General features: G+C 46.7%; 4 protein-coding genes across 6 annotated transcripts in view; 1 reads left to right on the top strand and 3 right to left on the bottom strand.

Annotated features, from left to right (window-relative positions):
- Uba3 (Ubiquitin-like activating enzyme 3) overlaps positions 1-15465 on the bottom strand; it is a 22508-nt gene extending 7043 nt beyond the window's left edge. The window contains exons 1-13 of the mRNA XM_077653802.1: positions 15338-15465; positions 14141-14231; positions 10887-10967; positions 9346-9428; positions 9173-9253; positions 8428-8471; positions 7357-7421; positions 6664-6798; positions 5965-6067; positions 4404-4514; positions 3656-3746; positions 2723-2804; positions 1977-2077 (exon numbers count right to left, since the gene is read on the bottom strand). Of these exons, the coding sequence (XP_077509928.1) occupies positions 1977-2077; positions 2723-2804; positions 3656-3746; positions 4404-4514; positions 5965-6067; positions 6664-6798; positions 7357-7421; positions 8428-8471; positions 9173-9253; positions 9346-9428; positions 10887-10967; positions 14141-14231; positions 15338-15363 (1094 nt within the window). The 5' untranslated portion in view covers positions 15364-15465. The remainder of the gene's footprint in view (positions 1-1976; positions 2078-2722; positions 2805-3655; positions 3747-4403; positions 4515-5964; positions 6068-6663; positions 6799-7356; positions 7422-8427; positions 8472-9172; positions 9254-9345; positions 9429-10886; positions 10968-14140; positions 14232-15337) is intronic.
- Positions 15466-15868: 403 nt separating this feature from the next.
- On the top strand, positions 15869-41556 carry LOC144120966 (syntaxin-1A-like). Its single transcript, XM_077653803.1, has 10 exons — positions 15869-16400; positions 22378-22449; positions 25766-25865; positions 28168-28242; positions 29365-29438; positions 31321-31429; positions 31881-31954; positions 33304-33441; positions 36362-36472; positions 38213-41556. The coding sequence occupies exons 1-10, from the start codon at positions 16368-16370 to the stop codon at positions 38288-38290; spliced, it is 864 nt and encodes a 287-aa protein (XP_077509929.1). The 5' UTR covers positions 15869-16367; the 3' UTR covers positions 38291-41556.
- A 15980-nt stretch (positions 41557-57536) lies between these two features.
- Positions 57537-134769, bottom strand: LOC144120964 (phospholipid-transporting ATPase ABCA3-like). 3 transcript variants are annotated; one of them, XM_077653800.1, is made up of 27 exons: positions 134391-134769; positions 133404-133524; positions 129159-129352; positions 127322-127398; positions 123638-123787; positions 121700-121991; positions 119095-119277; positions 116411-116589; positions 113500-113625; positions 109607-109724; positions 107395-107549; positions 105775-105930; positions 105130-105340; positions 102189-102441; positions 100816-100868; positions 98971-99213; positions 96211-96442; positions 94412-94547; positions 93533-93863; positions 91711-91836; positions 87365-87619; positions 82930-83099; positions 81095-81409; positions 76005-76192; positions 75131-75304; positions 72923-73136; positions 57537-60013 (listed from the first exon to the last, which is right to left on the bottom strand). In XM_077653800.1, exons 1-27 carry the CDS (start codon positions 134665-134667, stop codon positions 59912-59914), a joined length of 5031 nt encoding a protein of 1676 aa, XP_077509926.1. In that variant the 5' UTR covers positions 134668-134769; the 3' UTR covers positions 57537-59911. The 3 variants fall into 3 exon arrangements, with proteins under 3 accessions (XP_077509926.1, XP_077509925.1, XP_077509927.1); XM_077653799.1 differs by lacking the exon at positions 57537-60013 and adding an exon at positions 69837-70133; XM_077653801.1 differs by lacking the exons at positions 57537-60013; positions 129159-129352; positions 133404-133524 and adding an exon at positions 69837-70133.
- An 8214-nt stretch (positions 134770-142983) lies between these two features.
- The window catches only part of LOC144120963 (YEATS domain-containing protein 4-like), a 17530-nt gene continuing 16942 nt past the window's right edge, over positions 142984-143571 (bottom strand). Inside the window, exon 8 of the mRNA XM_077653798.1 lies at positions 142984-143571. This exon is cut by the window's right edge and continues 1272 nt beyond it. The gene's annotated coding sequence lies outside the window, so the exon portion shown is untranslated.

The following is a 143571-nucleotide window of genomic DNA, read 5'->3' as shown; positions in this document are numbered from 1 at the left end:
GTGGCAGTTGAATAAATGATTGGTCGCTCAGGAAGAGCAACCTGCGACACACGAGGCCCAGCTCTGAGAGCATCTGCCATCGCAGGGCAATGGCACAACACTTAACTGCTACATCACTTAACCGCTGCACCAGGAGGGGTATGAGGACTCCCAAGGAACAATTAATGTAAAATATAGAATGACCTTCTGCACATATGGGAATTACCGTATTTACTTGACTGTAAGTCGACTCGAATATAAGTCGACACCCCCCACATCACATTTCAGAAAAAAAAAAACTTGGAGGTCGTTTAAGTTTGGTCTTTATTTATAGAATGCGATAGCATTATCCTGCGGCCACCGCTTATTGCCAGCCGCTATCGGCTGCTATGCGCGGGCGTACCCGTGAGCACATTCCAAAACAAAAATGTATTAATCACTGGACTACTCGTCCACACTTGTGCCATCGTCCTCACTAGCGCTGCTGTCGTGATTGCTACTGTGGTCCCACAGCACGTCATTCTAACATCGCCATGAAGCAAAATCCCGCACTTTGTAAACAGCCACATTATGACATCGCGTGGAACAGCTAAATAATTTTGCCTTGATGCAGCTTCCACACCTGCATCACCCACTGTGAACATCGAACTTGTGGCCCGGCACACAGTTGTTCGTTTCTTCGGCATAAAGAATGACAGCTGTCTTGAATGTAGCTGTGAACGAGCGCCAATCGCTTTCTGGACCCAGAGCACAAATGACTACTGACAAAGCACTACATTAAAACTTGTGAAACACGGCCGGCAATAGTCAAATGCACCAGAGCCAAAGAGAAACTGCGCGCGAGTGGCGTCGGCTCTTCCATTGGCTACCGACACTGCCCGGCGCCACTGTCGTTCCGAGTGGCACTGCCGCCGCAATTGGAACAGCGGCCCTTCCATCAACTATCGACGCTCAAGGGAGCGTTGAGTGCGCAGTTGAAAGTAAAAAAAAAAAGAACTTGGAGGACTCCTATTAAAAGTAGAATGCGAATGCGTTATCGGGCCACTGCCGCTTATCAGGAGCCGCAATCTGCAGCCACATATGGGGAGTGCGGGGTTGCTGGTTTGCTGCTTATCGACAGCCCCCATTCGCCACGCGCGGGTGTAGAGGTTCAGGTTGTGCACGTTGACACAGCAGCTGCTCAAGGCCAGCACCACGAGCGATGCGACAGCCCCGCAGCAGAAATGCAACCATGCTGTAGCATGTCCGATATCGCATTTGTCTCGCCTTTATTGATGGTGCCATGCTTTGGTTTCAAATGTAAGCCGACCCCCCCCCCCCCCCCCCCCTCAAATTTTCAAATTTTGAGAAATAGATTTACAATCGTGTAAATACGGTAACCCGTTACGCTATCGCATCATACCCTTGGAGCGGAGCTTAAGTGACCCCTCAAATTTTTATTTTAATACTGCACACGAACCTGGCCACCATGCATCTCAACACAGGATGTGACAAAGTGCAATAACTAAATTATAACAGGATGTCTCCCAATGTTATTTTGGTTTCTGAAAGTATGCAGTGTACTGCAATCGAAAGGGCACACAGCCACAAGAAAGCTTCACACAATGTCCTGCGATATGCACAAGGCTCATTATCCCGAGGAGGTAGTGATCTCAATAGGACATGAACAGTTAAAGAGTCTTCATTCTAAAAACTACATAATCAAAATCAGTGTCTCTTCAACACCAGAGCAAAACACCTTTACAGCTATCACTATTTAAAATCCTAAGCATACTTAGAAATTCTGCACAGCACCATTATAGACACCACAAATAAAACTACTCACCGCACTGTTAGGGGCAATGATTTTCCCAACAAATGAAAATATTTTTAAAAAACATCGAACAGAGAACCTTTCGATGTAAGTGCCCAGTTCACATTGCTGCTTGCATGACACTCTTTTAGACAGAAAAAGGACAGCTAAAAATTGGCACAGGTATTGGTAGTATACAACTCACAATTCTTGGCTGTTCACCAGGTGGTCGTACACTTCTTGGAGTTTTGCCTCTGGAGGAAAGTAGAGCTTAACAGGGGCCTGACTGCAGGCAAGGCATTTCTCCTGCACAAAACATTTACTGTCAGAATGGTATGTAGAACACTGTGAACTTTCAAATGAAGAGGTTTTTCAGATAAAAAATTACAAATTGCCATTATAAAAAAAACTGCACTAAAAGACAGGGGCAACTGCTCTATGGCCAAAGCTGCAGGCATGGAGATATAAGAGTTAGAGGAGTTCGTTGTCCAAAACTGGAGAGAAACTTGAAAAATCACCATTGTCACAGATGAGAGAAAAAGAAATAAACATGTGACAAAGCTGCCAGTACAGTTGTTGTGAGGATTAGAGCAGCAGCCATCTGCACTTGTGTGAATGTTATTAACAAACACTATTACAGAACACAGCTCGAAGAAGCCAATGCTTGCACCATGTGTGCAGAAGCATGTATATTTAGATGGTGCATTTTAAGTCTTGCCCAAGCGCTGCAACAAAAAAGCTGAACAGATATGCAGCAACTGCAGCTAGCAAAGGTACGTAAATTGCCCTGTGCTTCTGCGTAATTATTTAATTTACAGCATATATTACTCATTACTACTTTAAGCAGAGAAAGGCTAACTAGGCTTCTCTTGAATGCTGGAGGAGCCACAGCGCAGAAAATTTGTACCATGCAACTGCAGCTTTTAAGATGAAGTAAAACGTCTACTCAACGTTTCGTTCCGCTTCAAAGCAGTAAGTGTAGATGCCATCACTGTCATTGAAAACCACAAAGTTGTTCAATGGGTTGCTGCAGCTGCAAAGGCAATAAATCATCATCACTCATCAGGTTGAACACACAGGGCTGGACAACAACTGGCCAACAGTACTAGTACTATCACCATCTTTACTCCAGCACGAATATAAATACATAGAGTTCCATGTTTCAGAACTCCTTTAATTACAAGGTTTGAAAAATAGAAAACTGGTTTCGAGAAAAGGAAATGAACAGTAACCGTCTAACATAAGTCCACTCTGCAAGGGAAGGGATAAAGGAGGGAGTGAAAGAAGAAAGGAAGATAATTTCGACCACCTGGGAACATTTAATATGCACTGATACTACACAGCACACAGGTGCCTTTTACGTTTTGCCTCCGTCGAAATGCAGCAGCTGCGGTTGGGTCTGAACCTGGGTACTCCGGCTAGGCTTGACTTATGACTAATGGGGTTTAACATCCAAAACGGCTCAGGGCGTGAGTGACATTGTAGTGGAGGGTTCTGGATAATTTTGGCCACCTGGGGTGCTGTAGCATGCGCCTTTAGCATTTCACCTCCTCCGAAATGCTAACGCCACGGCCGGGATCGAACCCACGTCTTTCAAGTCAGCAGCCAAGCACCATAATCACCCTGGTGGCTTTCTAATTGCAAGGAACTCACCATAATACACATCTACAATCCAAAGCACACTTAACCTCCTGCTTAACAGCTTTCCTAATAATTTTTTTTTCCTTCAATTGTTCCCCGCACGCACGCATGCATTTCCTTGTCATTTCTCACACTCTGTGCATGCAACAAACTTAATTTACAATGACTTTCCCAAATAATAGAACACGGCTGTAATGTGATGCATAAATGAGCCTAGCTGAGAGTAAACTCGCAGCAGCCTACCTGGTAGCGATCTTGAAAACTTCTGTCACGCAGACTGCAGCTATGGCAGCATTAGTTGATGCCACCGCTGGTATGATCCTCTTTACTACGCCTGTGACAGAAGAAGAGAGAAATATAGAAACTGCTTCTTAGCATAACAAAAATGAACTATTTTGCAACGAGTCTGTCTAATCAGCCACTGCCCAGCTTGAAATGAGAATATTGACATGATTAGCATGGTAGCTAGATCACCAGTTCTTTTTGCTGCACTTTCAGCATGTCCACATAAGCAATAGCTGAGAGGAGCATTTGCTGCCAGCCTGAAAGAATGCAGAATCTTTCTGACTCACGTTTATTAACTACTACTTCGTCGTTATAACAGCAACCATGAAAGGAGAAAAAAAATGAGGGGAAGCTCAAAGGCGTGTAATTTTTGAACTCTGGTTGGCCCCAAGTAAACATCATCGTTTTCTCTTAATTACGTCGCATAGCCCAAACCCAAAATGCCCGAATCAGCCAAAGCCCATTCCTCAGCAATTCCTGAAAATGCCGCTTATACCGGTGCATTCACTGCATTTTAAATTGGCACTAACATTGTCATAAGCTCCCCATCTCACATTAGAGGTGGCCTATTAATACAAATGCAACACATATCTAAAAAATTATCTGTGATTCTTGCTACAGCACATTCCAAAGTTTCAATGCATTACAACAGAATGTAAGCCACCACTAGATTTTACTGGCTCACTAGGTACTAAGAACGACTTGCCTTGTGTTAGCCTGTATGTAACTCCTCTGATGTGAAACTCATCAGCACGCTCTGTAGCCTTCTCATGGATCCACTGAAGGTGCTCAGGATTGTCGCCATCAATAGCCGCATCTTGAGCGACAAAAGCAAAAAAAGGGAAGAGAACAAGACACAAACGCAGAATATTTTACTCAGCCTTTTCTAGTTCTTTTTTCCTTCATATAAAATGTACCCAGACATAAGAATTTTTTAATGCAACTGTTTCCGTTTTCCTAATATTAGACAACCTTCTCTGGCAATGCTACACACCGGCTTTTACAGGCACACCAAAACTGAAAAAAAAAAAAGAAGTCAATGCACCGTAACTCTATGCTACAGTCAGGGCACGGCTAGCATAATTAGTAAGAAGAGTGAAACAGTAGCCCTTAGTTACTGCGCACTACACAAAGCTACACTAATGACATTGCCATGCTTTCCTGGAACCAACCCTCAAGGATTTGTTCTTCAGCCCTTTTTTTCTGTCTTTGTCTCTCTTCTCCATCCAGAATGGCACAGTGGTGTGCCATAAACAGGAGTATTACAATGACGGGCAGCACACTGGAACGCCATTGTGCATGACCACAATAATGGTGGCTACACTCTCCTGCATCCTCAGATAACAGGGAAAGGTGGGCTAGTTGGTGGTTCGAACTTGTGTCTGCGCTCCGTCCTATCTGGTTCCTTCCCCTTGTCGGTCGCGTGGTTAGAATATGCATGCATCCTCAGGGCATGTCTATGTGGGAAATTTTGAGCAGCACTGAACCATCTTTGGTGCTATGTGTTGCTTCTCTATCTTGTCCCGTTTTTCGCGCCGTTTTCAGTCTTGAATCTTGCATCTTCGGAATGTGGTGATGTAACGCATATCTATGTTGGAAATTTTGAGCAGCACTGAACCATCTTCTGAATGTGGTGATGTAACGCCATCGTAATGTCGCTTTAAAGTTGCTTAGTCCAATAAAGTGCACAGTGTTTACAAATGCAGCGTGCAAAGTAACCTCTCCTTCATTTTTTGACAGCTGGTTTTCTATCCGATTCATGCTGTCGCAGACCAGCCGCCCACACATGACATTGGAGCCCGAGTTAATCTGCACAGGCCCCGGCACCAATCATTGAGGTAATGGCAAGAATAAGGTTACCATGAATGGCGACAACTAGGTGATGTTTTGGTATGTGAGGTGTCACTCTCAAAGGTACTAGCCAGGAAAAAATTGAATTCGAATTTGAAAAAAAGTGTCAAAATCTCAGAACTGCTCAATTTTTTTTATTCCTTCACTCTTGCTACACTTTAAACTTCTACGGCTCTCCACCAGTTCTGATGTGTCTCTTGTGATTCAAAAGAGATGCTTCATAGCCTGTTCAAGAGTATGTGTTTCAGAGCCTCATTAGGGCACATTGTTGCAGTAAAATAAAATGGCCTTGTGTGCGAGCACATCGATGCAAAGAGCATTGCCACACCTCAAAGCGACTTTCAGAAATAATCTAAATAACCTAGAAGCATTTGACCACGTCACGAAAGTTACCACCCAGTAAAGTTGGAACCTACCTCCAAAGGGCTTCTCCTTGGGCCACAGGAGGATTTTTACATATTCAATACAGTGCTCTGGCAGCCTTGGAGTGTGGGCGATGGTGCACAGTGGGAAGTTGATCTGAAAAGCAGAAACAGCAAGCACCCTTGCACTTAAAGCTTGCTTTGCTTGGAGTCTGCTGTGAAGATGGCAGAAGAATGTTACTCATACAGCCCAGCCACTCGAGCTAATCAGAAAGTGTTTTGTGAGCTGATGCTACATCTAGAATGGTATATTCCATGCAATATTGGACGCCACTGAATCATTGCGGACTGTTTGGGGTAGCCTAACGCACATCAAAATGTTGAAAGCCAGGCTTTTTTTATATTATTCCAGCTCCACTGCAATGCGTCCATTTCAAGTTAAAAAGAAGCATGCTAACTTCCGCACAACAACAGAATGGCACAAGCATGACCTGCAGCAGGATGTACTTGTCATTCAGACAAGAATGAACCACAAAGTTGAATGACTGTAAAGCTTAGCATATGGCTGCTCTTTCCTGGGACTTTAACCCCGCTGCACAGCGACTATGTGTAAAAGAGGAGCTATGGAAGAGCTCACTGCAGCTGTAACGAGCTGTACGGTAGTTTGATGCAGCATTCAACAACAGCCAACTAAGTAACATTTCTTTTACATGCAGTGTTGAGTATGCCTTAACATAAGAAAAGTTTGCTCACCTGCGGAGGATAAAAATCCAGGTTACAATCGACGCACGCATTCATGCTCGGCAGGATGACTCGTGCATTGCCCTTGAACCCTTCCGTTCCACCATCGATCATAGGAATGATAGAGCCCTGATCCACAAGGCTGAGCTGCATACAGGAAGTAGAAAATTTAAAAGGATGTATTAGGTAATGTCATTAAGGAAAAGAAACCGGCATTAACACTGAAAATGTGTGAGTCTACACATGCTAAAGAGACCCAAAAGGATGAAATTTGAGCAGAGCACTCTGGTTTAGCTTAAAAATTCTCGGCTCTTAAAAGCGTAGCAAAGTTGCAGAATACAGGAGAGCAATATAGCGTCTGTAACCAGGATTCAATTCATAAACACAATTACGAACAAATTTGTTCAGATGAAACTAATGTGCAAAAATTTAGTTGTAATAGTTGTAATTTGAATATTTCAGCTGCACTATGTTGAAACTACACTACAACTGCATTATACATGGAGACCAAAAAAAGCACCTACTCATTAAGTTTGAAATGCCCCCCCCCCCCAAAAAAAAAAAAAAATTAACAGAAAGCTTTCAAGAGTGAGCACCCTTGGAAACATGACCAGAGCACTCTAGCCATGTGTAACCATAACAGACATGACACACCATAACAGACCATGTGCATTAATGTACAACAGCTTCTCACACTACACTCACCAACATGCCATTGGCCCATCGCCTTGCCACAATGGAGTCTAGACCGCACACGACAATGTGGAATTCTAAAAAGAAAAGGCACAAAAAAAGGAAAAATGAACAGGAAATAGAGTACCACTGAACATGCCAAATATATATGAGCATGCATTGACACCCCGGTACCTGATAGTAGGTACTTGCCATGGGTGCTATACAATTAGGTATGAGACCTAGATAGGGACTGTCCGAATTCTTTTCCTGAAATCAGATGCATCTTCACGGCACTAGATGTTTACTACTGTTGTCTATGTGATCACAAAGAGTTAAATAAAAAATCAAGGTAATAAAAATTACAAGTACTGCAGAGTGTGCAGAGAGTAAAGCTGTAGTGGAACTCATTGCCCAAGGATTCAATAATAAATTCAGCAGTCCAATACTTCAAATTCTCCAAATACAAGCCATGACCTGGTGTAACATTGCATGCTTTCATGGAGAGGTGAACTTTTTTGTCATGCAGTGCATGAATTAGCACTAAAGTGGCTTTTATAATGCTAACAGCAGTCTCGTATGGAAGGTGTAATTTTAGTGGCTTCAAAGTAACAATGCATACTACAGAAAAACAATGCGGAACAAATTGAAGCTGGTGTTATGATCACAGATGTTCAGTGCATGTCCATTAAAAAGAACAGGAATTAAAACATTTCGGTCAGCTGAAAATCCAGTGCTTTCAGTTCTAAATGCGTACCACCAACAGCTAATATCAGAGAGACATTGAGTAAAGCTGAAATTTGGTTGTGTTGATATACATTTATGGTGGGGGAACAGCACAGCAGCAGCGCTTGTCTTCTCTATGTCCCGCTGCTGTTGAATTGCTCCCCCATAATGAATATCAGAGAGACATATTTTATGCGGAATGCCAAGGGCTCTTGCTACCAAAGTCAAGAACAAAGCTAACTGTTCTGGTTGAAACCCGAGTGTCACGATTTTCCAAAGTAAAAGAAGTGATTCCCACACTAGTGCCACTCTCCCCCAAAGGAACAAATGCGGAATAGGCAGTGCTAAACAAAAAATATAATAATGAAATGCCCTTACGTTGGTAGAAACTTTCATCGTAGTCCTGAATCTTCTTAAAATGCCTGGACATCGATTATGGCAGTACAAGTCAAGGATGCAATTTAAACAAAATGCAACACCTTAGTTATCGAACATTCACGGTCAGTGCAGAAGCAGTGCTAACAAAATGTGCGAAAAAAAAGCCGCACAAGCATTCTGTGCAGGTCTGCCATCCAAGGAGTTGCCCCTGGCTCAGTTTCAAGGTGAGACAGAAAAACCAGAGTGCGGTGTAGCAGAAGGCGACTCGAAATACCTCTCAGAAAGGGGCATAACAGAAATACTTAAGACAAGACTAAGACTAGTGTTTTGTTCACTAAACAGCACTTGTCAGTTTTGAAGTGACTAGTTAGAAAAAAATGCACGACTCTATGCTACTTCTATACCTGTACAACCCTTTGCGACTTCCACAACTACACCTACAACTGCTGTTTGCATCATTTTGACCTCTTAGCAGACCTGGACGAGCCAGACTTGTCATAAGCTAACTGCCATTTCTGACTCATGACAAGTCCAGCTTGTCGTGTGTTTTCTGACGCTCTGTATCTGGAGTATGGCTAGGAGGGCTTGCCCAATGCGTTTTTTCGGTTTGCCAACAGATGGCAGCACAGATACTAAATGACCATTTTGGTACCATTTTTGAAAAAAAAAAAAAAAAACGTGTTCATTAGAAAGTTAGATTGACCCTTTCCTTCCTAGGACACATGGGCTCTGCTCAAAAGGATACGGCTTGACTTGACATCCAGGTACGCGTTGATTAATGAAGGCTGCAGCCACTTCCGCTTTTGATTTTCCTATATCACTTTTTCTGAAAGCAGAAAACAGAAACAAATGGTCCATGTCTTGACTCCCACGAATGAGCAATAGGCTACGTGAACATCCAGAGTTGCAAGCACGTACCTGAATAAAAATTGTCGGTTCAAGTTGGACAAATCGATAGTGTCCATGTCGATAACGTCAATGTGCCGAAATCCCATCAAAGCCTGCATAGAATTGCACCACGAAGACAGGAGGTCAAAAACTAAGCCTAGCTTTGTGAATACTTTCAACTGAGCGCACCAATATTGCCCCTTTCAGTGACTGCACTCCGCTGTGAGTGCTGGTGCTATGAGGCAAAACCACAAGCACGATAGTAAATTTCAACCAGTTTTTCACACAGCAACAATACCATATTTACTCGGTTAATTTGTGCACTTTTCATTTTTTTAAATAAGCCTTTAAGAAACGGGGTGCACAAATTACATGAAGATTCCGCGAACGTTTCTTAAAAAACTCAACACAGGTCATAATGCGCAATATATACTGCATATTGCCACCTCCTAACTAGACCTCCCAGCTAGCACCCATTGCTGGCTGACAAAAAAAAAAAATGCTGACTCCAAATCTTCCATATACTGTTCAATGCATACGCCCCACCCCCTTCCCCTTTCCCCATCTCACGTTATGTAGTTCCCAGCAGGTTGGTATGTCGGCGAGTGCGGAGCTCAAGGCAATAAACGCGCAATGATACAACCGCAAAGCCAGCAGTCTTAGGCAAATAGTGCTAAAACGCAATAAAACGGCACCCTCGAATGCCACCCAGCTGAGAATGCCAAACTGAACTGCAAACGGTTAGGCAGTTTCAGATTCTGGTGCCCACCAGAGATTACCAAAAGTTTGCTCTAGCAACTGTTCATCAGGGAAAGCATCCACCAGCGCGAGCGAGCCGTGTAAATGGCACATACTAATTGGAATTGATTTTTCCTGGAACAAATTTAGCAACTTATTTTTTTACTCACGGAGATCCACGTATCCTGCTGGGCATGGGCATCGGCACAGGGTGCGTAACATAGAATTTCTTTAGGAACTCTATGGTACCTCTTCTTGTGGTATCTCTCCTTTTTTAGAGCTCTATGGCGCACACTACCCATGGCTCGGGCGATGCTAAGTTAGGCCTCGCATATAGATTGATACCGTATATATGCCAATTCATAAATTTTGAATGGCTGTTTTTGTAATAAAGGTCGACTTATACACGGCAGTATATGGGATGTTGTGCGTTATGACCTTCGAATTCCTAGCTGATGGATGTGCTGCAGTGCGGCCGCTATTTCTTTTCACTACATTGCCATTATCTTGGAATTTAGATGGTGCTGACTCGTTTCCACTTATGTGTCGGTGTATCTCGGGAAGGAGGAGTTGTTACTAAGACGATTGAAGAACGCTGGTTCTGGCACCCTAATCTCGCACTCTCACCAAAAAGGTCTTTTAATAAACTCGGGTAATAAAAACTTGGCATGCGCAAATTACCTGAGGGCACAAATTATAGAAGCCACGTTATTGCTGCATTTACTGAATACTGCTAATCTGTTTTACTACTGCAAACTGTGTTAGTCTAAAGTAGGCAAAAAAACAGACTACAGCCTGTGCGTTACCAACACTAGAAATCAATGCTGGCTTACCAGGTCCTTGAGCATCTCACAGCCTAGGCCACCAGCCCCTATCACCAGAATTTTGCACTTGTCACGAATCATTTCCAGGTTCTGGGTTCAGAGGATAAACAGTGAAATAAGTTTTCATGCACAATAATCAGCATTTTTTGCACTCTGCCTGCATCTCAGTTGAAGCAATCAAAATGTAGGCCCAGTCGTAGTGAATAAAAATGTGAAGTATACTGCCATGTATGTCATTCTGACTGAATATTAATCTTGTGTCGCACATGCGAAGTCCACAAAACAAGATCAAAGCTATGTACAGGGGCATCCAAAATATCTGCAAACAAGAATCAGTGTGGCCGCATTGCGCTGAGTGTCAACGTATCCGGCTCGGCCGCGCATCGAAACTAAGCGGCGCAGGTGCACAGGGGCCCGGAGGCGGTGCTTCGTGTCGTCTGCTACAGCGCGGAAGCACACTGTGTTTGCATTGTGGTGAAGTGCACCAGACTGTGGGCTGGCAACGCGAGCCCGCCGATATGGCGTTGCTGGAAAGCGCACTTCTCTCATTGCAGCGCGTTGTCTTTGCTTCGGCTTGCAACTCAGTGGCCTATTTTCTCAGTGGCATGATTTCATTTAAATGTATGTATTGCTAGAAATTTATAAGCCCTGCTATTGTTCGGCTATGCGGCTTACCAAAGGAAATCAGGCTTCTTGGGACGCCGATAGGGCCCCAAACAATGACGACCATGAGAAGGGGGGTAACTTGCATTGACATCGCAAATTGAACAGCTGCTTCGCGTTTGACTCCCACTCAAACGAGATCTCCGCAGCTGGGATCAATCTCGGGTGCCCCGATACTGCAGTCTGGCGCTCTCCATTGAGCCAGCGCGGCGAGTCATCTTCAGAGCTTTACCGCACTATGCAGGTGACGTGGATAGCAGAGAACGGCTTCATTTTCTGTGCGTACTGCGTGAGGCAGATGAGATACTTTGCAGCAGCTGATAATCTCTGTACAGACCGATAAAATCAATCTCATTCTTCTCGGGCCACATTTCTCCCATAATAAGTCTCGTGCGAAAGTGTTCGCAGACTTTCGCACACTGCGCCGCTCTACATCGAATTTTATTAAAGAACTGATAAACATCATCAACACTCCTAATCAGTTTGAGAGAAATCAGAGTATGTTTAACGCATCACGAAATTGTTGTTTATATAGATGGCATTGATTCCAGCATTAAACAGGCTGTGCGACAATGCATTTGGAAGCTCAAGCAACCACTCACAGGACACTATTCATAGTGCATTGTAATAGCCTGCCATACTGGTCGCTTTTTCTGGTGCTCCGCTCTGACTCCCGACAATATAAAAGAGCGAAGCCGGCAGTCACCGAAACTGAGGTTGTGGATCGACGCGTGGCAACCGCATTTCGATGGATGACGAAATGCAAGCATGCCTAAGGGCTGTGCGATGTGCATACACGTTAAAGACCACTCATGGTTATTAATTATTAGGGACCCTATCCGCGTCTCACACAGCCTGATTCGCTTTGGTAAGTCGCAAAACCAAACAATACCAGGGGTGATAGATTTCCAGTAATACATATATTTAACCAAAATCGTAGCACTGAGAAAACAGGCTATTGAGTTGTAAGCGGTGCGAAATACAACGCTCTGTAGTGACAGAAGTGTGCTTTCTCGCAACGCCGTATCGCTGGCTCAGAAGCTGTCAGCACACACTCAGATGTGCTTCACTGCAATGCAAGCATGGTGCACGTCTGCACTGTAACAGACGACACGAAGTACTGCCTCCGGGCCTCTGTGCGCCTGCGCTGCTTAGTTTCGATGCGCGCCTGCGCCAGATTAGCTGACGCTCCGCAGAGCGCGGCCACGCTGAGCCATGTTCGCACATATTTTGGACGGCTGTGTACATGCATTCCAAAATTTTTCTTCAGCACAAATTGTGTAACATATGTCAAACAAGGGTTGTACGTAAATAACTGAACTGAAATAAGAGGGAGTCAAGACGGACACTTCATTACGTTCAGAATTATGTGCTGGTTCTGCTTTGGTAGTGCCTATGGCTTTCTACAGTGCTGATGTTTCCCTACATCATTTTGATGGGCCTTTGTTTAATGAGATTCCAATGAAAATACTAGTTGTAACTAATGAGATTCCAATAGAAATCCTAGCCATAACTATGTGAGTGAGGGATTTAAACTATACAGCTATGAGAACAATGGTTGACAATGTATCAACACTTCCAGTGAAGCCATGCATGCAGCTCTGCCTTAGCATGGGCACATTGCCTTCCAAGATAAAAATTCAGGGAAAAGTTGGTAATCTTTCACCAAGAACAAGTTCAGAGCCAAATCTCACTGTATTGGTGGCTTCATACAATTGGGATTTAAGGGAAAAGAGAGCCTTAGAAAAACATATTTTATTAATAAAGTCACAATTATGAAATCTTGAGAGAACGCATTGTTTGCATGCCGATTCCAAATATGCAGTTTAATTTTATGTAAGAAAAGTCCTCATGCACTTATTTAATATGTTAGGAAACTTTTTGCTGAGAGCTTTTTTAATATGTTAGTAACATTTTGCTGACAGCTTTCAAGAAATTCTGCCGCAGGAAGCTTGCTAAAATGCGTGCCATTACGAATTGGAAAAACAGCGCAATCAAAGACGAGACACAAGAGAAGCACAAAACACCAGCGCTGTCCTCCATTTTTGTTGCACTAAATCAGCAAGATGTATGTTAATCACCTAGCCCAATACTGAAATCCATGCTGACCTATGTATACCGTTGATAATATTCTTCAATTATGTACAATGAAAACAAGACACCAAACTATGTTTACATCGGCCGGCAGTCATGGAAATTTAAACATGAATGCAAATTAATAAGCTTCCAAATTTCTACTGCAAGTAGTATGTGTTCGTTCGAACAAAGGAAAGAATGCCCAGAATCAGCATTTAAAAGGCAATTTTCAGTTCAACTCCCAAAGCTCTTGGACAACATTGGTTTGAGAACTGCCAAATGCTATTAGACATACTTGAACTCATGATAGCTTTTGCAGAATTATACAAAATGCTTTAGAAACAGCCTAGCAGATGACAATCAGCCTGGCCTGTGCTTTGCACACATGTGGCAACTCTCGCCAAGTTTGAAGGTTCATTCCGTCATAGAGTGCTGATCAAGCAAATATCGATGCTCGTGTGATATCACTAAAAACTGGAAGGGTGTACATGCAAAATAAACAAGGTGTACAATTTCAGATTTACCGCAGGGCCTGGCTCGAAGTCTGGGTGTACAAATGGGCCGGGTCGGTTGAGAATTTTTTCGACATGAACCCATCGCTTTGGCCAGTCCACACTTAAGTGAGAAAGAGTAAAAAGACAACACAATAAAGCAGAGAGGTTGCACCGAAAAGAATAATAAAAGTAAGCAAACCGAAAACAATTCAAATAATATTTCTTCACGAGCAAACCTGCGGTCTCCTTCTTTGGGTTAGATCTGGACACTGGGAGGCCGAGGCAGACTTATGGGGTGACTGTTGACGGGGGTGGTTGGTCGGTGGGTGGGGTCTTATTTGCGCAATGCATTCCTCAAACTTTCTTTGTAAAAAAAGATGGGATACTGCTACCTTAGTGTTTTAGAGGACTTGGAAAAATTCCTCGGCTTCCCCTGAAATACATGATGCCGGCACTAAAACAGGTATACCGGCGTCATGTCAGCCTTACTAAGAGTTTCCAGTCGTTGAAGCCAGTCATCGAATAACACCAATTTAGGCAGCACCTTATCGAAAACACTCCTGCTCTTTCGCAGATAGTTTCGTTTTCAATGTTTACAGAGACGCTTAGCGCTCTGCCAGCTATTATTTCTAACTTTTTCATTTTGCTGGACGCCTTACGTTTGATTGATGTCAGCGCAACGAAACTAAAACCAAGTAGCAGACACTAATTTTATTGCTTTGACGTCCTGACACTCCCAACTAGAACAGCTGCCCAGAAGGACAGGTCCCTTCAAGCCGAAATCAGTGCTGTTAGCCACGCGTGTGTTAGCCACGCGTGAGAAGTGTAATACCAAGAATGTAGTCCTTCTTACACTTCATAAAACGGTAAATGCACTGCGCATTTCCAGCTAAAGTCATTTATAGAAAGCTAGAGCAAGAATGACCTCGCCGACACGTTCGCCTGTCCTTCTGGGCAAACATCTAGAACACAGAAGCAAAACATACAGCGTGTGACATGAAAAATGGACGGAAATGCAAAAGAAGGAGTAAGATGACAGAACTCCTAGCAATATAACACAAGACAAGGTGACGAGCCCTGTTAAATAACAAGGCCATTTTCGTGCAGTTCCGAAGCTCGAAGGACATCTAATTGCAGCACAGCTTCACAGATAGCCTTGATGGACAGAATCATAGCATAATACTCATTTAAGACAATAATTAAGGGGTTATTTAGTGCAATACATACCCGTCAACATCCATGTCATGAGCCATTTCAGAGCGGGCGGCTCTTTAGACTCACTGGATCGTGGTGTGGATACTAATCAAACAGCTGCTGAAGTCAAAGCCGGTCAGTATGCGTCATGAGCCGAAACTGAAACTAGCAATATTAAAGTTTTCCCTGTATTTATGATTTCAAGAGCAGCCTTCTTATCAAATCCAGTAGTGCTACCTGCTTTATGCATTATTTTAGGCCTTCTTTTATTTATTGAAATGAACAATTTTAAACTGTATACCGTAATCATTTCTTTCCCATTAGCTCTACGCAGTTTAGACGATTTAGTTATGGACATAGTAGCTTGTACAGCTATCATACAAACGTGGCTCGACTAAGCAACAATAAGCGGAAATTTTCGCCCAAAAGAATAAAACCACTGCTATATGAATGCATACACGACATTCTAAATGCGCGTCTTATAAGCAGGACTACAACCAGTCGTTTCCAGTTGACGCCATGATCGTTCGAATGCAGCTCAATGACTCGATTTCAAGGAAGTGAACCACCGTCAAACTCCAGCGCTCCCACGCGCAACACCTTTGATCAGTCCACATCTCTCTTGGCAATGCTTAGCATTGTGCCTGAACCAGCTGTGCTTTCTTTGCGCAAGGTGTTGCACCAAGTTCGACAAGAACCGCTCTGTTCCGCCAACAATTGGTTGACTTGCAGCGCTTTTGACCGTAGAGGTGTCTTGCAACGGGGAACAATGGAACTAGCGACCATAAACAACTACGCGAAAAATTACCGCGCTAAGCAGTTCGTTCGTGAGCTCTTGCCGGTCTCGTTGGGCGGGCTTGGGGGCGCTGCCGTTGAGACCGAGGGACCCCTCGACCTGCCTGCAAAAATCGATCCGCAAAAGGGAGTAGTGCAGTAGAGAGTTCTTTCCGTGATGTCTTCGCTGGTGGAAATGGAAATGTGCCGCCTTAACCACTCGTGCGTGTTACACTAGTCGAAAGTGCCGGCCCTGTGGACTAACCTGTGACTTCGCTAGACTATCAACATGACCAAGGACAGGCTCGCCGCCCTAAAAGCGGTAAAGTACCCACCAACTGAAGCAGCGACCGCATCTGCGGGGCGGGTTGCATCGGCACTGCGCTACCGTCTTGGGACGGGAACTAACTGGCTGTTTGAATCGTTTCTGGTGCAGAAACGCGCTTGGTTAGCTCTGGTTTTAGCCACACGACTCTCTGCTACTTCATAACATAGTGTTTATTGTTGTTCTTGATGTAGTTCCGGCTCGCGATTGACTGGGATGACGAAAAATGTAGCATTGCTGTGGTGCACGTAAAACAGACGCGGTACCAGATCCGAACTTTCATGGGAACGCAGTATGTATGAAAAAAAAAAAGTAATAGCCTGCGCCTACGCGGCGCCGTTCAGTGCGGCATCGCCGTAGGACGTTGTCCACATGCCCGCTTGTCCCTGGGTTCTGGTTTAGATGCGTCTCTTGAGTTGCGAGCTACCAGGCCACGCATTGAATCGATCAATTTCACGAGCGATGTGAGTGCTTAAGCCTAAAATCGTGGCTCAACACCTTCGAAGATGTACTGCCGATTGGCGATTTCGAGAAAGCGAGGCGAAAATCGAGCGATTGTGTGAGGCTGCGAGGTGGTTTCGCTGCCGCAGTGTGTGCTCCGCACAGGCAGGCGTGCCCGAGCGCAGCATTTCACTGCCGATCAACACTCCCTCCGCGGCGGGAGGGGGGCGGTGAGATCTCGCGTGTGTTTGTATCGTTGCCGGAATGACTGTCACACAGGCGGCACGAAACCGAAAGATCGCCCCCCTTTTCATGGACGGGGATCGGTAGTATACGAGTGGATCGGGTGCTTGTGTGTGTGTGCGCGCGCGTTGCGGCCGAACCATTGCGGTCGTTGCTCATTTGGTCGATCAAGAAAAAGTCGTCGAGTGGTGTCCGCTCGCTCGTTCGTAGTGCGGTGGCGTGCAAGGAGGACGTAGAGGGAGGGAAGGAGGTTCCGCTTTGCTGGATGCGACCCTTTTGTTTCTTTATGTTCATCTCTCTCGTAGTAGTTGGTGGGGGCTGAGCGGGGGTCAGCCCTCCTCTCCCGGTTGCTTATGTCCCATGTGTCACACAATCTCTCTCCCTCACTCGCCTCTCACTCCACGACGTTCCCGTCGGCGTTGTCAGCAGAGGGGCGTGGGTGTTTCATTCACCGACGTCAGGAGCGCGGCGTCTAGGGAGGGGAACCTCTCGCAGGAATTCGATTAGTCAGGGCTAATTGGACGGTCCTGATGAAAACGCCGTCATCGGTCGCGGAATATAAACTCGTTTGCGCCCTGGGATCCGCTCGGCGCCGTCCTTACGAGGCTCATTGTGGAGTGATGGCTCGTTCGGGGCAGAGGGGGACACGTTTATGCCCTCTGGAATGCGTCTCTCTCTCTCGTCGTTGTCGCCTGTGTACGCAAGGCGTGTTCTGGTCTGGCCGCTCGCATCTGGTGTCACTGCGCGCCTCGGCTGTGGCTGGTCTTCTGTCCTCTTGATTGACGGGCTTCCCAGAAAAACGCGGCTAGTGGAGTGCCGGGCGGCCGCAGGATTGTCGCGGAACTCGAACTTTACGAGCTGGGCAACGCTGGGGAAATCCGTGAACTTTATCCGCAGCGGCGCCCTGCGCTGAACAGGGCGTTGGTTCGTGTAGGCGCGCTTTGTGTTGCCTATTATCTTCTTGAAACACGTCCACCGAATGTTTTACTCACTAAACGGAATTAAACAAGTGGGAAGATTACATTTCTGTCCGGGCTAGCTGAGAGGATAGTTGAACTACTTTTGTTTTCTGCAAAATATGACCATTTGAGGCAACGGGCTTTAATAGAAGGCAGTACCTTTTGTGTCGTGAAGCTCACCAGTACAGAATTAGCATTGTGTCGTCGCAAGTCTTTTGTGCGACTCATATAGTTGTGTCACCTCATATTCATGCCGTCTCATGACTCATATAGTTATGTCGTACAGTAGGTCCCGGTACAGCCTTCATGCACTGGGACCTCCTCCTCCTGTATATTCATTGATGTACAGTTTTTATCACCGAATAAAAATCTTCTTCAAAAAGCCAAAGAAAGCATAGGAGAATTTTTTTAATTTGTGGTGTTGATCAATAGGATATTATAGTTTAATCATATTATGTCTCTAAAATAACTGATCAGAAACTAAAAAAAAAAAACAACCGCATGCCGCCAGTGGTATCCAAACCCTTCATATATATGTTGTAACGAGTCCCTCACTTCCCAACCCTTGTCTGCTCATGGTTATGTCGTTGATTGAACAGCTGTTGCTTGAGCTGGTCGCAAACGCAAGATAAGTGTTGAGCTTAAGTTGGTTACCTACTGTTACCTACATGTTGCACTGTTCTGTACAGAGTAGTTGATTGCACACGTGTGTAGCAGTTGGCATACACATTGCTGCAAGGTTAAGCCAAGTGCAACACGTAGAAGACAACAATGTAGAGGAAATCTTGTTGTCCTTTTTTGTACTTGAGTGCAGTTTCAGATCCCTCAAGTGGCTGGAACTTAGCATTTCAATCAACATCAGCCATCCAAAGAGAAAGAGCATCTTTCTGAAAGGTGTACGCAAAGTCGGCGCGACAAGTTTAACACTTTGCGTGGCGAGTGCTTGTACCTGAAAAATTGGGCAGCCAGAAATGTGCGGAATGCACTTTAACAATTGGATGCAGTTTATCATTTTTTTCTCTGGCGTCTATACATTTTTTTTCACTTATGCTGCTGTCAGTAGTCTGTTATATATAACAATCAGTCAGTTTATTTGCAACATCATTAAAGAACTCCAAGTGGTCGAAATTCCCGGAGACCTTCACTACGGCGTCCCTCATAGCCTGAGTCGTTTTGGGACATTAAACACCCGTGAACCGTGAACCATATTTCCAACATCAAAGGTGCAGCATCAAAGGTCAAACATCAAACTGCAGAAGTATTACAACAGCATGTTTTTGAGAATATCATGGAGTACAACATGGAGCTTGAGTTCTCGGGACCTCAAAAATTTTTTTTTTTAATTGAGCTTAAAGATATTGTAAGTTGTATGGCCTAGATGCATGGGACTAATTTTTTCAGCGTGTAACTGCATTTGTTATTTGAACAGAAAGATATACGTAGCTTGAAATGGGGTCTATTGTCACTATAAGTGCCAAGCACTCAGCGGCGTTCACTTGCAGTCAACTGTAATTCCAGCATCAATGACTAGTGTCTGTTCAGCGAAAGCACTGCCACTGCCGCATATATACACGCTGTTGTCATTACAAGATAAATAATTTCCCTATTTAAAGCTAAAGACCCAAATGAGGGCCTGCCGTATTGGGGAAATAAATAAATATAGTTTTAGCATAAAACATAACAGGCCAGCAGTAATGCAATGAAAACAGCGCAAACATCACGAAGGATGCAGAAAGAGATGACGAGACACAGGTGCTGGCAATTTTTTTCATGAAGGAATTTACTTTTTTTTTTTCACAAAGTATATCTTGCTATTTCTTCAGGCACAAAAATGTCAGCTTTTTTTATCGAAGTAAAATATCCACTAATCATGTTTGCTCATTTTTACTCTACAGCAGTAAGCAAGAATCCAATATTTAGCCATGGTTTGTTTCATCCTATTGCATTATTTATCAATACCGTCTACGTCTGGAAGAAGCAGATCCATTCAACCTGTTTGACAACTTTCTCTTAAGCTCTTGTCATGGCAGAGAGTTCGTGCTTCATTGCACGCATTCTTGGCACCGATCCAGGGTGTGGCATCTGCTGCCCTTGCAGCACAGCTAGTGACTCACACTTCCTTGTTTGTCCGGATGTGTGTGTAGAAGCTGTGTTTATGTCTGCCAGGCATCAATCTCTTGCAGTTCACAACCCCTGTAGCCATCACACGTTCAGGGCAGGATGCAGGATTTTTGGTCTGCTAGCGAACCTCGAGCAGCTTTGCTGATCTTTTGAGCACTTCACTTTCAACCCTTTTTATTAGTGCTTTTCCACCACGAGTGACGGAAAGGCTAGGGTAGCCATTTCACACCCACTTTGTAGATGTTGTTGTGGTAAGGTTGTTCACAAGTTTTCTACTATATTTTGAGTGACTATGCTTCATAACGCTGAGGGAACATGTTTTGCTAGCAACTAAAGGGTGCCGTGCTAAGCTGGAAGCTCACTGTGCTGAAGCCTTAGCCACTGTACGATGCCTTGCTGTATGCTGGCACCGCAGATGGTGATCAGTCGGTAATTGACCTGCACAAAGATATTTGAAGAGCTCTCAGGGTTGCATTCTCATGAACTGGATGCCAAACCTCGGTGAATGAACATATGCTTCCATCCTCTAAAGATGACTGGCAGCTCATGGCCTAACGTTTGGGAGTTGACATTTTGTGTGCTTGGCTTCAATGACGTTGCTTTGTTCACTCAAGGCTACAATTTGAACGAAAGCGGACTGTTAGACATGACAGCGGGTTGTATAGGACGCATGCAAGTTTGGAATGCTTGTATGAAAATAGGATGCTTTAAGCTGGGTGTAGCTCTAAACTGTTAGAAAGAATTTGTAAATGCCTCCTCTCCCCCCCATGTGCTCCCATTACAGGTCATTCCTTATCGGGTGTCAAACAGTGGAAGACCATTTGGCAGAGGCCAGAGGATTCTGTCTGTTGAATATTTATTGACAGCTGGCCACTGGCGAACGTGGCGCTCATTGCTTTGGACTTTTCAGTCCTCTGCTTTGACGAGCATTCGAGGATGTGGCAGAAAAAAATAATGTTACACATGCTGATGTGCTGTCCATATGTGTGCTATTATGTTGCTTTCTTGCTAGTGCACTATCATGATTCTAAAAAAAGAGTTCTGTGCTAAGGTCCCGCAGTAGGGGAAACTAATTTCATGATTGCAACTTAATTGGTTTGTAAAAATCTTTGTGTTATCTTTGTGCTTGTGCAAGAGCACTCTAGTTCCAGTGGTGAGTGATACCTCAGTGACATTGAAAGTGGATTGCTTGTCAGGCAATGCTTTCTTTGTGTTTTTGAGCCGTTAGCCCATCAACATTTGGACATCCAGCTTCTGTGAACTAAAGTGGCTCCACAGAAGTGGTGAATAAAGCTAACTACTCAGCGACTTGCAACAAGCTTATCATTTACAAGTGCTGTCTTTCTGAAGGTGACTGCATAGTTTTTTTATTGAATCGGTATGTCAAATATGGCTTCAACTCCCGTTTCTATTCAAAACTTATGAGAAATTCATCATTTTTTTCTCTCACTATTTTCGTCAGATATTTGAATCGTTAAGGGATCGGAACATGGCAACAATGCTAATGTATATAATGGTTGATCATTGTCCGTGTGCTGTTGTCTTAGTTATTTTGGCTGTTCATGGTTATGTCCAGTAGCTGAAAAGTCACTTGCTGTCTTCATGCTGCTTGCATTGTTAGTGAAGAATTCTACATAACCTTCTGTTATGTAGAATATTTATATAATAAATATGAACTTTATTTGCATAGACATGGATGTCGGGATACTGCAACGGTGAATCTGCTATTTGCATGAGACAACACTGGAGTAATGATAAGAGCATTAGAAACAGTCTTGTCTCTCTCTCTCCTTTTTTTCTGTAAAGGCTGTCAGGTAGGCTATGTAGGGTACGGGAATATCTCCAGTTATATAATGATTTTTCAGTGTTTTTTGAGTATACCAAAATCATTATCTTAATTTTAAAACAAAATGTCCAGAGATTTGGAATTTTAATAATCCCAGTTTTTATTGCTGGTCTGCAGCATCACTGTTTCTACTTTTGAGTACAGACTAAACAAAGGATATTAACTTTCTAGTTATTTGTTTTGTTTGGTTTCTGTGGGTGCATGTATGGATATGACATCTAACATTCAGTTCTGTGCAGTGGTTTACTGGTTTTGATACTTTTTCATGAAGTTTGTTTGCTGCACTTGATGTTAATCGCATTGTCTTATGTGCTCCATCTCTCGCACTGGATAATGTCAATTTCACTTCGTTCCGGACTTGCAGGCGCAAGGCGAAGACGATGTTTCGGTCACAGTTGAAGAAGGGGCAAATTTCATGGATGAATTCTTTGCAGAGGTAAGTAAAGGTCACTCATTTAAAGACGTTGAGGGCAGAAGTTAAGCTTGGCGCCATTGTGCTGTCAGAAAGTGTTGGATTACCCTGAACGGATAGCTGCTGTGTCGGGCCATGTTTTTTTAATTTAAATGTTGGTGTGCATAGCTCTGGGCCACTATCTGCTGCAAAAGTTTACGTGACGCAGGCGTGCAGCAAAAGTTCTGTTTCAGCCCTGTAATGCTAAGCAGTTGTGTGGAGCGCCTCCCAATACGAGGAGACTTGCATTATTGATCCATTGATATCAGTACCTGATGACTGGTTTGTGGTGCCACATAGAAATAACTTTGCCCTTAACTCTTTCCCAACCATGGGAAGAAAGACTGTAGTTTGTAAGTTTAAATTAATTCTTTTAGTCCAAGAAATATGAGGTTCAAAATTTAATCTAGTGCATCAAAATGAAGCCAATTAAATGCACATTTAATAACATAAGCTTTGTTAAAGTGCTTCATGTCTTATTATCAAATTTTATTTGGGAAATCAAGAAACCTGCAGAGGCATGCTTGTATCCAAAAAAAAAAAAAAAGAAATTTCAGTATATTAAAAATGTCTGCCTATCCAACAGAAAATGCTGAGAAATTAAAGTTCTTGTGTGTGCAGTTTTCCGGCTAAAGAAAAATCACTTTAGGCCACATAGTTCGGCTCACCGTTAGACGAACAGTTGGGCGAACCTTTCGCAGAGCAGGCAGTATCAAATCCTGCCCAAATGACGTGCAAATCCTAAAAATGAGTCAAGTAACATGGATAACGTCAATACCCTTTTCAAAACAGCTGCTAAGTAGAGCAAAACAGGCTGAGTAAGAAACTTAACACACTGCCAATGATCTGGATTGGTTCCTCGGGTAATTTTCGCCCTCTGAATTAAAGTAGTATGATGATGCAGCACCCTCATAGCCACTGCTACCTAAATTGGCGGCAGTCAACCGTGGATGCAGTTGAATCGTGAGATTTTCCGCATTTCAGGGCGCATGTCATGCTGGTGGAGGTTGCCATTCTCAATTTCCGCACTCCGCTATTTTCTCGAGCGGTTCAGTAATCACCGCTGTGCAGAAAGAGACAAACTAAAGGTAAAATAAATAGTTTTCAAGCTTCAAAGCAGATGGATCAGCATGTTCAAGATTGGCGCAGAAGCATTTGAAATAGCCAGTCACATTCATTGTTAGCGGGCAGCAATGGTGAATGGGTGCAGTACGGAAAGAGTTGAGCATACAACTCCTTTAAACTTTTGTATCCAGTAGCACTTCTTACGGTTTGGTGAACTAGTTTGAATCACGCGTGAACAGTATCTTGCTATACTGCTTCTGCATTATTGGTTGGAAAATCACACATTGTTTTTTTCTTCCCACACACCTTTTTTTTCTTCATTCTTGTTGGACAACTTTGGTCAGTGTCAGCCAGTTGCTGCTGAACCTTTGATCTCGTGATGACATTTTGACTTGATATGAACCATCTGCTGTCTGAGATTGCCCTTTTTTCGTGCTGCTGTCGGATTTCTAAGGGTTCACTACCCTTTCAGTAGCAGCTGTGCGCCTGACAGCAAAGGCCCAGAATGACGTCCGTGTCATTTCTGTCTGGCTCAAGTGCTAAGTGCTTGCGCCTTCTACGCTTTTCAAGAAGGGAGAGGAGAATGCTGTCCTGAGCTTTGCCTTCAAATTTTTTTTTCTTGCAAGTCTGGTTGTTAGCAGGAAAAATTTGCATCCATAGTTTAGTAACACTGTCTTTACAAAAGAGCAATTGAAAATCGCAGTATGCTCAGATCCTTGATGCATGCAGCTGTTACTTTTGAGAGTATTGAACTGGAATCCTTTTGTGAAAGTTCGAGTGGTCTGAGTCTGTAACCCAGGGGTTGGAAAAGAAACTGGTACATATTACAGGAATGAAACTGGCAGAGCATTATTTGCAGTCACATGTAGTACAATTAGGAGTATCCTTTGCTTCGTGCCCCCCTATGTAATTATATTTGAATAACTTTCAAAGTGCAGCAGGTGCATGAGAAGTTTCAGCTAGAGAGTTTTAGAGGTTCAGAGCTTACCATAAATGTTACAAGTCCCACTTCTTTACCATGGAAAAGAATGAGCCTTGGCTTTTCTGGTAAATCGAATATTGCTTACACGAAGAATGTGTATTTTGAGCATTTCATGCTTGACTGTACAGCCCTATTGATATGTCCTGCCCAGTTTTGTGCTTGTGCAGTTTCTATCAGTGTGCTAGTGTGGCTTCATTCTTTTTCCTTCTCATGTTTCACTGCCACCTTCAGGCTATTAAAAAAAAGGAGAAAAAAAAAAACCTTTCAGAATGAAGACGCCTATTCAGGAATTGCAGCATTTGTGGTTTGTCTTCATGCTGTGCAGTTTCTGATAGACGATTTTGATGCAGCTCGAGCATTTCAAGAATTGATTAGTCAGTTTTAACAAAACAAAGTGTGTTCGACCGTACCATCCGTGAGACGCTCAGGTCAGCACTTATAGGAATAAAATAACTTTGCACAGATGAGCACAGCAGTGGCCTTAGAACTGTTCCAGAAGCTTGCAGAGCTATATGTCCCTTTCTGAGAGTATTCCTTTTTTGCTCGGCACTCGTGGTAGCATTACCATTTCAGTGTTGATCTAGAAATTGTCTTCTGGTACCAGTTTTTTCTCCAGCTATTGGGTCATATTACTTGAAACACTCTGTATAAAGGAAGTAATTGGAAATTGTAGCAGTGCTGTGATTTATTTTTTAAGCACTATTTTAAGCAATAGAATTGAATTTTGGGCCACTTGGTTTGCATTCGCAAAGGAAGAAACGGGGCAGGAGACAACAGAGTAGGAAAAAAAGTCACAGGGTGTTAACTCGTCTTGCGTTCTTCATTCATTTCCCATTGTCTTGCTTGCTGTTTCTTTCATTATGGTAGTTTTCATTGTTTCACAATACAAAAATGTATGGGGCCTGATCTTTTTGTTTTTAATTTTGCCGCAGCACTCTAGAACCTTATCTGCCGCACAAAGGCACTTGGAATGTGTCCAAAGCCATCTTGTTTTTGCTGCTAGCTTTTCAAAGGGCAAGATTAGATTTTGGTATGTTGTACCAGCAGCTTTTATTATGCTGGGGAAAAAAAGGATGGCTGAGTGGCTAGGCAACAGTAGCCTGTTAAATGTTATAAGCGGCTGCAGATGTTGCTGTTGGAAGATAGCATTATATCAGTGCCCTTTAATTTGTTTTACTATGCTTTACAGGCTTTTTTTTTTTTCAGAAATGCTTTTTAATACTTATGCTGTTGATTCTCTGTGTCTGTTTCTAGGTGGAGGAGATTCGGGAGAATATCGACAAAATACAAGCAAATGTGGAAGAAGTCAAGAAAAAACACAGTGCCATTTTATCAGCTCCACAGACAGATGAAAGTATGTTGGAACAGATGCTTGGGCGAGTTGCTATGCCGTTTTGTGATGAACAGTGCATAATCGGTGGGGACGAAAAATGAAAAAGAGGACAAACACGGACGGGCGCTGAATTTGAAAGTCAGCGCACGCGTCCATGCGTTTCCCCTTCCATCCCTGTCGATTACGTGCTGTTCATCACAAAAAGATGTTGCATTGTACTCTCATGCCTTGTGCACCAATTATAGCTTTAAAGAGTCTTACTTCTGTTATTTCCGTTGCATGAGCAGACCTTGCAAAATGTATATTCAGCACATTGTGAAAAATTGGGGCCTTTCTTTCTTTCCAGAATAAATTTTAAATTGCACCTTCTATCCAAGCAGTGCTGTGTAGTAGTACGACATTAACCCTTTAACTCCTAATGCATTTCCAGAGTGAAAGTATAGAAATTTTTTTTTATTCAGCCACATTTTCGCATGCTGGAATTGTTCAGTTTTGTTGATAGAAATTGAAAATTTTTTCTAAAGGCAGGCTTTTGCAATATATATATGGGTCGTGTTAGTGGTTATGACTTGGTATTGGACTTCTTGTTTTTTGTTGTTTGAAAATCCGGTGGTTTTTCTCTTTATTTCAGAATGCAATTTTCATTAATTTTTTTTCAGCAAATATTAAAATCGCGTATAGTTTGTTTAGAGTGGTTTGGTAGCAAGAGTAGTTTATGTACGAGTGTTTAACACACAAACAATCATATTTAGAGTAGTGGTTATATATGAATTACTGTAGCCAGAAAAATTAATCGCATTAAGTTAAATGCATTTACATTGTTGTCTTAACAAAAATGTAAATGTCCTATCAGTAACACATTAACGCTATTGCGTCATACCTTTAAGGCAGAGCTCAAGTGTCCCTCCCAGTTTTATTTCTAAAAGCTGGGATGCGCAAATCCCACTTTAGAAGGAAAAGTGAAAGCAGCAGGCAAGCCACTGCGCCGCCATGGTAGCTTAATGGTTAGGGCGCTCGGCTGCTGACCCGAAAGACGCAGGATCGATCCCAGTTGCGGCGGTAGCATTTCGATGGAGTCGAAATGCTGGGGCCCGTATACTGTGCGATTTCAGTGCACATTATAGAACCCCAATTAGTTGAAATTATCCGGAGCCTTCCATTACAGCACCCTGAGTCGCTTCGGGACATTGAACCCCATAAACCCTGTTCCTGCTTTTTGATTAGTCAAAACTAATTGACAAGCCATGTGGGCTAAGTGAAAGAGCATTTAGCGGGCCTTGTCAGTGGCAGTATAGATACAATTTTCTGTGACTAGTGCAGCTTGGGCTTTGGGGGGTTAAAGGGGCCCAATATTGCAAATAAAGTACGTAGTTTTTACTGTTGGCATTGCGTGGCATATTGTGACATCATAGTATGCAGTGACAGCATTAAAATACTTATGTTCGATATCTCCATCTGCTCCAAAAATGCTCATTTAGAGCCAGTGGTGTCAAAACATTGCAGCCATTTTCAGCAGTGCACGTGAGGTGGTAGACATAATTAGTTGCTGCCTTGCTGTTTGGTCAGGCGTCCTGTGTATCATTTCACTCCTTTATACTCAGCAGATGCATCCAGAAAACAATTTTTTTTAGTCTTACAGCTTTTTCACGTAGACAACAAACTTGGAGGGAACACTAGAAGCTAATGCAAAAAATATTTACCAAGGTGCTGTGGGTGCCATTATCCACTTTGAGCTGTCTTGATGGCAAGTGCTGCCAGAATGTGTGCACCTTTCTTGTCCTCATTACCTCCTTCTCTACCCACTGCTAAAACATGTCCAAGCAGGCATAAGCACAGAACATAGCGCAACAGTTGCCACACCTTTCCTCTACCCATAACCTCCTTTCAAATAGTGCGCCTTTCCAGGAATCCCCTATGGAAAACTGAGTACTCTATTGGTACTCCAGATGACTACTGACTTCTTCACTCTTACTGATGTCCTTATGACTGGCTGTCACCAGTAAAAGTGTTACGGGACTCCTTTGAAAGGCTAAGGCTTTGGTGTGCTTCATGACTAGCAATCGCTAGCATTCTTGTACTTGCATGTTTTTCGAGATGGCCAAGACTTTGCTGGCTGCAGCGGTATGTCTATTTTGGTTCAGGCGAGCATGCGACATCATTTGTTGCTGAAAAAGGGTGTAACGATGTGTGCCTTGTGATCAGGTCAGTCAGCGTTCATTGTTAAATTTGGCAAAAGCTGGATAGCCAGATTGTCGCAGATGTTTGCACGAGACCTATGGGATTGTGTCCTGAGAGCGAACTCCTTTTCTTTTCCCTGTTGCAGAGGTCAAGCATGAGCTTGAGGACCTTATGGCCGACATAAAGAAGACTGCCAACAAAGTGCGGGCCAAGTTAAAGGGTGAGTGTGTCTTGAGAAGATGCTATGTCATATGTTATATGTCATCTCCTATCATCTCTCCATCTCTCTTGTTGTATTTTTTTGTTTTTTCAGCAGCCTGTAAAGCATAAAATGCTTTCTAGCCCTCACGCCATAGGTTTCTTAATCATTTTCTTGGAACTTGATCTGACATCTTAGGCTCGATACTGACTAGAAAAATTGGTCAGCCAGAATAAAATGTGTAAAAGTTTGTTCTGAGCCTGGTTTGAATTTTGTTCAGTGCACGGTGAACACACAATGGTCCAAAAAAGTCATCTGAAGGTCTTCCATAATGCACATTGCTTTTGGCATTGCTATGGCCATTCCCAAGCCAACAGTACTGGAATTTTACCGATGCTTTACCCTTAGCATCATGCTTGAAGATTTTATGAATAATTTGAGCAGCACAGTAAATTAAAGTACAGTAGGTCTCCATCTCCCCAGTGCCTTCATCAGCTAAGCAAACGAAGCACACCAAGTGAGCGACCAGGCTATAGTTAAGTAGGCTTCAACGTATGGCAGAACATTGCGTTGAAATTGAGTACAGTTGTCCAAAGGCCACCCTCCAGCACACCCTACGCTTACATCGTCACACGGTTTTGCGGCACTAGCGCTGCTAGCAGGTGCCCAAGGCTGCAGGGTGCTATGCACATATCGAAGGACCAGTGAAATTATCGTACAATAATGCGACCTTCGAATATTTTTACACAGGATTTTTTAAGCGGATAATCTCTGTGTTCTATATAGTACCCAACAGTTTGAAATGACCTGGCTCGACTGTACTCCCATAGGCACAGAGGTTGAACTACCTCTGTTAAATATTGCCAACTTGCAGTGTGGGATTTAATTTAGTCCTCTCTACTACTAGGAGCTCAGCTTGCCGCACTTCACAAATGCTTAATAAATGTGTTAAAGAAAGTGTATTTCTTGCGAATGCTTTGTTCAGATTGCCTAACATTCCGGAATATTTTTTATTTGTTTTAATATGCTAGTGGGGAATACAATGTGGAAGCCAGTCAGGTATTCCAATTTTTCGCTTTACAAATGCGTTGTGCCATTAAGCCTAATGCACCATAATGGCTTATGTTTTGACTTCATTTCCAGTTATGGAGCAGAACATTGAGCAGTTGGAGCAGACACAAATGATGTCCGCAGACTTCAGGATACGCAAAACACAGGTAACTTGCTGCATGCATTCTTCACATGTGTGGCTGTGCTGTGTACATGAAGTGGGAGCAGCTTTATCGCTGTCTTTGCCGTGTTCTCATTCTCACGAGGGCAACCGCACTTAAATGCCAACCTAGAAACAAGAATGAAGCAAAAAAAAATTCAGTTCTTGCCCACACTGGAGGTAGAGCCATGGAATCGGCACGAGCGATAATGTGTAGTTGCGCTTATACACTTTTCTGCTTGCCCCGCAGCTGCCTTGGCAGCGATGATATCGCAGTGATTTCTGCCAGTAATGGGGCGAGTCTACTGAGTAGGACAATCCTGCGCGTTGTACACTGCTGAGTTTGGCACCCTCCTGTCCTGCCATGTCCTAATCAAGTGGTGGGCAGGGATTGTAGACATGTGAGGCCAGACTGACTGGTTGGCGACAAAACCACTGGTGCCCACCGTGGGGAGATTTCTCGGTTAGGTTCTGGCAAACATATAGAAGTTGGTGAACGTAGACGCTTATTTTTATACAGTGGAAAGTTTGCAATATGTTTAGTAAGCATGTGCCAGTCGTTTGGAATCTGAATCTTTACCACAGCAATGCAGTAGTTACTTTTAGGAACAAAAAGTACTGGCTCCCTTCCGGTACAATACTGAATATTTGGCCAATTTTTTCAGAGTCTGGTGCAAGCATTTCAGCTAGCTGAACTGCCAGCTAATTTGCACCCGGCTTTTGCACGGGGTAGCGTTAGTGGTCTGTTCAACATGGAACCATATTTTTTGCCTGTGTTGGTTGAAAGAAATTTCAGTATGAGGACGGTGCACTCTTTAGTGGTGACTACAGAGGTTTGCCTCTCCAGTCCCCATTTTGAGAAGCGTGGCATTGTGTGTAAGTATGCCCAACCAAAAGTGGGGAGTTTTGCCATGCGAAGGTCAGGAGAGCCATCTGATGGGTACTAAGCAAATTTCGACGTAAAGACTACTTCTCACTTGCGATGTTCCAAATCCTTACTGTCGCTGGTGTTCTTTCCTTTCCTTATCATTGCTGATTCTTGCATGTCACAGTGGGCAGGCTGCAACTATTTACCAGGCTCCTTCAGTGTCAAGAACACCTGGTGCCTGTGAGAGCACAACAGTAGATAAAGGGGGTAGAGTTTATGTGTAGAGTGACATGCATCACTTACTTACCGTAGCAGTAATTGTTGCACATGCTAGAGAATGCAAAAGACTCCTCATAGATTCTGCTGTAGTCTGAATAATTAGAATGCAAAAGACTTCTCATAGATTCTGCTGTAGTCTGAATAATGAGAGGGGGAATTTTCATTTGTTGATAACGGTCCTGAAGGTTCCACAGGCAGTGCCGTTTTGTGTCTAAGGGTCCACAACATTCATAAAAATAAAGTGTTTTGGGGTCTGCTTTACTTGTGGGGCCTAAAGTGTCATCACAAATAGTGAGATTTCGAACCCATTGTCCTTTATATTCTACCTGCCACGGTCGCTCAGTGGCTTTGTGGTTTGGTTGCTAATACCAAGGTAGTATGTTGCCTTTTGCCTCTGTTCCACGGCAAAACTGTATTTTCCGAAATTTCAATAACTATCAAAAGATCGCGGGATCCAAGCCCGGCTGCAGCAGCCGCACTTCTCTGGATGCAAAATGGAAAAACGCCCGTGTGCTATGCATTGCTAGTTCAAGACAACCCCAGGTGGTATATATTGACCCGGAGTCCTCCACTACGGTGTGCCTCATAGACCATATATTGTTTCGGGAGGTTAAAAACCCCACTAAATGATATTTTTCTTTGTATTGTGAGCATGTCAGTGTTAGACTGACCGCCTCTTCTTGTGCCACCCTTTCCCCTAATTTTCCTCCTGCTTTCTGTCTCTCTCTTTTTCGATGCACAGCATTCAATGCTGTCCCAGAAGTTTGTGGAAGTGATGACAGACTACAACAAAACCCAAACAGATTACAGGGAGCGGTGCAAGGCCCGTATACAGCGGCAACTAGAAATCAGTGAGTGCTGCTCCTGTCCGGATAATTTTTAGACTTGTGTGAAAGGAAAAAAAACTCTTTCATCTTTATCATCTCTTGTAGTGCTTGATAACTGTAAAATGAATGTTGCTATGAAAAAAAAATTATAGATGATCGAAAACTGCTACTGTTCCATGTCTTGTGGAACTATCAGTTGGTATCTTTTGCAGTATTGGGTTCAGTGCATTTGTGGCATCCAGAGCCTGTAGGGTTTTTTTTTTTCATTTACTTGCCTCAAAGAGGGCCTATCTTGCTTTGTTTTGGAGCACGTTCTCTGTGTGACGTGAACAGTACTGAACTAGCTTTCAGAATGCTGGTGTGCTAAATGCCCACTAGTGTGCTTGATATAAGTTGGCGTCAGAGACAACAAAGGGGGCTGAATGTGTGGTGGCATGGCTTTAATGTGTGCTTATTTATTTTTTTTTCTTCGCAGCTGGGCGTATGACAACCAACGAAGAGCTTGAAGAGATGCTGGAGAGTGGGAACCCTGCCATCTTTACACAAGGAGTAAGTCTCTGCACATCATTTGACATGTTGCAGGCTGCTTTGAAAGGAACTGAAAGAGAAGAATGTTTCTTCTCTCTAACAGAAATTTCACTAGAACAAAATACATGGTACACCAGGACCATATTTGAAAACTTTTCAGTGATGTTACCATATGTAAATGAGATCGGACCCTGACCATAGCCACAAAGAAACTGCTTTGGAAAAAAAAATCATAAATAAATGCATAGGCTTCCACATGAGAACTTTGATCGTAATCTTTTTTTTTTTAGTTTCTCGTAAATTTCATTTTGATCATGGTCTGCAACTTTGTCATGATCATCATCGACCAGATAAGTTTGTATCAAACCAGCAACTTCATGCCAGTAATGTGGTATGTACACTTATTTATGAAACAAGTGTTAGCCCATGTGGTAGTTGTCACTGCCCACGGAAACGCATTGATGCTGTGAAGATGGAAGCTTAGTGAGGGGATGAATCGAGGTCACTGGGGAAGCCTCTGTTCAGCAGTGGACATGACATGACTGGTGATGACAATTTTGGTGGTGGTAGTGGTTGTCTCACTCTACCAGATCATCAGCAGCTTAAGTCTAAATAGAAGTGCTCTGGATCCTTGAGGCGGAACTTTCTACATTACTGCAAAACGTTACTGCAAAACTTTGTTGCTCAAGGTGTGACATAGCCTGCCGAGCAAGAAAAGGGCAGACATTCTTTTACAATATGTAGTCGTTGTTATCGACTCCATTTAATTTTCTGTCTTGAGCAGCTGTCTGGAGTTGGCTGCTGATGAATGCTGTCAGTGTGTACTGCAGGCGCAAATTGAAATGTCAGCAAGAGTCTGTAATGTCCACAAGGCTGCTACTGCCAGTTGTCAAACCTGTTTCGCCACGTCTACCATTGTGCATGGAGTAGAAATGCCAACACATGCTTAAGTTTGTTCAAATAATTTTGTTGAATTTCCAGTCGTAGGAAATGCCATAATTAAGTGTGTGGCGGATGCACCATTGTAGTGTCTTAGGTTTTGCCGAGACGTAAAAAACGCTCGTTGTGAAGCTGAGTAAGGTAAAATTACTCTCCAAATATACTTTAAGTGCATTCAAATGCATTTATGCTAGTGGAGTTTGCACAGGATGTTGAAATATTTTTGTCATGAGAATTTTACTCTTGTTATTGCAGGGAACAGTTGCAACATGTTTTATTACATGCATCTTTTTGCCATTGCAGCCTGTCAGTGCAGCTGTAACAAGCTGTGGCACAGCCTTTTGCAGCCTCTGTGAAAGTTGGCATTTGTGTTGTTTAAGAATTGCCTTGGAATCGATGCACCTTCCGCCTACAACTTCCCCGCATTACAGATCATAATGGAGACGCAGCAGGCGAAGCAGACGCTGGCAGACATCGAGGCCCGCCATGCGGACATCATCAAACTGGAGACGAGCATTCGGGAGTTGCACGACATGTTCATGGATATGGCCATGCTCGTAGAGAGCCAGGTAAGGCAAAGCTGACATTTTTCATACTTTGTTGGACGCATACTAATATGAAACTAGGCCAGCAAGAGGCTGCCTACTTACTTTGCAAGCAACAATCTGTACTGAAGGCTCTGTTTTGGGCGATACATGATGTCTCTCTCTTTAACTCACTAACATGCATGTGCTTTTTGCGGAAACCAAGCTGGCAGTCAGGAGTTCTGGCATACTATTTGGTTAAGAGTACTTATTACTGCATCAAATCCTGTACACCTCTTTTGCGGCATAAGGCCTTATTTCTATTTTGTTTTCTTAATGACCTTTATAGAAATTATTGTACTGTTGCAACAGGTAGGTTCATGCAGGTATTAAAGACTGGAACCTGCCGTGAACGACCATTGTAATACAGAGTTGAAATTTGACCACCTTTCATGTTTGGCATGCTTGTCTCCAGCTTAGCTTAGTATAAATCTACTCATGATAGAGTGCTTGGAACAGAAATTTATCTCTTTAAGATTAATTGAAACGCTTGTCGTTTAGTGCACACCACTCACTTAAGCCATGCGCTGGATTCGGTATGTGGTGTTTGCTTCCACAGAGAAGTTTGAGTTTAAAGCAGGGCTGACTCTTGGTCATGTGCTCTCTGTGGGCCACTTTATTGACTTGCAGTGGCTCTGATGCCACTCTGCGGCCCTTGGGTTTTATTTTGCACGTCCATTCTTCAGAAGTTCTACCTTTGTTTTAGATCATGCAGGGTGATTTAGTCTTCTTTTTTTTTTGCATGCGTGTTTTTATGGGAAGACTTCCTATTTCCTGTGCCTGTCGAGCTGTAACAGCACACGGGTCATCACGAATGTCTTATGATAAGAGGCTGCAGAAGTTTGGCCACTCTTGCATGCTCTGGTTTACCAGCTACGAGGCCCACTCTTGAACTGTTTTGAAATGAAGGAATAAAACTTCTGCTTAAAGGGATTATAAGTCCTGTCTGAAGTTAGTGTAAATTTGGCGATAGCCTTTTGTAAATTTGGCGATAGCCTTTCAATAATATTACATGTGCGAATATCACGAGGAACAGAACTTTGTCATGAGAGAAGACAGAATAAACCAAGCCAAGCACCAATGGTTACTGCTGCACAAATTTCTGCATCGTGCATGATGACAGTTTTGCAAGGAACAATTAGAATGGCTGAGTGTTTTAAATATTTTATAAGGAATACCAAACTGGGCCATACTAAAACAAGATAGTTTGTGAGGCAGAGTAGATTTGTAAGATTTATGTTGGAATAACAAGAGGAGCACATAAACTACAAAGGAGCGGGGAAAAAAAAAAAAACTCCCCTGCGATGTCGTCACTGGCAGCTGCCATTCATGAGAAGAGTCCATCAAGGTGTACGAATTCATCAGTCGTCTCACTTGACATTACGAGTTCTACCATTGTTGCAGAAGACATGAACTTGTTGGCTAAAAAGAAGAGCTTTCTAAGCCCAAGGAAGTTGCTAGATAATTGTGAGGGACTGAGATATGTTACTGCACTAGATCAATGAAATGCTCAGAGTTCAGTAAGTCAGTTTCTTTGGGTAATTTTGATTTTCACGAAATTGACGCCACACAGTGGCAGCATTGCCAGCTAGCTTGGCCAAGAAGTATTGGTGCACGCAAAATCGCATCATTTGCTCTGTTCCATAAGTGCTTTGCCAACGCATTCGAACACTGTTGTCAGAGTTTTCCTGTAAAAATTTGATATGATTCACTGCTTGAGTTTTGTAGTGCTAGCAATACAGAGAGAGCATGGGAACAGGAAGTTTCCACACAGTACTGGAATATTTGCAGGATTATAACAGTGCTGTTCTTATCAGGTACTGACCCTGTACTTGTAAAGTGACGATTTGCTTGGAATAGATAGGGGTACTTAAATATGAGGTACTGCTTGTCAACAAACATCGCTGACCACAAGTGGCTAATGGGCACATTTCAAGCTTTGAAGAGTTTTGTGCATGACTACCTATGTAATGGCAAGCCTTATTACAACATACACCTATGGTGAATGGTGCTTTGTTATTCATGGAAAGGGGGCGAGGTGAAATGATAATTTCATTTAAATTTCATTTCATCCTGATTCTTTTTGCATTTACTTATCGCTCCATCCCCTTCCTGGCACAGGAATCAGTCAGTCAGAAAGGCGGTTGACAAGAGATGAATACAATCGAACGAAAAAAATTATATCACAGTAGCTTTACATTCATCACATGGCTTCCTAATGACTGCTTAAGAACAAACCGAGAACATAAAGTGGGGTTAGCTGACCAGAGAAAAGAGTGTGTTTAAAAGGTGACCTAATTACCTTTCCTTTCCGTTGGTGTTACACACACGATTAGAAATCTTTATTTTTAAAATAGTGCGCATCTATAAAATTTTCGAGCACAGAAAAATGCAAGTAAGCACAGTTTCATCCGTTGAAAGTGAGCTGGTAGTGACTGGCAAACTTTTCTAGCTTGTTTCCTGTGCAGGAAGGATGCCAATGGGTGGGTCTTTGCTTAACTGTAGTACTAAATACAAAATAATATGCTTCTAGTTTTTTGTCATTCACGTATTGTAAGGGTGTTCCTTGTAAATGTCTTTGGGATTTTAAATTTTCTGTGAAATGCACATGGATTTTCTGCCACTCCACTTCTACATCAGCCGTTTTTAAGCACCAGACAGCGATTTCTTTCTTCTCTCTTCCTTTGCACTCTTGAGAAAAGAAAACATGACTTGCACGAGGTTGTTACCATTCACAAACAAGTGTGAGTTCATCAAAAAATAAATAAGTGCTTTACTACTTTTACTACTTGAGCTATCCACAAAAGGAGTCCTTTATAATGCCATCATATTGGATTGCCAGGAGTGCCGCTAAGTATTGATAGAAGTACATGCTTATGTTTCAACTTGCGGCACTTTCTTGCAGGGCGAAATGATAGATAGGATCGAATACCATGTGGAGCACGCACGGGACTACATTGAGACTGCCAAGCAAGATACCAAAAAAGCACTCGTCTACCAAAGCAAGGCCCGAAGGGTGAGTAGTGCATTCCCATTATGCCCCAAGCCCACAAAGCCAGGGCGTTGGCTTTTCTTCGTGAGCAGACACGCAATTGAAAGACAGCACAGGAGAATGGCAGGTGCTTTCTTCTGAAAGCCTGCATCATGTGCTTCCAAGCTTCACACAGGACGTAGATCATTGCACCCTGTAGTGTGCATCATGCAGCATTCTGGTGCACATCGTGGTTTGTAGTTAGCCTGTGTGTTTTGGGCTCTCCTTTCAAGTTATGGTCTGGGTGTTCAATTGTTTATAATATTCTAAAGTTGTATTGCGCATTATGGGGGAGACAGGCTGGGGACAAAAAACAGCGCACAAACTGGCACACTAAAATAGTGAACATTACTATAAATGAAAAGCCTGACAACAGTAGCTACCACATGAAAGGAGGAGGGAAGTAGAAAGTAGACACTGCCTTCCTTGCCATTTGGCAGCAGTGGCTATTAAACAGGCATGACCATTGAGCCAGACATAATATTCTTTTTGTTGCGTGTTTTAGGTAAGGAAGAATGAAAAAGTAAAGAAGAGAGAGTGGAGAACAAGATACTTTTTATGCCTCGTGCTGCCTAGCCTGGGTCCTAGCGTTTTGATAGGAAATATATAGTAGGAATATTTATATAGGACAGGAATATTATAGTAGGATACAACTTTAAAAAACAGCAGTTATTAACACTGGGCCACGGTCCGTGGCGGCGTACTGTATCACTCTGCTAGCCAGTCACAAAAGTAAGGAAAGTCAGCTTTTTAATGTTTTACTTTATTAAACAAGCCAGGTATCAAAATTCTAGAGCTCATAACTTTTTTCTCGTGATTAGCTTCTTGTTTAGGTGACAAGAGAAGTATTAACAACGGACTACTTTTTTGTCGTGGAGGAATTCCGTGCGCCGGTCCTGAATGTGGGCGGAGCTTCACTGTAGACTTAAGTTGTATGCGACTATAGATTTTCTCACAAGATCAATCAGCACACTTGACTTTGTCTTCAACAAATTGTTATTGAACCTTAACTGAAGTAAATCTAAGCTCCCCCAACAATTCTGATTTATGGTACCTGAGTAACATAAATCAAAACTGTTGAGCTGAAGCAAATTTAATTCTTTTCTAAGCACGTTAAATAAGCCATTAAGAAGCACTTGTCTCTGAGCTGCGAGAGCAGCTTCCTTTCGCCGTTGTAATGTGGTCGGCTTTGTTGCAAACGGAAAAACTTTGGTACTAGTGCAGCTGTGATCAAATGTTACTACTAAAACATGCTATGATAATCAGTTATACTTAAACTTCGTATAATTTTCTTTGTGATGCTTGTTTATTGGTGTTTTGAGGTATTTTGCTGTTTAGTAGTAAGTACGCTCTTTCTACACTGGAGCATCGCAAGTTCTCTACCCTAGCGTATTTTGGTAATTTCACAAACTCGCAGTGGCTGTGGAGGAGCTAGAAAAAAAGATGAATTACTGTTACTAGTTTTGCACATTACCTGACTTGTTTTGTTGTTTTGATTTGTTTATGCTTGGTTATATATTTTGTTTGGCACTTGGGTTTTTTTTTTTTTCTGTGCTCTCAGTTTCAATGACTTACATTTGTGTTTTTGGTTTTTCCTTTCTTTTTTTACCCATCCCACCACTTCCCCCCGACACTCTTCGTTTTGCCTTCCCTGCCCCCTTGTTGCCATTTCCCGCTTGGTTCTCCTCAACGAAACCGTGATGTCAACGTTATTGCACCATGCAGAAATGTATAATTATAATATCCATCGTGGCTGTGATACTCATCATTATAATTATAATCGTTGCCGTGAATTTGGCGTGAGGGACCAGAAGAACAACTACCACCACCCTGCACAAGAAGGAAGGAAGAGGCTGCGAGGTTAGAATGTGCAAACAGACGCTCTCGGCATGGTGTGGTTTGTTTGGCAAGACTGCCGTTTCTTCCTAGCTACGCACATTCATGTCTCCCGTCAACAAGAAAGAGCAAGTGCCTACGGTTGGCCACGCTATGTACTGAAGTTTTTTTTTTGTTTCTTGCCTCCTTTTGTTTGTTTTATTTTTCAGTTTGTTAATTTTGCTTCTACTGTTTGAGCCATTCTGAAAATTGCTGCTACAGCTGTTGCTGCTGCTGCTGCTTCTTTTAATGAAGTCGGTTGCCAATGGTTAAGTGAGTGACCTGCTTGTGTACACTGCTGTGAAATTTAGGGCATGCAAGAAAAGGTATGAGAGAACGAGAGGCTTGAGTTACTTTCAGTCAGCCCGCTCTGTTTGCATTCTGAGTTGGCTGTCACATGTTGCAGTTAGTTTGGTGTGATGGTTTCTGTTTAGTGGGAATTTGGGAAGGAACATTTTGGACCATGAGCATGGACGGCTTTCTAGAGGTAGAAGTGCCGAGCTTAAATCAAAAGGGCATTTTTTTCTTTTTGCTTTTGTATACTGCTTTCACTGGGTTAATTTCTGCTCCCTTTGAGTGCAGAGTCACCTGGAGGGGGGGGGGGGGGGGGGGGAGAGGAGGAGGCATCAGAGAAACATGACAAGAGTTGAAATTTTAGACTAGCTGCTGTCATTGTAGTAAGGCTAAGTAACTCTGTATCTGGTGCACGTGCGGGCGCTCAACCGTGTTTATGGCTTGGACATTTTGTTATCTTTTTAAAGAAAGCAGCCATAACAATTGAAGAAAAATGCAGCAGATTTGTTATGTAGTATCTTTCTTGGTTTCTCCATTGAAAGCATAGACCAACTGCAATGGAACCGCTTTCAATATGTCAAGGTTCTTTCCCCTAGCCGTCTGCTGCACTCTTTTGAGTGCTTTTTTAATCGGCTGTCAATTTCCAAACGCCACAGTTATTTGCATGGTATGAGATTTTGCAAAGCAGAGTTCAGCAGTTTTTGCCAGTGTGCCTGGCTGCAGCTCACCTAAAAAGCTGCAGAATGTGAGTGCTGCCTTAGACTTGAGAAGAGAGCAGCAGTTTAAGAAAAAGTGAATTGCACTTTGGCTGCTGGCAGCATGTGCACTGTATGTGTCAAGATTGAGACTGAAAGTGAGTTAATCAGCAAATCCTAAAGGATTGCACCTCAAAGTAAAGCAACAAAGTAACATTCAATGTAACAGAAAGAGCTTTCTGTCATCCTGAAAAATTAACGTGGGCATGGTCATTGTAATCAAACACGTTAACATTGTGCACAGCAGTGCTGGTGTGAGAAAGCTAAGTGAATGGTTCAGGAAGACTGAACCTATGCTGTAGTTTCATATATTCATTTGCCAAATGTGCTGCTGCTGCTTCAGACATGTGGCATCGAACACAGTGGTCTGTTTGAAAAGCGGGCTCACTGGTAACGTGAAATTGAGTTGAACAGCAGTACAATTTCGTCAGCTGCTTGATGCGACATACCTCAAAGCAACAAACAACTGCTTGTGTTTTGTGGTCTCTCGGGACCCCGTCCAGCAATTTTTGGATGCACTGAGACTTGCTAGTCGCATTACAAGGTCGACAAGGCAGCCTGTTTTTTTTTTTTTCACATTTTGTTCAGTGACTCTGTCATAGTGTTGTGACCGTGCTGGAATGGCCTCATGTGTATTCAGCAGTCCTCCAGATGACTGATTCACATGTTTTAGTAACCGCAGAAACCCAGTAGCTTGCTTGTGTTTAAGTATCATCCCTTTATATCACTGCTTTTGGCAGTTATGATTGTTTGTGCGCGTGTTGCAAAATCTTACATGATTTCTCTTGTATGCTAATCTTTGTTGTGTTACTTGTGCTTGAAAAGTGATGTGTTGTATCAGCTTTGAAGAGTGCTAATTTGGAGCTTATGTATTGGAGTAGTGCTACCACATGTGCAAGTATCCATATGATGGGAATCAAAGGTATTATGCAGCCAGTGTTTGGCTGTCCATACCAACGGCTCCAATGCGTTCCATGCACAAAACACAGAAGTGATCTTTGGCACTGCCAGTGTGAACAAATCTTGTCTCAAAAGGAGACATTTGAGCCTCCGCTAAGAGTGTATTATCCTCAATTCATTTGTTATGTAGTGCACAGTGCTACACGTGTTAGCTGTAGCCGACAGGTGAAACTGTAACTTGTTTCGATGGTCGCGCTTTAGCGTTGACGTTACTTTTTTTTTTTTTTTACAAGTTGCCTACATGTGTTGTTTGCTGGGGTTGGTTCCTTGTGGACGTTGCGCTGCTGCGCAGAGATAATTGTCAAAAATGAAACTTTTCGCATGAAATAAGGCTGCAATGTCTGAGTTTCTTTGCGTGATGTGTAGGGCATTACACGTGCAAGAGGGCCGTTAGTTTCGATACAATATAAAAGAATAGCTGCACATTTTGCCAGCAGCTTTCTAAAACAAGTGCCTTCAGAAAGGTGGTAGTGGCAGCGTTCGCTCTTCTTGAGCTTATGGCCTGAAGTGGAACACAGAGTTTGTGCATCGCAGTTCACTGTCTCTGAGGTGTGGTGCATTATTAGCCCCGAGGATACGAGCAGTGTTGCCAGCCAACTCTCATGAAGATGTGTGATTCCTGAAGAAACCAGGGTATGCTTGCAGCTCATATAACAGACGTGCCTGTTGCATCTAATTCGGAATGCATGAAACTTGTTCTCTGAAGAAAAAAAAAATTAAAGAAGGGCAGGGCAACTGTGTGAGCACTCATTACCAATCTAACCTGCCTTTTCAATTATGCTTCCTGCTACCAGCGGTCATGCCTTGTAGCTGCAAGTATATTTTGCCAGTGGCATAGTAGTCTTCCTTCAGTGGAAGTTGTCAGGCTGCACTTGGCTTGGCTGGTGGTTTAAAGTGACTTGTTTACTCAACATGTTATGGCCTATCTGTGCGGCTTTGCTGTGCCCATCAGCTTGTTATTCATATCTTTTTTCCTTTATAGGAAATGGTTGTACCTACTTTTGGAGCTTTTTAGCGCGTGAAGGGTGCTTTATCTCTCCTTTTGCCCAAAATGTTGTTTGTGTTTTTGGCATCAATTTTTTTCCCGGTTTTCAGTAACAGCCGGCGGTTATCGCGCCAGAAAATGGAAAATATATGTGCATATATATAAATACGTAAATATACATTTTATGTGCTTATTGGTCATTTTCTGATTCTTTTCTGGCCTCTGTCTCCTTTCACTTAGATACTTTTCTGTTTTTTTCATTTGTTTCCTCATTTCAAATTCAAATTTAGAGTATTGGCAACAGCTGCGAGTTGCTCTATTAAATAGGGAATTGTCTTGAGGCTGGGAGGTGGTAGCCACCACATGTTGCTGTCAGGGAATCAAGAGCTGTTCCTTTCATTGCAGGCTTCAGCAACATTCATTTTTCTCAAGCCTGTCTTGTGACATGCAAGTTTCTTAAAGGGCAAGCATCAGAATTTCACGAGAAAGTCATGTGACTGGAATATAGATGGTCACGTGCCCGGCTGAGAAACGTGTGCTGCTGCGTGTGCCCGACAGCCGCACAGTTTCACTTTGACGCGTCAGGAGGCCCAGACTCCACTATGCCCCAGCAACCAGCAAAGCTGCGTTTTTGCAATTGCAAAGAAAAACTTGGGGCCTTCTCAACTACATCCTTAAAGAAGAAAATGTGACAACATTTAAAGTTGGTCCAGCCCTGAACATTCCAAAGGACCTGCCAAATTTTAGAATTAGGCCCACCAATTAAAATTCATTAAGGTGGGTTTGTGGGGATCTCAAGGTGGAATACGTCCTTGCACAACACATAGAGGGGACAGGACAGACGCTAAAACATAGCCCCCGTCCTGCCCCCTTTATGTGTTGTGCTAAAAAGTATTCTGCCTTAAAAACATGAACCAACTAGACCTAAAACACTCCTATTAGGGATTAGTGGAAAGATTAAGGTAGTTTGATGAGGATGAATGGGTGAATTAAGGTAAAAAAATGAATGGGGTTAGTATACTCACTTATGATAGTCCAGTGGAAAGGGCTCAAGCATTCTAGTCCTCAGATTTTAAAATTAGGTGGTGCTGATGACGTCCCGACCCTTTCAACCAATCAAAGAATTTATTTACGGCGAAACCTGCTAGTTTTTGCAAGACGACAACCTAAATGCTGTCACATTAAAATGTTATAAATGTTGGTAACGGCCAACAAAAATCTCTTAAACAAGCAGACGCCTAAATGGATTGCACAGGGGCCATCGTACGTGCTCCTTGTGCAGTAGCCATGGGCTTGTATATAGCGAGTGTGTATTTCAGTGAACTTTCAAAAATTCTTAAGAATTGGGAGAATGAAACAAAGAAAATCTTTTCAGGAACAAATGATTATGATGCCTGCCTGCTCTGTAGTAGCAGGGCATGCACTTTCTTTTGCATTGTTGCTGTCATTTGGTGATGTTAGCCCTTTTTCGTGCATCAAGCATTGAAGCAAGAAGAATATGTATGACTTGGTACAATATCACAGGCAGTTCGAATTGGGCGCCGCAGGCACTGCAACTGCAACACGTTATTGGTGAACGTTGCATTTGCAATGAGTGTCTTGCACGCATTATGCGCAACGTTTCAGTTTTATGCAGGAAAAAGCACCAAATTTTTTTGCCCTGCAGAGCTTTAGAGAATGACTTTTTCTTCCTTACAAAAACTGACATGGCTTCGTATTGTCCATGGCGTCGAACTCCCCATCCACAATAACCACCAGACTGTCTTAATTGAAATTTTATTGCATTTTAGTTGAATTTGGTTCAACTCCACAGTAACTTCTAGTAACTCTTCTAGTAACCAACGTCTGTCGGAGCTGTGTTTGTTCCTGAGAACAGTGTCTAATTCAAACTCCCTATTTTTAGGAATCTCTGAAATTGTTTGCTGTAACATTGGAAGCAGCCATAAAAAAGTACTTGCAGATTATGCAAGGGCAGGTTACATGCGGTGTAGTATTCTAGAACACTATATATGCGGTTCACTTGGTTGAAATAGATGGCAAGTTTCGTGGTTTAAATATGCAAACACTCTCAAAAAGCTGTCAACAAAGGCTCTGTGGCGATGTAAGAAACTTGATGCTACGTGACAGGCAGAGATATATACTTGGTTGAGTTTGTTTAGAATTGGTGTTGTGACTTTTTCTATGAAAACTAATGAACGTAAGCATAAACACCCGGCGTACTTTGAAGTCACCCACCCTTCCTACATGCTACTGCACATCAGAAAGGGAAACTAGCTCTAGCCTTTCCTGCTGTGCCAATAAAGTTGGTAGCACTAGTTGCCCTGACCACCGCTCTGTAGCCAAGCGTCTAACTGCAACCAAGTGCCTAACTGCAATAGTGAATAAGTTAACTATTATAATTTAGTTAACCAGCTTACTATGGTCAGATGCCAGTCAAGCATCCGACTACAGTTAACATGATTCACCTGTTCTCTGAAGTGTGCCAGTGCTGGCATTGCAATGCTGCAGCAGCCATCTCTACCTCAAAAAAAAAAGCCTATTTTAAAAACTCTGGTTCGCCTTCCGTGAAACAGCTTATATGTTCGAACTTCTTATCCAGTGCATTTTCAGTTTTGGCAACCAAATTATAGTTATTGTGTCGTCAAAGTACTTTTGAGGTCACGTGAAGCTACAAAAACTGCATAGTAACGGATGTTCATTCGCTGTCTTTTCGTCTTCCGGGGCAGACTAGAGTAAGTGTTAAAGGGAATAAAACAACGGAGCAGCGAAGGAGCCTCAAGTGATCTGAGGTCTGCTTGTGACTTCAGAACTTCTGTACAACGGCTGAAAGCGTAGCTACATGGGAGAATTTTGATTGTTGTGTACCGGTTGTAGGAGCTAAATTCCACGTGGCGATTCATGTTTACTAATGTCTGGCGCATCATTCCAAAGAACACTCAACAAATTTTTGCTGACCCCACTTTTTTAAGGCCCTACTGTGTAGTTGTGTATCTAAATGTGGATTCCAAGCCCGGGTTCGAACCTAGCCGCGGCAGCCTCATTTCTATGCAGACGAAACGTAAAAGGCGCCTGTGTGATATCAGTGCACATTAAAGATCCCCAGGTGGTCGAAATTATTGTGGAACCCTCCACTACAGCATCTCTTTATTCCTTCACTCCCTCCTTTATCTCTTTCCTTACAATGCAGTTCGGGTGTTCACAAAGGTGTTAGACAGTTACTGTGCCATTTCCTTTTCTCAAAAACGAATTTTACAATTTTAACAACCACTGGCAAATAGAACATAAACAGTTACTAAGATGCAGTTACTAAGGGGGGTAGTGCGGGGTATGGGGCACAGGCGTATGAACATATATATGACAGGTTTACCTGGTTGGTCGGCGTTCAGAGATGGAAGGAGAATGGTATGAGCGGAACACGGAAGGGAGTTCAGTTTTGAACTAGGAAGGCCAGGGACTTGATTTTGCCGCCGTGGAGGTTTAGTTTCGTGTTTCAGGCAGATGTTCAGCTCGATTGCCTTATTAGTAAAGCATTGGGTTCCATCGCACCACAACATATCAGCCAGAGGGTGCGCTATCATTACGAGGGAGCAGAGCGTCAACAGTAAGGGAAGTCCCAGCTTCATAAGAGTTAAAGAGGCACTGAGGCAACTCAGTTATTGTTCTCAGCAAATATTGGTTATCTTGCTCCTTTGGGCTGTGCTTGACATTTGAGACGCATACTTCGCCGAGAAAATCAGACTTAAAAATCCTCTCGCCAGTCGATTCAAGCTCGTGACGCAGGTGGCCACCGTTTCGAAATGAATGGAGGTGTAGCACAGCCTCCGGGATCTGTGAAATAATTTGGTGTTGGTGGAACCATATTACTTGCAAAATCGGCCGGTGATGGCAACACCTATATTTTGTTTTGGCCTTTTCTACCTAATAAAAGTTTCTTTATGATTAGAATGCGGTACCCTGTCGATACAGGTCAACTTCAATGTATCCTCAGTGTCCCTTTAAGATAATTCGACAATATAAACAAAGTCCTAAATGGCATGTGGCCGAGTGCTAATCCTAGTAAACTAACACAAGGCCGGTTTGCGCATGCGCGCCTCTTCTCCGCCGCCTCCTTGGCTTGAAAACAAAAACTGGCTGTGGATTAGCTCTGGTTAACCCTAGCTGAATTGCGAAAGCTTCGTTTCCCCGGCACGTCGTCTACGCAGCGTCTCATTCCGACGCTCTCGAGAACTCAAACCGGTCTCTTCCGTAGTTGAAGAGTCACTCCGGGACGTGGCACGACTTCTAGCTGCATCTTCGTTACGACGCTTCTCGAGTCGTGCGGCGCGTTCTTCTGGCGTCTCTTGAGCGCGTTCTCTCTTCCTCGCTTAGGTCTGTCGTTGTTGCGTCTCGCGCTCTCCATAACGACTACAATACACTGAGGCGAAGCGCGCGCGTATATATATATATATATATATATATATATATATATATATATATATATATATATATATATATATATATATATATATATATATATATATATATATATATATACATATATATATATACACACACACATATACATACCCACCGCGAGGTGACACCTCCTCGCCCTCCACCCCAGCGGAGCTCATGCATTGGCTCATCTGGTGGAGCGAGCGGCGACGGTAGCGGCGTCTACGGCGGCGCCATCTGTTTGAGCCTGGCTGCAGCGTTGCTAGGCAACGACGGCTCAAGGTCGGCCACGGCATACGACATACGGAATACGGCGCGACAAGCCGAAATGGCTCGATGGCAGGCGTATAGTAAAGCTTTCGCTTTAAAAGTGCCAGCTTCTACTGCGCATGCACACTTCTTGTTAGTGACAGGTGCATGCGACAGATGGCGGCAGCTGTCAAGCACACGCCACTTAGCAGGCGCAGCTGGCTCCTCGTGGAACCGGATCACGCCTGCGTCTTCCATGCGCGTTAGTTTTCAACCAGTAGCTGAAGAATTTTCTTCACCGCTCGCCAGAGGGCGCCACATTTTGCGAAAAAAAGGCAGATTGGTGCTGATTCGTTCGAAGGTTGTTGAATAAGTGTGATGTCAACTGTTCTTGGGGTGCGAGAGCGACGCTGATCTCGGCGTAGAGTGAGCTCTTCTGTAGTAAGAGATAACTCCGAGAACGAAGCGTCAGACGCCCCTCAAAGGGGGCCCTTTAGCCAGTGGCGTCGACTCACTCTCACAACGTCGCGGAAATCCCCTTGTACCTGCTAACACGACATCGCAGGGGGCTGGCAGGTACAAGAGTATTCACAGCGGATCAGTCGGATTAACTGCGACGTCATGGCAATCAGTCGACACCATTGACTCCATGGAGGACCACCTTTGAGAGCCATTCGCCACTTCGTTCTTGAGTTGTATCCGTCTATAAATGGTGACAAGGCTCTGCGGTGGCGTTATTTGGAGTTGTGCCTTCATTCGAGGTGTTCGCATGGAACGGGGTCGGTGCACGTTTGGTGGGGCTTCAGACACACGAAGGTGAGCCACTTGAACGCAGGGACGCTGCCGGGGTAAAATGGTGAGCACGAAGGTAAGATGAAAGGGTTCAAGGAAGTTGTCATCTCATACGAGACCAGGAGAGCGATTGCTTTTGCGAAGAGGCATATTTGAATATGGCTTGACCTCAGTTGTCGATGGGAGCGAGCGCTTCTCAGGACAAGAGCGGTAGCCAGTGTCATGGATCGGGGATTTCCAGAGGGCATGATGACTGTTTGTTCATCCATGACACCCCCATCCACAGGATTGGAACAGGCGTCCCGCACTTGGCCTTCTTCATGAAAGGGATGGCAAAATACCCAATGGCTCAAAAGGGCTGTGTTTTCAACTTCGGATGATCGCACCGTAGTACGTAAAGTAGTTTGTGGGAGTCGGTGACCAAAACGCGTCCGAACCGGTCTGCTGCTGCAAGTTTTTGCGCGGTCGTGGAATCTTCAGCCTGCATAACAGGTGCATCCACGTGGACCATTGGAAGGGCTATGTACGCATCTGGTCTTCAGTAAGCAAATAACAGAAAAGTAAGCGTTAATCTCGCAATTATTGCGTAAAGCATAGCGCTATGACTTGCGATTTTCATTTTCAATAAGATGAGTGACTGTTAACCTACTGCCCTTACGCGGATATGCGCCGGCACTTGATCAGTGTGGCAAAAGCAAAGAATCATGTAGCCTGATCTGGAGTCCATCCGTATTGATGATGATGAATTTTAATGGCGCAAGGACAGCATAGGGTGCCAAGACCCATTTTCCAAGCACCAGGCCCGTGTATGGATGTACCCGTTGTATCATAGGACGGTATCCGGCGGCACAGGGGACCGAACCCCATGCCTCGCGCTAACTAGGCGTATGTTCAAACCGCAAGGCCACCACTGCAGTACCAGAGTCCAATTATATGAAAGATCACGTGCTAAGCCAAGTGTCATGACCGCGATGATAAGTCGGTTACATGTAGATTCTTAAAACGCGTTGCTCTTGGGTTATATATACTGGCCATTAGCGCATGCGCGGTGGTGTCGTGAAAACGAAAAGAAAAAATTGGCGGTTGTTTAGCTCTGGTTAAACCTGGAGTGACGCGATAGTTACAGCTGGTCCAGTGAAACTTGGTCACGTGACGAACCACGTGATCAGCCACGGCGCCGCGCCGCCGGCAGCTGCTCCGCACCACGCGACGGCGTGGCGGCGCCGTCACGCTGAAGGCTCGAAATGCTACCGTAATGTAGCTATCGCTACAAAAGGAGTGGTTTAAATGAAATAATAGAAAGGCATCGTCATGTCGTTGAGGTATATTCACGGCGCGAGAGCTTGATTAAGGAATTTAGCATCTACTCTCGTCCAAGCTCTCCTTCCGAGATCCGTGAGCTCTCTTTACAAAGCCCCCGCCGTGCGCTGAGTTGCCTGTGCTCGTCTCTCCCTCTCTCTTTTGTCCTTCCGCAGAAGAAGATCATGATCCTGATCTGCGTGGTGATCCTGGTGATCATCCTGGTGTCCACCCTGGGCAGCTGGCTGGGCTTGTCTTAAGGACAGGCCCCGGCAGGCTCAGGAGGCACAGCGCCCCGCAATTCCCCTCCATCTTCTCCAGCGCTCTCGCTCTGTCCGCCCAGAGGGGCCCGCGCATCATCCCCCACGAGGAGGAGGAGGACAGTGATGACCGGAGACATCCGCCACAGACAGACCCCCGCAGACCCCACCAACGACGACGAGGACAGGAAGGGACGTCGCCTGCGCAGGGCTCCTGCTGCTGTTCCCGATCGGTGTGCTACTGCATGCGCCACGGCGCCTTTGCTGTCCACAAGCGGTAGCTGCACCACAGAGTTCCTCCGCTGATGACTCCTTTTAAAGGGTCCGCTTGTATGTGTGCGCGGAACTGCCCGTACGGGTGGCCCCGAGGACGTGCGCTGTCACAGGGAGGCCGACAGGCAGCTGTAATAACGCACGAACGTAGACAGAGAGAAGGGCCGGTCACAACCGGCAGCGATGATAGTGGCAGAGACGGAGTTCCGCACTCTAAAAGAGTCGTTTTCCTCAACGTTCTTCCGGACTGCAGCCGAAGGGACGGCAGAAGGTTGCGTTGGCTCCGGCCTTCGTCACAGCTTTGGCCTTCTGTCGCCACAAAGCGCCGGGTGTAAATTGTATACGTGTCTCCTTCGTGCAAGCAGGGAGCTCTGACGAAGGCTGAGGGGCGCAGACTGCTACTGCCCGTTGCTTTTGTCTCTGGTGCGGAAGAGCTGCACGTTTCAATGATGCGAGGTGCTGCTTAGATGAAGAAGAAAAAAAAAATACTGTTTCCCTCTACAAGAGAGATGAAGCTCGGAGGTTGGTTCTATCTTGGTAGCCAGGCGGCTTAGAGAAGTCCTCCCATCTCTAGCCGTTTCCTGTATGGACATTGTCTTTCTCAATCCTTACATGTGGCACACTCTTCCGCGACCATGGTGCATGTGTGGTCGCCTCTTACGGGAAGGCGCTCACACTTTTTGGTGTGGCGGAAGACGGTGACAGAACAAGTAAAAAGAAAACTAGGAAAAGCGAACCAATCTCCGCGCTGCGCGTGTACGAATAGTCAGCACTGGGCCTACTGTGCATTACTCGCAGATGTGTGTGTACTGTTGAACCTCTTTGGAGCATCGTCGTATAGTTCTCTTCGCTGCTTTTCGATGCCGTTTAAGCACCTGAACTTGAGTTGGATGTTCTCAACTGAAGGGCTGTCAAGAGCAAGAGAGGCGACAAACGCGCTTACGTGTGTGTGTGCGTGGAAGTGTTTAGACTCATTAAGGGGTCTCCTCTTGGGCTCCTACGCATAGTGGCTACGCGAGATACGTTCGTGCTCATTCCAAAGCCTGCGCATTTTAACAAGCCGATTACATTCAGTTTGTGTTTTATCTTCTGTGCCGTTCGTGTAACTCGATGTGACGAGCAAACAATGGCCGCAAGCGCCGGGAAATATGTCGACATGAGCAAAAAAAAATAGAGGAAAAGCGAGTGGTTCCGTAGTGTTCAGCTTCTGGCCTTTCATTGTAGTATACGTCGCTGCTCTCGAGCCGTTCACTTACAATTTACTCCCCGGTTTGTGAGACACTCCCGTGGAGCCCACCATGTGTCTATATATGTATAATATAGGAAAACACACACCTGCTCTTCGCTGTTGCGTTCTCGGTCGACACCGGCGTGAATAGCAGTCGCTGTGATTTTTTCACTGAAGTGCTGGCAATAAGCGTGTTCCCCGCGGACGAACAAGAAACGAAGCACGCGCGCGTCTTTGTGTTTGTGTGTGTGATCGGGTTAACGGGTCTTCTCTCTGTGGCTCCTCGTGTAGAGACGTAGCGAGCTTTGTGTGGCACGGGGCAGCGCGTCTTCGGGGAAGGTGAACGAATCTGGCGCCGCGCCGTCGCCCCGCCCCGCGGTGCTGTTGCGCGTCTGTGCAGGGCAAAGCTAGGCCTAGATTTTGCACTGTCGAAGGCCTCCTGGAGGTGGCGTAACGGTATATGTCGTTGAGTGACCTAGATGCCCCACTGTAATCGGTTTGACACATGGAGGAAGGAAAACTCAGGAGAGGTCCTTCCTATTCGAGCTACGCGCCAAAAATTGTGCCGGAAGTCACGCGGTTTCGCAAAGCCTATTGGGAGTCTTTGGCCGACGGCGTCGTCTGCTGCATTGTCTGCTACGCATGCGCAGGTGCGCAAAGACGGCGACCCAGTGGGAGGGCGGGAGCCTTCACGTCCGGCTTCAACAAATGACATAACAGCCTCTACTGAATTCTTTCCTTCCTCCATGGTTTGAGATGAAACAGAAGTGGCAGTGGCTTGGTGGCGCTGCCATAGTGCTGATGGGATGCTGCGGTGGGGGAGGCCTGATATCACCAGCATGATACCAGGCACCGTGACGTCACCATAGAGTGGTGGCACCGCCATGTTGATGTCGCAGTGGTTCGCATCATACTGGAGACGTCGTAGCATTTGACGTGAAACGTCACACATTTGATACGAGTTGAGGGTGACGATTTGTACCACTCCCTTGGCTATAAGGCCTCGAAAGCCATGTCAGATGAAGTTTTGAAAGGAAACATTCGGTTCTGGACTGAGAAAGAACACTGTGGAGCAGTCACAGAAAATATCTACTGCGCGAAACCTTAATACTGCCGAAGGATAACCTCTAATTCAATTATTGGAACACTTCTGTGTAATCTCCTTCAATTCCACCTCAGCTTTCTTGAGAGCGATGGAAGGGAACCTGTGCCGCATTTTGCATTTCACACATATGTGACTTGTGCCCGGCTCTACTATTTAACAGGTCTCTTGTCTTGCTACATTCAAATACTAAAAAAAATGGAAAGCAATACAACGCGACGAACGACGCTTGCTCTTTCGTGCGTCGCACTCATACACTCAGGCTTGAACGGGTCTATGTGAGAGCTTCGCGGCGATGTTGTCCATATTATGTATCAGCACAGCCACTTGTGGATGCGCAGATAGTGGACTTAACTCCGAGTCAACTCAAAACAGGGCGCTTTCGTGACCTTACACGAACCTTCGCCAGTTGTCGGCAAACTTTGAACGATTCTCTGCGGATATCTTTCAGTAAAAGTGCTCGTCTTCCCTGCAACGACTCGCATCGCTGCTAAGAAAGATGGGCGACGGCACGGCGCTGGACATCGCTGACCCCTCCTGGGCGGGTCTTCCATGCCTTAGAGTCATCGTGTCGTGTAGCCTCACCAGCGGTCATAGATCGCTGCTACCAAGTTAGCGTTTGCGCTGGCGACCGTGGCGACACCGTGCGGGGTGGTTTGTACATACAGCGACCGGTGAGAAGAAGGAGAAAGAAAGGAGGAATTACGGACTGCCAGCAAATTCTGCCTATACACCGAACGACGCAGGGCAGTCAAGGAGGGAGCGAGGGCTGTGACGACGGGACCGTTCTTTCGGCAGCAACAATCACATGACACGACGACGTGCCGCGTTATACGTGTTTCTGTGTTACGCGTGTGTCTTTTGTCGTGTGCGCCTCACCTTCCCCGCCCCCTATCTCTTTATCAGCGGTGTGGCCGGGCAGTGAGCGTGTGGTCTCTAACATGCGCAGCGGTGGAATTCCACGTAACACGCGTGCCACGCACGGACAGGCTAAATAGGGTTCTTGCTAGTCGGGAGGGGAGGGGTTGTAATACCCCCAGAGAAAAAGATCGAAGGAGAATTATTTTACTGAGCTAAACCTCACCCCTCTTTTCCCGCCTTCTTCCCTTTCCACCCTTCATCGTTCAGTTGCAGGAGATAACAATGCAATATCGTTAGTACACTATAAACAGGGTAAAAAGGGGAGTAAGCTGCCCTTTAGCGCAGTCCCTTTTACAAAAGGGTGTGTGCTAGATGACAACTTATTCCCTTTTTACCCCCATATAGGCGTATTCGTGTTTAAAGCGTAGAAGAGGGTGCGCATTGCAGAAGCAGCGAGAGTGAGAGCTAAACAATATTTCAACAAGAGGACCAGACGAAGACGAATGTATCCCATTCCCCCTCATCGCCTTCCCCTCCACCAGGTGCTGAAAGTAGGGCTCCCGTTAAGAACAGCGGAAATTGTTTCTGTTCCCCAGAAATAAAGTCAGCACCAGTAGACAAAGGCGAGTCTTCTTATCGTAACTCTGGTCAGAGGTGGGAGGCTTTCCCCTTTGTTCAGATTAAGGACAGTGTATACCCAAGATGATTTCTTGGCTCACACAGCACGTTCAGAAAAGCGTCCAGATATCGTCTGTTGTTCTCCCATTGTTGCTCACCCGTTCACCTCCTTAGCCGACGATACCGGTCGGCTGATCGACAACGAAAAGGCGACACGGTGTGGCTTGAAAGCTGCCGCGTATGCTGTCGCCGCATTGGTGGCAGCACCTGCCTGTCCTAGCTCCCTCTGACCCCGGCCGTTCCTATTGTTTTGGGCGTAAAACACCTGCGACTATAAAGACGTTGCTTTCTATTCGTCGAAAGCGAGACGACGTGTAATGCCGTGGTACTACCGCTGGTCGTATAATTTCGTCTTTGTTTATCGATGATCAGGCTAACAACTCTCTCCTTGGCAGCATGCCGTGTAGTCAACGCACGGAATGGGGTCTTTTAATCTGCACCGTCAGACAACACGGAGCCCCCCGTGCATGCCGCCGTCGCCACTCGAAGCTTAGGCGATACCTCACCGCGTACCTTACCGGCGTTTCGATACACGCAGCTGGATTGGGCTCGTCCGTTGACGCCACTTTGAAACTAAGGCTAGGAGTTGGACTTTTCGGTTTTTAACGTAAAACGATTAAGATACTCCGAATTCTATTTTTCAAATTCTGCTTTAACTGAGTAAGGTCAGTATCCTTAAAGGGACACTGAGGAGAAATTGAAGTTGGCTTGCATCCATAGAATAGCAGCTCCTGATCACAAAAACGCCACTCTTCCTGATAACAAAGCTCTTGTAACGTAGAAAATAGCAAGAACCAAAATACAGGTATCGCCGCCACAAGCCAATCTCGCAAGTACAAGCGTGATGACGTCCTAGGACAAAAGGCGCCACCTTGGAGGAATTTTCTTTACTTCATGGATGTCACGAATCTCTGAGGCTTGCAAAGGAAGGTTGCACACCGCACCGCTAGCCGTCAGAAATCACGGAGTCTGCGTTTACGTCACGAACACGTCACTCCGTTCTGTGACGTCATAAGAGTTGCCGTGGCGTCATAAGAGTTCCCTGAGTTTGAATCAGAGGGGCGGGAAAAACTTTTTCAACTTCGAATCCAAATTTCTTTGAAATAAATGCATCTTTCGCGCCCGGACAAGCGGCAACAAAACCATGAAATGCTGAACTATCAGATTTTGCTAACAAAAAAAATTGATAGAGTTCTCCTCAGTGTCCCTTTAACATTCACGACCCAGCTCTGTGGCTATCAAGTAGGAGTTAAACTTTTTGCAAGGAGAAAATTAGCAATGTGAGGGAACCAGAAGTGAAACCAGTTGTGAGATGGTGTACCGTTGGATTAAGTAGCGCAGTTGCGCTTTTTTGAGGTACACATGCCTTACACCCCTGTCCAGAACGGGAGCCTCCACATTGTTGCCAAACGTCGTGTGCTAGCGTACCGCTCTTCACTGTCATCACCCGCTTAAGCAGGTGACAGTTAAGCAGGTTTTTCTGTGCATGTGAGGACACTCAAAACAATGCATAAGCTTCACGAAAAAGTTGCTTATTCTTGGTATGATGATGGTTAAGAGGCACGTTCCATCGCTGTCATCAACACGCAGACCACGTGATGCCCCATCCTCTTGCTCAGCCTTACGGCACAACCGTACGATAACACGTCAGTCTTGTTCTCAAAAGTAAACTTTCATTCGCGCTTTTTTTAACGATCTTTCAATTTAACTTCCGTTACTTTTATTATTGGCGGTAGTATTTTCTTCTGCAAGCACAGCTGCATGTGCTTCACTTGTAATTAACAACCGTTTGTTTCAATTACAGTCAATACGAACGCTCAGGCTGACAAAGAAAAAATCTAACTTTAGACGAACGGGAACTGCAAGTTAAAATGCTGGGAAAAAATTGTGAAATAACCGCCTAAAAATGCCCGCCAAATTTCAAAAAACAAAAAACCGAGAAGTCCAACACCTATCTATACGGCCCACCCGCGCTCATCGTTACGCAGTCATGATTATGCGCCAGTTCCGTGTCTTTTTTTTTTCTTTTCATCTCGTTACAGGGGGTCGAAGACGCATAGAACCACGACAGTGCGCGTTTTGTTGTTGTTTTTGAAATCCCGGCTGACGGGAATCGAATCAAAGGAAATGCCCACAAAGTTCGACTTGAGTAATGGGCAATTTGCAGGACAAAAACTTCTTGAGCTGTGAATAAGTAAGCAGGGGTAAAATAAGCCATCTCTTTGTCTGTGTAATTGGAGAAGCGGGTATTTCTTTGTCAGTGGTATAAGTTCTATCGGCACATTATTCGAAACAACTGCAGGACGCTGGCAGTCATAGTTTCCAGAAAGGGTTGTCTTCCTGGCACTGTTTAAAGATGTCGCCGCATGTCGTCTCAGCGGCGAGTGCGTCTGACCAGTGGCGCCACTATTAGCGACTTCCGGCGCGTGTTGGCCTGGTTCCCTGCCAACCTAGAGAGCCAGTCGTCATGATTTCGGGTCGGTGCGCGTGCAGCGTGTTACCTGGGATTTGCCGCGCGCAACTTTCGTGCTGCGTTTCATTCAACCACACACAAATGCGAACCGCGCGCGCGCCCTTTTCTCATGGCCCGCCGCGCAGCCGCGCCTCCTGCCCCCTGCCGTTCAAAACTCGCAACGGTCGCCGACCGAGCACGCCTCGATCCTGCACCGACTGGGAAGCGAGAGCGGGCTGTCGTCTTAGCAAAACAAGCCGAAACTGCCAGCGGCGTCTTCCTGGACGTCGCAGTAAAAATAATGGGGGAAAAAAGGTCGATGATTATCCCCGTACGCCCGCTTTTAATCTGTCGTCACGCGTTCTCCGTTTATTCGTTGTTTGTTCGTTTCTCGTCTGCTTTTCTTCGGCGTCGCCTGCGGCCTCGTTGCTCGGCTTCCCTGCACGGTGTACACTCCGTCGGTAGAAAAAGATGGATTACAACCATTGGGAGACGTGTGCTATCAAATGTCTCGTTATCATGAGACGTTAACATGTTCCTCGTCCTCCGAAGCGTGTACTTTTGCTAAATTAACTTGACGCAGAAAACAACTCCCGTGACTCGTTCCTGTGGGTATATATAACGGTGGCGTCCCCCGGATGGCGTGCTTAGCAATCGGGTTTCTCTCCGTCGTATTCGGCACCGCAGCATTCAGAAAAATCCCTGTTCAAAAATCTACCTTGTACCAATAGTTCCGGTTGCTCGATGCATGCGAAGCTCGTTGAGAGTCTCATCAGGCCAGGCATCCGGTATCGATTCGGCAACCGTGCAGTAAACTTCATTATTAACGGGAACACCCTGTTAAAACCGAAGAGCCAAGGGTGCTTTACTTCTTTATTTATCACCAACAGCCATTGCGCGGCTTATATGGCTAATAAGCGCACGTTGACAAATAATGGCTGAATTCAAAGTACATAAGAAATGATCAGTGGATGTTTGATTCGGTGTTCCCTTGCGCAACTGTGCGCTTGGAGACCTACGGCCATGCATGCAGCCAATCACGACCACACCAGTGTGTCGTTGAAATAATGAAAGGACCACAGTGTTCGAACCGTTTATCAGATGTAGTTTGGTTCTTAGAAAGAAATAATACCCGCGAAAACGGGACGGCAATGTTTTAAACTATTCACTACTGCAGTGCCGTACACCGGGCAAGGAATTCAATGAGCGACCTGTACGCTGCCGTAGTTGCATTATTAATATCTACATTGGCATTTTTTTCCCGTATACCGCGAAGCGTAAAATGGCAGAAACTTGCACGCCGCATATGTCGCCGTGACATTCGAGTGGTGTTTGACCACCCCCTGATAGCCTTTTTTTTTTTGTCAAATCCCTCTCGCTACGCTTATATACTTTCGATCTATATCCGCTTCCGTATCTTTATTTAATTTTGCCACATGGTGCTATGAGTGACGATTGAGCGTACCGCGCGCCTGCTGCTGATGATGACGATGACACTGCGTTGTCTTGTTCTTCGTTTAAGATTCTTTCTTTCTTTTTTGTTTCCGGGCGCCCAAGTCTTATCCGCAGTGGACTGCCTCGCGTTTCGGTTGTCGTTATTGTACTCTATACCAACTATATTATACATATATACATAGAATATACACGTACATACTCTCCTTATACATAATGTATGATGAAAAAAATGAAAGGAGCAGTCGCGTGACCGGAAGGGTGAAGAAGAATGCTCTGCACTTAATGACGTAGCGGCGCGTCACAAGCAATATGGTCCCTTTCCTTCCCCCACCTCCTCACCTCCTGCCTTTCCCCTGGCTGTACTTCTTACGGCAAAAAAAGAAATCAAATGCATGTATCGTCTGCAAAGGCCGGGGTTACTCCTTCGCCTTTTTTCTGTTGGTTTGTTTTTCCTTCGGGATCTTCTGAACGTGAAGCACGAGGAACACCGCACAAAAGGCAGCGTAGAATCAGCTTAACAATCACCTATAAAATCTTTTTACATCCCTCCAATTTTTTTTTATAATACCACGGGAGCGTCGACCTGACGGTCATTCAGCGTCCCATTCAAGTCCACAGATGCGAAAAGGACGAGAGTGCGCGCATGCGCACAGAGCTCTTGCCAGCTGGAGCGTCGTCTGCGCGAATGTTCCGGTGACGTGACACAACCCCCCTCTGTTCGTCTGCACGCTGTTCGCCTGCGTGCGAACAGACGAAAAGCGGGGGTTGTGTCACGTCACCAGAACAGCCGCGCAGACGACGCTGCAACTGGAAGGAGCTCTGTGCGCATGCGCGCACTCTCGTCCTTTTCGCATCTGTGGTCTTGAACGGGATGCTGAACGACCGTCTGCTCGACGCTCCCGTGAGATTAATAAAAGAAATGGAGAGATGTATTTATTTGAACAGTACCCTGTTCATCGGGCCATTCGGTCATAATACCTCCTGGCGGTCTACTAGGCGCACATTAGAATCTCGGAAAGAATTGCATAAAAAAAGCGGTAGAAAAGACAGAAAGCCACATATTCGGCTCTTAATTTTAACCATCTTACTACAGTTGGGAGGTTTGGAAGAGACTTCCAACTTTTCCAAACGTTCAACCAAGGAGTTTGAAGTCGAAGCTTTGTCCGTGGTTTTGATGTCCGATTGAGCAGTGTGGCTCATTCTTTCGGTGAGAACTAAGAAACTTTACATGTTCCAGCCGCATTTGAATGTGCCTTGAAGTTGCAAAGAAGGCGCTCTTTAGACGAACAGACCAACCTGTGTCTGCCTTTACCAGCCGTGTCTGTTTGTCCGTCGTGCTTTAGGTTCACACGTCTGACGTCATCTCCGAGGGATCTTTAATAAAGGCTTCGCTATTTTAACGTTCTCCGCTTTGCAAGGCAAAAAAAAGCAGACAGACGGGGCGACGAGAAGCTATACACACACGAACGACGGTGCGCAGTCATCCAATGACGATACAGTAATAATAATGTCAATAGCGATTGCCCTCTTCTGTACCACCGCCGCTACTCCGTTCGACCCAACCACCGGACGAAGCCGCATATTTCGCCACCCTCGCCAATGGCGGCGTCCTTTTTCTTGGGCAGCTGTGTTATACATAGCATTCCTCGATGCACACCCCCTCACCCCTCCCGCTCCACCCTTTCTGTTGTCAGAGCGGGAACAGAGCCGGCACGCGACAGTTTGTCTTTTTTGCAGAGCCCGTGTCGTCGGTGTTGTATACAGCAGGTACACAGAATAGCGCAGTTCGTCGGCATCAGAGTGCTGTAAATGTTTTCTCCTTTTTCCCCCCGATTCTTTTCTGCTCGTCAGTGTGTTCGTCTCTTGTACGACAGAGCCGGTTCTTTGTGTACATAGGTGCGCAGTGCTGTAAATATATATAATCTATTTATCGCTATCTCTCTCTCTGACTCGACGCGAAGTCTATAAATATATATAATATAATTATGGTACTCGACTTTGCGTAACACGCGTGCCCACCACAGCGGCAGCTCTGAGCTGTCTACCCCACTTCCAGGACAAGAGTCCCCTTTCCCCAACACTCCCGAAACAATAAGTAAGCAGAAGGAGAGGGTAGCATTCTGACCCGAGGTTGAACACCGCTGGCGGCCTGTGAGAAATCCGTTTTTTTCCTGAATATCGTAGAGGCGGAGAAAATTCTCAGTTATAGATTTGTTTTCGAAAGCCGTCTGTGTTTGAAAAAGACAGGCAGAATAAGTTTTCGACAGCGCATTGTAGGAATTCTTTACCACGAGGGTTTTGCTGTCACGAAGTTAAAAAATTTTTTATTACTTTCCCGAAATAACTTCTTTACATTGATTCGAACCAGCAGTTAGTGAAGCAATTAGTTGCGTCGCGTAACCAAAATAATTAAGGAAAGGAGGTAAGTAAAACCAACATGGAGAACCTTATAGATTGATCATGTTCAGCAGTAAAAACACACGTAGCTTCATATAACTGTCACGCATAAACTGGAGCGTAATGTAGTTCCATTCGTAGGTTTCAGAGCCGCCGAAGTATCAGCGTTAACACCGGAAAATGTCAGAACAGCAGGGTCCTTTTTTTGTGCTGGCTGCAAAATCGCGGACGGAGTTACGTATCCCGCGAATTTCAGGAATTGTTACTGTTCCCACCATCTGCTGTTCTTTCTTCAAACTCGGTGCAGTTCTCGCAGATGCCATCAGCCAGCCTCGGGACAGATGTTCCCTCCTTCTTCTCTCTTCCCTTCCCCATCTCCCTTGTTCCACATCGTTTCTCGATAGCCTTGTGAAAGCGGATTCTACTCAATCAAACGATGTTGCTACATTCGTTATTACCACTAGGGCAATCTTACAACAACCGACGCCAGTGCCACATTCGCTCGTGCCGTGGGCGGTGATCACACTTCGAGGGAAGCGCGGGGCCTGTTTTATGCCAGTAAAAGCGGCAGACGCGCTGCATTAGGCAGGCGCTGTTTTCAGACTGAATTGTAACCCAGAAATTAGTGATCGTCACTTGAATGCGCTTTAGCGCTATATTTATTTACGCACCGATTGGGGCGACCAGCCGGCATTTTGCACACGCCTGAGAGCGCTCTGGTGTGTACGCTGTAAACAAAAAGGAGTAAAAAGCCAGTAAACTGTCTTCTAGTGCACTTTCTTTCATAAAAGGCAGTGCACTAGAGGGCAACTTACTGCCTTTTTTACTCCCATACACGCTAATATAGTGCACGCTCTCAAGCCTGAGCATGCACCATGTTTATGCATGTTTATGCAGCAACTGCGGCCGCTCGCAAAGTGATAAGCCTCGCGCTGTTCTTTTGCCCTCGCTCCAAATCAAGCTTCCTGATTCGCTGTTGTGAAGCGAGAGTTTGAAAACTAGTTCGTGACAAAAAAATTGGCGACATTTTCGTCACCCCTTCGTCTGTCACACCCGCTTTGGCGTGGCCGCAGATTTATATGGCGTGAAGCATGTCCCGTCTCCCTGTGACCGTCCCATGGCCTTGCGCTGGTCGGTACCGGTTGTGGTTTTGGCATATACCTGTAGAGAGAGTTGACTGTGGGAGAGAAAAAGACAAAAGTGCAATTCAGTGTCTGGTTTTACTCTCGTTGCCACGTGCTTGTTACCGGTAGTGGGCATTGAACACGCTTATACAAGCAAACACACACACAAACTACAGATACACTATATTAGCTTACCCCCCCAGAGAGTTCAGACAGGACGCGTGTTGTAAAACTTTCGATATGCGTGACACCACCTTACACGGCGTTACAATGAGAAACCTCTGTAGGAGAAGTATCCGGCTTTCCGCAACAAGTGTTTGGTGTATACCAAGAGGACGTGTTCAATTTTTGCTTTTTTTTTCTAAAATACCATGTTCTCTTCTCTTTATTTGTGTTCAGTAAATGTCGCTAGTTGGTGCCCGCTCAATAGTCCGTTTTTATGGCTATTCCGGCCATTGTTTCTAGATATCTTAAGAGCACCTCGGCCAATATCGGAGAGAGTTTGGGTTCTTCTATTAGGCATAGATAATGTCAGCAAACGTGCAATTTCTCTCGATTCGGAATCGAATCTTCATAGTCCTCGTTTTCGCCTTTCCGAAGTATTCGTTTTGCTTCAAGGTGATAAGTGTATACAGCACGCATTATTTGAATTCTCAGTAGTTCGAATAGTGAGCGCTCCTTGTCCCCCTTGTTGCGGATTCGAATTTATAGCATCTCAACACCAAAATCCGGAACTAGCAGGGCATTTACGACTGCGCATGACGTCAGTGGATTTGGTGCAAAGTGCTCGAAGCCTAATATTATTTGGCGTTGTCAAGATTTCAGATTTTTGTGCGTTTGTTTCTGAGTTATTAAAAGCTCCTACAGTCTTTTGTGCATTTGTTTCTGAGTTATTAAAAAAACTCCTACAGTGGTCCTTGTAGCGTGAATTCCTTGCTACCTTCTGTCTTGGCTGAAAACTCATTAATGAAATGGTTACTTTGTTTACTTTTCTTTTTCTGGTTGTCAGTGTAAATCTGTTACGAGTGGACTGAATGCGTCCACCATGTAGAGACGAGAGAAAAAAACAACTGCGAACCAGCGTTATTAGCACGCGTAACCAGGTTCTTTTGGCAACGGTCACGAATGAGCAACGCGCATAGAGCAACGAACTCCCTTTTTTACCGACCGCTTTCTGAGGGCGTGAGTGTGTGTACCGTCTGCGTCGTAAGAGAAAGAGTGAGAGCGAACCACGTGAGAGGCCGAAACGTCTCACACTCTCCCCGCTGGCCCCTCCTCGCCCTTTGTAACAAAACTGAGCAATCTCGCGTCTTGTAACATTACTACGAGTCTCCCCGTTCGGGCATCTGCTCGTTCAAGGGCTCGCCGCGCTGGTGCGCATGCGCAGACCGCTGTGGCGCATGCGCACTGCGCTGCACCTTCACCGGCGTATTCCCGGTCTGCTTAGAACGCACTTATTACTTACCCCGTGCTTTCGCCCGATTTCGCGCTTGGGCTACAAAAGCGTAGGTCTGCGCGCGTTTCCTGGGAGTTTCTCGTTCGGTTTGTTCTTGATTTTTTTTTTCGACCGGGAAGACTCCGTGTTGTAAAGCAAAAATGTATAAACAAAGCAGAGCGAGTCAAGAATATTGGAAGGCATCGCATCGCGGTTTCGGGCATGCGAACTGCATGGCTTTGGGCGGGCGAGACGATACTTCCTTACTTTCGACCATTCGCTGTTGTCACTCGTTTAATATCTTCTGGTTGGTCCGACTGCTCGCCCGGCAGACCCAGACCAACAGATTTTCGAACATGGCCAAGCTCGTTTTTCATTAAGAGGTCGGTGCGTGATTTGGTGGTTGCTTCTCCTGAGTAAAAAAACAAACAAAACAAGTTCGTTTATCGGTGTTGGGATATTTCAAGAGTCGATGCGTTTTATAGGGAGCGGTACCGTAAGGTGCTCACATCCGCACGAAGATGTTCGGCTCTGTTAGTGGTCTCAGATTTGTGTTGTCGAGCGCCGCCATAAAATGTCGCTTAGGAATATGAGACTGGCGCGCCCTCTGCCGGTGGAGCCGCGACGCGATGCCGCCATTTCTGTCTCGTTGCGTTCTGCGAGCTTCATCGTGTTTAGGCAAGCTTTCGGGTTGTACATATAAGACACAATAAAATACCTGTTGGAATAGTTAGCAATTGCAAACAATAACTTCTCGTGCTTATCGAAAACGTGAAAGAAGGAATAATAATAATAATAAAACAGGCACGAGGATGCTCTGTCGCACGTGTCTTGGTCAAGAGAGACGTCGCTCGATTCGGCGCTCGACTGTAATTGTAGCTTGGTTCGCCGTCTTCGCGAACCGAGCTCACCGAGTCGTCTGGCCCGAAGAAGCGCGGTTGTCTCTATAATAAAAGCATCCGGTTTTAGTCTAAAAAGAGATCTTTGTGTACGTGTGTAATACGTGAAGCAGGTGCGAGGAGATCGCTATAGTGATACGTGTGGAGTCGTATTGAGCCGCGCGGGTCTATACTCTGCTATACTGACTGTGATTCTGTTTTCGCTTTCGCCTCCCCCCGTCTTTCTCTCGGAGCGATGGTTGGTGATGGTTATTATTAAGGATAGCTATGTAACGTAGCTAATGCGCGAACAGTTTTCTGCCTTGCCACGGTATTTTTCGCTTGATAGTCAGCTTGTTCAAGCTGTGCTCCATTTACTTTTCTTTTTTCATCATTGTTTCTATAGGCTCCATTTTTCTCTGCGTGTGGCTGCTACACACGAATCTGAAGAGGATCTATACGAACACAATATCCGGGGTGTTTTGTGTTGTTTTCTTTTTTATTTTCTGTGGCGCCGTGTTCAAAATCAAGCTGCGTGCACGACAGAGGTGACGCATGACGCAGGAGTACACGTGACAGTTCCTGGGCGACCTGTCACGTGAGTGCACCTCTTTGGCTGAGGGCGCCTCTCTCCGTTTCCAGAGTACACGTCTTCCGTGCTAGAGACCACCGACTGTGCATCTTTTTCGTTTTATGTGTATGCGCACTCCATTACGGCATGAGTTGACTGACGCGCCGAGCGGTTAATCAAACTTTCTTCGAGACGTTGCTTGCCGAGGGGTGTAGTCAATCACGCTGTCCAAGTGTTCAACGGACAGCGCATTTTCGAGAAAAAACACGTTACCTTGTTTGTCGTTTTTTTTTTGCCGCGGCAGTAGAAGGATGACGTACTCAATAAACCAACCAGTTTGAAAGGCGCAGTGTGCCCTAGCCAGCTGCATTGCTATTCAACTTGTGTTCTAATTGTGTGTGTTAGCGACTAAATTGTGAACTTATGACGAAATCATGTGTGGCGATCGCCTGTTGGTCATATGGCGCACCTTATCTCTCTTTTCTTTTTTTTTTTGCCGAATGCTCCTGTAATTTCAGACTTCATGCGGGCAGCCGCGAGCAACGTGCCGCACACGACAAGGCGCAAACAAACGTGGCTGCCGAACGTTGTCTCTCAGCGAACAGGTTTACATGCCCAGACTGCGGGCTTCCGCTGAGATTTTCTTTAACATTTCTTTTACAAATATTTAGCTTTCAAATAAATTCACAGCTTCCTGGCGATTTTGCAAAATCGGGTTTCAACTGCGCCTGCGTGTCTACTGAACTTTGATGCTTCGCTTGAACCCTGTATTGGGTGAGCCTATTCTAGAAAAAGGAGGAGTTTGGTTTTGTGCGCTCCGACAAATCTTGCGATCTGGGTGCGAATTTGTGACACTCACATCGCAATAGCCTCTCCAAACCTGCAGTAGCGACGGAGCCAGCGCTGTCGGGCGCTTTGATCGAGCGCGAAGCGTATGTGAAACTTGTGTACGGAGGGGGGGGGGGTGCCTCACTTGTCTTTTCCTGTGGTAAATGCCGCCTATTATGGAGTAAAAAGTACTCCTTTCTGTTTAGAGTGTATATTGGAAGCCACGGGATAAGGACTGAAGCGAGCGAACGCGTGGAGAGGGTCTTGCCAGGCACTCGGCAAGAGATCGATTTCTGACCGATTCGATACGATATCATCACCGCCGTCATCTTAGTATCGCAGCAGTTGAGACCGCCTTTCTGGAAAACGCCTGTGGTGTACGAGAATGCGAGCTGGACGCTTCTCTGTCGCACGCAGGATTCACAAACCAGTTTTGCAGAGAAAAAAAAATTGAGCAAGTCCGTGACCGAATGGGAAAACCGAATGGGGAGCACACTGCGAACGCCTGGAAGGACGAGGCTGGACTAACTATACTGATTTTTAAATTGTACAAACGGACCAGGAGGCAAAAAGCAGCGCATGCGCAACGCGCTCCTTCAAATCCTCCGAAACGAAGAAGCAAAAAAAGATCAGACGAAATTGATCAACTCGTGTCACTAACAAAACTACCACGACCAATGAGCAGTGCCGTGCTTCAAGAAAAGGCTCCCTTTTCTCTCTCGGTGTCGAGCGACTCCACATTGACGCTTGCTCCTGAGTTTCTTTTTTTTTTTAAATCATTAGAAGCCTCATCGGGAAACAAAAATTGTCGTTGGTCATAAAATTCGTTGATTGGCTGAAGAGGTGTGACTTCACCGAAACGGGCAATTAACATTGGCTGGAGAGAAGTTACGTCACGAGACCGGAAGTGACGTCACTTTAGGTAAAGGCATCGGCGGCTTTTAATCCTAGCTCATTGCCAACACAGAATATAATTAGATGTCCCTGTGTTTTTGTTATTCACTCGTTTTCACATTCTGAACTCGGAGCTTACCCAAGACAAAGACGGTATCCGCGATACGATACGCCCGACTGGCGTCTCGGCACGCTTGCCTCTGCAGGCGCCTTGCGCCCACGGTTTGCTATTTAAATCTATAAGGACTGTGTGCAAAGATGAAAGATCATGGAAGTGCCACTTACTCTCTCTTGAAAAAGGAAAGGGAAAAGCGGAAGTAAAAGCCTACAAATGGTTCTCTTCTTTGTTTTGGCCCGTGTGGGCCTACACGCGAGAGTATAGGAATTGTTGTGCAGAACTTTGACTCTTTGCCCGCGTAAGACGTGTGACGGCTTAGGTGTGCTGCATTCTTGTTCGAAAAAAAAAAGAAGTCGTCTATTTAGCGAATCCAGAGATGTCTATCCACGGAATCCCTGCTTGTCTTCCGTCGAACAATGGGGGTTAACAGTAAAAATACACAAGGCTTGACACTTCTATGCACCTTGTTTATTTCTTGGCTCGTTCTGTTTTGTTTGTTTGTTCTTTCCTTTGTGTACATAAGATGCGAAATGAAATAAACGACTGTTCTGCCCTCTTCTCTTGAACCGTGCTGGGTCTGTTTCCCTGCGTGGCTGACGCTGCCGCAGCTTCGGCACGTGTTCTCACCCGACTTTCGCCGGTGCGCTATCATCTGTACTGCGCATGCGCGACGCTATAGTGCACAGACTCCCGGCTCTTTTTGAGGGTGTTTAAATGGCGATTTGGACTCCAAAACATTTCAGAATGCTACGTGAAAGGTGGCGTACATCTCGAGGGGAATCAAAATTATGTGCGTATTGGTAATTTTTCGTTTAGAAAAAAAGATGATTTCGAGTCAGGAGTTTAATAGAGATTTTGACTCTCAAAAATTTTATAATGCAACTTAATAGGCCACACAACACGGGGGGAAAATAATAAATTCATTTATTTTCGTGATTTTTAAGTTTGATTGTAAACTTTTTTTATTTCCAACAGTTTGAGAGGGGCTTCAGGCCCCTCGCCTAAACGATGGCCAGAAGGTCTTGGCTCCTGGTGGCGTCTTTGGCCAGTAGACGACCTTTGAGCCTCCGCATCGGAGCTGAGTAGGAGAGCCTCCCATTGGTCAAGCGAATTAATATTTTTCCCTCCCCGGGGGAGGGGGGGGGTGGGGGTGGGGGGGGGCGGCAAGAGGTCATTCTTAAAGAATACGGCTGAGATCCGCTTCGTCGTTAGCACGACCGGCTTTATTACGAAGTAACAAATCCGGCCGTGGCCGTTACAAAGTAAAAGGTAAAAGTAATGTTTTGAATGACCTTCAACGACCTTGAATCGGCAAGCAGACTCGGCTTGGCGTCTGTAACGTTGAGTGCGTTCCGCACACTGGACCGGCAACGCGCCCACCCTGCCACGCTGCAGGAGGCGGTTAATGATTGATCGCGAGAGGTCGGTCACCCAATGAACGCTGCGGCCTATTGGGGAAATGAAATGGCGCAGTATCTGTCTCACATATCGGCGGACGCCTGAACTATGCCGTAAGGGAAATGGTAAAGGAGGACTCACAGAAGAAAAAAGAAAGTGCACAACTCAGCCTTGCTTTAAGCTATACGTGGCTTTGGCATTGACAACTTTGTGGCAGAAACGCGGCACTGAAGCTATAGGCTGTCGGCGTTCATTGTGTTCATTGGCGTTGGCGTTGACAACCTTCTATAATGATTTTGAGAAAAGAGCGCATAACTGGCTGCCCAGGTCAGTGGACGCCTCAATCGCGCTTTGAGGTATTGTACGTGGCCGTGGTGAGAGGGGGAGATGAGGGCTGCATGCATTAGCGCTGACAACGTTGTGGCAGACACGCGGCAGTGCAGGCCGCAGCACTCATTGGGTGACCAACCTCTCGCGATCAACCATTAATTTAACTGCCATGATGGCAGGGTGAACGCGTTGCCTATCCAGTGTGCGGAACGCACTCAACGTTACAGACGTCAAGACGCGTCTACTTGCCCGATACACCACAGCTTTCGCTCTCTAACCAGGTTCAGCAGTACTTGAACCGCAGCTAATCTTTTTGTAGCGAGAACTACACTGGGCTACCAGTCGAGCATTTCGCGGTACATGGGAGAGGAAAATTGTGCGCATGCGCCGTTGCCATGGCAACCGAAGAGGAGCAAAGTGCGGCGTGCGCTTCGCCGTCGCCGCGGCCGCGCGCCCGTTCCACCGTCAAAGCCGAGCGTGACGTCAAGCGGATGAGCAGTTGTGCGCATGCGCCGATACCACGGTAACCAGAGAGACCCCACAACTGCGCCGCGTTCTTCGTCGCCGCACGCCGCTCTATCACCCGAACCGCGCGTCGCATGCGCAGGATTGCGTATAAAGGGCGGAGATGTATATAGTGGGCGTCTGTATCACAATGTTTGACATGCATGCAGAGAAGGAGAGTCCAGCCGCTGCTAAACGGTGGTATAGACAAGAGAAGATAACTCTTCCGATCCTGATGTTGTCGCCTGGCAGTTGGCTTGAACCAAATAGGAACGCTGGAGTGTGTGTGTACGTGAAACAATGTATCACCGTTGTCAGACATCTCCCTTCGATCGTGGCGAATAATGGTGAAGCCTGTTGTGTTCGGCTTCTGGAAAGCGGCATTATCATCCAAGGAGTCTACGGGGCACCGGAAACATCTGTCAAGCAGACGATTGATGTGGTTGCCACGTGTATACCAGCCTACGGCACGGCTTCACACTTGTGACTTTCGGTGATTTCAACATTAAACAGGACTCTCTTAGTCAGTGTATGAGAGAAAAGTTTTACTTTAGCTTCGGACCCTCACGTCCAAACTACACCCAATAGAGCTTGTATACTAAAGAGGCTCTACCAAATCGAAATACTGAGCGACAAAATTTAGACCGCTGCATGCTAGTTCACAGATCATCGGGCAGTCTTCGTCTCTGTCAAGCAAATTGAATGAAATATGTGGGTACCAAATGTCTCTCATTTCTAAACATACAGTGACAACAAGCTCAGCCAGGGAAACGTACCTCTCGCTACGTATATCCTGGCATAGCCGAGCTAAGCCGCTGCCAATTTTTTTAAAAAGAGCATGTCGGTACATAGCTTGCGCAATGTTCAAATAAGTGCAAGCTATGTATAACGACATGCTGTTTAAAAATAAAAAAGTCTTTAGTTGAAAGGGGATTGGAACCGCTGTCTTACGCGTTCAAAAACAAAACGCTAAGGCATTACGCCGTCTAAGAAACTAGGAACAACGCCATTAATTGTGCTCTTACCAATTCTTGCACAATCTCGTCTTAAATTTGCACGCATGCGCAGTACCGAACGCAAGTGTCCATGTACACTAATGCCAGAACCATTTGGGTAGAGCCCCAAATGCGGAGATGACGGGTACGTGACGACAGATGACCGCAATTTCCTCTTACGTCATCTCGGCTGAAACTGCTTGCCTTTGCATCAATCGACGCAAAAGTGAGTATCACAAAACCTTCTACCGAAACAGGCGGCTACGCCAATAACGCGATACGAGAAGGCAGCGGCGGCGTTTGGAGTTTTTTTAAGCCACGCCCATTCAGACATGTCTACTTTATGGAGGCTCCCAGAATACGAGCTCTAGTGCGATGCGAATGCAGTCAGGCTGCGCGGACCGTAATTGCGAATTTGACCTGCATTATGTGCAAGCGTGAAAACTTCTGCACAACATATCTCTTACTGCACACAAATTATTAAGAGGGCGACCGACTGATAAGTCAGTCAGGCATAAAACTTTAATATCGGTGGAAGTGATTGATTCTTTTGACCCCACCACCGACTGATAAAACGCTGCCAGCCGAGGTCAGTTTCTCTGCTAGCCGCGAGCCTATTGCCGCGCGTATAGGCTAAGCCCGCCGTGGTGGCTCAGGGCGCTCCGCTGCCCAGCCAGAGCACGCAGGTTAAATCTATGCCATGGTAGCAGAGTTTCGATGAAGGCGTGACGCAAACGGCTTTCGTGTGTTGCGAGATGTCAGATCCTTAGGCGGCCGAAATTATTTGCATGCGTGACCACTTCTCCGCGAAATTTCCTGCACACAAATTAGGACGGCGCATTGCGGTGAATGTTTCTCTTCATTCTTTCGCACTGTTCCCAATAATTTCCTCGCGGTGTGGTTCAGATCTACATCGAGGAGCAAGACCGTTACTGCGACCTTTTTCCTCAAAATTTTCTGAACCTATCTTCAGCTGTATATAAGTTTGTGGGAGCCCATGGCTCCGCTTATCAATATTAATCAGACTGCCCGGAATTGTGCTGCAACATAGACATCCTGAGCATCGACTCACCGGTGCGCGAAGCCTACAAAGACAACGAAGTAACAGCGGTGGAGTGCTCACGCTTTGATCGAGAATATATGACGCCACGATTGTGCGCTGCCTTACGGAATAAAGATTTCAGGGACCTATGGATACAACACATTCATTCTGCGTTAAAATAATCTCAAGTACATCGGGCAAACGGCGTTTTTTTTTTTGCTCAAGTTACACAACTTACATACGCGATGCCTTGAACGATTAAGCCTCTACAAACAAATTCCTCTATTTATTCGCTACGGTTTATGATAGTGGAGGACGCTGTTCATGATGATTCTATTGCCCCTGCAGAAAGGAACCCCTCCAGCTGCACATTTGCGGAGAAGCTGTGTCAGGTGGTGCCTTGCCATCACACTAAGCGCCGACACAGGCTGCCAAGATCAGCCAGATCATGAGTACCGCAGGCTACAAGTGATGCTGTGGCTATGAGGTCGTCGGAGAGCCCTCTCTTGCCGATCACCAAGCCGTGGACGCAGCACCAGTCTGGGGACACATGGGCGGAGTGTCCGCAGCCGCAAGGACAGCCCATGGGCCGCCGAGGCCATCATTTGTGGCATTTTCTCTTCCTTTTAAATGCAACTTTGAGTTGCGGATAAGTTGTCTAACTCCGATTTCAGTCCACATTCTCGAAAGAACATGGGTGCCCCCAAACGAGACACATTCACACACGGTCACCGCAAGAAAGCGTCACAATTAAACTTTGCAGAAAAAGGAAAAGACACGAATTGAAGGGCCGCAAATGCACAACGTGAAGCTGAGTGCATGTCTCAAAATATAATTACGAATGCTGAAAAAAAAAGTGTCATAGATGTTGCGAAATGCGGGGAATTACAATAGTAACATAAATGATTAGCAAAAGATGAACGCACAAAAAAAAAACGCCCTCCCCCATGCGGAGACTGTCGACGATGGCCGCTGCTTCGTGGCGCTGTCGTCGCCTTGCGCGCGCTGTCGGTCTGGGCCGGAGGTGCCGCTACGTTTTGGCGAAGGCCAAGTAGACCTGCTCGAGCGTGGCCTCGGAGACGAGCACGTACTCGCAGCGGAAGCCCTGCGTGAGCATGTCCACGCACGAGAAGACCTCGCTCCAGGGCCGCTTCTCGTACATCTCGAAGCTCAGCAGCCCCTGCGTGTCGACCGGAATTCGCCATTTCCATCGATCGCATCTATCATCATCATCAGTCTACTTGCGTCCACTGCAGGCACGGGGAAAAATAAATATTTGGGACAGGTCGTTACCTCACACTTTTGGAATCCGGACGCGAGGGCACTCCCTCGCTAGTTGGCCGCCGTCTGAGCGCGCTTGCGCATGCGCAGACGATCATGCAGACGACGACGCTGCGCCCACCGTTACTATTGGCAGGGCCATCGGCCAAAGACTCCCAGCAGTCCTTGCAGAAACACGCGACTTCCGGCACATTTTTCGCCATGCAGCTCGGACAAGCGACATCCTCTCCTAGGACTAAAGGCCCTGCATTAAGTGGCTTCCACTTACACTCCCTGCCCTGCGCCCACGGCTTCCCGCGGAGACCCTAATCTCGTTTTGCACGAAAATAATTTGCTGGTCACTGACCAATGTCAAACAGAACATTGACAGGCGAGCGTACAGTGCAATGCGGGTATACATGCGACAGCATTGATTTTTGAATTTCTCTTGGCTTCTCGGCGTCGCTGTTATAGCTCGGAGGGATCTTGTTCCTCGCATTGGAGCTCGCGCCGAAGACGCTGCTGTTTCACTTGCCCAGAGCGACCGGCTGCTGCCGCGGTGGTTTCGGCCTTGCCCGACGAGGTGGTTGGAAGGAACGTGGTGAGTGAGCGGGCGAAAAAATTTGAGAAAATAAATGGTTGTTGTCTCCCGATGCGTGTGGCCCTCAGTACAGGAAACAGTCCAGGTCCCCGGCGGGAGTCGACAATACGCACGTCCAAACGCTTTGAAAGCAGAACGCCTGGCACGACGCGATGAGGCTACAACGCACGCGGAAATCGCGCTATCGGGGCCCAGCACGTAAGTATCACGCGTGTCACTCAGTGACGTCACGGCGCGCGTCGACCGCTCCGGAACTTTTTTCGTTCCGAATGTCACACCAAGAGCTCTGTCTGCACACGTGTCACAACTTGCCACCTACAGGGGCAGTACACGGGTGCACCATCTACCATGGGAGATACACGGAATAGCCAGCTGCGACCAGCCACCTGTCATGGTTGGCAGCGAGGCCATGGTTGGGAGGGGAAGTGGAGCGAGGTAAATTCCCCTCTCCACTTGCAGGAGAGATGTGGAAGGTGGCTGGCAGAGGAAGAACCCAGAGCGTGCGCGGCTACCATGTAAAGAGGAGGTTCTGATGCGGGCGGAGGAATGTGCTTCCTTACGGTGCATGGTTGGCACGCTCCCACTACGAGGCTCTTATGCACTATCACATTGTTGCAGCAGCTAATTGTAATCGGGTGTGCTCGAAGAATTTGTTTCGCTCCCTCCTGAGACGTCCTTGGCTGCGTCTCCGCCTCGCCGCTGTAGGGACGATGTGGAGGCGAGCTTCATATATGGACACCTCAACGTCACGACCTTAGCGAAATGGGGCCATACTGCTGTCACGTTAAAACAGTTGCCGTCTCGTGTTCCGTACGTAACCCTTGTTGAAAAATCTTTTGAAGAACGAAGGTTCCGTTAGGAGCCCGAAACGTCTATTAATGTCTTTTTTTTTTCAGTTGTCATTTGCCTCGCCCTGAGCAGACAGTGCACAGTAAAACGCTCGACTGCACCCTGAGGCCATCTGCACACCTGACTCTCTGCCACCCGTGCTACGTCTACCTTCTCTTCAAATCCACTGCAGAGCAAGGCCTTACAGGCGACTTAGAATAGACACCCTAAACACAACTACGCCTATATGAGTGTAAAAAGGGAGTAAGTTGTCTCCTAGAGCACTGCCTTTTGTAAAAGGGACTGCACTAGAGGACAGGTTACTCAATTTCTACTCATTTGTGGTTTAAGTGTGCAGTGCCCTCAAAGCAAGCTCAAGAATATTTTCTGCAGCTTGTTGCCACCCACCATGTAAACATGGGTGGCATACAGGCCACGTATTCAGAAAATCTAATAGAGTGGCTTTCACTGCTTCCAATTATAACTCCTCAACACAACACTGGAGGACGCGTTGGTGGGGGCTGATATCTGCCTGGCTGTCCGTAACAGCTGCACAGTAGGCTGTACATCCGGCCAATTCTTTAGCAGTATAGCGCGACCGTCGACCCGACCCGCCGGATTCTCAGAGCCTTATCAGGGTGCAGAGCAGCGAACCGAGCGATAATAGGTGCAACTGAAACACATGCGCTTATTTTTGCTTGTTTCACCGCTCTGCAGCGTGATAAGGCGCTGACAAGCCGGCGGGTTCACGGTCGCGCGATACTGTTAAAAGCCACTATAACGTGGAATAAAAAAAGGCCATAAAGATATATAAAAGAAGGCTATAAGGGCCAATATAACGTGGAATACTCTGTTGGCTTAGAGCCTTCTAGGTTTAGCTCTCCTTTCAAGGAGCATTCGGCCGTCATACAAGAGAATAAGGGAATAATTAGAATTAACACCCAGCTAAGATCTGCGCCACTTCGAACCATGAGATATTAAGAGCAGGGTCCCAAGCGGCTGAGCACCCGCACGATACGGTTTGTGGTCCGTATCATCATCATCATCGTCGTCATTATCATCATCAGCCTGAAAGGGTACAGTAGCTGACCTCCCACTCAACGACAAAACCTTTTTTTTTACAGAACTGCATCGAACTTGACAAAGCATTGAAGGGATCGAGGCATAGTTTATCTCATCCGTGGGGATTTAAAAATAAATATTACGCTTCCGTGCCAATACGGTGATCCCCTTCACCCTGCTTCGATCTGTACGTATGCGCCCGCAAAGAACACACCGACCTGGTGGTAGTAGATGACGCGGCATTCGGGGAACAGCGCCCTCATGACGGACTGCACCTCGAGGCCGCGTTGCTTCTCGGTCTCGTCCAGCTGGATCTTCATCATCATGCCCTCTCCGAACTTCTCGCGCAGGTGCTCGATGGTGCCCATGCACTGCACCTGGCCGTCCACCAGGATGGCCAGGCGGTCGCACATCAGCTCCAGCTGCTGCATGCTGCGGAGAGAGGGCGCCACTGTACAGGAAAGGTATTCACGTGAGGTCACGGGCGCCGTTTTGTTGTCCAGTGCATAGCTTCATCAGTGCACGCCTGAGCAGGAGGCGATAATCCCATTAGACACGCCTGCAGACTTTCACAGTGCTCCACAGACAACAGAATGGCGGCCGCTGCGACGTCAGGAAATATTTCCTATATTCTCGAGCCATCACTTTTCGCTCTATGGATGCCGCGATGTGACCCTGCTGAGTTGCCAACGGGCCCATAGACACGTTTCTACCGTTTTACTGTACAATCGCTCTGTGCAGAGCACATGTCATTACCTTGGTCGGATAGTGTCTCGATTGCATGCCGTATAGGAACCAGGGAGTCTATAACACATTTTAACGAAGATCTGCATGATCCCTGGAAGTGGTAAAATGGCGAAAAGATGGTATAACATCATAAACAAAACACAGCTAGCAAAAACGCAAGGTTTCAATTAAGTAATGGGGCTCCTGATTAGATATTTTTTGTTGTTTCGGAACAACTAGCGATCTTCAATGTCTGCGATGAGTCTACGAAGGCGGTTCAAACTCAAAAAGTTCACAGGAACACCTAATTCCATTGTGTGTTGGCAATGTGACAGCACTAGCAGCTGCTGATGTCTTGACCGAACGTCACTTTCGGTCTGGTGACGACTCGTCATGCCTAGTGACGTCACTTCTCCGAGTCGGTGGGAATACCCCCGTATGGTGACGTCAATTCCTTCCTGCCAATAGGAGCTCTGTCCGGTGGGATCACTTCCCTCCAGCCAATGAGATAAATATATGACCGACCACCGCGGTGGCTCAATGGCTAGGGCACTCGGCTACTGAGCCCGAGTTCCCGGGTTCGAACCCGGCCGCGGCGGCCGCGTTTCGATGGAGGAAAAACGCAAGAGGCGCCCGTGTGCTGTGCGATGTGAGTGCACGTTAAAGATCCCCAGGTGGTCAAAATTATTCCGGAGCCCTCCACTATACGGCACCTTTTTCTTCCTTTCTTCTTTCACTCCATACTTTATCCCTTCCCTTATGGTTCGGTTCGGTGTCCGCCGAGATATGTGAGACAGATACTGCGCCATTTCCTTTCCCTAAAAAACCAGCCTCATGGGGCTTCTAATAAAAACAAGACTGTCGCCGGCAACTGCAGGGAGTCGGTAACGAGCCCACCTAATCGCGCAGGCACACTGAATTGCCGTCCAGCACTTCCTCCACTTATGGAGGAAAAACGGTAAGGCGCCCGTGTGCTGTGCGATGTCAGTGCACGTTAAAGATCCCCAGGTGGTCGAAATTATTCCGGAGCCCTCCACTACGGCACCTCTCTCTTCCTCTCTTCTTTCACTCCCTCCTTTATCCCTTCCCCTACGGCGCGGTTCAGGTGTCCAACGATATATGAGACAGATACTGCGCCATTTCCTTTCCCCCCCAAAAACCAATTATTATTATTCCTCCACTGTGCTTGAGGATGCCTCTTTGCGCTCACACAAGAACCAACAATAGTGGCATGATTGTTTCCCTTCAAAGCCACTCAAAGCAATGCACCAACTCGCTGAAGCCTTACTAGCTTCTAAAAAACTTCAGAACCTTAAATGACCTCAGCTGTGGCCTAGTGGTTTGAGCATCCGCCTCGCATGCGGCAGGTGCGGTTGTCGATTCCCAGTGCCGCCGGGTACCCGCCGGTGATACAATGGGTACAAGCTTTCCCCTGGTCTGGTGCTCGGCTTATTTAGGGTGAAATGCTTGGGAAATGTCTCTTTGACCCCACCTAGTGTAGATGAAAACACCTTGTGCCATGGCGCTCTTTGGCCAAAGCTGCCCTTGCGCCATAAAAATTCATCATCATCATCATCATCAGAACCTTAACTGAACCCAGAGCGATGCTCCAAAACCATTTAAAGGTGTCTAAGGGTCATTGCTGCAAGAGAAGGTATGCATATATGCGGAGTGCAGTTACCATCGAAGTGGATACACACCTGACCGAGGCGTAGATTATGGCGGCTCTGGACTTGTCCCGGATGTCCTTGAGGATCTCGACGACCCTCTGTCGAGTTCCGGTGTCGACGCCCTGCAGCGGCTCGTCCAGGAAGAGCAGGCTGGGTGCGCCCACCAGCGCCACGGCCAGGGACAGCTTGCGCTTCTCCGATATGCTGCGCATTGGGAGCGTCTAGCCTGACTCTCCAAACAAGGGACCCCTAAACTAAAACCAACATCAGCAAGTTGGAAAAAGTACAGAGAAAGGGGCTAAGATTTACTTATAACAACTTTAAACGAGCTTCAGTTAGTGGTGTATTAATAAGAGCTAACTTGCCATCTGTAAGTCAAAAGGGTCGTCTCAGCCGCCTTAAGTTCTTATTTCACTTAATTAAAGGGCACTATAAAAGCGACCTTTCCGAAATAACCTCCTCCTCAACCGGATATGCTACTAGGCAAAGACAGTCCTTAACAACAACTACATTTCAGCAGCGCAATAATTGTTATATGTTTTATTTTTTTCCACTAGAACAGCAACTGACTGGACTAACCTCGGTGTGAAGTTATGCAGCCATCACCGATATCGTTTGCTTCCCTCCTTCGGCAATGTTCTTTGATACTGATGTTTCCTTTAATTAGGTATTTTGCTTCAATCTGACTGTTTATTTGTGCTTTGCCATTGTATTGCGTTTTATAGTTTGTTCTTCTCCCACCCTGCTAAAATCCCCAAAATGTGGGGTTGTAGTATATATTAATAAATAAATAAGTAAATAAATAAAACTCTCCATTGGGCGCACTTGGACATCGTCATGAAGAAGGAACCTATACCCCTGGCCACACGAGCACGATTAATTAAAAGCTCCGAACAGTGCAGACCCGAAGTGTGCTGGGTAGTCGTTTTTCTTCTCGAACAGGTTGCAGGACTTGAGCAGCTTGTCAATGTAGCTCTGCTCGCTGCTCCTGGGGACGCCGCGGAGACGTGCGAACAGCAAAAGGTGCTCGGCCACGGTGAGTGAGGGCACGAGGCCCCCCTTTTCCGGGCAGTAGCCGATCTGGGACTGCCACTGCACGTAGAGAGGGAACAATGCATCGCCGCCTCTTTGTCCGCGTCGCAAAAGAAATCTCTACGAAGGACCCATGAACGATGGCAATACCCGCTGCTCTTGATTCTGAAAGAAAAAAAAGTGTGAAGCATATGTTGTATTCCATTAAAGGGCAACTGCATAGGTTTTAGGAATCGACGAGCTTAAAGGGGTCGAATTCGTGAAACTTGCAGGTAAAGCATGCGAAGTCCTTTTGGGCTAGCATTTGAAGCGGTCACGTAATCGTCGATTAAAATCGTGATGGCTTTCAAGCTTCTCCGCAGCACATATATAGCGTCAAGAGGCGGGTGCATGAAGTCATCCAAGGCACCGGTACATATCCCATGCACAAACGCTTACTTTGAATGTGGTGGTAAAACTTTATTAGATGCACTGAGGCGGGTTTTAGAGGTCAGTGGAGGGTTTCATCGCGCCCTTGCCTGGGCAGTAGTCCTCATTTCGGGACACCATTGGCGGTAGCCGCTGCCCCGCACTCTTTGGACCAGAACCCTTTGGGACTCCAGGTCCGAGCAGCCGGACAAGGTCACCTCCCAGCCCTCTCTCGTTGGCTGATTTACTATCTTTATTTGCGGATATCTCTGGCAGGCCCGTACCATATTATATGCGTCTGCCCACATCTCATAAAATTTACAGTACCCCGAAAAAGTTGGGTCTGTGTGTTTTAGAGTCGCAGGGCTTAGAAACGACCCCGTTTTCCTGAGTTTGTTCATCTCAATCGCTACCTTTAGGAGACAATGATCACTCCCTAGTGTCTCGTTTCGCACTAGGGAGAGGTCCGGAAATGTGTCACGAGTCACGCTGTTTCCTATTCTGATCATATGAAGAGGATCTGTGAGAATTGTGAAACCCATGTCAGTAATAGCCTCTGCTAATTTCCTGCCTTTAATGTCTTCCTTATGGTACTCCCATTGATAGCTGCAGGCGTTAAAGTCCCCCACCACTAGTAACGGTGCCATACCAGCTATTCGAATGGCCTTGTGAAAGGTCTCCGAGAAAGTGTCCTTGCGTCTTTGCGGTCTACTATATATGTTTAAAACAAAGGCTCCTTGCTGGAGACGCTTGTTCAGAAGGATTGGCACGAATGTGTGCTCGATTTCTTGTTCTAATTGTAAATGTACACTGTTGGCCGTACATTCTTTATGTGCAAGGATACAGGTGGATGGATTTACTTGGTGAGTGTTATACGATCTAATTTTGACTTCTGTGTCAGCGTCTTGTATTGCAACAACTTCCGGCATCCTTTCTAAGGTTTCCTGATACTGATATAGTGTATCTTTTTTCTTTTTAAAACCCCTGTAATTCCACTGTATAATTTGTAGCCTGTACTTATTTCTCCGAGATTTAGTCGCCATTTCTGTTAGTTTTTCTCTAGCTTGGTATTCCGCTGGCGTACCACATACGGTAAGGGTCTGTCGCTACTCTCTCTCAGCTTCCTGTCAATTTTGACCTCTCAGGCACTGAGCTGGGCCTGCATTGGCTCTATCAGATGTTTCATCATACTTTAAATTATGTTTTGAAGAGTATTTCCTACTTTCTGAAGCAGTGTCGCTTCTAGCTCTTTCATTTCTTCTCGCACTATTTTCCTTACGTCCTGCTCTGTTATGCGTTGATGTGCGCTCCGTATTGCCTGCGACTCGCCTCGTTCGATGCAGACATGGGTTCTTCGCCACTAATGTCGCCTTCCTCGTGCAAAGAAGATTCCGACAAACTGCACTGAGTTCTGATGCCGTTAATTTCTTCCCTTAGTTGCTTAATTTCTTGTTGAAGTTTGATATTCTCTGCCTTCAGCGATTGTACAGCCAACGAAGGAGGGGAGGAAGGGACTAGCGACCTTTGCCCAACTGCTCGCCTGCTTTTAAGCGCCGGCAGACGGCGCAGCGTTCGCTTTGGCATTTCCGCTGGCGCGTCCCCCCTGGGCACCTCTGCCTCCTTCGCCTCCTCCGGCGCGTTGCTGATGATGATTATGGATTTTTATGACTCAAGGGCATCTACGGCCAAAGAGCGCCATGGCACAAGGTATTTTCCATTTCTCAAGGTGGGGTCAAAGACCCATTTCCCAAGCATTTCACCCTAAAGAAGCGGAGTACCAGACCAGGGGAATGCCTGTACCCATTGTATCACCGGTGGGTGCCCGGTGGCACTGGGGATCGAACCCCGCACCTCACGCATGCAAACCGGATGCTCAACCACTAGGCCACATCTGCGGTTCCGCCGCGTTGCTGCTGCACACCCTTGGATTGGTCCTTCCTGGCTCCTCCCGAATTGTTTTCCCTTATGCTGCAGCAGCCGCCGCCGGCGGCCGCCCCGTGGCCGCCAGGACAGCCGGGCTTGCGATGTCTGCATTTTCCGAAGCACTCCGCCGATCCCGTGACATGGGTTTCTCCGCAGATGAGACAGATGGGTTCGCATTCGTGCTCATCCCCCGATTTGGCTTCCCCACACGCCGGGCATCGGTTTCGGTCTGTACTGGGGCACACGTCCACTTGATGGCCGACCACCCCGCATTTCGTGCAGGCCGCGGTAGTTTTCCGGTATAGAGTCGAACCGGTACAGCTTCGTTCCAGTAGAAGATGTGGTAAGGGACGCGGTGTCCTTCAAAGGTTGTCACCGCCACGTTTGTCTTTCCTAGCTTCCGTACGTTGATTTTTGCCTCGTCCGAGTAGATGACTTACGAAATTCCTCTCTCGGTCACCTCCGGATCCAGTTGAATTACTCCGCGGCAGGAGTCCTCGATGGGCTTGGGGTATGCCTGGACTGCTCGCTTCTTGCCGTTGAGTGTGAGTTTGAAGGAAAACAAAAACCAACGGCACCGAAGGCAAAGCCCGCCGAGAGTTGTTTGGCAGAATCAAACGAGGCACAGCACGGTGTGGTTGACGACAGCAGCAATTTGAAATCTTACCTACCGTGACGTCACACCAAGCTTGCCCGCATTCCTTCGGTGCATTGAGGAGAAGCCCTAAATTCAATCACCGATTACGCTACTGTTTTAAATGCAAGAGCAAAAACATTTGGCATGCTTTACCTACAGACAATATAGATTTCAATCCTTGAGTGTAGCGGAATTAAAAAAAAACTACGAAGAGGTTTTTAGAATTAGATTATTTTAAAGGAGCCGATTGCAGGTAAAGCGTGCGAAATATTTTCGTTAGCATTTGAAATGGTGTGCTCTGTCAAGCTGCTTTACGGCCGCTTTCATTCAATGCCTTTGCCGTCATGTACATAATGACGGCAAATAAAGAGATTATTATTAACAAAATGGCGTTGAAGTTCAGGCTTCTCTGCGTTGCACAGAGAGGACGGACGGAGGCCGCAGTGATGTCACGTACGGCGGCGCTACGTTTCCAGCGAAGAAACGGTTGTTTCAAGGAAGAAAACAAACACAATCGAAGGTGACGCTCACGAAACTTTACTCTTTTGCGGCATCGGAGGACGCATGGAAGCATGTAGGCGAAAGCAGCGGACATCTGAAATATCGGCAACAATGACGTCACCACCAGCTTCCTCGTGCTCCTCCAACACACTGAGGAGAAGCCTGAACATCTTAGCGGCTTTAATCGGTGATTAGGTCATCATTTTAAATGCCAGCGCAAAACTGCTTTGCGTGCTTTACGAGCCCATCTCTTTACCACACCCACCGCAGTCTCCGATCTACCCCCTTAACATCCGCCTCGCACCCATTCCGTGCAACATGTTCGCGCACATGCACGCAGGCCACCGCCAAGACTGTGCACAGTACCGCAAGCCAACCTTGGACACTGCGACGGTGGCCTGCATAGATCCCTGCCTCAAGGAAACCGCGGGACCCACAGCCCATACATAGCCCTCCACCTTTCCCTCGCCCTCTACTACCAGCACTCACGGAACTGGCCCGTGTACCTCCCCACCCATTACACTCGCCCCGTAAGTACACGTACGGAATCGCCGATGCGATCAAACAATTTACCACTCTACCCCTCGCCCTCGCATATGCGTAGTCTGCACAAACTCGCACTCTACGTGCTTTTCATGAGAGAGCCCTCGCATAACCCTACTCGGTCGGCCTTAGATGCCGCACTCAGCAGTGAGCCCATTACCGGTGACCCTCAGGTGGATCCCTGGTCACATGGGCATTCCCGGCAATGATCTGGCTCTCCAGCTTGCCTGCGATGCTATACACTGGGTGCCGAGGATCCCCTGGAAGGGCCCCTCATTTCCCTTCCTTTGTCTGCTTAACACAGTGTGCTATGCGAGCATAGCACATGCTGTCTTAAGATGCTCTGTGCATCTTTTCCCTGAAATTCCATCATTTTTCTGAACGGAAATACCAATACAAATAAAAAAATTGGCAGTGGCTTAGCTCGGCTATGCCAGAATATACGTAGCGAAAGCTAAGACATAGCTTGGTTAGCCTTGGTTAATCTTGATTTCAAGTCCAGGTTAGTCTGGTTGTCTGGCTAGTTGTCACGTGGTTGGTCACGTAGTTGGTCACGTAGTTGGTCACGTGACCACGGTGGGACTGCGAGCACGGCGAAACTGCGAGTTCGTGGCCAATGTAGCTTTCCCTACAAAATACAAATTACGGCTTCACCGATCGGCGATTAGCGAACCTTTTCGTGCGTCTATTGCTGAAGGGAGAACGATGTGACCGTATACCGACCACGTGAGAGCGGCACCTCTTTCGGGAACTCTCGTTCGGGATCAGAGGTATCGGGAAGCGATCCACCAATTCGACTCGCCAGTGAGAGCATTTCATGTCGCTCGGCGCCATTCGCGAGTCGACCAGAACAGGTCGCGCAGCCTCCGCGACACCTGAGTACGACCGCGACTATAGCTGCCTAGCACTGGTTTCAGTTTTCGCGACGTGCTGGTGGCAGCTGGACGCACCTTCCGGGGTGACTCGGAGAGCGTGTACTTCTGGCTGTAGGCGTTGCCCGAGGAGCGGAGAGCCAGCGCAGAGAGCACCTCGAGCAGCAGCGTCTTGCCCGAGCCGTGAGTGCCGAGCAGGCCGAAGCACTCGCCCTCGAGCAACGAAAAGTTGACGGCCTTGAGCTGCGGCATGCGGGTGCCGGCCAGCAGTCGCCAGATGTCGCACACGACCAGCGCCCGGCCCTCGTGGCCCGGCGCCGTCGCCAGCCGCGGGGCCTCACGGGCCTCGTTCGCCACGTCCGTGTCCAGCTGCTCGTACAGGGCTCGTAACTGCTGCTCGGAACAGAAACGGGTATACGCGGTTTGTTCCGGGCTGTCCGGAGTCGTCAGTGGTCCCTGTCAACACCATCATTTACTGTGGGGGAAAAAAAGGCTGTCTCCTTGCACTTCCGTTTCCTGCTCCAGCGATCATCTGCTCTGCTGATTGCACGTGAAACTGCACCAAGTTCAATTCCTCCTGCTGACTTCGGCTACGGTATCGACATTGGTGTCGTTCGGTGTGTACTGTGGGCGCTGTCGAGTTTGTGGCATGTGCGTAGTCATAGTACCCAGGTGACCTTGACATCTGTAGGCTGTAGAGTGACGGCTCTTAAGGATAGACGAAGGGGTGGTGCCACTGTTGCTGTCACTCAGCAACGTTTCACAGGAGGCCAGCATTGTCACTGGTCCAACCACAAACCTCTGACATCGGTCGCAGTCGTCGGCCAAGCGTACTCAGTGTGGCTTCCTTACTGCGCCACAGGCACTGAGCGACGGGGTAGATCGCGGGAAAAAGTATCGTTTACCTCTCGTTGCGAAAACAAAAAAAAACGGTGTTAACAAATATTTGGTATGAAGGCCCCGCCTTGCGTTCACTGCTCCCCCTTGAGGTTGGCGAATTATGACATGCAACGTTGTACAGTAGATTGAACTGCTGTGAATGCAGTCATGCAAATAAGACTGTTCTAGCGATCAGAAACTGAGCACGCAAGTAAGGTCTGAGCACTGAGCACGAAAGTAAGAACCAAGTAGCCAGTGCTGAACACTGCCACGACAGTGAAGGGACACGGCTGCGTTCTCCGTGGAGTTAACTTTTTCTCTCCTCGCGTTGCAGGTTTACACAAAAATTCATAAGGACGAAAGTGCTCGTGAGCATCTTAAAGATACCAAGGAACTTCGCACAAGAACGTAACAAGCAAGGTTAAGAAGCAGAGCATTAGGAAGGCAGTTAAGACTGCTTACGTGCTGTGAATGCGGAAGGATTTGTCTCTCATCGTGGACTACTAGTTCATATTTGTTTACTAGTTAGTTCTATAGTTTGTAACTAGTACTAATGTTTCAAAGGCCTTTGAGGTAAAAACTTTATGGCAAAGGCCTTCAGGGTGAAGGCCTTGGGTTGAAGACCTTTACGGTTAAGGGCTTTAGGTCAAACGCATTTAGGGTGAATACCTTTATGGCAAAGGCGTTAACTTTAAATGTCTTCATCCGAAAGGCCTTTGACCTAAAGCCTCGGCCCTAGGGCCATTTCACCTAAAGGCCTTCATCTTAAAGGCCATTGACCTAAGGCTTTTCCCCATATTCCTTTGGCCTAAATGTCGTTGGGTGTCTATATATACATTGGGTCTTCTGTTGACTCCTATGGCAGCTGTACTGATGACATCATTGAAGCTTTAGGACCATTTCGTCTAGACAACAACGCCGGGTTTTGTTGCCGATGAGCCAAATAATGCCTTCGCATTGAAGTTGCGCACTCAGCAGTTCATAAGCCCTAAGATGAGGGGAAACCGTATACGAGGAGGAGGTGCGTTGCGTACTCTTTCGGCCATCGAGTTCCTCATGCAGATGAGCCTGGCGGAGTCGAAAAAGACGACCGCCGCGAACATGGCCAGCCCCTCGATGAGCAGCACGATCAGGTTGACGCCCACGGCCAGCTCGTGAATGGCGAACGGGCTCAGTGTGAAGGGCGGCAGCGAGCTCTCGCGGTCTGCAGCAACACATTGGAACAGGCCACATATTACAGGAGCGTCGACCAGACTGTCGTTAAGCGCCCCATGCAGTACCGTAAAGGCGAAACGAACGAGAGTACGCGCATGCCTAGAGAGCGCTTGCCAGCTGCCGCGTCGTCTGCTCGGCTGTTCTGCTTACGCGACGCAACCTCCGCTGCTCGTCTGTTCGCGCCGAAAGCAGACGTCGGCGCTTTGTAAACTGCCTTGTGGAATTTCAAGAGCGCTATTGAGCGCTTATCTCTGCTCTTCAACGAAATGGTTCCTTCCCACCAAACACATAACGTTCTGCAGAAATCTTAGAACATCTAGAAAAAGCTAGGACATTAGAGGTTGTCGAGATGTCTGCAAAGGTGTCTTTTCGACACGCCTTACAGATGATAGGGTGCAGAAGTAGAGAAGGCAATTTATCAAGACATTCAAGACTTTAGCTGTTGCAAAACGCTTACACTGCATCGATTAGACGTCTGCAAGTAGTCTCGCGTCACCTGCCGTTTCGTTGCTTCTTCAAAACGTCGTCGTACCTTCATTGAACACGCTCGTAATTGTTCGCCAAAGCACGGATGCGCGAACGAGTGACGTGGGGCGGAATCGTTCTGCAACAGCCCCTCGCTAAGTTTAAGTATTATATAGTTAACCAAGGCTAGCATTGAGCAAAGACGCTGCTCGGTGTTACCTGCTGTCTGCGCCACGTGCTTTCACGTACAGGCTTTAATAGCAAGTGTTCTCACTTCAATGACGCCAATTCACTCACAGCACCATATTGAAACCACTTTTGTCAAGACTGAGGATACCCGTGCACCTGCTTCCTGCTCGAATATGTTTTTACTAGCAGAGGTATTTACGACATATAATTTGAGACCTGGAAGCACATTTTTAAAAGGACCGAAGTAAAGATATTACCGTGGCTTTCGGCAGTAAAGCGATGATCACCTTCTGCTAACAACATATGGCACGCATGCCAGCGGTACAGCACCGCACACAGTGTGAAAACATTATTGAAAAACTGTCCTCCAAATAATTATGCTCATTACCGACGCGCAGCTAGCATGTGCGCGTGTGACGGCACATCAGCATGGGGTACGTTAGCTGCCCGAAACGCACGCGTTAAAATACCGCCTGCGGAGCCGTCTGCGCAGGCAGCACAGTCTAGAAAGACTATAGTGCATCACATGAGGCTATCTCCCTCTCATGTGCATATTCATTCATGCATTTTTAATTCCCTTCCCCGAAAATAACAGTTGTCGCGGAGTGCTAGGTGCCTGGCACACAATTATATGGCAGTCGTAAGTGCTGTAGCAATGCCGCAGTGTTCACGTTCCTTTTAAAATATCTTTCAGCTAGAATTAAGCGTCTCTCAAACGTATTGACACCATCTTGCAAAATGTCTCATATCCCTAATTTAGAGAAAAATAGGACACACAATAAAGGCATCTTGTCGAGATCTTGCCCAGCGTCTCAATCCCAAGATTTGTGGCGCATTAGCGGTGCGAATATTGCCGTCGCCGCCTTGGCCCAGTTTGCGCAGTCCGGTCGCCAGCATTCTTCCGTATGGTCTTAACCACTTAAAGGAAAAATATACCTTTCTGCATGCTGTAAGTGCTTATAGTCGGTTAGAGGTCAAGAACGCAGCGGCGAATGCCCCTTAAAGGGGGCCCCCAGCCAATGCCCTCGACCAGATCCCATGACGTCGCATTTGTAATGTAGAAGGGGCTAGGCAGGAAATAAAATGTCCCCGTGCCATGGGAAGTGGGTTGTTCGGACCAGGGGTGCGGATATGTGAACGAGGGAACTCGGAGAGAGGGTGCAGGGTCCCTAGTGCTGAGGAGCCCAAACATCAGCATCTCAAGCATCCAAATGCTTACCATTTTAATGTCAACCAAAGCCATGAAGCTACCTCCTCAGTGGCTACTATGATTAATTTTCTGGTCGGTTTCTCTTGTGTGTGTGAGTATATGCAATGGACTCAGTAAAAAATAACGCAGCTATTACTGAGAAATAAATTTTCTCTCCACTCTTAGCATGCATTTATGGCTCTTGACTACAGCCGTTCACTCTCGTCATTGCAGATCAGCTTTGAGCACAGTTTTAGCAGGTTCTTTCAGAAAAATGAATAACATTTCTAAAGCTTTAGAGGATTTGAAGATATCACTGAAATAAGTTTAGAGTGCGGAAAATAATCTAGGCACCAATTTCTAATTTAAAAATAGAACGTCTAAAAAAAGTTCTTGAAAATATCGACCTGAGCGGTTTTCGTATCATCTACAAGAGCATAGTTAGCACAGCGACAGCAGGGCTTGCGGCAACACCCTCTAGACTAGTTAGTTGCTTGCGGACGTCTATGTTTAAAATACTGTTTTGGTGAAACTTACTTTAGCCGTCAAGATTTTTTCCTAAAACATTTTTCATAAGACTTCTAGCTATTCCTTCATCGGCGTAGCAGGGGCCGGCAGAATCTTAGGTGGGCGGAAGAGATTAAGAAGATTGCGGGGATAGGGTAGCGCTGCTGGAAGAGGACAGGGTTAGTAATTGTAGAGACGTGGGATAGGCCTTTGTCCTGCAGTGGGCGTGGTCAGGCTGATGGTGAGCTCTTTCTGTGTTTTTGGGAGGACCCCTGTGCTGGGGGCTTCACTTTATTGAGCGTGCAAGCGCAATCCGACAGTATACGCCAAGCGCGCCTTCAAGTGTCACCGACAATGCAAAAGCCGGAGGGGATAATTGAGCTCCGTCTTAAGAGTGTGACGCAATAGCGTTATTGGATTAGTGCCCATGTACGCTTTGTTATTTTTTTTTATTGGCAAACCCCGTGTTTTGATAGCAGAGCTAATTTATTGCTCTGGCGTCACAGATGACAGCTACACTAGCACAGCCGTGCACAAACCTGACTAGATCCCCCTACAAAAATTTCTTTAGAAATTCTATAGACTGTATATAGACTTCTGTCAATAAGAACTATAGACTGTCCATCGACAAATCCAATATACTAGTCTATAGACAATTTAGAGATTTACGGCCATACACTTTTAGTCGACTTTTGTCTATAGACTGTCTAAAGAAAACATTAATAGACAGTCTATAGTCTATAGTCTATAGACTGTCTATAGGCAAAAGTAAATGTCTGTAGGATGACTATAGAGTCTATAAAAAGTTTATAGACAAGAGTATAGACCATTTTCATAAGGGTGTGCCTTACGAGGGACGAGGGCACACCGGGAAGAATACTTGCATCATTTGCGAGTGGCCTATATAGGGCTCGAAACAAGACCTTATGAATGCACATTCCCATGAATCGCGTTTAGTTCCTCACTTCTCTAAATGCTAATCGGGCCCACCAGGCAACGGCGATTGTTGCGAATGCACATTAGAGGGCGCCGTTCGAGCGCTCTAGACACGTGTGTGGACAACTGTATACACACACGGGCCCACACAGTCGGAGACGAAAGCCTCGGAGACGCGTAAGAATAAGTCACCGAAACGATAGCTCTGTTATTACCCACCGGCGCCTATAGGGGTACTTCAGACCCATGTACTGTATTGTGTGCTAGTCTTTTGATGTGGCCACTGGCAGATGTTACCCATGCGTCTAGATCGTTTTTTTTTTTTGGCCTTCTGGGAACTTTGTAGTCGACAGTACATACATCGGTACTATCGCTCCGCCGATTCCGCGAAATGCAACTAAACATATTACGCACCCCTGCCCGGTCCTATACTTACAAATGCCTCCGAACTATCGCAGCCCTCCCTAACTCCCTTTAGTCCTGGAACACTGCATTCCTCTACAGACACCCCCCCCCCCCAACACAAACACACACACACATTTCTGACCCACTCCCTCCTTTCCTGAAATGCCCGCTTGACCGCGGGTCATTAAGGGGATCAGCTGGCCCGGTAGCACTACGGTACCTCTAGAAGAAACGAGCTCGTTCCCTCACCTCGAAGACTAAAACGAAGTTGCCAAATAAAGTGTTTCCCATTTGTTTTTCTCGATACACGGATATCTATGGGCAGAAATGACAAACTAGGACGGGCAATCGCTGCCAAATGCGGACACTCTGTTCATTTCTCCCATCCCATTTGTAGCCACCGCCTATAGTCAACCGTGGCCCATGTATTACGATACTTGTATTCCATTCAAAGTTTAATTTTTGCGGCTTTCCAAGCGGCGCCGCTGCTGGGCGTAACTCAAGGCGATGACGCAGAGCTTGTCTATAATAGAACTGGCCCTGGATCCCCCGCACTGCCGTACTCTTGCAGCAGACGTCGATGACAGCCGGGTCGAGCTGGAGCCTCTCGCTGCGCGTGGTGTCGCAGGCGAGCAAGAGCAGGTCCATGGTGCTGCTGCCGTCCGCGGCCTCGGTGGAGGCGTACTCGTCGCACAGCTGGTTCTCCGCGTCCAGCAGCAGCAGCTTGACCACGCCCGACGAGAAGGCGAACGGGGGAAGCAGCGTGAAGAGCCAGTGCAGGACCACGTAGCTCGTGCTCAGGGTCACCGCCTGCGAGGCTATGCATGCCGACGGAAAGCGCTCGAACCGCCGTGGGCACTACACTGCCGCATAAGATCGCTCCCATTGATGACATGCACTAGCAGCGCAATGCTGTGCACAGTTTAGGTCCAAGTCATGGTGCCTTTTACAGTAGTCAAGTGAACTTGGAGCTAGTACGTTTAAGTCGTGGCGCTATTACTGAAGTGAGCTTGAACCTCGATTGGGACTTGAAGGGTGATCTCTGAAGTGCGGGAACAAAAGCAGTGTCGCGGAAATGTTGCTTGTAAAACTATACAATGCACTGAAAAGCATCGGTGGAAGCGGAAGTGGTTAGCGCGCTCGGCTACTGATCCGGAGTTCCCGGGTACGAACCCGACCGCGGCGGCTGCGTTTTTGTGGAGGCAAAACGCTAAGGCGCCCGTGTGCTGTGCGATGTCAGTGCACGTTAAAGATCCCCAGTTGGTCGAAATTATGCCGGAGCCCTCCACTATGGCACCTCTTTCTTCCTTTCTCTTTTCACTCCCTCCTTTATCCCTTCCCTTACGGCGCGGCTCAGGTGTCCGCCGATATATGAGAGATACTGCGCCATTTACTTTCCCAAAAACCAATTATATATAAGCAGACCTCGATTCGCCTCATTTAACTGTGGCCACCTGAACTGTGGGTATCTGAACTGTGGGCATCTGAACTGTGGGCACCTGCAAGAAGGAGAGACGGCAGAGATAAGGTGACAACATGGGGTAAGTTACGGAAAGGATAGGTCATGCCAAGAATAAATTCACAATTTCACCAGCGCTGCGACTAGGAACAAGAACAGAGAAGGAAGACAAGGACAAGCGCTACTAACAACTGAAAGTTTATTTGAAAAAACACAGATTATATGCACACAACCGACAACCCAAAGCGCCTGCGCTTCCCCCACCAGGCACGCAAAAGAGAGTTAAAAATCTAGATACAAAATTTCACACTCATGTAAGTTTACAGATGGTGTGCTAACGCACGTGTCGATGTTCTTGTGAATGTGATAGGCTTCACACAACTCCCTAGTTAACTGATCTGGATGTCTGAATTTAATCTTAGCCCTGTTAAGCAGAGGAAAGCATGCTTTTTTGTTAGACACACCGGGTTTGTTTAGAAGACAATCTCTGTAATGAAGGGACAGATTTGATGAAGGAGCACCATTCAAAGAGGTTCTATGCTGACGTAAGCGTGTATTTATGCATTTACCGGTTTGCCCAATGTAACTCTTGCCGCATTTAAAAGGTATGTCATAAACCACTCCCTCTGCACATGGCACAAAGGTTGACTCATGATCAACCTGGCATGCATTTTTTCTTTTGCCTCTTATTTGCTTCTGTTCCCGGGCTCTTTTGTCAACAATAGCACAAACCTTGCCTAGTTTATTAGGGACCGAAAAGAGCACTTTTACCCCATATCTAGTGCCAACCTGCTTAAGCCTATGGGATAACTGATGAATGTAGGGTATTACCGCATACTTCGTTCTGTCATTGCCGGAATTTTCCTGTGCTTCATGTCTACCAAACGACTTCATCTTCTTCAGGATCTTGTTGCTAGCAAGCGCTATCACATCTTTGGGGAAGCCCGCTGACCTTAGCCTTTGAACTTGCTTATCGAAACTCGATAAGCAAGTTCAAAGGCTAAGGTCAGCGGGCTTCCCCAAAGATGTGATAGCGCTTGCTAGCAACAAGATCCTGAAGAAGATGAAGTCGTTTGGTAGACATGAAGCACAGGAAAATTCCGGCAATGACAGAACGAAGTATGCGGTAATACCCTACATTCATCAGTTATCCCATAGGCTTAAGCAGGTTGGCACTAGATATGGGGTAAAAGTGCTCTTTTCGGTCCCTAATAAACTAGGCAAGGTTTGTGCTATTGTTGACAAAAGAGCCCGGGAACAGAAGCAAATAAGAGGCAAAAGAAAAAATGCATGCCAGGTTGATCATGAGTCAACCTTTGTGCCATGTGCAGAGGGAGTGGTTTATGACATACCTTTTAAATGCGGCAAGAGTTACATTGGGCAAACCGGTAAATGCATAAATACACGCTTACGTCAGCATAGAACCTCTTTGAATGGTGCTCCTTCATCAAATCTGTCCCTTCATTACAGAGATTGTCTTCTAAACAAACCCGGTGTGTCTAACAAAAAAGCATGCTTTCCTCTGCTTAACAGGGCTAAGATTAAATTCAGACATCCAGATCAGTTAACTAGGGAGTTGTGTGAAGCCTATCACATTCACAAGAACATCGACACGTGCGTTAGCACACCATCTGTAAACTTACATGAGTGTGAAATTTTGTATCTAGATTTTTAACTCTCTTTTGCGTGCCTGGTGGGGGAAGCGCAGGCGCTTTGGGTTGTCGGTTGTGTGCATATAATCTGTGTTTTTTCAAATAAACTTTCAGTTGTTAGTAGCGCTTGTCCTTGTCTTCCTTCTCTGTTCTTGTTCCTAGTCGCAGCGCTGGTGAAATTGTGAATATGTACCAACTAGCTCAAACCACCATTTTGCCAAGAATAAAATGACAGTAAAAGACATATGACGCTGTAGGTGGGGGAGGGGGGGGAGAGAAAAGAGCGACTGTAGGCGTTAGGACACCTTGCGAAGGCGGTGGACAGTGTTTGGTCGGTCATAGCTGCATGACCTGCCTGTCCCCAAAGAGTGCTAACGGATATAAGGTAAAGGACCAATAGTCACGGTTTCTTTTCTCCGTTGCCATGGCCATTCGCGTTCTCTTAACAATAGGGTAGGTGCTGACGCTCTGGTGATGCTTCATCAATCTATATGTTGTGTGTCCCATATCTGAGACACTGGGAATGTGATGTCATCGAGCCCTTTCCAGCGATCGGCTAAAGAACACAGTGAAGCGCTGGTTACGTCAAAGTGTCTGCCGTGCAGCACATCCGTTCACAGCAAGGAAGTTAGTGCGCCTTTCCGTGGTTGGTAAATTATGCCCCATAAATGTTCTCTTTTTTCCCCACCCATAGTGACCGCATTTCTTTTCAAGTGAAATGAAAAACTACTGTACGATCACGTTTCTGAGCAGGTGGTTAGAACCTCAGGCGGCCGAAATTAATTCAGAACCCTCTGCTAGTGAATGTCTTAAACAACTAAAGACAGTTCATTTTAGTTGCATGTTTCCTTCTTTATAACGATGCGCAAGACATTAAAATACACATATCAGCATGTGGTATGCGTCTAAGACAGCAAAACAATTTGCAATTGTATTTCTTCTCTCATTTAGTTTTGGTTTGGGCTTCATCAACAAACTGATGGCTGTGACGTGTAAGGTGTGTTTAGGTTACGTGAGGCATAAAAAAGTAAAAGTTACCACAGATACGTCTATTGTTATCATTCCAGTTAACGTATCGGGCTGACTTAAGCAGTTTAGTGAATTAAAATTGCATATCAGCTATATAAATGTGGTTTACTTTCATGCCGGACGTGACGCAAACACGCAAGCAAAATTTTGGTGCCTAAACTTAAGTAAAAGCTATCAACCGAATCTAAAAAGCTTTTTAGATGGGTGCAGCTTCCCCAATGGCTGTTGACCATTGCCCTTCGTAACCTCGCACTGGTGGCTCTAACGTGACGGTAGTTCCGAGACCTTTACTTGCAACCACAATTTTTTAGAGTTTTTGTTATCTAAGGGAATGAGTGGAAATAAATGACCAGAAAATTTACCAAGCGATGTCATCAGTTTATGAAGCGTGACGAATTCTTCAAATGTCATTTATGACTCCGTTTGCTCTCACCACGAGGGGGGCATTTACGTCATAACGACAGAGACAGTTACGCCAACTATTTTACGTAATAATTTGCTCCAGTTCTCCAGTATTCTTCAACCGGAGTGTCGATCACGTACAACTAGTTGGCGACTTCTAGCTCGGGACCAGCGAGTGATCGATGCCCGGCACAGGCCGTTTCTCTTGTAGAACTAGCTGGATTGTGCAAAACTGAACTATACTGGAACAACATATCGAGTGTTTGATCATTTTTTTCATCACCCCGTAGCCGCAAAACCGGCCGATTACAAAACAGATTTGGGCGCTCAGGACACTGTACGAGAGAACGTTGAGAGATGGACGTACTCAAAGCTGTGTGTGCGACGAAGAGCACGATGAACCAGGTGCCCACCGACTTGGCAATGAACGATGACAGGTAGGACATGCCGGTGAGCGTCGGGTAACTGGCCAGTACCAGCGCCAAAAAGGCCACTGCAAATTTAAGGGGGGACACTGGTCTTAGACCTATTATCCTTATTTTTAGTCCAATCCTAATGAAACTGCATCGCCTTGCTCAGTTTTTTATACTGATTTCAAATATTAAACTGATTTCCTAATTAATTCATTACTTCATAAGATAACTAATTTTAATTAGTCATTTATTAGTACCTCGGTACAAAAAAATGGCTCAATAAAAAGTAATTTTTAACCAATGGCTACATGGTATGGTGAGTAAAGAGTGCAATAATCACAGCAGTTTTTTCATTTTACCCTCATGAGTAATTTTACAGCACTTAGAATAGCAGCATTCAAAGTGTGAATATCATGCATAGATAAACTTTGCAAAATTATATATTCTTGAAGCGTGATTGAAGAATTGTGCTTCGATTATTGCATACATTGTGCCTTCAGATTCCCTTAGCAAACAATATGACATGTCTATCTGTCCTAGACGTTGAGATTTTGACGTACTAAGACAGCCAGGTGTCCAAAATTTTCACGGTGTTAAATCGCCTGCTCCTGCACAAATTGAGCCCACACAGTGATCTAAATCTAATATGGTCAAAATACCGATTTCCTGGAGGAGAAGGCTGGTAGAGTTTAAGAATAATAGCTATAGGCTCCAAAAATGACATTTTTAAAAAATTGATTATTGAGTCATTTTTTTGGTCCCAAAGTCCTCCCTTAAGGACGAAATGTCAGCCACTAATTAAGGTGCACCTCGTTCCCCAACGGCTTCTTGCCGTGGCGAATAGCTGCACTTCATGTTTTTTTTTTCCTTTTAACCCAATTGGACGACGTTACGAGGGACACCATATACATACTGCAACAATTTGTAACCTTATACCGATTTGAATTATTTCCCCCTGCTGTACAAAAATCACACGGCACAATGTACAAACAGCATCCTATCCTATCACAACTATAAGCGCCGTAGATCCTTGTGAAAGCTATTGACGCAACCAGCCACCCGCTGCGAAACATAACCGGCATATTTTTACCAGAGCGCGCTTTCAATCCGGTTTCCTGTGGTCAGCATCGTGCACTCCAATCCTAACATCGGCTACGCTACTGGTCCGAATTGACGAGAGCGAGGCGGAACAAGCCTTCAGCCACAGACGGCCGAAGAGAACAAATCAGGAGTAACTGACTTAGAAACGCTCCATAATGCCGGCCATACACGCCCATACGAAAACGATACTCCTGCCACGGCCTGCTGGCAGGCTAATCACCCGCCGCGGCTCAGAGCGAGCAAGGAGACCTGACCAGTGACGCGCAGCGTAGCCTTTCACAAACGCAGCAAACATGCAGTTTGACTGATTTCCAGCGCACCAGGTTCCTCGTTTTATACCGTGCACGGAGGGCCTCAATTCAACGTTCTGAAGGTATAAGATTTGTAGTTGTGAGGATAAGCCGCCATCCAAGACCCGGAACTTAACCAGGTGGTATCCGTGTGAATGCCGCTGCGGCTAGTGTGAACGTGCTGAACGATTCGTGCTTCAGACTTCTGTGAGTAAGAAACTTGCGTTCTCCATGGAATCTATAGCTGTCAGGATGTCGTACGAACCACCCCACAGGTCCCTGAAGCAAACCCAGGGGTCCAGGTGCTTTTGGGAATGGCGGTATACAGGTGAGAACAGGCCGTTGTCGCAAGTGCGAACGCAAGTGGCGAACACTGCGCAGTCACCTGCCGTGTCCTCACGCACGCTGTTGTTGACCGCGAACGCGGCGCCGGCAATGGCCCAGAGCAGCACATGGTGGACGGCGTCGAAGAGGTAGTGGCTCAGCCAGTACACCAGTCCCGACACCCCCGTCATGAGCTGCAGCCGCTTGGCGCCTGCCGCGGCCTCGGCCACGGGCTCCCACACGAACGCGGCGCCGGACAGCCCCATGAGTGGCGGCAGCAGAAACTTGCGCCACGGACTGAGACCTCGCAGGCCGCGCTCCAGGAAGTCCGAGTTGTCACGCAGCACCGTGCGCGAGTTGTACTCTTGCGTCTCCTTGCTGCTAGCGTTTCTCTGCGCGGTGCGTCAGTGCCTCGGTGAAATTTGTGAACAACATGTAGAACACATAGTTTAAAATATACAAGAAAACAGACGGTATGGTATTGTATGGTATGGTATCGTATGGTACGTTGCGGCGTGGTACGGTGTGGTGTGGTACGGCACGGTACGCTGCGGTACGGTGCGGCCCGGAAAGAGCCAGACATTCATCAGGGAACAATAAATCGATGGAGTTGTCCTCAGTTCCCTCAGGTCTCCCAGCTCTTGGGTGATACATATTTAAGCCATTACACGCGTTTTTATTTATTCTGCAGTTTCATAAAAACTGATAACGCTGAGCCCCTCCACAGGCATTCCGAAGTGCTTATTACTTTTAAGCATGGTGCAAGATGTTGCCACCCTGTTGGCCATTTACTGGCCTGCCAGAGCCAGTATCTGCGGCCAGAAAGTTCCACTCACGCACCTCCAAACCGGGCCTGTCATCGCAGGGCTCTCTACCTTCGGAGCGGTGTAACTCCGCCGACAGAAATAAAAAAGAACACATGAACTAACTCGTCACTTACTTTGGTGTAGGCCAGCAGGTGAACACGAAACCGCGCCTTGGCGTCGCCCGTGTAGTACCGGAGCAGCGCGCTGTTCATGAGCGACGTGGAGATGCTCTTGCTGTAGGGTACGTACGGGTTCCACCATGTCTGCGGACTTCGGGCGCGCAGGGCGCCAAGGAGAGAAGGCGTTGGCCACTTCGAGGACGACTTTGAAATCTTTCACGTACACATTTGCTGGCACCCATATTGTTTCTGACCACTCTGCCTATGCAGATGCGCTCTCCCTCGGTACTTCCACTCCCTCACCTCCAACAGTAGACTGTTGGGTGTCAAGTTTTCGAAATGGTATTTTTCGGCCCTGCCCTTGTACACTCTTTGGGTAGGTGCTCATCGTGGGCTATAATTCATGCACAAAGTAACGGTGGCCTACAGTACTCTAAAACACGAATACACCTATAAGTGAGTAAAAAGGGAGTTAGCTCTCCTCTAACGCACTCCGTTTTATAAAAAGGAGTGCCCCATTGTCCCCAGTGTCGCGGTTTACCCCCCGGTGACACAATGGGTTCATTGTGCCACGGCGCTCTTTGGCCAATGCTGCGATTGTGCCATTAAAATCCGTAATCAGCATAATTCATTCATTGCATTTCTCAGTAAGTCATCAGTAAACTGAGTTTGGCTGAGCTGTTCTCCAATACATTCCAGGTAAATTTCTTCGAAACACAACCATGTGAACACTTACTAACAGCGGAAAAATAGGATAACATTTCCTGATAACCTTTCAGAAATTAAACGTGCCTTTGTGATTTTCCGTGTAAACATTATGGTCGCTGATTTGCACATCAGCGACAATATAGTGCGGATCCACATCAGCACTGCTCGCAGCTACCATAAAGCTGCATATTTTTCCATGATATCTGTGAGCATCTTGGCAAATTCAGCGCAACGAAGGGTCGAGAGCAAAGGAAGAAGGCACAGACGAGCATTGCACTCGTCTCTTTGTTGGGCCGAATTTTTCTAGATGTATCCTCTGCAACTTGCCCAGCTCAGCATAATCGTGCATATCTCTCGACACCTTTTTCACCCGTTGTTTATCCACTGCCTGCTTGAGTGATGGCGCCTTCAGTGAATCAAAAGGTGTCCTACAATCTATGATAACCATGTACAGACATTCGCAGTATGCCGCAATTTCCCTTTCTTTTAAAACGCATCGTGCGCGACGGGCCTGTTTGCACGGAGAGTTAATTTCCTTTACCACACATGAACCCTTCTCAATCTCGCGAAACGCTCAAGTACTGCCCAATGTTCTCGCACAATTTTTCGGAACTTGCAGATAATTCGCACCCGCCGCGGTGGCTCAGTGGTTAGGGCGCTCGGCTACTGATCCGGAGTTCCCGGGTTCGAAGCCGACCGCGGCGGCTGCGTTTTTATGGAGGCAAAACGCTAAGGCACCCGTGTGCTGTGCGATGTCAGTGCACGTTAAAGATCCCCAGGGGGTCGAAATTATTCCGGAGCCCTCCACTGCGGCACCTCTCTCTCTTATTTTCTTCTTTCACTCCCTCCTTTATCCCTTCCCTTACGGCGCGGTTCAGGTGTCCAAGGATATATGAGACAGATACTGTGCCATTTCCTTTCCCCCAAAATCAATTATTATTATTATTATTATTATTATTATTATTATTCGCCTTCTTTACTAGACTGCCATGGTTTGTGCCATTTCCCTCAGCTGAATAAGCTGCAATGAGGAGGCACTAGCACACCTCCTACCCGCATTTTCGCCATGCGCATGCTGTTAGAAGACATGCAGCCACGTGAGCCACCTTTCCGGATCTCCGAAGTCGGCCCCGATGGCGTATTGACGGGAGAAGCTGAGGAATGCCTCGGAACTGAGTGTGTCCAGCTCGTTGATCAGCGGAACGTCTGTTTCCCTGATGGTGGTGGCATCCTGGATCAGCGGCGCGTAGTGCTTGGTGGCCAGCGGAGTCGACAAACCGCGCACGAACGTCACGCTATCCGGGTAAACCGAGCCCAGGTCGATTTCGATGCTGCGATCTGCACCCGGGGTCGATTTAAGCTTTAGAGGCTCGCGTGCGGAGTACTTCAATCGTCGCAGTCACGAAAATCTGATTTAAAAACTGCGCCACGGAATGAAGCGGGTAGAGAAAGCCGACTATATGCTTATTTAATAAGATAAAGCGACAAGTGCTTCATCGAGGTAGAGCTTCATGGTGCGCCCGACAGATGGCGCTGCGACTTCGACGTCTCTGGAACTGGAAAAGTACCGCATTCGTTTTCTCTCGCCGCCGCGCCAGCCGGCCAGCGCGCGCGCGTTCCCGATTCGTTCTTTGCGGTGACGCGGTCATTCCCCGCCATAAATGGTCTCGCGGCCGCCGGCACACAGATAATCCGGAGCATTACGTAGCACTTGCTCTTACGGGCAGAGATAAGTGTGCACAGCAAGCGGCGCTGGACCAAATATGGCGGCTGGTTGCGGTACTTTTCCCGTTCCAGTGACTTTAGACGTCTCTAGAGTCACTGGTGATCCTAGACGTCTCAAATTCTGCGAGGTGCCGGGACCATGGCGGAGCGCCTTCAACGACACCGCGACTTAATCAATGGTCCTGGTAGAACACGGCCGCCAGTCTGGACCACGGCTAGCGTAGCGGAAGCATTTCTACCAGGGCCACTGAGGCACGATAAAGACCAGCACCGTTAGCGAGGAGTTTTCACTGCGCCGCGGCACATAAAACACCAGTGCTGTCGCGCTTATGTATACAGTGTTTGTAGAGTAAAGAGACAAACCCCCAAAGTAAGCAACAATCTTTCCGCGGTGGTAGCACCTCGAAATATTGGCAATCCCTCCCTCCTCCCTTTCAATGCGGAACACAGGTGCAACAAAAGCTGCAGGTGCAGTTCATCCTTTTTGAAGGTACACTGAGGGGAACTTCAAGAAATTATTCTTCTCAGTAAACAAAACTGATCAAACTAAGCTACGGCTCAGAACAATCGGCGAAAACAGTCGTTGATCGCAACTGACGCTTAACCGCAAAAATTTCCTCGAACAAAAAATCTTTCACCGATTGATATTCACTCGTTCCTCTTTCCACAAGGGGGTCAGCGTGAGAAGAGAGACGCCAGTCCCGTCTATTATTATCTTTTTAGAAAAGAAGAGGGCCTGCCCTCTCCGTTGTATTATCGTTAAAATTTTTGAAATGTTTAACTTGTTATGAATTTTAAAATTTAATTATTTAAATATAAATTTTATATCTCAATTCTAAATTAAATAATATATGCTTTTATATCGATATGTAATTGGCATATTATATTCAAATATTAATTCAAATTTACATATATATCTACTAAAAATTAAATAAAAAGCAAAATTTAAATATTTGAGCAGTTACAGAGCTGTTCAAAAAGAGACTAGTTATCGTTTTATTGAAATTTAAATTTCAAGTTAAAATCTATTCTCAAATTTAAATCTTTAAGAATTCCAAATTTAGACTTGTATCCGCCAAAATATCCAGACAGCCAGCCATTGTTACGGGTTCGTCTTCATCGACGGTTCAGGGAGGCTCCCAATACAGCTCTCACCGTAAAATTGATTCTCTGGTTCTGTCTGACTGTGTTGAGTTTGTCCGGCAGCAAAAGGCGCATCTGTGAGTGAGAAGATTGAATTTAAGAACCTTCCCGCCACTTTACTCAAACTTGTGACGTCTACATCGAACAGGGCGGGTCGCCACCGTTCTTAAAACCATGACGGTGTAGCATACAGCCTCCGAAATCTGCGTAAGAAAATCGGTGCCGAAGCGTGCAGTTTACTTGCGACAATGGCCTGTGATGGCGACAGCTGTACTTTTCGTCGTTTTATAGCTTATAAAAAGCTACGTTTTCGGTGCGAACGGTCTCCATGTGATTGCACTCTAAACAGAAAGGAGCAAAGAAAGAGCAAAAGCTGTCCTCTAGCGCAATAACGTTCGATAAAAGAGAGTGCGCTAAAGGAGTGCTTAATCCCTTTTTACTCCCATATAAAGCGTATTCGTGTTTAGAGCGTAGAATACGTCATCCTATCTTACAGGCCAACTTCAATTTGTCTGGGGTGTCTCTTTAAAGTTTAAAAGTGTACCAACAATGCGTGAAACGCACTACGACGTACAGCGACCTTAATTCAGTAGTCCTAAATGATGTCAGGACGGCGCGAAAAGAACAAAGAAGAGCGAGGCACAAGAACACAACTGGACATCTACACCTGAACCAACTAGCTCAAACCAAAGTACTTCTTCAGTGGTCTTCTTCTCGAACTCACTACTCGTCCTCTTCAATAGGACGAGGTTAAGAGATACTACTGCTTTCATGTTTAAGCCTTTACTTTTTTAGGCCTCTCAAGGTGCAGTGTACCTCAACTTGGTTCTCTATTTCATCAGTTTCCCGGTGCATGAATCCCTAAGGAAATAATAGCTGATGCGAGCAATGTTGATGTATACGTTCCTGCCGCTGAGCACGTGGCATTTCCGGAGCTTGTCCCTGAGCGGACCACGATTCATATCCTAGTCGAGACGTCTGCAGCGCCGATATCTCACCCAGGCTGCCGGTCTTCTGACGAAGTGCGGTCACCGCCTCCGGGAAGAGGAAGACCATCCAGGTGGGCCCCGACTGCACGTACTCCATGAGGAACACCGTGGCAACAAAGAGCAGGTACAGCACCAGGGCCGGCACCCAATTGGCGGCCAACTGGGCTCGTCGCTTTGCCAACAAAGCTGTGATCTGACCGCCGAGAGATGGGGACACCTTGATATGGTCGCTTGACGCCTGCACAACGCTGACTGCGATGGCGATGCGTATAAGGACGGTGTAAGTGCACGCAGTACCATATCTAGAATCACTGCTGTCAAGACCATTTGCGTTTGATCTTCAGTTTCGAATATTTCTCCCGCTACTGAGCGAGCTATTCCACGTAGGTTATGTCACACAGAGGACTCGGACTCATGACACGCCTCTTTTGAACAGATGACGTCATGCATCACTGTGGCGATATTGCAGCAGAGGTGAGCTCCCATTACAGTCAAGGACTATGAAACATCCTATTTTAATGTAGTTTTTCGTTACAACATTTATTGCAACAACGAAACGAACTCGAACCTGAATTTGACGGCAGGGCTTTTCTGACGGCATATTACCTACGGGCCGCTTTTTAACGCTGTCAGCAGCGCGGTGAAACCCGAGTCCTATGCTGACCATGATGTCAAAAAGCTGTGAACCCCCATCGGCAGTGGCGAATGACCATTTGCTCCAGAAACGGATTAAAAGGCCCTTTTTCGAGCGGGCGACTGCGGCGGGCCTGGGGCCCTAGCCTCCCCCCCCCCCCCCCCCCTTAAATCCTGTCCTATTTTTTTACCCGTTCTGCTCTGTACACCCAAATGGTCGTGCATACGGACTAAATAAATGTTTCAAGGAATCAGGCAAACATTTAAGTAGGCAGTTAAAATTTCACCGTAAAACTAAGCTGTGGTCCCTGGTCGGCTCCGATTTCCCATTAAGATGGAGGGTAGAGGGGAAGGAAGCTCCTAGGCTATTCTTTCTCCACAACGTGGAAACTTAAACGAAGGTGGCTCACTTGGGAGAAAATTATTCGTGGATTCTGCTTTGCTCCGGACGCGTACGTTGGCAGTGAATGACACACCAGGCTTTCGTTTAGACTTATCTACCTTATATCCAGGATAATGAGCGATGAATCCTCGATTGCTTGGGCACTCAGCTGTTGTTACGAAGCCTAACTAAATGCTCATTTTGCAGCGCTGGCTGTCCTTAGCTCGTGGCGGCGCCGTCCGTATAGCCCTCCCCAAAAGGTGCCTCCTTCAGAGCCCGCGATAGCGTTAATGGGTTAATCCCATATATGCGGAATTGCTCGTTCTCTCCTTTACACTCGCAGAACCCTGGGAGTCCTCACCTATACTCCTGGGGCAGTGGTGCAGCGGTTAAGCGACGCGCCACTGCCCTGCGATGGCAGCTGCTGCCACCAGTGGGACTTGTGAGACACTTTCCCGAGCAACCTGTCGCGGCCAATCATTAATTTAATTAATCTGCCACGGAGCGCAGTTTGCTCACAACCCCGCAGGGCAGGGTGTGATGACGCCACATTGTCACGTAGCCTAGGTGGCGCACCTAGGCTGCTTCTTCGGGAATTTTATCGCGGAATTCTCGCTCACGGTCAGCGACGCCGGCTTTTCTGCGACTAAAAGAAGTGCCTTATTCGAAGCACTCGTGGAGTGTGTAGGAGCAAAGCTTAACAATAAGCACGAGGAAGAGTTCTGTCCCCCGGCGAAGTGCCTTATTCGAAGCTCTCGTGGAATGTGTGGGAGTGAAGCTTAACGATAGGCACGAGGAAGAGTTCTGTCCACAGGCAGCGCGGTCTGGTAGTTTCTTACCCTCTGCATGGCTGGAAATTTTCGACTCCACAATCTCCGGTTCAGTGGACATCCTGAAAGGTAAGAACAAATTTTTATGAATGCTATGAAGGAAACGATGCCTCAAAAAAAAAAAAAGAACACGAATTTAAACACCCTAAAATGCACCTCGCACTTTGTGAAAGTTATTTCTGGGTTCGATAGGAGCCCCTTTATGAACAGACTGTTTCAAGGGTCTACAAGTAGTCAGAAAAAGGCTAATCCATCACATCACATGCTCTAAGCGTGCTGTTTGACGTAACCTCGGATCACATAGAGCCGGGCGTAAGCAGTTCAGCGAAAAAGTACTTTGAACTCGTGTTTTTATAGCTGTCTACTTTTTCAATGCTCTAAAAAGTATAGTCATTCTGCTCGCAACTATTACGACGTCATTTTTTTTTTCGAATAGATCCAAGAAGAAAGATGGTTGAAAGCCCTATGGCACAGCCCATGCAGCTTATTGTCTGGTCCCGTAATCCGTGTTCAAGAAGAACAGCGCGAAAAAACAAGGACCACAGGAAGATACACACCAACATACCAACTCGCCCAAGCATCAGTCCTAACTCGTAATCCGGTCTGGTCTGCCCGATCACTCAGGTAGTACTAGAGAGCCTTAGCGCTACCGTACGGTAAACACGGTAACTATACGGCAATTGCTACCGTACGGCAAATGTGTCTTAGCAAGCCTGGCAACGGTAGCAACAGCAACACGTCAACATACTTGCCGTACGGCTAACCGGCTATGCTAAAACTCTCTATCAGAGAGTTTCTAAAAACTACCGGTAACTACCGAAAAATTGCCGTAGTTACCGTGTTTACCGTACGGTAGAGCTAAAGCTTTCTATTAGACACCTTTAGCATACCGTGTACCCTGCTACCGGTACCGGAGAGCCGGGAGCCCGCGCGCAGCCAATGCGCATGCGCAAATCTTGACGGCGCCAGATGGCGACAGGTACCCGGCAGCTGTGCTCTCACCTGCAGCATCGGGACCAATCAGCGCGTGCCGACCTGCGGTGGGCGGGCTCCCGGTACTCCGGTAGCGGTAACGGTAGCACGGTACACGGTATGCTAAAGGTGTCTATTAGACGTTTTTAGCATACCGGAGACGTATACCGGTTTACAGGCCCCCTCTTGCGCATGCGCGCAGTGGCATTGTTGGAGTCATGGGCAGACACTGCGCGTGCGCAGCCGGTGTCCGGTAAACTGGTGTACGTCTCTGGTAGTACGTCTCCGGTAAGCTAAAAATGTCTATTGTCTGTCTGGTCTGCCGTGCCGTTCCGTTCCGCGCCACGCCCCGCCACGCCCCGCCCTGTCTGCGCATTTGCGAAAAGCGAGATCCGAAAAAGCCGCCGTACTTAATGAAGACATCCTCTAGCGTAGTAAACGTGACGCCCATGTCCTCTATGTCGTTCTCCTTGCACAGATCCTCCAGACGTGAGAACATGTCGGTGAAGCCGCGCGTGTCTTGGGTGCCCAGCGAGAAGATCAGGTTGCGCCGTGTTCGCGACACCCGCGCCTGCGCCGTCCGCTCGCGCACGATGGACAGCAGCTGCTCCTCCACGGCGAGCACCTTGTCGGTATTCGGGAACCGGATCTCGTAGCCAGTTCCTGCGTGTCGCCGAACTACGCGTCATTTCCCCTTGGTCGCATCAATGACTCTCTTTATATAGACCCTGAGTCAACTGCTAGGTTCACTAAGTCAGTCATTCAAGGAATCCGCAACTCTTTCATCATGTGCACTCTGAAAACTGCTACGCCGTACAACAGGGTAAACCAGCTGCTCCACTCTCTTGAGGAGCTCGTTACTCCACCTAAACTGACAACAGAGTGAAATGCCACCTTCGCCTAAGAGTAGAGCTGCCTGTGCACTCCCCTTTATGGGTAAGGATAGTTGGAGGATGGTTCTATTTTCTTTATGACGGAACTTGTACCGATTGAAGACACGGATGGATGAAGTAGACAACGCGAGCGCCTATAATGCAGTAGAGTGATGCGGTTGGCAATCCACTGAGCACATGCAAACAGCGCGAAATGAGAAAGGGTGACATACAAGGTCGAACGCTGAATTTACAGCCTCAATTCGCGCCGTTTCTTCTCAGTGATACCGACAACTGTGACCTGCATCTCTCGCAGAATACTTTCGTCCTTGATCTCACTGACTGTAAATAAAGAGCTCTCCTTTTGAATAGCAGGAAGTAAGAGATGTTCCTCATTAAAGGATTTTAATAAGTGCCATCTAGCAAGATATGCACTTGCGTTTACAAGTTTGAGCAGAGGTTATCTCCTACATGTTTCGGCGTAACTATTATAGCTCTATCGCTAAAAGCGACGATCATGCGCCCATTGAGGTCACTATTAACGTCTCCGCTCATCTGTTTAAATAAAGCGACCTTCCGAGGAAAACGCTTCGGAGAAACGTCTGACGCTCGGGCTCAAGGAAAGCACTTTCGCTAATTTCCCGTAAAACTTAACCATTCGACGCGAAACTCTACTCAATACTTTATACTGCATTGCCAAAACGGTGTGAATGTCCGACTTGAGAATAAGTGAAGCTGCACTAGCTTAAAAAAATAGCACGGATTATGTTACAGGACGCCGGATATGTCCGTTCAGTAAACGGGAACCTGCGGTCATACACCATGAAACTACTTCCGAATAAAGATATTCTGCGGGTGAAGCTGCCGTCTGGAATGTTTAATTTTCCATTCAGTTGCGCAAATTATAACATGATAGCGATCTGTGAAATACTAGCTAGTTGGATCCCCGGTGTTCGCAAAATGCCCGCAGGAAGCAGACCAGTTCGTCCCAGCTGCATGCGGTGAAGAGGTATAGCACGTCAAGGCCCTGATTGTAAGTTTCGCGCTTCAAATCTCCTCTCTGTTGCATTTTGTTTCATTTTACGCTTCACGGTAGGATACATCCACTACTGCGGAAGGGTGTGTAAAAGGAGGCAGGTGTGAGACAACCGTTTACTCCGTCTAAAGAATTACTGAGCACTCCTTTCCTTCCTGGACTGCAGCAGGAACGCAACTACGAAACAGACGAAGATTACTCCTTCATCTCTGAGCGGTTTTCTCGTGTACCAACCTGTGACACCTCCGGCTTTTTGTCGCAATGGGGTTCTAAACTATCGCACAAAAACAACAAAACACGATGAAAATACTGGCGAGACATATGTTACTTTAACCCGCCACGGTGGATCAGTGGTTAGCGCGCTCGGCTGCTGATCCGGCGTTCCCGGGTACGAACCAGACTGCGGCGGCCGCGTTTCGATGGAGGCGAAACGCTAAGGCGCCCATGTGCTGTGCGATGTCAGTGCATGTTAAAGATCCCCAGGTGGTCAAAATTATTTCTGAGCCCTCCACTACGGCAACTCTTTCTTCCTTTCTTCTTTTAGTCCTTCTTTATCCCTTCCCTTACGGCGCGGTTTAGGTGTCCGCCGATATGTGAGGCAGATACTGCGCCATTTCCTCTCCCCAAACACCAATTTTCAATTTTTTTCAGTATGTTACGGCTTTTGCGACTTTAGCCCACACGATACCAGAAACTACTGTAGTTACACCATGGGAGGACAGCTTGGTTGTAAGCGTGTCCCACGCATAAGATTTACCAAGAATGGAAGACTGAGAACAGGCTTGCCATAAACCCGAGCGCTCTTTCGACCATAAAATGACGACCCAGAGCGGTGTCATTTTCATTAACCGATACACGGTTGCGCGTCAGATGCTCCTCCGCATCCACTTCTTTCTTTCTTCTGTGTTGGACTGTTCTGCGGAGAAGCTCGTAAAGGCAGAAGCGGGTGGCTGGACGTTGCAGGGTATCAGCCGTAGAAGACGTTTAATAATTAAGGTATGGGTGCGGGCTAGTTATAGTAATCCATGGTTTGGTCAGCGTAAAGCGGGAAAACACAGGGACGTAAGAAAAATGAGCTTGTCCGTTGTCTTTCTTGCTTCCCTGTGTTTTCCACTCTTTAAGTTTAGACGTTTCATGTTCATTTATTGTTCAAGAGCAACCTTTAGCTGTGGAATGAACGTACCCTTACAAAAATTGCCTTAGAAATTCTACAGAATGTCCATATACTTCCGTCTATAAAGTCTATAGACTCTCTGTAGACATAGCGTAGATAGCGGTCTACAGGCAATACAAATCCTATTGACAGTCTAAAGACAGTCTATAGATATATGGCCATGCGCTTTTAGTAGACTTGTCTATAGAATGTGAATAGACCAAAAAGAAGTATTTATAGGAAGGCACCATAGCATATAAGAAGTCTATATACTGTCTATAGACGCCCACCGTGCGCCTGCTTGAGGGATGTGGGCGTCCCACAGCAGCTTATGCGACCGTGGCACAAGATGGCCACCCTGTCGCCCAGCAAGTCCGCCTCCTCGGTCAGCGATGACGTCATCACGATGGCGCAGTTGGCGCGGAGGCGTTCCAGCAGGGTCCACACCTCACGGCGTGCTTCCTCATCCAACGTGCCCGTCGGCTCGTCCAGGCACAGCACCTGGTCGTCCCGAACGTACAGTCAGTCACCACCAGATGGCCGGTGCACATTCTAACGCGATAGCGTTAGAGCGCACGTTTGGCCGCAACCCCCCCTTGGATGTGAGGACAAAATTCCCATTGGTCGATAATCTACAGGGTCATGACGTCACATGGAATTGAAATTGATTGAAACGTCAGATAAGTAGCGATTATAAGATCGCAACGTGACTGGAACATCATTATGACTTGGATAAGAATGTAAAGTAAATTGATTGCACTGAACAGGGAACTGGAATAGGGAATCGAACCAGGGACTATTGGGTCGCGAGTTGGACGATCTACATATGGGAGTCCACAGCAGAGCACTAAACAGTGTTAAAGGGCCCCAAAATGTGCCGACTCTTAGCTCTCAACTGGACAGCCGAGCATTTCGAAAAAGAACGACGCACTCACCTTGGGCTTGCCGAGCAGTGCGATGGCCAGGTGCAGTCGCTGCTTGGCACCCGCAGCGAGGAGATGCGGGTACGAGCTCAGATTCTCGTTGAACTCGGTCTCACGCAGGACCTCCATGGCCCTCAGCTTTATGTACTTCAGCGGGACCCCTTTGATCTTCAAAGCAAAGCAAGGCAGGCAACAACGATCAACGGTCAGCCGGTGTCCATACGATATCCTTTATATATCGCGGCAATGGTTGCAAAGTCATGCTCATAGAGTTTAACCTAAGTTAGCGCTTGCATATCCGGCTTCGCAAGAGCGTTTAGACAAGCAAAGAGGCAGCGCTTCGTGAACGTGCCCCAAACTCTCAGTGTTTTTATTGTTTGAGTCTCATAAACATTGGTGCAGTCCGCGGCGTTCTGCAGAGTGCACGTGAGGAGGACCCTTCAGGACTGTGCAATGTTTCGTGCTCAAAAGTTACATTATTCACCTGCATCTTTTTATTAAACTGATTTCCTTAACTCTTGTCATTTTTTTTCTTTTCTTTCTGCGTTTTTCAACGCAATAGCATCACAGCTGTCGCCGTACCGAAACGCTGCCGATGTCCGGTGCCACGAAATTCGCCGATTGGTCGAGAGAGATCACGTGATCTTGTGACGCCATCACAACCTGCCCACCGGATTGTGATCAACCTAGTTTCTAGACAGCGACCTATATAAAAATTCAAAATAAAACCTCAGAAAAACTGATAACGCATATATCGGCACTGCCATAACAAAGCGGATACTTACTACTACAACTAGCAGTACGAATATGGCGGTCGATGAACCAACAAGCTGGCGCAAACACACAAAGAAATTGCAACAAGCTGCGACAAATGTATATGTGAAAGCTAATGCTATCGTATTCCATTTAGGCGTCCCCATAGTGTTTTTCTGCGCTGTTAATTACTGTGAAACAGTCATGCATGCTGCCAACTATCTGGTGTGTCTAAGTTGCCATTGCAGACCTTCCTCTTTGTATGTGCCTGACACACCTCAGAGTATGTGGGAATTCAGATAACAAATGATAACATATTTCCTGATATGACAAGTTCTTATATTAAATACCAGACGCCGAGTGAATGAACAGTAGTAGTAGTAGTAGTAGTAGTAGTTATAACTTATGGGCCTTCGTGCAAGCAGGAAGCTGCTTTTGGCGATGATTAAACGAATGGATATAATAAATATTTAGCGCCAGCTACAGCTACTGATATTCGGACAAAACAAGAAAGAACAGTCGCAAAAACTAGCAGTAATGTGCGCGCAGCAAAAATGAGGGGATCGAGAGCAGTCACCACCTATCCACTCATATCTTATCACGTAGTATGTGCTCCCCTTATCGTCGTTCCCTCAAGCAGAAAGCACGAACATGACAACCTCTCGCTTTTTTTATTTATTTACTTATATAGACATGCTCTCTCGTTCCCACTTGCAATTCTATTCACCTCCAAATACGCGCAAAAAACAAGACTTCGGACGGTACTGGAGCGTTACGAGTGTCAAGCAGGCAGAAAGCCTGCTTCTGCAAGTATAGCCTACGATCCGAAAACGTAGCATCCGTCGAGAAGGAGAAAGGCGAAGCTCTGGTGACAATTACCGCAGCGTAGAGCAGAACGTGCTCCCAGACGGTCATGTCAGCGGCGAACGTAGCCAGCCTGGGGCAGAAGCAGACCATGTAGCGAACCTCGGCGCTGGACAGCATCGTGTCGAAGCCGCACACTGTTACGCGACCAGACGTGGGCGGCAAGTCTCCTGCCGGCAAGAAAACAACGGTGTCCCCCGTGTTACATCAGAGACCGCATATCCGAGTTCCTTACCCAAACCATGCTACGAAGCTCCCATTCACAGCCGCCAACGACGACGCAGACTCGTCGTTTGAATTTTCTGGCGCTCGTTTACTGTTCTCTATCCATAGCCGTGCTCGTTACGTTTTCGGTGGTCGAGAGATGGGAGCGTCGCCTTCGTGCTAGATGGTCTGTTGATGAGGGCGCCCAAGAAATTTTCAGGCATGTATGCCGTAAACGGCTGCATACCCGGTTGCTCTCCGAAGCGAAATTACGTGCGCTTGATCTTTCCATACCATAGTGGAGCCAGTATATGCGGAGCTGCTAAATTGCTACAGAGGACAGAGGCTCAAGTACCCTCCGCCATACAACTCATTAACACAACAAGAAGCAGTGAACTGGCGGAGGCTGCAAACAGGAACATTCTTCAACCTATACATTCTACACAAAATGTACCCTACACAATTCAGGGACACATACCCGTGGTGCGGGGCAACCCCCACGCTAAACCACATTACATGGGAGTGCAAACGCAATTATGCATTCCACAAACTCAAAACCCCGAGTGCGGAGCAATGGGAGGGTCTGCTCACCAGCAGCGAGCTCACAGCCCAAAGGGTCCTTGTGCAGCACGCATGCGAAGCAGCAAGACTCAGCGGAGTCCTGGAATAGGGGCCCGACCTTGCGAAGAGGCCAGACGTCAACGACGAAGACGACGGCCCACCGCTAATGTCATTGAGATTTCAATAAATGTTTTTTTCTATCTCTCTCTCTCCATAATAGACTCACACCGAAGACGTTTTAGCAGAGACGTATAGCTGTTTCTCGGACGCCTCCTGGCATGCGCAGTGCCATGGGTGGGGCCAGGCGGGGTCACTGCGTATTCACGGGAGTCGTCCGGTAAACTGGCATCCATCTATGCTAATACGTCTCCGGTATGCTAAAAGACTCTAGAGTTATTACTTGGCAGACGGGACCGAACAAATATAATTAAAAAGCAGTCCTCATGAACTGATAACCGTTTTGCATCTCGTGGATGATCTGAAGGTATAAACGAACAGTCTGCAAGAGGCGATGCAGAGCATTGCAGTAACGCGTGCCGCGTCCTTTAGCCACAACGGTTTCCGCGCCGGAGTGGTGTGTGCAAGTATACGTCAGGCGTGCGTGCGTGCGCGCGCGCACTTGCCTCAGCGCCATCTTATGACATCGGATGGGATTAGCTCGGGGGTGGCGGGGATGCCAACCGGGGACTTGTCGTAAGATGGAAGCACCATGGATCATACAAAGTAAGGAAATAAATTCGCTGGCTTCATAATATACGTGGAGTATTCCGCATCCTCGGACGCATTGCATTAGAATGCGTTTCTCACAGTCCAAAAAAAAAATGCAAGCAGCTCAACACTCAGCTAATATCCGAGCTTTGGGCTAATCAGAGGCTAGGTACCGCTACACGGGTACTGTGGGGTGTTTCAGGACTGTTATGCAAAAAAAGATCGTTGTGAATGTGTGCGCATGAGAATGGCTGTTAATATTAGCTGCCGTTTAATATCTGTAATGTTACATAAAGTGAGAAGTGATAACCCGCGCATAATGCGACCATTCGATCGCCTGGACAACGATAACATTATTTTAATGTAATCGTATATTTCAATTACTAGCATCCGATAACTGTGCAGGCAGCTGAACTAGAACGACCATACTCGCAAAGGGTCAATTTTGTGATCAATATCTTCAAGCTGCGTACGGTTTCGAAGCTTTATTTTTGTTGTTGTTGCTCGTTGCAGCAAACGTTCATGTAGGACAAAAATTATCCACCTTTTATTCGTGGATGCTTATTCTGACAGCGTTTTGGCGTGTGAAAGTTTCTGGTGTCCTTTTCAGCCGCGACAGAAATGTTTGGAATGATATTTGCTCCAACAGCATTAGGAACAATCTGTTTGTCAAAGAACACATTGTTATGATGCCACCAGAAAGTTTTCATTTTGTTGAATAGGCGGACATCTGTGGTCTCTTGAAAAACCATACCTGAAAGAAGTCTGAGCAGCGTCGTTTTCCCGGAGCCGTCTGTAGCCAGTATGACCGTGATTTGGTTGTCGAGTGCCTTGAAGTTCACTTTAGTGACAGCCTTGAGCTTCGCATATTCCTTGAGAAAGGAGTAAAAAAAATGATCAATGCTGCATCATCTGCTCATCACTCGGTGGACACTTGTCATCATCATCATCATCAGCCTGACTACGCACATTGCAGGACAAATAACTCTCCACATCATCATCATCATCAACAGTATATATTAATCCTTACGGGTCCTGTATATTACATAAGGGGGTGGGCGATACAAGAGTGTTGAGCATCACACATGCGCATGAAAGGGCAACTGAGAACTAAGCAAAGCTAAACAAAATAGTCAATTAAGGACAAATTGTGATAGAAAAAAAACACAGCAATGCAACGAGTACAGCAAAATGCGTTGATCGCGGTGCAGTACATGGTAGCTGATACAGGGTACAGGAAAATCTTTAATGTTTCTTTGAAATGGTCGATGAGTAGCAGCATACATATGGAAGGATTACTCTAAATCGCAATATGTTAGGACAGGTTATTCCAGTCTTCTATCGCACTAGTAAGAAACAATTTGTTGACTGCATTAGTGCAGCCGTGCGAACGCTGTATGCTGTAGGGATTAAATAAGCGGCTGGATGACCGTACAGGAGTGCGTAGAAGGGTTTCCCGAAACGTTGCAAAGTTAGAGTTCGTGGAAGACAGAAAGAATTGCAAATTTTCGGCGAAACGCTAATGATTTTAGGCTGGGATATGATTTCGTGATAGCAACATTGAGTCGAGGTTTATACTACGTTGTAATGAAACGTGCTGCCCGGTTCTGGGTGACTTCGAGTGATTCTATCAAGTAGGCCTGATGATGGTTCCATATGGCTGAGGCGTATTCTAGTTCAACCCTGTCTCCTGTGCCAGCTGCGGTATCCCCGCTATCTTCTTAATCTGGCCCGCTCACCTAACTTTCTGCCGCTGCCTGCTACGCTTGCCTTCTTCCGCATCCAGTCGGTTGCCCATAACGGCTACCGGTTATCTTGCGTTCGCATATGCTCTGCCCTTTTCTTCTTGATTTCGACAAGGATATCATTAACCCACGTTTATTTCCTGACCGACTCTGCCCTATTTTGTTCTTTAACTTTACACTTATCATTTTTGTTTCAATAGCTCACTGCATTGTCCTCAGTTTATAGTGAACCCCTTTTCGTTAGCCTCCACATTTCTGCCCCAGAGGCGAGTACAGGTAAATATGGCTGATACTTTTGATGATGGTGGATTTTTATGGCGCAAGGGCATCTACGGCCAAAGAGCGCCATGGCACAAGGTATTTTCCATTTCTCAAGGTGGGGTCACAGACCCATTTCCCAAGCATTTCACCCTAAATAAGCCGAGCACCAGACCAGGGGAAAGCTTGTACCCATTGTGTCACCGGTGGGGCGAACACTAAAAATTTTTCAAATGTAGGCTTTCTGGGGTAAAAATATTTATTTATTTACAGATACCTTACAGGCCTCCGGAGAGGCATTGTGTAAGGGGGGTCAAATACACAAGTTTGTGCAAAATAGTTAGAAATAAGCAAAGTACAGTAAAACAAAAAAAAACAGGTGAGTTCAGATATGATATCGCAATTCATAAAAAGTGATAAAAGTAAAAAACAGCTATGCATCATGTAACAAAAATAGGGGAAATGCATAAAAAGTTAAACAATTAAAGCAAAAGAAAGTATATGTAGTATGGCTTTTATGGCAAAGTATTACCAGTGTTGGTGGACCCTAGAAAACAGGTGAATCATTTTAAGTAGTAAGCTGGTTAACTCATTTTTAATAATTAACATTCTAACTACTAGAGTTAGGCGCCTAGTTGCAATTAGGGATTTGTAGCCGGTCGTCAGTAATAGCCATGTCACCTTTTAGAATTTCGAAAACGCGATTACTCTTGGCGCTGTGGCTCGACAAAATTTGGCTTTTTCGACTAGTTAAGTGCGCTGGAGGGGTTGCTTTGCCGGCATACTTTAGAAAACGCATGTATTTTTGCACGACGCAGCCAAATTTTGTCGAGCCACAGCGGTGAGGGTAATCGCGTTTTCGAAACTCTAAAAACTGATAAGGCTATTACTAACGCCAGGCTAGAAAATCTCTAATTGCAACTAGTTGCCTAACTCTACAAGTTAAAATGTTAATTATTAAAAATTAGTTAACCAGCTTACTACTTAAGACGATTCACCGGTTTTCTGGTGTCCGCCAACACTGGTAATGCTATGCCGAAAAAGATATTTTTACCACAAAAAAGCTTATTTTTAAAAATTTTTCAAAGTGATCACTGAAACACGCTGTATATACTTGAAGGCCCTCTAAAAAAAGATGCACAGGCAATCATTCCGATTGTTGCGGAGGGATCTGCGCTAGCGGCGAGATTACGATGCCCCTCTCCACTTTCCTTCTCTCCATCCGCCTCCTCTCCGCTGGCTCTGATTGGTCGCTCCAGTTTTCTCCTCTGCACGATGCTCTTCCGCTAATTCCTCTCATAAACTTCCTCCGAGGCTTCGCGCCAACGTCGCCGACACCGGGTTTCCGAGAAATGACACTACTGCTGCTCGTGCAGCAAAAGATGCCACTGAATTTCCAAACTAAGAGAAGCTCTCCAGAATGAAATCTCTGTGGAAAGTTGTCACCACCCAACGGCGTGCAGTGCCCATTCAAGGACGCTGAATTATTTATTTTCAGTAATCAATGCGCTAACGGATGCGTGTCATTGTGGCGCTACTTACATCTAGAGAGAAGTTTCGTGCAACGTTTCGACTATTTCGCTATCTACCCGCGCCGATTACCTTCGGCCTCTACCAGACGTCGCTACCGTCGCTTCGTTTACGTTCGCACCAGCATTACAATGGACACCGATCCCGATAGCGAAGTTCCCACAGGGAACTGCGGCCTGCACTTCAGCGAACTCAGCCTCGCACAGCATGAGATGCTTTTGAGGGCTGATGTGGCGGGTCTGCCAGGATAGTTTCGAGTGCCGGGAAGTCGAAACAGCGTCGGCAGCAAACCAAGCTATAGACTGGTGCGGCAGCTGTCACCGCCAATCCATCGTCCCGACTACTGAGAGTAGAGACTGGAGCGCACGGACATTTAAATTCTGTAATAATAGTCCTCGTAGCGCTGGTATTCTTCAGCCCGGCGTTTTGGTAAGTTGACGAAGCGCACACGCCGAGCGATGCGTTTGCTAACGTAAAGGTTCGTGCAGCACTAGCTATCCGCAGGTGTTTTCCTCGTCGCAGGGGCGTGCCGCGACATTAACTTCGTCCGATGAACACTGAGAGGGGCAGAGAGTTCCTCTGCTGCTCGGCACTCGCAAATCAAGGCCCGTCAGAGACGAAACGACGCGAGCACGCAAAGTGCGTAGCCGTGAAGCATCGAAACCTACCGAAACTCAGCTGGCCGCCTGTTGCGCCGCTAAGTACAGGCTTTCTTTGGCTTCCAACGCTGAAGTCTTTTTTTTTTCTCGTCTTCAGCGTGTGATAAAAGTGCACTAGCGGTTTCAGAACAAAACTTATGTTCTTCAATATCGATCAAACGCACAACCTTCGTGCACTTTTATCAGACTCAGAAAGCGTTCTTCAGCCCCAGTTGAACCTCGTTATAACGAAGTTGAAGGTGTCCGGCGATTACTTCGTTATAACCGTAGCTTCGTTATAGCCCGTGTTGACCGAGCTTCCAAGGGGAATCGTCGTTCCTTCGTTATACCCATTATATCGTTATAAAGCGTTTCGCTGTAACGAGGTTCGACTGCATTTATTACTCGCGCTTAATTCCATAGCCAGAAAGTATTTACTCGCGCCAAGACGAACGTTCAAATGGTTTTGCCCGTACCTTGGTGAGGTTAGTGGCCTGGATGACAACGTTCACGCCTCCGGGAAGCTCTTCTTGGTCGCTATGCTGCTGCTCCGGCGAGAACACTTCCACGACATCCGGCCGCTTGCGACGCCAGAACGCCCTCTGGGATATCCGCCAACCGCGCAGGTCAACCAGTTAATCGTGGCAAAAAATTAGGAGGACGCTTAAGCTTCGCCTTAAGAGTAGACGCGATGGCGCCTTCTCCTCCATTTTTTCGCTCTATATTTCTTTTCCCGCTCATTTCTCACCGATTACCAATCCACGATCACATTACCGATTACGGTCATATAGGTTACAATCACAATTATCTATTATTAATCACCAAACACTATCCAGGTTACTATGTGCTACATACTACGCCGCTGCACACTCATAACACCGCCTTTTCATTCCGAGCAATTTTTGACGCCTGATTAGCATATATATATATATATATATATATATATATATATATATATATATATATATATATATATATATATATATATATATATATATATATATATATATATATATAAATATATATATAATTAGTATAACATTACTCATCCCAAACGCGCGTTGCGGCTCATACGCACCACAACGCTCTAAGTGCCCCTCTAACACGGTCGAACCAACGACCCTTCGTTGCTTATGCGTTGCGTGCCCCCCGGCACGCAGAGGACGCGGGTTCGAATCCCAGTGGCGGCTATTTTCTTTTCATTATTTACTTCAATATTCTGATTTCTCTGCATTCTGGGATTTTTCTCAGACTGACGCCGGGTTTTCAGCAGAAAGAGCTCCTTACGCTATGGCGTACTAAAGTAACTGAGGATTCTGTGGCGTTTGAACTGAGCATACTCGGTTAAAAAAAATTGGCGGTGGTTTAGTTCTGGTTAAACCTGGAGTGACGCGATAGCTACAGCTGGCCGAGTGGAACTTGCTCACGTGACCAACCACGTGGCGAACCACGTGATCAGCCACGCCGCCGCACCACCGGCAGCTGCTCCGCACCACGTGACCAACCACGTGACAGCGTGGCGGCGCCGCCACGCTGAAGGCTGTAAATTGACCGATCCACTTGGTTGTGCTCCCCTGGTTGCATAACTAGTAGAACAAGACTACGCGCTCTGGTAGAAAAACCACAGCCGTGTGCATTATTTGGACGTGCCGTTGTACTGTCTTGAGCGCGAGAAAGAAGCCGTAAGTGACGGCGTCGTTTGCAGAAAAGCCACCTTATCACCTTCGCAAGCACTGAAGATTTGCGCAGCTTTCACTGCATATACTGAGCGCGCTGTAAGCGAGCGAAGCTGACTATGTTAGTTGTCTCCCTGCCACAGAAGGCATGGTACACTTCACCACGGCGCTTATGTGCCATAAAACACAACCCACTTCACCCGAAAAAAAAATGCCGATACACAAACGAAACACCGGATGCAGCTTATGCTGGCAAGATCCGCTTCCGCCAATTTTCCCATGAAACCCGTGTATTTCATCCAAGCTATCTTCGTTTTTGCGGAGTACTACTTCACAGGGGCGCAGCCGGGGGGCGGGGGGGGGGGGGGGGGGGGGGGGCTTATGGCGCTTCAGCCCCCCCCCCCCCCCATCCCGAAATTTTTCCGAACTGTCGCGTGCCGCTGACCAAAACAACCACGGCGTCGGAAGTCATTCTGGATTTTGCCACCTACAGTGTCTTTTTCAGACTAGAAAAGACATTTTGGCACGAACATTGCTAACTCGGGTTGGATTTCGTGGCAACGCCCATGCACCTGGAGTCATGTAAACGCAAGGGGCCCCATCCTAGCACAAACTTTCAAGGGCCCATCGATGGCTCTCTGTTGCGACTAAAACTTCGGCGCAATTACTCGCAATGCATGACCGGCGACAGCTGCTCCTGCGCAGTGCACTGGAACGAAGGACAGCGTCATGGAGATTTTTCCCTGGCCGTTGCATATGTACAAAAATGTAAAGGTTCTTGAACGACAAACATTCATTTAAAATTGTCCTCTACTTGCTAATTTCATGGCGTTTACGTTTTTCCTATCAGCGGCATACACTGCTTTTCTGCTTCCGGACCGGTATAGTACTAGCCTTCGTGTGATATTTTCTTTACTTATTAAATACGCAAAACATGGAAGCGTTGGTATCAGTTATGTCTGCCGCGAGTGAACGATAAGGGGGTAGTTGGTATGACATGATTGCAAGACATAAAACGGAGCAGGGGACAAGACACAAGAGAGAAGCAAACAGGACGAGCTCGTCCTGTTTCCTTATCTCCTGTGTCTTGTCCCCTGCTCAGTTTTATGTTTTGTAATCATGTCTGCCACCATTTTTAAGACGTACGAATACATTCTTTTATTTAAAAAAAATACATATTTCACTTCTCTAGACAGTGCGTAGCGTTATCTAATACACAATGGCATGGTCAATGGCAATGCAGTTGTTATTGTTGCGTTCGATCCTTCCACAAATATTATGAGGAGGCCGAGCTGCAACATGAGCCCCCCCCCCCCCTCCACCCCCCCCCCCCCCCCGAACAAAATGTCTGGCTACGCCACTGCTACTTCAGAGTCTTCGTGCTTCGTAGCTCACCTGGAGAGTACGGACAACCTATCCTCTTACCTACACGGCCTCTTACCTACACCATACGAAGCCGTGTGAGCAGTGAATACCTTTTTAACAAGACGGGTGAACTTCACTGCTAGCAGGCTCTTAAAGTTACCGAGAAACTATCTGGGCCCAGCTGGCTCAAATGCAGTTTGCGCGAAGTCAATCGACCAACCTACTAAAAATGGTCACCTTCAAAGCATTGATCGATCAAGCGTGAGGAGGTTGCTCACTTAATCGATCGGCCGCAAGCAATGTATATCTGCATCTCGCGTATGTGCATGCACGCGAGTTCACGTACCGAGAAGGGGAACCCCAGAGTCAAAGGGTGCTCGCACACCGTTGGCAGCACATGCACGAGGTACCAGATGACGGCGAACAGGATGACGCAGCTGAGTATGGACGCCCGCCATGCGCTGATGAGGGTCACGTTGTCAATGTAGAAGGCCTGTCGCCTCAGCATGCTCCAGTCGGCCCGGTCTGTGCGAAGGGTGGGAAAAAAACAAGCAAAACAACTTTAACGTGTATTTTAAGACTAGATGTAGACCTATATTAACAGGCAGCGTTACTCTCCAGCCGGAGCTTATCCCTTACAAAAATTTCTTTAGAGAGTCTACAGATGTCCATAGACATCTGTCTATAAAGTCTATAGACTGTCTATAGCAAATCCTGGAGAAAAGTCTATAGGCAATACAAATCCAACTGTCTACAGACAATCTATAGATTATGGCCATACACTTTTAATAGACTTTTGTCTATAGGCACTCTATAAATTATCAGTATACAAAAAGAAATATCTATAGGAAGGCAATAGAGTCTATAGGAAGTCTATAGACTGCATATATACCATTTTATAAGGGATTGCTCTAATAGATAACGGAAGTTGACATCTCCGTCGACTGAAATTCCATCATTTTAAGGTAGTGGTATTTTACATGCTCTCATAAGACCGAACTATATATTTTTTTTAGCAAGGTCGCAGTGATGAAACGAACATAGCACCCGGGTGACAGCGCGAGTAGAGTGATAAATGAATGCTTTCATACAAACCCTGATAGATGCCAAAGATAAGTGCTCAAATTTCATGTAAAAATTACAATAATAACGAAACATCGAGAAAAGCCGTCTGTAAGTAAAACAAGCAGAAGTCGATAACAGTCCGCGAAGGAATCAAGCATGGAGGCTATCCAGTATAAATACATATAGCTGCCACATCGCCGGTGCCGACCACTAAAAGCGTGTAGTGTGTTACAACGGCTCATTCGTAAAACGAATTCGCATCTGCTTCCCAAACAACGCCCTTAATGAAGGAGAATGAATGAACACATTTCGTATACGAAACAGCAGTGGGGGGCCGCAGCATGAGTGAACCCTTAAAAAAACTTCTTTAGACGGTCTATAAACTGCTCATAGACTTTTTTCTATAAAGTTTATAGACTCTCTATAGACAAAGCCTAGAGAGCAGTCTATAGGAAATACAAACCCTATAGACAGTCTATAGAGAATCTATAGATTTATGGACATACACTTTTAGTAGACTTTTGCTCATAGACAGTCTATAGACTATGAGTAGAAAAAAAATATCTACGGGAAGACAATACAGTCTGTAAGAAGTCTATAGACTGTCTATAGACCATTTTTTACAGGGGAACACAGCGGAAACCAGGAGTAGAGGACGAGCAATGTTGAGCGCAGCTTGTGTCAAAAAGCATTAGAAGGAGAGAGAGAGAGACAAGTTTATAACGAAGCAGCGTAAAAAGCGACGAGGACATCTTTGGCCCCAATACCAATACGCAATTTCTCCACGCTGTAGGCGTCATCGTCGTTGTCGCAAACAAAAAAAAAACTGCGTTCAGCTGTTGGCCGATCACAACGTTATCCCGGTCTGGGTATACAGTTGCTGTTCTCAAAAATAAGAGCCCAGAGTGTGCGTGGCCCATATGAGCCCTGTACTGAAAGTTTTCAATGGGAGCGCGTATGGCAGATCTTTCGCCGATCTTCTCCCAAGAGAGTGCGATAGAAGTGAAAATTTTTAAGCGCGCATTAATTGTGTAGCTCTCATTCGGCCAAAATGTCACTGCCTGCGTGTCTGAAACTTCCTCCCACCACCCACCCACTTCCTGTACGGGCTACACAGCAAAGCTCCCGGGACCATCACCGCACTGAAACGAGAGATTCACCAATCGCTTCCTGCGGTGGTGTATATGACATCGATTGCTCGTTATTATTTGCCTTCTCTGTGAGAGACCACCTGACGTCATTATGTTCGGACCTATCGGGGTGTTGCGTTGAGTTTACGTCACTGCATGATGACCAATCAGCGCGCGCGCCTCGGTGCTACGCCGAAGCCACGGTAGAAACGGGAAACGTGCCCTTAATGAGGTCGGCTAGGGATGTGAGACCGGGGATTTCTGCTGGAATAAGGTGGGGCCGCGACTGGTGCAGGACGGGGCTGATTGGGGACGGTGGGAAGAAGTTCAGTGGACGAAACCTCCCTTACAAAAATGTATTCAGACAGCCTATAGACTGTCCATAGACTTCAGTTTGTAAAGTCTACAGACTCTCTATAGAAAACAGCCTATAGGTAATACGAATCCTATAGACAGTCTAAAGACAATCTATAAATTTATGGCCATACACATTTAGTAGACTTTTGTCTATAGACAGTCCATACATAATGAGTAAACAAAAAGAAATAGGAAAGCAATAGAGTCTATAAGAAGTCTATAGACTGTTATGTTTATGATGGAGGTGATGAGAGTAGCAGCTGCAACCGAAGCACGCAATGCAGAGGAGGAAGGCAGCACTGAAAGCGTCGTTTGTTAATTAAACACATCTAAATCTAAATGAAATCAAAGGTCATTCTTGGCCGGGGAGGAGGCCCAACTTAAAACTATCAGCGTTCCTATCCAGGCCTATGCGCTGTACGCCAGTCGCATACTTTTCCGACCACCGAAGTGGCGTAACTGGCGGGCCATGACTTACAGCCGTAGTAAATGGTCCAGCGTATGTGAAAGAAGGTCAGGTAGAGCATGTTGACGGGGAACACGGCCGCCAGGTACTTTGGGTAGCGGTCGTCGAAGAGGTAGTCCTCCAGCGTCGCCCACGGCTTGCTCATGAAGAACATCGACGCCCAGTAGAAGGCGGCCAGCGCCGTCGCTATGTGGGCTGCGGCGAAATTCATTTGATTTGATTTGATTTGATTTTGATTTACGGGGTTTAACGTCCCAAAGCGACTCAGGCTATGAGGGACGCCGTAGTGAAGGGCTCCGGAAATTTAGACCACCTGGGGTTCTTTAACGTGCACTGACATCGCGCAGTACACGGGCCTCTAGAATTTCGCCTCCGTCGAAATTCTACCTCCGCGGCCGGGATCGAACCCGCGTCTTTCGGGCCAGCAGCCGAGCGCCATAACCACTGGGGCAGCGGAACTGAGCTGTGCTGAACTTTAATATGTGCGGCCACCAAAGTAGGCATCAAACATTACTTCTACGCATGACACACGCATAATATAGAGGGACGAAAATTATACTCTCATCGCAATACGTAGCAACGCCTTAACTACACAAAAAACGTTAGTTGGCGATCACGTATTTTTTATGGAGGAAAAACGCTTAGGCGCCCGTGTGCTGTGCGATGTCAGTGCACGTTAAAGATCCCCAGGTGGTCGAAATTATTCCGGAGCCCTCCACTACGGCACCTCTTCCTTTCTTCTTTCACTCCCTCCTTTATCCCTTCCCTTACGGCGCGGTTCAGGTGTCCAACGATATATGAGACATATACTGCGCCATTTCCTTTCCCCAAAAACCAATTATTATTATTATTATCACGTAACAGCCGGGACTGTAAGCTGCGCGCATGTTTAAGCATGCCACGGAGCATTAGGGATTAACAGCGTGTATGATTGGAGGCGTTCACAAGCATAAATTACGCCTCCGTGGTTGCAGTTTTTTACCATCGCCCCTATATATATCTGCATACACCAGATAGCTCGTGCTGCGTGACAGAGCTGAAAAGTGATAAAGCCGCGCCAGATAAGAAGCTTAATTCGCGCAAAATTATCTTTGATGTATGAGAGCTAAGGAACGTGTCTGGAAAAAAAAATTGCCAGTCGAGAAGGAATGACAATGCAGGGGAGACCTGCCATCGCATTGAATGAATATTATACAAGTGAATGGTTTCGTTGAGCAAGTTATATGTATATCCCTGTGTAATAAGTACGTCACGTATAAATTTGCTTCCAGCTGTTGATTATTTGACGAAATTACAAAAATGTTTGGTAAGTGCTCACCCCTAAAAATTACCGCGGCTACGCTACAAACATTGACAATAAAAAGCTGTTCGGGAAGAACAAAACTTACCCACAATTAGAGATATTCAACGACAACGCATGCGTGTATTAAATAACGACCAATAGTATAACCCAAAAGGTTCTCAAGCTTTGAGAGAAGCTGCTTACGGCTACGCAAGAGAGCTTGTATAGCATTTTTCAAGCATACGAACAAGAAAGATAAAGCGCAATTAGAAAAATTTGGGGGCACTTAACGCGCCTGTGGACTGCGATCGTACTAGAGATCCCCATTGTTGCTACTTAGGTGTTTGTGTCCCTTTTTATGCGTCTCGGGGTTGCTCCTGAAACACTCGTCCGCATTCAACCGGTCCACTTCGATGATTAATTTAATCCGCCTTTTGCACAAGATGTGGCGCCCTCTGGGGATTGGCGAAAATTCGTCTGCTATTGGTTGAAAACAAACCCACGTGGGAGACGCAGGCGCAGGAGCCCTGCAGGTGCGCCTGAGAAGTCTATGCTTGACAGCTGCCGCCATCTGTCACATGCGCCTGTCACTAACAAGAAGTGCGCATGCGCAGTAGGAGCTGGTGTTTTTTTTTTTCAACCAGTGGAGCAGGAGAATGAGCCTGCAACTAACATGCGCAGTAGGAGCTGGCGGTTTATTTTTCAACCAGCGGAGCAGGATAAAAGGCGCGCTTGCGCAGAGCGGCCTCGTGATAAAGGCGGATTCCAACCGGCCAAGGTGGGCAGGTCGCTCACAATCCGAAGGGCCGGTTGCCACCTCCCCGGTGGGCAGGTTGTGGTGACGTCGTACGGTCATGGAACCTCTCAAACCGGTTGGCCGGTTTCCACCTGCCACGGTCGGCATGTTGCGATGACGTCACATGTCACGTGACCTCCCTTACAAAAGCTTTAAGGCAGTCGATACACTGTCCAAAGACTTCTGTCTATAAAGTCTATAGAATCTCTATAGACAAATCCTAGAGAACAGTCTATAGCCAATACAAAACCTATAGACAGTCTTTAGACAATCTATAGATTTATGGCCATATAGTTCTAGTGGGCTTTTGCCTATAGACAGTCTATAGACTATGTGTAGACAAAATAATTATCTATAGAAAGGCAATAGAGTCTAAAGAAGTCTATAGACTGTCTATAGACCATTTTTATAATGGCTTCTTCAGCCAATCAGCTAACTTCGTCACACACACCGCCATTTTCGCGGAATGTACGTGGACTCTAATGCTATCGCATGAAAATAAAATGATCAACACCTTTACTCCAGCTATCTGAACTCACGCCTGGTGGTGATGCACGACAGCAGCATGGCGTGCAGCGCCGTCTGGATGCCAAACAGCGTGAACAGAAAGAGGAGCACGGCGGTGTGGCACATCGCCGCGTTCAGGTAGGGGGCGTAGTCCAGGCTGTGCTGGAAGTCCTCGAAGCTGGCGCCGTCCAGCGGAGCCTGGTACGTGCTGTACGCCATCATGACGTACGCGACCACCGAGTAGACGGACACGTGCACGAAGACGGAGAAGAAGTGCGCCATCCAGTACATCCACGCACTCGCGCCCATGGACCGGAGCATGGTCTGCGCGTGTTCGACGCGAGGAGTCCGACATACCCGTGTGTGTTTCAGACACCCTCGACAGCGCACCCAATGGTCTTCACCTCCAGAATTTATTAATAATAATAATAATAATTGGTTTTGGGGGAAAGGAAATGGCGCAGTATCTGTCTCATATATCGTTGGACACCTGAACCGCGCCGTAAGGGAAGGGATAAAGGAGGGAGTGAAAGAAGAAAGGAATAGGTGCCGTAGTGGAGGGCTCCGGAATCATTTCGACCCCCTGGGGACCTTTAGCGTGCATTGACATCGCACAGCACACGGGCGCCTTAGCGTTTTGCCTCCATAAAAACGCACCCGCCGCCGTCGGGTTCGAACCCGGGAGCTCCGGATCAGTAGTCGAGCGCCGTAACCAATGAGCCACCGCGGCGGGGCTCCAGAATTTAACGACGCTCTTTTAATGCGAAAGCATTTATAAGTCCCATTAGCGCAAAAGCCGGCGACCGCCTTCCATGGCATGGTATTCACAGGATATCAGAACGCCGGTGTACGATGCCACAAAACCTGCAAGCGAACTGCAGTCATGAATGACGAAACGAAACGTACTATGACCAATGAAAGTCATGGCTCACAGTCATTCTGCAACATAGCATAACTCAGCACTTTACGAGTAACCTAAGGTAAGGCGTATAGAGTTTGTACAAAGTATGCGTAGTCATGACTCGATCGTAGTCATAGGCATGACTCGTAATCACTGTGCAACGCAGCATGACTCAGCACTTTACTCTTGCAACGTAGCATAACTCAGCACTTTGCAAGTAACGTAAGGTAGGCGGATAGATTTATTGCAAAGTATGCGTAGTCATGACGCGTAGCCATAATCACGGCTCATAATCATTCTGCCAAGTAGCACGGCTTACCACTATTCAAGTAAGGTAAGGCAAGGTGTATTAAGTTTGCACAAAGTATGCGTAGTCATGACTCGTTGTCATGGTCTATGACTCATTATTCAACGTAGCATGATTCAGTACTTAAATGCTTTCGCTTCTCACACGTAATCAGTTAAGTGTCTGCTGATTTTTTTCTTTCCTTCGCTTAGCCCTTCCCACAAGTAGGAGAAGTATATACTCCGTTTCATACATCATGTGCAATGCTGTCAAAGCTAGCACTCTTGTTTGCGCTGCCTGCATCCGCGACCAAAAAGTAGTGCGCTATTTGTGGGGAGCGAAACGTAGTAAATGCTTTCCCTGTAGGCTTATCACATGACACATTTGTCATGATCTTGATTATATGCACTGTTATTGCTGACAACACGCTATCGCTTTCTCGTGCCATAGACCACTCGGGCACAAAACAAGCGCGGAGTAACACGCCTTCTTTATTTTCCCGTCCGGACTACTTCCATACCTTTCACAGCGTTGCACCTGATGTATGAAACGGAGTATAGGCCCGAGACACGTCGGTCCGGCCGACTCCTCCACTAATCCCAGCGCTGTATCTTTATTCCACGAAAAGTGAGACCGCTGCAACACTTTTTTGTTGTTAACCTCCTCTGATCGAAATATGGCAGTCACGTGATTCAAAGGCTCGGTTCTCATGAGCACAGAATGCGAAATATGAATACTGAGACGCGGGTGGGGCAGTTATATAGGGTGCTTTCAACTACACACCGCCATGCCCGAGCTGTTCTCTTCCACGATGGTCCACACCGAGCGGCTGAACGGCATCATGTAGGCGACCATGAAGCACAGGCTGGCCATCACGTTGTCCATCGACGGAGGCGCCGGGTAGTGTGGGATGGGAAACTGCTGCGACACAACCTGCGAGCATTTTTCGCCGTCTTTCACTCTCCCGTGTTTGAGGGCATGCAAGCTGTACACGTTATGTCATGGCATTTGGGACTTCGCGCGTAATAATAATAATAATAATAATAATAATAATAATAATAATAATAATAATAATAATTGGTTTTTGGGGAAAGGAAACCGCAGTATCTGTCTCATATATCATTGGACACCTGAACCACGCCGTAAGGGAAGGGATAAAGGAGGGAGTGTAAGAGGGAACGAAGAGAGAGGTGCCGTAGTGGAGGGCTCCGGAATAATTTCGACCACCTGGAGATTCACCTGGGGATCTTTAATCCCCAGGTGGTCGAAATTATTCCCGCTGATCCCAAAGTTCGCACACTGTGGTAAAAAGAACGAATTTAGACAGTGCCAAACCACGACCGCTCACTAAAAGAAGAAAAAAAAACGAAGGTAAGGATTCAAAGCTCCTTGTTTTTGTTCTTTGTGAATAGATACAGTATGGCTCCTTTTGGCTACGCTCGTTCGTTACCAAAGGACGCATTTATTGCTAAGCAAATTGGATTTGAACACAAAACATTATTTTCCCCGCCATGCGATTGAAGTTCGTGACGTCCAGAACGAAGACGACTCCGGTATCACCGTTTAGAATAGAAGGGCGGAGTAGCCTAGCCTCAGAGATTCACGAACAATAAAATATCCTTCACGTCACTGCAGCTTCCATGCGAAAACTGCAGGTGGATTTCGTTTTTCTTTGTTTTTCTAGCTTATCAAAGCTTCGTTTTCGCTGAAAATATCTCGCCTTTCTTTAGTAAACGGCAATCTTTCAGTAACGGTCAACTTCAATATGTCCTCAGTGTCTCATTTAAGGTCTGAATGGGAGCTCTTAAGCCAAAATACACTTTAAACGGAAGGTAGTAAAAAAGGAGAAAGCTGTCCTCCAGAGCACTCCGTTTTATAAAAGGAAGTGTGCTACCGGACAGGTTACTCCCTTTTCACTTCCATATAGGCGCATTCGTGTTCAGTATATTGTAATGTTATACCCTTTCGTGCCCAGGCACCAATTTGAGATGTATGGCTTCTTATGGAGTGGAAACCAATTGTGTGTGGTACACTGTTAACAAAACACACCCAAATGGGAGTAAATGGCTTGTCCTCTAGCGCACACCCAAAAGGAGGTTTTATTTACTCCATATAAATGAAGTATTTTATTTACTCCCTTATACAAGGGAGTTATTTAGGAGTGCAATGGAGTAATTTTTTACTACCCACTGGAATGGTGCCCAAAATGGCGTCGTGTTTAATCGTCCTCATTCAGGCTCATTCTTACAGCAGTGCCAGGGGCGGGAATGGACAGTAGCTGCGGGGGCCGCCGGCAACCCAACTTGGGAAACTGCGCTGCCCTAATGTGACCCAGCGTCACGCGTTCTTTTCGCCGTCTGCAAGCGCAGCGGCGGCGTAAGCGGAGGCGGCAGGAGTCGTCTGCTTGTCGTCTGCGTTTGCTGTACAAGCTTGTTTGGTTCGCTGTGTTCGTAGAATCAATAGTTCAAAACTGAGAGGAGTCGCGAAGTTTTCACGGTCATGCACCACGCTATATTTTACTGAAAACCAGAGCAGAATAAGTTGAAAATGAAAACACCCCTGAAGGCAATTGGTATGGCAGTGTTTGCTTTCATATCCACTTCTTTAAGGCTTGGCATTTCGATATGACTGAGGAAAAATGTAGCCTCATCAGCTCATTCATGAGCTCAGCGTTGAAACTATGCTCCATCTCAGTTTCATGTTATGCAGCGCACTATAATCTGCTGCAACACACTGCAAGAACCACAATGAAAAATGCTGTGAGAATTAGGCCTAACCGGGGCTGTAACGGAGTGGCGACACTAAGAAAAAAAAGGTCAGATGTGGTTAGAGCACTGGAGGCTTCTCAAGAGCGGTTCAGTCAAGTAGCTTACTGTAGCGGAAAGCGGCGACAAGCCTACATCTTGTACCGCGGCAGGCGCCCGTGAAGGCGCAGAAGTGAGGGGAGATCCAGCGACAATGGTAACCAGGGGGTCGTCACTCACCCCCATTATCAGACGACTGACCAGAAGCAGGCGAGACGCTAGGTGGCGGGGCGGATGGCGCAAAATGGTGTTTTTTTTTTTACTCCATTGGGGACTTGGGGCGCATTGAGACCAAGAAATTCCATATAAAAATGGGAGTTGTAAGGAGGAGAATCCTCCTTTACACCCTATTACTTAGTGCAACGAGTAAAATAGGTAATTTGGCACATTTTTTACTCCATATTGACGGAGTAAATGTTTCCGCATATGGAGTATAAAGGATGGCGACAACCATTTAAACTCCCATTTGGTTGATTCTTGTTTACAGTGTACCACTGCCGACGACGATGGCGCCGCTGTCGCTAGCTGCGCGTACTACTGTCTTTAAACACGAGCTTACGTTAAGGACCTGCTTCTTCAGAGCAGCAACGCATGCTCATAGCTGTCAGTCTGCTCAAGTTATGTCGCTATTAATTGTTGCTAACCGTTCACTGACGAGCCCTCCCAGAGCTTCGTTCTGGCAAAATTTCGTCACGTAAGTGCGAGACAATTCAGTCGCTGGGACCAACGTCGCGGTACATCCATAAAACCTCAACAACGTGGAGCATTCATGGCCAATTATGCCGTCACCGAGCGTACATTCCTTCGTAACGTGCGCCTTGATTAAGCCGCTATTTCACTACTCCAACCTGAAGAGCCATATCTAAGGGTACTTATCGAATATACTGAGGCCGACAATTATATCCTTTCTTAGAAAGATGAGGACGGAACTAATAAAATGTGGCAGGGTAACCGACGGTTCAGCATAACCTAGACTTGCATGTAAAACCATACTTTATCCTACTGAGTAAAACAGACAAAATTCAACGTTGTAACCGATGCAAGCAGTAACTTATATCGCTACAGCTCTGGTAGGCGGCAGGCGTGATGTTAAAAGTTTAAAAAATTATGCGGAGCTTGCAACTGCATTAGAAGCAACGTTGTTGTTACATGCTTATGTGTCTGTATCAGTTCTCACCAAATACATCATGCGGTCACTGTCATCGTATCTTTATGTGCACACCTAATCATGCGCTGAGTGAGTCCGCCGAAAGCCTGTTCCAATCTGCTCATCTTGCCCTTTCCCAATGATGTGCTCCCTCAAAATTTGTATTTCAGTTCTTTTGATTTCTTGCGCCGTGGCCACATTACCTTGTGAAGTCATCACCCTCACGACCAATATGCGATTTTTGTGACTAACGCAGGGCGCGAAATCGAAATAATGTGCATTGCCACGGTGGGGAAGTGGCAACTGAATTTAATTTAATTGAAATAATTCAATTGCCACCTGCCACGTTTGGCGGGCTGTGACAACGTCACAAGGTTACGTAACCTCTCTCGACCAACTAGTGACTTTTGTGACAGACGCAGAAGCGAGTTGGTTCCAAAACGAACCGTTTCGTGGATACACCCACCGCACTGCCAAAAAAAGTTGTCCCCGAGTATGGCCGAAGTTCGCGCTCACCTGAACAACTGGCACGTTTTTGGTGGTCGCTGCGAGGAAGTTCGCTTCGATCAGATTCTGGCAACTCGAAATAATCTCTGCGTAGTAAGAAAACAACGCACGTAATCAAGATGTGTCGTATAAAATTATTATTAGCACTCACGCGCTTTTCAATGCATCTAAAACGGCGCTCAGTTTCATTTCTCTAAGCGTTCCCAATGATCACCAACATTGCCTGGACGTCCTGGGGACGTTTGGGACGTCCCGAGGATGTCCAATTCAGGTTCAATGCCCAATGGGTTGGTACAAACAGTCTGCTAAAAGTAATCAGGCAACGGGGTTTGTTTCTTAGCCGTGTGGCAGAGCACTTAATACCCCCCCCCCCCCCGGGCTTCCCCTTATGCTCTAAATATGTGTAAGTTAAGAACAACCTTGTCCTCGCCTTTTGAGACTTTTTGGACTTTAGGGGCACCGTAAGGACTCCACTATATGGCTGAAAGAATTAATACTTGGAAAATTAATGTTAATATTAATATTAATACGGCTTAGAAGCCAATCCCGCGGTGCCTTTTGACAAAGAGGGTACCTTCGTTACGTATACCGACTTGACCACCATAGCCTTTTGGAAACACTATTTGTGTGCGTCCTGGAAGAGCACATGACAAAAGCAATACAGAAGAAACCGATCACTCAATCAAGTTGCCGCGCGCTTATAACCGCGGCCCCTCTGGCCGAGCGAGTTGGGGAAAAATGGCGGGCACGCTTGTAACTCGACAAACCAATCAGCGTTTGGGACCAAATGGCAGATCGAATGGTCAGTTGCACGGCGCCATTTTGATAAGGACGCGGGCGAAAAACAGCGCAGATGTCAGGTGTGTAGATAGTGAGTTGCGCGTCTGTGCAGCCCGAAATCACTGCTCACGGCTCCTGCACATGAATTCGCCCTGTAAGAGCGAAGGGTCACCGTGTCACGTGACGTGCCGGTTGGGGCAGAGAATGGCGTGAGAAAGGAGAGCAAAAATGACGGATGATTTTGCGTGGTTAGGGGAAATTCGAATTAGAGGTGCGCTAGCAGGTGAGTTTTCACTTCGGTTTGAGTTCGAGGCTCGGGTATTAAGTTATCTATCTATCGATCTATCTATATATCTATCTATCTATATCTATCTATCCATCTATCTATCTATATCTATCTATCCATCTATCTATCTATATCTATCTATCCATCTATCTATCTATATCTATCTATCCATCTATCTATCTATATCTATCTATCCATCTATCTATCTATATCTATCCATCTATCTATCCATCTATATCTATCTACCTATCTATCTATCTATCTATCTATCTATCTATCTATCTATCTATCTATCTATCTATCTATCTATCTATCTATCTATCTATCTATCTATCTATCTATCTATATCTATCTATATCTATCCATCTATCTACCCATCTATATCTATCTATTTATATCTATCTACCCATCCATCCATCCATCCATCCATCCATCCGTCCATCCATCCATCCATCCATCCGTCCGTCCGTCCGTCCGTCCGTCCGTCCGTCCGTCCGTCCGTCCGTCCGTCCGTCCGTCCATCCATCCATCCATCCATCCATCCATCCATCCATCCATCTATCTATCTATCTATCTATCTATCTATCTATCTATCTATCTATCTATCTATCTATCTATCTCTCTCTCTCTCTCTCTCTCTCTCTGTCTCTCCCTCTTTCCCCTGGGTTCGATCTCTCTCGCCGTCACCGTCTGTCGATCCTCGCCGATTCTGTTTGTCCGCCTCTCGGCCAGAAACTTTTGCCGCGCAGAGCAAGCGCGAACACGCGCAAGCTCACTCACTAGTGGTGGGCGACTGCTGCAGGGCGTAGCCGGACCTCCGGGTGCGCAGCACGGCCGGAGCCAGGTGTCCGTCGATGTAGCAGCTGTAGTTGACGCTCTTGTCGACGTCGGCCAGGTCGACGCTCACGCGGGCGCACACTCCGCTGAACTGCGGGTCTGCGCACTTCTGCAGCAGGGCGCGCTCAGAGTTCACCCTGCGCGTGATGATGGTGATGAATTTTTATGGCGCAAGGGCATCAGTGGCCAAAAAGCTCCGTGGCATATATAAGGTGCTTTCTTCTACTCAAGGTGGGGTCCCCCAAAGACCATTTCCCAATCATTTCACCATAAAGAAGCCGAGCACCAGACCAGGGGAAAGCTTGTGCCCATTGTATCACCGGTGGGTACCCGGCGGCACTGCGGGATCGAACCCCGCACCTTCCGCATGCGAGGCGGATGCTCAGACCACTATAGACCACCGCTGCTGTGCGAGCCATGGTGTTCATAGAGTCTGAACTCGTGCAGCTAAAGCTCTGTGAAGAGATAAGTCGAACCGCAGTAAACGTATACTGTCCTGAAAGCCCCTAGCGTCGTCTATAGATGTGTAAAAGGGGGAATGTGACAAGAGAATGCGTTTGAGAGTTCACTTGATTCAAAGTCCTGTAACCGCTTGCATGGGTCACACGAACCACTGACTACGACCAAGAAGGATTATAATTAATGTGTCACGAGACTCATTAGCGAGACTTCATTTTACGTAAGAATGAGAACAAAGAACAAATGTGAATTCTATTCCATTCTACTCCATAACCGCTCACATCCAACATTCTCGGATAAAATATTTTGAAAATCTGAAAATTGTACGATATTATACGAAAATATTGAAGGTAATGGTACATTCTTCTGATATAAAATCTATCTTTAAAGTGTTTCTATCGATCGCATCGACCAGTTAATACTGCTTTAGAAAACCGATGGGGAACGCTTTCGACGATAGCGGTAGTAGCGGTTTATTAAAATAATAATAAAACGGAACAAAAAGATTTTTGCTAGCCCCGGCATCTGCCATCGATACTGAAGCACCTGAGCTGAGGCAACGAAAATAAAGGATAGCAGGCAGAATGGAGAAATCAAATGAAAGAGGTGAGGGGACAGGGAGAGAGGATGGGTGAGAAGTAATATACACAAACTATTTACGCATATAGTAAGTCGAAGCAACTAAATAAATAAGAATAATGGCCCCTCCCGCACGACTACTGTATCGCGGGTATAATCCCAATGGTAGCATAAAAGATGTAGCCCTGGGGCAATTGAAATTTTGCCACCCGAGGGTCGAAAGAAATCTACAAGGGAATGCTACTGTAAAGACCCACAGCCGGGGGAGCGGGCCCGGGGAGACTCCTCTCATCTCCCCTGGGAAGTAGCGGAAGGGGTTGGTAAATGGGTTATGGGACTTGGGATGCCAATGGGGACAGCGAGTTTTTCCTTCCGATCCTTCGAATGTCTCGACTCCATTACTGGCCTGCCTGGCCAGGACAGGGAGGGCGTCGAGATTGCCCAATGGTGCGGCTCCACTCACGGGATGCCCGACCACCCACAAACGCAAAGGGCTCCGTCCGCCGAAGACAGGAGAACCTACGACGGGGTTAGCTGCCTGGGGCTCCTTTAGGACACCTGGTTCCACAGTCCGTACCAACCGCAGACCAGGTCGTCGGTTATTCCGACTCACAGGGGTTGTTTCGGACCGCCCAGCTACCGGCCATCGAGTGTTTTTCATGGCTTTTCAGACACCAAAAGTATGTGTGGTGAGACCCGGCCAACAGAGGCTTAGATCGTCAGCCTATCGACCCTCCGGCCCTCGGCGCCATGACCTAACTAACACCTCCGGGCGGACCCACCTGTGCTTCCATCCAACCAACCATGCACTTATTTTCTCCCCTAGCTTGCTCCACTCCTACTGAGGAGGGAGTGTTCAAGGCAGGGCTGACTGGAGCCGCATACCAAGAACGTGACTTAGGGTGAGATGACCCGGGCCTACTCCGCAACATCGAAGGTTTTCGCACAGGTCGTACTACAACCCCCTCCTCGGCTTCCCGCGACGGCCCTTACGGCCTAAGACCGCTTCCCCGAGGCGTCGATTAGAGCCCGGCTACTATGAACCCCCGCGCGGACCTGGTTTCTCCGGAACCAGAAACCGGCGCGTCGGTAGCGAGACTTGAGGAAGTAGATGCATGCATTTGAAAACCTTTTTACTTTTGGACATGCACAATGAGAAATGTCCACAGGTTGCTGCGTGGTTAGTTCATGATGAAACAATTTTTGACGACAGCAAAAACGTTAATATGGATGTTCGCCACCTGCTGTGGACTTGATCCGGGACAAGGGCTTCAAGGACACGGATTTTTCAGGAAGTGGTACTAACAGCGACAAGGGAGAATTTCTCCAAGTGGCTGACTGACAATAATATAAACAGGAGCCTTCTCCGTTTTCTGCAGGAAAACACCTCACGTGATGTCCTTTAACATACAGCGAGCCCAAATTATGCCTTTATGGAAAGTGTGCGAAAAAAAGTTAACAAAAAAGTGAAATGTTACATTATATGAAAAAAATTGCTGTCATAAACGGTTCCCCGCTCAAAGGTCCTGCAGTCCAGAATTAGTTCAGTTCATGCGGGTTTAACGTCCCAAGGCGACTCAGGCTATGAGGGACGCCGTAGTGAAGGGCTGCGGAAATTTCGACCACGTGGGGTTCTTTAACGTGCATTGACAACGCACAGTACACAGGCCTCTAGGATTCCGCCTCCACCGAAATTCGACCGCCGCGGCCGGGATTCTTGGTTCTTGTAAGCCAGCGCAACGGCTCGAAGCCAAACAGGGAAGGGACAAAACACAGCGCTGATGTGTTTGGCTTCGAACCGTTGAGCTGGTTAACAAGAACCATGTCTGACCAACTCGCCCACTAGTTCATGTTGTACAGGCCGGGATCGAACCCGCGTCTTTCGGGTCAGCAGCCGAGCGCCATAACCACTGAGCCACCGCGGCGGCACTTTTGTCCAGAATGGTTGGGTATGCTTAGCACCTACGGAAATGCTAGCGAAGGTCTTCTTTCTCAGTAAAAGCTGTACACTGCCGCCAGCATGTACTATCGGGTACAAAAGTTGTTTATATATTCCACGCAGCGGGAGCCGACGCAACGGAAAACTGCATCGTAACGCCACCTAAAGCACGAAACATTGAATGGAGTCAAGCGACATGCCTGCAGATAGTAAAGGACTCCCATTGGCCAGCGCCTCCTCTATTTTTACAAAGGAGGCGCTGCACTGACTGACTCGATCCCAGATGCCTGTAGATGGTGTTACGATGCAGTTTTTCTTTGCTCCGGCTCCTGCTGCGTGGAGTATACCACTTTTGTCACCGATAGTACTTACAAAAACAGAAGACCAGCCTGCACTTGCCACGACCAGCTTTCACTGCAGCCTAGTTCTTGTCGATCTCGTTCGGAAAGGACGCTAAATAATTGATATTTATATTGCTGCGAACTATGCGGTGTGGGGAACCTGCGCTGCCAAGGTGGCACTGCAATTGTTCCATTCGGCGGCTCAAAACTGCTTTTTTCAGCCGCTTGGGCCGCTGCAAACGTGAGAACACATTCTGCGCGATTAGATATCCGCGTTTGGCTGACAGCATTCATTGCCTGGCTTCTCTCGGCGTAGCCCAGATAGCTGACGCACGGCACGTGCGCCTTCGACAGAGCGCGGAGGCTCACGCCAATAAGCGCCTGAATGTGGCGCGGAAAAGTACTAGGAGTACTACCCAAAACTGCTTGCTCTTCTCGCTAGGCAGTGTGTTATGGCGCTGCAATCGGCACCGCGAACTTCAGCGCAAGTTCCCCATACCTTTTCACCGCAAGCAACAGACATGCGCGCTTATCTTCAGTTCGCGCGACGGCTGTGCCCTTGCTACCAAGCGTTGTCAGCGTCACTCGCCGATGACTCGCGGAAGAGCGATAAGGCAGACACGGTATGTGCTCGGCCCAACGTTGGCTCGGCTTACGGCCGCCGCGCCAAACCGTTCGTCTGCCGCCGACGGCGCTCGCCTGCTCTGCTGCCCCCCCCCCCCCCCCCCCCTTGAGTTTCTTTAGCTTGAGCGCAAGTTCGCTCAATGAAGAGTTTCCTTAGCGAGGTGCCTACATGTGCCCCACTTCCACGCGTGGCAATATTCGCGCTCCGTATTTATAAGCAAGCCAATCCAGCACTACGAAGCTCACCCTGTTATCTCGACCTTCATCATGTCGTCTTTGCGTATCGTCGGAAGGTCGTTCGGGGGTTCGTCCACTTCTTGCCCGTTAACAAACAGGCGTATCTTCCGGTGGCGCTCGCTCGAGATACCTGCGAATTTCACGCAATTTATGCGTGGAAGTTCCTGCTCATGCAATGAAACGCAAGAACGAAAATTCGAATGAGTACGCGAAAACAAATTTAATCGCGGCGTCAAAATGATACAAACGCGCGTTCGTTATCACTTTCTGGAATTAACCACGCATTTTTACTGTCTGCGTTCGAATTACGTGCCGGCCTATTCTCATGGCTTCACAGTCAACCGCCGTGGTAGAAGCGGGAGCAAGCGGTTGGCCGCGACGTATACGGTGTAAATTGCGACGATATGAAATTAAGTAGCCCCTGGCCGGGGGCTCTTTTGAGGGTTATCTGCTGCTTCGTTCTTAACTAGCATCCGGCTACAAACCTTCCCATCGTGTGCAGGCTTATGTCAAGACACCTGCTATTCGGACTGTCGCGAAAAACTGCAGAGTTTACTCTACCGCTGTCTAGCGTGAAATATGGCGACGCCCAGTGTGATTTTAGGAAAGGACTTTATGGAGACAGCCTTAGCTATACGCCGATCATAGGAACACACGGAGGAAGGAAAAAACTCAGGAGAGGCGATTACGCACATTTTTTGAAGCCAGCTCCCCGCTGCTGCCCCCCCCCCCCCCCCCCATTCGGCCGTTGTCTGAACGCGTTGGCGCATGCGCAGCAGAAATTGCAGCATGCAGCAGACGACGCCGCTGCGGCTATAGTAAATATTCTAGTTCACTTTACCGATAGCGTTACTATTGACTGCGCTGTAGGCCAAAGACTCCCATTAGTCCTTGCGAAAGCGCTCGACTTCCGGCACATTTTTTGGCGTGCAGCTCGGATAGCGAGGGCTTCTCCCGAGTTTTTCTTCTTCCATGAAGGAGCATGCATGCACTCACGTCCTTTGACCTTGAAGTTCTCGACGAACATGGCGACGACCTTGGGCGCCGCGTCAAGCACCAGCTGATCGGGCAGGTCGTAGGCGGCCAGTTGCTGGGGTGGCGGCAGCTCGCGTTCGTGGTAGGAGCCCATCTTGGCCGCTCCCGCCTTGCTCGAGGGCGGCAGGTGATAGAAGGCGAACCCTGCCAGCGCCAGCTCGAGCACCGTGGCGGGCATCTGGCGCCGCAGCCGCCGAATCCACACGTTGCGCCACACGAGCGCCATCACCTTGCTCATCCAGAACACGGCTTCCCACGTCTTCTGCTCTCTGCGTGCGTTGCGTCGAAGGAGCAGAGTCAGCCCGGGGCTTAAAGGGCTTTCGAACGTGAAGCGTCGCTGATGACGCTAACTCAATAAAAAAAATCAACAAAGGTTGTGTACATTCGTCCATAGAGCTGTCTATAGAGCGCTCGAACTCCGTGCCATTTGCGCTCCGCAGCGCGCAAGGCGACATCTAGTGGCAGCGCCTGGTTCGAGATAACGCATCTTTGAGTATCGTCTGAGCATGCTATCTCGAACGAGGCGCTGCCGCTAGACGTCGCTCTGCGCGCTGCGGTGCGCAGCCGGCACGGAGTTCAGCCTTGTGGACGACTGTACGAAGAACTTCTCCTCTTGTAGCCCGTGTGGGCTAAAGCAGAGTCATATTAACACCTCCTAGGCCATATATCCATGGTCCTAACACTGCGCAAATGAGGAGGGCATTGATAAGAAAAAGCACTAGCAAGCGAAGCTTATCCAAGAAATAAAACAAATGCATTTGCGCGAATACAACGCACAGATTACGCAAACAAAACACATGCGCTTGTTTGTGCATTTTCTTTTTCATGTACTCGTCCTTTTGTTGTGACAGTGCAGTGTATACCAGCTAACCAATCAGCTCCTTCGTGCAAGCATCTCCAGTGCGCAGTCCTACCGCTACTAAGTAAAGCTGTACGCAACTTTCTCGGAACCTTGGCACAGAAAGGTCGTCCTGGCTCTAACCACGGGCCGTTACGAAGTTTCATCAACAGCGAATTAACATTCTCAGAAAGCTGCGTATAGCGCTCCTCTGTAGCAACACGGCTTCGCTCAGGCAGATGTCAGTGTCAGTGATTAATTTTTACTGCGAAAGCATTAATAAATTTCTCTAAGCGATGTCGGCGGAGTCGTGTCACCAAAACGTGTCCGCAGCAGTTGTGACGTTCTCAGAAGAGGTAGCATCAAAGGAATGGTTGTAATCGATAGATGATGATGTGAGGATGATGCCGCCAAAAAATTATGTCAATAGGGTGATTACTGAATTAATTAGAGCCAACAATGTAAAAGAAACGTCGAAATAGCGCGGACAACGATATACTGAGTGGACGGGAAAACACCAGTGGACCCGAAAACCAATTATACGATAAAATTGTAGAAAATTGTGCAAAAGAGCGGAATAAAAGTTTCAAATGAATTGAAAACTGTTTGATGAATGAAAACTAATCAATTAAATGGACGGCAAAACAGCAGTGGACGATAAAATAGTAGAAAATTGTGCAAAAGAGCGGAATAAAAGTTTCAAATGAATTGAAAAGTGTTTGATGAATGAAAAGTAATCAGTTGAAAAAGTTTGATGTCCGAGTGGAATGCACTCCCTGACGGTATTGTCAATGAAACCAACCCAGTAAAATTTAAAAACTTATTGATTGCTTATTTCTCTCCTCAATTCCTGTAAAAACCTTTTTATTTACGTATTTATTGCCTTGTTAATTTCAATGCGTTTACTGTGTTTATTTGTGCTTGCATTTATATTTGTGTTCTACCTTTGTGACCCATTATTACCATTTGTCCCCCCCCCCCTTATGTAATGCCGCATTGGGGTCTTTAAGGGTAAATAAATGATGATGATGTGGAATGATTAGGGAATTATTAATAAGCAAAAGTCAATGAACGGTTGAATAGGTTGAATAACTCAAAATGTGTGATTGAGATGAAAATAGGGTGTAATCAGAATAAAACGGTAATTAATCAATTAGTTAATGATTAATCAATGAAAAATGAACAGGTAATTGGGTAATGACCAATTGGGTACTCAATGATCGATCAATGAATCGATAATTGGGGTTATAATGAAAGTAAAACTGGTTAATTGAGGTAATTACGGAAGTGGGAAAAAAGAATTAAGTGAACGGGAAAGCAACCATGGCACCAAATTCGAAAGACGACCAGTGACGAGGGGGCGTCAATGCTTTCGCATTACTCCAATGCGAGTAGCCGCAGTGATCTCTAATTTTTTTGAAAGGGAGTGGCTAACCTGCCGGCAGCCGGCAGAATAGCTGTCGGGTTAGGATGCCGGCAGTGTTGGTTGATTGGCTCGCTGTAGTCACGTGACGTGCACAACCTCCCTTGAGAATTTGTTTTATAAGCGGAAAAGAAAACAGGACAAATCAATATTGACTACCAGCTGCCGGCAGCTTTGTGTGCAAAAGCTGGAAAAAGAGAATCCCGGCGGTGTTGTTTCATTGGATGTTTGCCGTGATGTGACCGGAATCAGCCAATAGGGTCAAAGCGCCAGCAAAGTTCCCTGCGGGCTATTCTGCCGGCGGCCGGCACAGTATAGTGTCGTCCTTATTGAGATTGTACTCCATCTTCGGGAGTTACGGAAATAGTCATGTGCGGTTGAATACTCACACAGACCGTCTGGACAACGCCATGGAGCCTGCTTTGACTGCGTGCAGCGCCTGAGACGGAAAGAGAGAAGCACCACGTTACCATCGAAACTCCACGTCATCTCTCCTGTGTACGCCACTTGCGAAAAAAAAAAAACACCCGCCGCGGTGGCTCGGTGGTTACGGCGCTCGGCTACTGATCCGGAGTACCCGGGTTCGAACCCAACCGCGGCGGCTGCGTTTTTATGGAGGAAAAACGCTAAGGCGCCCGTGTGCTGTGCGATGTCAGTGCACGCTAAAGATCCCCAGGTGGTTGAAATTATTCCGGAGCCCTCCACTACGGCACCTATCCTTCCTTTCTTCTTTCACTCCCTCCTTTATCCCTTCCCTTACGGCGCGGTTCAGGTGTCCAAAGATATATGAGACAGATACTGCGCCATTTCCTCTCCCCCAAAAACCAATGATTATTATTAGAAAAAAATCGGCAACCATTCCAGCTGCAGACGTTAGTTCGAAACGACAGAGGAAAGGCAGAAGGCGCATGACACCGCGACATCGACTCGGATAAGATGTCGCGTTTCGCCGACTTACCGAAACTGCTTGGAAGAAATCCCCGCGAAGCTAACGCGTAGCGAAGAAGGAGACTCCGACGAGGAAGGCCTCACAGGCGCTGGATGCAGCAAAGCGCAGCGGTACGCGGCTACGAGAAAACGGCTTCGAGAGCTACGCGCGTGAGGCGTGGCGCGAGAGACTTCTTCCTTTCTCCACGTGGTATCGGAACGAGCGCGGAGCTTAAGAGAACTGCGTTAAAGGGGCCCCGAAACACATTTTCAGTGCATTGTTTTGCCCGTTGGTTGCATAGAATGAGTTATAGTGATGCGATTAGCATCGGTCGTACCGCGTATACTACTGTCCTTAATATTTTAATTAGCTCGCAAAAACAAATTCATGCCGCTGACGGTCTCACCATACAGTGGCGGTGTTTAGTATCGGATATGACATCACGGAGGGCGAGCTTTATGATTGGACAAAGAGTAAATATACTGCAAATTGTGTTAATAACTAGAGATACGTTTAGTCAAGTTTTTGTGTTCTATATTACATTAACAAAACCAACTTGTTTGCCCTAGATACAAGCACTGTAAAGCAAGTAAAACAAAAATACGCTACCAGAGGCTCTGGCTACTTTTTGCATCGACGGACTTTGCGTCTCCCTGTAAACATCCTATGACCTAGCACTAACACTTATGGGTACTCTCTATGTATCTGAGAGCGGATCCGATCGAGCCATTTCACTCTATAAGCGTTCGTTTCGGTCCCAAGGAATGATGCGTTCAGTTCACATTTAGCAGAAAGTGCGCATCGTCAGCTTGTGGAGGATCACCGGGCGGAGGCGCCAGATGGCGCCACGTTCCTGTCCACAGCGCGCGCTCCTTGCTCGCCGTGACCAACCAGCGCGCTAGGGGCGATGGTTGGCGGTAAGCAGTAGCGGTACGCGCTATGCTGAATGTGTCTGATATCTTGCGCAAGCTGTCACACCGTCGCAGTATCTCGCGCTCGAGTTGGAATCCATAAGTAAGGGAACGTCACTGATCAGTGTTCCCCTTTGCGCCGTCGAAGGGACGATGAAGCATCGCTGGGTCAGCTGGGCGTTCACATGGTTGTTGTAACCCATGAAAACGGCGCCGCCAGCCTTGCCATGAACGAGTTACGGAGAACAGGCAACCATGGATTGCAAACTTCCGCCACGTGCTAAGAAAGGCTGTTTTGATTGGTCGCCCAGTGTGTCGTCATTGGGAGAGTGAAATGGGAATGGGAAGCTGCGCGAAAATCGAGTTGAGGGCAGCATTTTGTTTGCTTGTATTTTGAAATTTCTTCATTGAATAACTCCCGTTCCTATGCATCGATTCTCGTAATTCTTTTTGAGTCAGCATCTGTGCGACATAAAGAATCCATCTGAAGTGTAACCGGCATCCGTTCAAACGGTGTTCAAGTCGATTATTCGGACTGGGAGGAGGCGCTGTCCAGCTCACATTCGGACGACCAGCTTCCAGGCAAGAACGGTGGCAGAAGAAACCAATGGGCTCCTGGAATGAGGGCCCACACAACCATTCTATGTATTAAACGTTTCTCTCCGTCTCTCTCTCGGCAAAATTTATGGTTTATGGGGGTTTAACGTCCCGAAGCGGCTCAGGCTATGAGGGACGCCGTAGTGAAGGGCTCCGGAAATTGAGCCGCCTAGTACGCACAGGCAGAAGAGAAAGAGAAATTCTGCTCCCGCTAAGTTATATTATTATTTTAATCACTCGGCTACAAATCCTGCAATGTCCGTTTCCTGCGTGCGTTATACATTTCCCGTTTTATTTCGGTGTTCTTGTTGTTTGCTTCTATCTTCCCCAGCATGAATCTTATTTTCGTCCATGAAAAAATTCATCTTAAAAACTCTGTGCGCACCAATTCTTGGCCGACCTCCCTGTGTAGGCACGTGCCATTGTATGAAAATAACAACGACTGGCCGTGATTCGGACAAGTGGTATGAGGGCTCCACCCTCCCCTACAGCTAATAAAGTTTATTGTTTGTCTTTCAGACCAGTGGTACAGATAGGGTGCGGAACATTCCCTTTTCCTGCTGGCGAGAGTGTACCTGAAATGAAACATCTGTAGCTTTGCTTTTAGCATCAAGGACGAATGCAGCCAGCAGTGGGATAAGCTGCATTAATGCAGCAATACCCTTTGTCTTCTAACGCCGCTACTGTGCACCATCTAAAACATGAAGGGAGTAAAAAAGGGAGTAAGTTGTCTTCTAGCACAGTTTACTCCTTTTTTGCTCCCATAAAGGCGTATTCGTGTCCAGAGTGTGCTCTCAAAAACACGAAGATATTGGAGGAACGAAGAGTTCTCAACGCACGTGCATTTAGACAATCAAGAATGTAACGCAACGTCTCCCCGCAAAGCACTGGCGCTTCGATAGCAGCCGAAAATTCGATAGTAGCCGATAGTAGTCGTTGGTCAAGCCAGTAAGCATCGAGTTTGCAACGATCATTATCATCAGCCTGACTGCACCCACTGCAGGGCAAAGGCTTCTCCCATGTCTCTCCAATTAGCCAGGTCCTTTGCCAGCTGCGGTCACCACCCTACCCCTGCAAACTTCCTAATCTCATCCGCCCGCCAAACCTTCTGCCGCCCCCTGCTACGCTTGCCTTCCCTTGGAATCCACTCCGTTACCCTTAAGGACCAGCGGTTATCTTGCCTTCGCATTACATGCCCTGCCCAAGCCCATTTCTTCCTCTTGATTTTGACTAAGATGTCCTTAATACGCGTTTGTTCCCTCGCCCACTCTGCCCGCTTCCGGTCTCTTAACGTTACACCTATCATTTTCCTTTCCATGGCTCGCTGCGTTGTCCTTAACTTAAGCTGAACCCTTTTCGAATTAGCCTCCACGTTTCTACCCCGTAGGTGAGTACCGGTGAGATACGGCTGTTGTACAGTTTTCTCTTGGGGGATATTGGTAAGCTGCTATTCACGATCTGAGAGAACCTGCCATATGCGCTCCACCGCATTCTTATTCTTCTAGTTACTTCACTCTCATGTTTCCCTAGTTTTTGCCTTCGCATCACATGCCCCGCCCAAGCCCATTTCTTCTTGATTTCGACTATAGGACTGCACCGATGGCATGCTGCCCACGGCTTCTCACGTTTAATCTTGAAAGGCCGGCCTGCATCTCGATGTCAATGCTGCAGCGCATGTGACGTCATTTTTTTTTAAAGAAACGTGCACGGATGTGAAAATGGAACTTTCAGATGTTCAACGGGCAATTTAGCGTCCCCTATTTTAGGACAGATGTCGCAGCGCACATTTCGTTTGTTGGATGTCCAGCGTCCTCAAACTGCGCGACTTGAAATGCTATTCGTCGGCACTGAAGCGCAGGAAATTTTGGCCGTGCATACGCGCGAAACCGGAAACGCGAGGCTGAGGAGCGCACGTAGCCACGTAGTCCGCGTCATCCAGCGGCCCGCGTGCCACCTGCTCCCTTCCCACTCGCCGTCCGACCATCCATCCATCCATCCTGCGCTGGGATGCGCACGCTTTTGGTTTCGCGCGTGTGAAAGGCTTAAGGCCCATTTGCTGTATAAACAACGAGAATCGCATCTTGAAAAAATCTAGAAACTGGCGTGGCGATTATTAGTGGCGTGCTTCAAGGCTCGAAATCAATGAAGGGACTGTAGTATACTTAAAAAGTTACGAAGAGCGCTTAAGACCGTTTACATGCTTCGAGGCGATAATTAGGGAACTTAGGAATACTTACATGCTTTGAATACGAAAGCGTTTTTATTTAATTTTCTCTGTACCTGTCTAATGACACAAAGCCCATTATACCGAGTGGCACGGGCAGGGACACTTTATTTTTCATTCTTTTTACAGTCCCACAATAATTTTTGTCCAATGACACACCCATTCATTAGCATACAGTCGTAAGGCAACGCATATACTAGATTCAGCTTCGTTCGCCAAGAAGAAACTCGTGCTGCACTCGCAATTTGGAAGTTCTGGGTTCAATTCCTCGTACTTTTGGTGACTTCCTCTGCAATTTTGGGACCACTTTTGTGGTCAATGACGACAGGTTCCGTTGCTAATGGGCAATGTACTTCGTTCGCATTAATAGTAGGCTATTGGATTTTAACGACCAGTCTAAACAGGCAATATGCGAACAATATGAATGCTACCCTCACGAACAGAATGCATCGCAGCGCTGCACCTTCCTGCCTACTCAGTGGAAAAATGTTTCGTTCACTTTTCCCACTGCCCACGTAGACCGGTTGCGGCAGCATGCAAATACGGCGTTGGAAGGCAGTTTTTGGAACGGCCTTGGAAAAAGCTACATTTGTTTTCCTCTCATTTGAAAACATATTCGATTTGTTTCGCATAATTTAGAATGTGTTTGATACGTTGGCCGAATCGAATATTCGATTTGTTACTGTAAGGCTTCATCCCCTTAGCATGAACGGCAGCATCCGATGTGCTTCAGAACCCTCATCCGAGACCAGTAGATACAGTACTATCTCCGTAGCTCTCCCCCGCCTTCCCTCACACACAGTGGAGAGTTGGCCTCAGTCGCTATGAGCAGCATAGCTTTGACCGTGCTCCCGTAGTGCTGCCTGTACTCCTCCTCACTCACCTTCCAAGCGCCGTCCAGTTGTGAAATGAGCAAGGGGAGCACGCGGTACAAATGCCCGCCGTTGCATAATCCGCGCTCTGGTGGCGACCAACTCAGCCGCGGGCGCAGCAGCGCCATCCATCGACTCAAAAACAACTGTCGAAGGCGTCACGCGTGTTACGGCATCAGAAGGCTAGCAGAAACAGTTCCTGCTGAAAATGTACTAAATGGAGCATTCGGCAGCACTGTAGGGCGAAACTTCTGTGCGTTCTGCTGGGCTCACATTGCCAGTGTGGCTGAAAAGTTCAGATTATCACAACTTTCGCGGTAGATGGCCGACAAACGTCTTCCATGCAGCTAATCCGGCTGCTGTCAAAGTGACGCACTGAGCCTGAGTGAACAGTATTAGAAGTCAATCACCACGATAAATGCATTTTTACTCTCGATTTTATTTGGAGGAAAGAAAAAGTGCTTACCAGCTGCTGGAGGCACTGAAAACGCTTCAATTGTGCATTTGGTCACAGGGAAGCCTGCAATGACGTAGTTTATATTCTGGAGGCTCTACTAATTTTGTTCTGAACTAAGTATGTGAACCACTTGTCACCAGTGCCTGTTACAAACATGTCGTGTTTGGTGAACCTCAGACAGTTGGCTCAGTGACTGACATTTACAGACGCTATCAGTGCGTCCTGACAGCAGGGGCTCCATCCTTTATGAGCCCGCATCCACGATCTAGACCCACGCCCGATAAGAGAAAATAATAAACGGGAGTTTTGTGACCCAACAGCAGGATCTAGGATTTTATAGTCAGTCTTTGCATACCCATACTAGTACAGATATTACTGGTACATCAGGAATTAATGCACATTTCGTGCTCTGAAAAGATACACACACACACACAAAGTAGGTTGGGGCAACCTAAAAGATTGAAAAATGACAAGCCCCTGCCTGCACCACATGATGTATAACAGGCTTAATCTGAAAAGATACAACTGGAAACACAAAAAGTTCACCACAGTGGGCCTGCTATTGTGCACTTGGAAACGTTTAATGAAAAGGAAAGAATAATACAGCTGGTCATTATGTGATATAGATGCTGATATTTATAGCTCTGTAGGCCCACTGACAGCCCTTTTAAATCCCTGAGCACACAAGTCAGCTTCTTCAGCCATATTTTGGAACCGCAGCACTAAGCAGTTATTGAAAAATCTAGCAATCTACATATAAACTTTGCAACAAGAAACAAAAACCATATTCATGAATATGCAACTAACAAGCCCAACATGCTAGTCCAACTAGTCAGGCATGTGATCATAAGATGCAGAACAGGTTGGCATTGAATTAACAATTGCAATGAAC

Source organism: Amblyomma americanum, chromosome 2, assembly GCF_052857255.1.
Source record: "Amblyomma americanum isolate KBUSLIRL-KWMA chromosome 2, ASM5285725v1, whole genome shotgun sequence".
In the NCBI taxonomy this organism is placed as follows: domain Eukaryota; kingdom Metazoa; phylum Arthropoda; class Arachnida; order Ixodida; family Ixodidae; genus Amblyomma; species Amblyomma americanum.
This window is presented reverse-complemented; position numbering and strand designations above follow the sequence as displayed.

What these genes read in the sequence shown, in the direction of transcription:
- LOC144120964 (XM_077653799.1), bottom strand. Translation starts at nt 134,667, where the DNA reads ATGAGCAAGGTGATGGCGCTCGTGTGGCGCAACGTGTGGATTCGGCGG. An exon ending in ATGAAGGTCGAGATAACAGG is followed by an intron (nt 129,353 to 133,403) that starts GTGAGCTTCGTA and finishes CATCACGCGCAG; the next exon opens with GGTGAACTCTGAGCGCGCCC. An exon ending in ATCCCTCAAGCAGGCGCACG is followed by an intron (nt 102,442 to 105,129) that starts GTGGGCGTCTAT and finishes GGCGACACGCAG; the next exon opens with GAACTGGCTACGAGATCCGG.
- LOC144120966 (XM_077653803.1), top strand. Translation starts at nt 16,368, where the DNA reads ATGACCAAGGACAGGCTCGCCGCCCTAAAAGCG. An exon ending in TGGATGAATTCTTTGCAGAG is followed by an intron (nt 22,450 to 25,765) that starts GTAAGTAAAGGT and finishes GTCTGTTTCTAG; the next exon opens with GTGGAGGAGATTCGGGAGAA. An exon ending in CCATGCTCGTAGAGAGCCAG is followed by an intron (nt 33,442 to 36,361) that starts GTAAGGCAAAGC and finishes ACTTTCTTGCAG; the next exon opens with GGCGAAATGATAGATAGGAT.